This window comes from Hemiscyllium ocellatum, chromosome 26 (assembly GCF_020745735.1).
Source record: "Hemiscyllium ocellatum isolate sHemOce1 chromosome 26, sHemOce1.pat.X.cur, whole genome shotgun sequence".
Classification (NCBI taxonomy): domain Eukaryota; kingdom Metazoa; phylum Chordata; class Chondrichthyes; order Orectolobiformes; family Hemiscylliidae; genus Hemiscyllium; species Hemiscyllium ocellatum.
Window position 1 is genome coordinate 14,137,706 of NC_083426.1, and position 144,179 is coordinate 14,281,884.

General features: G+C 43.0%; 1 protein-coding gene across 1 annotated transcript; it reads right to left on the bottom strand.

The window, feature by feature from the left end:
• Window positions 1-2,517: 2,517 nt before the first annotated feature.
• On the bottom strand, window positions 2,518-90,982 carry LOC132828350 (N-fatty-acyl-amino acid synthase/hydrolase PM20D1-like). The gene is made up of 12 exons (XM_060845378.1): window positions 90,483-90,982; window positions 68,825-69,057; window positions 66,408-66,494; window positions 60,794-60,927; window positions 48,380-48,499; window positions 41,530-41,605; window positions 29,104-29,165; window positions 23,065-23,143; window positions 16,059-16,130; window positions 13,440-13,605; window positions 8,595-8,694; window positions 2,518-3,634 (listed from the first exon to the last, which is right to left on the bottom strand). Exons 1-12 carry the CDS (start codon window positions 90,796-90,798, stop codon window positions 3,505-3,507), a joined length of 1,575 nt encoding a protein of 524 aa, XP_060701361.1. The 5' UTR covers window positions 90,799-90,982; the 3' UTR covers window positions 2,518-3,504.
• Window positions 90,983-144,179: the final 53,197 nt, after the last annotated feature.

Consider the following 144,179-nt stretch of genomic DNA (forward strand, 5'->3'; position numbering starts at 1 on the left):
TAGATAAATAAATGAGCTTCATAGAATCCCTACATTGTGGAAACAGGACTTTTGGCCCATTGAGTCCACACTGACTCTCTGAAGAGCATTCCACACAGAACCAAACCCTACCACCCTTGCAATTCCAACAAACCCAATTAACTTGCCCATCCCTATCTGACACTATGGGCAATTTATCATGTCCTGTCCACCCCAACCTGCACATCCCTGTCTAACACTACAGACAATTTAGCAGGTCCTGTCCACCCCAACCTGCACATCCCTGTCTGACACTACAGGCAATTTAGCATGGCCAATCCACCCCAACCTGCACATCCCTGTCTGACACTACGGGCAATTTAGCATGTCCAATTCACCCCAACCTGCACATCCCTGTCTGACACTATGTGCAATTTAGCATGGCCAATCCACCCCAACCTGCACATCCCTATCTGACACTATGGGCAATTTAGCATGTCCAATTCACCCCAACCTGCACATCCCTGTCTGACACTATGTGCAATTTAGCATGGCCAATCCACCCCAACCTGCACATCCCTGTCTGACACTACGGGCAATTTAGCATGGCCAATCCACCCCAACCTGCACATCCTTATCTGACACTACGGGCAATTTAGCATGTTCAATCCACCCCAACCTGCACATCCCTGTCTGACACTATGGGCAATTTAGCATGTCCTGTCCATCTCAGCTGCGCATCTTTGCACTGTGGGAGAAAACTGGTGCACCGGGTGAAAACCCACGCAGACACAGGGTGAATGTGTAAACTTCACACAGCCAGTTGCCCCAGGGTGAATTGAACCCCAGTCCCGGGTGCTGAGGAAGCCGTGCTAACCACTGAGCGACATTAAAATGAACACTGCCTCACGTTGCACTGGAACCAATCTTTCAATGATCAGATTGCAACGTTAAAACTATTTGCCCATCAACTTCATACTTTCTTTGTGATGTGTGGTACAAGATCAACACATTCATTCTACAATATTGCTGTTGTATAATGCTAACTAACTTGTGAATGAGTTTTCATAATCTGGCCGATCAGAAGATAAGATGAATTATGGAGAAACCTGATTTTGTTTTCACGTTTAAATTTAGTTGCCTAAATTGACCAATATGCAATACTGGACATGATTTTGCATTTCTTTAACCTATGTAGGAACTAATCACTCATCAATAGTTAGTCATTGATGACTGGTTTCCATTAGGGAAGTGCATGAGTTAATGGCTAACCAAGTTAGTGTGAAGTATTGTCAAGCAGCCCCACTTTTTTGTTAAACCGATCATTGCTGGACAAGTATCTACTCAGTTTGTTGCCTATAGATCTCAATCCCCAACAGGTTACAAAAATAAACTTTCCAAGTTATCACTGTTTTTAGAAGCTCTTGTGGTGCAATGGTAGTGTCCCTATCTCTGAACCAGGAAACCTACGTTCAAGTCTCACCTGCTCCAGCTGTGTAATAACATTTGAATCTCTCTCTCTCTCTCTCTCTCTCTCTCTATATATATATATCTCTGTCTCTCCTCGTGCTTAGTCAGAAGGGTAAATGTACCGAGGGCCACTATCAAGGAGGTGATGAGCTCAGAGACCACTAAAGAGCATGCAAGTTCCCCAGTCTGACTGCACACATGTGTATTTCACAAAACTCACTCTACCTCTGCAGGGTTAATGCCTCTGAGAAATGTAGTTGTTGTGAAGTTACAAAAGACCATACAGACATAATCTCTCTGCCCGACATCTATTCTACATGCAGTGGTCCAAGATAATGGCTCAATGTCACACTCTCAGTGTACACAATGTTGTGCTTTTGCCAGTAATTATTAGGACCGAAGCACTTTCTTAAGACAAAGACTTCGCTACAAGAGCCTGCCCTGGGACACAATAAGTTTAAATTTGCCTTCACGAAACCTGCCAATGACCACTTTTAGTGACGGTACAGGGAAGAATAGACTGAAGCACAGATAATGATTAGAAGAAATAAATTGCTTTAAGGAATATTAGGCTGAGACCTTGAATTCAGATCATTTGGATTTTCATGTGCAAGGAAGTCAAGCAGGACAATCCAGTTAGTCATGATCTTGTTGAAAGGAGGAGAAGGCTTCAGGGGCTGAATGAACTACTTCTGCTATTAGTTTTTATGATTGTTTGATCCATAATTTTATGATCTATGGAACAAAGATAAGTTTAAAAACAAGCAGCACAGGAAAACAAGATCCAAATGTGCTCATATAAAAACACAGAACTGTGGATGCTGGAAATCTGAAACAGAAATTGCTGGAGAAACTCAACAGATCTGGCAGAAAGCAGAGTTAATGTTTTGAATCAGGTGACCCTTCTTGAATTAAGAAACCAAGGAGAGTCACTGGACTCAAAATGTTCACGCTGCTTTCTCTCCACAGATGCTGCCAAACCTGCTGAGTGTCTCCAACAATTGCTGCTTCTGTTTCTAACTGTACTCTCTGCCTCAGATATTCAACAATTAGTGTCGTTTAACTTTACAGAATAAAACAGCAGCATAATCAGGTTCCAAATATCTCTTTATTAATTCAATAAATTTAATACTGATCTGGCACAAATAAAATGTAGTGTTGTGAACTCACAAGAAAGGCATTGAAGAACTTCCCTGACCCAACGGGCCTCAATCTGCAGCTTATATTTTGTGTATAAATGACTTTTAAATATAGACCTTCATTTTGACTACCCTGAAAAGTTATATAAATACTACTGTGAAAATACCATTAAAATTCTTCCATTAAATATAATTCCATAAACTGCATCACCTGAGAAAAGGCATTGGATAATATTACTTGCCAAGCACATAAATCCAGAAGGAACATTTTCTTTTGCATTGGATAGTATGCATATAAACTCATTTTGATGTATTCATGTGACCATGCTGATTCAATGCAGTTGTAATTTGTAGGTATTTGCGATGGTCTTTTTATTTGTTGCTGTGTTTCGTGAATCATCACTGTAGTTGCTGTTGCAGCACGACTCCACAAGAGGCAATATTTCTCCAGTCCATGTGCTTCCTTTTTATCATTCACATTAGCTGTCAAATCTAAATGTGCAACTTTCCAGCAACCATCACATATAACACTTCCAACTCAGAGCTGCTGTATTGTACCAAGAATTCAGTAACCCTAGCTGATTTTCTTCCCCCCTCTTTCGAATCCCCACCACCCACCTTCACCACATTTCCCCCTACTTTTCCAAATCTAAGCACAATAAACCAACTTGACTTAAGCCAGGGATAAACCCTGTTTTACACATTGAGACGCTGATGTTTCATGATTCTTATTCCTTACACTAGTTATACTAATTACCCCAACCCATAAAGGTCTACAAAGGAAGACATATTGTCCCAATCTCCTACAAGGTTTTGAGAGAGAAATACATGCGGTTGAATTTTAGTTGGACTTTGTATGAACGTTCTGGGAATACTTGCAACGTAAGTTAAGTTGGAAGATCTCAGAGAAAGAAGTTCGTGTCAATCCAGGAACCTTCTACAAGTCACAAGAGGAAATGTGAGAAGGTGGTAGACTGCTTAGATCAGAGTTCTGTAGTAGTCGGAAATAGAATTTCACAATTTCTTCGTAGTTCTTTATAGATATTCTTTCATTCACGCCGTGTATCCTAAAGAGACAGAGATATGAAGATTAAAAAAAAGGTGATAATTTAAACGATTATCCATTGCTTGTGAGAATGACTGTTATTGGACAAGGCTCCACTCAGCTCCTGACTTCATTACATGGCAAAACTGGAGTCAATGGGAAGCAGGGAGAAATCTCTCAGCTGGCTGGAGGCATACCTGGCACAAACAAAGGTGGTTGTGTTTGTTGGAGGCCAATCAATTCAGCTCCAGGGTCTCTCTGCAGGAGCTCCTCAGGGGAGTGTCCTAGATCCAAGCATCTTTAGCTGAGACCTTCCCTCCATCATGAGGACTGCAGATGTTGGCTGATGACTGCACAATGTTCAGTACCAATCGTGATTCCTCAGGTACTGAAGCAGTCCATGCTCATAAGCAGGAAGACCTGGACAATATTCAGATTTGGGTTGGTAAATGACAAATTCATGATACACAAGGACTTAGAAGTGATAATCTCTAAGATAAGAGACAATCCAAACACTGCTCTTGATATTCACTGTTAGCACCATCACTGAGTCCCCCACAATCAACATTCTGGGTGTCAACAATGACCAGAAACTGAAGTGGACTCACTAAATAAATATAGTGGCTACAAGAGCAGGTCAGAGGTTAGGAATCTTGCAGCGAGTTACTCACATCCTGACTAATGGAGAAGTGAGGATCCAGATACTGGAGATCAGAGTCGAGAGTGTGGTGCTAGAAAATCGCAGCAGGTCAGACAGCATCTGAGGAGCAGGAGGTATAAGCCCTTGATCAGGAATGAGGCTTGTGAACCTGGGGGTGGGGCGCTGAGAGATAAATAGGAAAGGGTGGGGCTGGGAGGAAGGTAGCAGGGAATGCAATAGGTACATGAAGGTGGAGGAGAAAGTGATAGGTCAGAGAGGAGGGTGGAGTGGATAGATGGGAAAGATGATGGTCAGGTCAAGAGTTTGGGACTGAATTAAGGTGGGGACAGGGGAAATAGGGAAACTGGTGCAATCCATATTACTCCTGTGTGGTTGCAGTGTCCCAAGGCAGAAGATGAGGCGTTCTTCCTCCGGGGTACTGTGGTTAGGGTTTGGTGATGGAGGAGGCCCAGGACCTGCATGCCCTTGGTGGAGGGGGAGGGGAGTTAAAGTGTTCAACCACGGGGCAGTGGGGCTGGTTGGCACGGATGTCCTAGAGGTGTGCTTTTCCAGCACCACACTCTTGACTCTAAAAATTACAAGGCACAAGTCATGAGTATGATGGAATTCTCCAAATTTAAAAGGGATCTAAGGGACCACCTTTTCATGCAGAAGGTGGTGCGTGTATGGAATGAGTTGCTAGAGGAAGTGGTGGAGGCTGGTATAATTACATTTAAGAGGTATCTGATGGGTATATGAATAAGAAGGGTTCAGAGAGATATGGGTCAAGTGCTGGCAAATGGGACTAGGTTATTTTAGGACATTTGGTCAGCATGGAGTTGGACCAAAAGGTCTGTTTCCATACTGTACAGCTGTGATTCTATGACTTGCCTGGCTGTGTGCTGCTCCAATAACACACAAGAAGCTCAACATCATTCAGAACAAAGCAGCCTATTAGATTGGCACCTCAGTTAACATCTACACTCACTGACTCTACCACAAATAGTGACAGCAGTGTGTAACACCTACAAGATACACTGCAACAGTTCACCAACCATACCTTCAAAGACAGCACCACTACCTGCAGGATTCCCACCAGGCCATTCACCATTGTGACCAGGAACTATTGTTTTACAGTCACTGGCTGAAAATCCTGGAACTCATTTCATACTAACATTGGGAATGTCTACAGCACATGAACTGTAGCAGTTCAAGACAGCTCACCAGCACCTTCTTCAGGGGTTTGAATGATGGGTAATAAACATTGGCCTAACCAGCAACACCCACATAATGTGAATGAATTTTAAGAAATAATTTCTGCTACAATTGAATGTAATAGCACACAGTGCATTGGAGCATTAAACTAATGACCAGAGGTTACTTCTGAAAGGATCACATCTGTATTTCAGTTCCATGGCTATGAAATTGCATTCACTATCCAATCACCCCTCGAGTCTCATTTCTGGCCAGAATTCCGATTGCACTGTTTGTTGATTTCATTCGGTTGCTGAAGGTGTTACTTTGAGGACAACTTTCAGTTCCAATGTTGAACGCTTTTTGTACGGAGTCAGCTTGGAACAGAGAAATCTATTTGTAGGATAGCTCAGTACTCTTAAAGGCCAGTGGGTGGAGTACGGCTGTGTGAGTACATCACAACATTTGATTAAACCACTTATTGCTGCAAATTAACCTAAAAGATGAAATGACTCAGCAGCTCCGAGTTCAAGTTCATAAGAGGTGAAACTGATTTGAGTTACAGGCATCCCTCACTTTTTGGATGTTCATATTATGCCACTTTCCTTTTATGAAAGACCTACATAAGTACCTGTTTTCACAAATCTGAAGAGAATTTTCGCTTTTACGGAGAGCGGCGACATTTTCCAATATAAATTATGCAACTTCGCTTTACGTCATTTTCGGCTGACTAAAGGTTTCCTGGGAACACTAATTTCGGATAGCGGGGGATACCTGCATTCTGTGGGAGTTGGAGAGTGAGTAAATATTGCAGTCTTTCCATCAGGTGGGTGATTGGCCATTTGGGAAGAGTTGACAATGGTAAGGGCAAGAACTGTGGCTGATGGGAGGAAGGTTCCCAACATGGTCCAAACATCCACCTCAACAGGAGGCCCCATCAAAACCAACATTCTTATTGCATATTGGGGCTTGCGTGGGCTACAGTCTGCCCAGGAAATAGCCCAGAGACAGTTACAGGTAGCAGCACAGTGGGCAGTTTAAAGGATCCACCTCAATGCTCTGGGGCTTTGTCCCAGTCATAATATATTGGGCCCTATAACTCACACCCACACACTCTCATCATGCCCTCCATCCATACAACCTCCAACCTTTCTATACAAGTCCCAAGACCACTTACTTTCTTCAAGCCAAGCCACAAGGCTCATTTACCCAATATATGGGACCAATTAACCCCGTAGCAACAATAAGATGTATTTTTTTAAACAGAAGTGATTTTGAAAATGTCATAAGTTTCCACTTCCTTAAAATAACTGTATTTTACCTACAAATTGAGTGTCAATCATCCTGACCTTTAAGTATCAATAGCAGATACCATGATAATTGTAAAGGTTAGGAGATGCCTGTCCCCACAATGAAACCAGACAGGTTGGGAGTACCGAATGTTGACCTATTAGCCAACCTTAAAAGGCACTGTTGAAAATTGGAAACCACAGAATTGGAGTGGGGAATGCCAGAATCAAGTGCCAGCCACTATTTCACCCCTTCATAGAGTCTCTCATACTGTTGAGTCTCACCCATCTCGGTTCAGAATAATTTATTAGGGTCCCTGTTCTGGATCACTAAGTGATGATCCCTGTTTAAATTGGATCTGTGGGCATGTTGATGTCCAACAGATCAAACAGTCAGTTGAAAACATGAGCAGCCTATTACTTGTTCAGTACCCGTGGATCATAGCTCAGCTAAACACAATAAAAAAACTGCTTCAAGAAGGGCAAGGGGTTGATCATGGTGGAGAAAGTGTGTTTAACATCACTCAGCTCAAGAACCTAAAATGTGAAAGAGATATTTTAATCCTTTTGAATATTAGGAATGATGCAGCTGGCGTATGAAGGTGGTAAGCAGTGAGTTAAGGGAATAGATAACAAGTTAAAGTGACAGGCTAGGAAGTTCAACAATCTGCTTCTGAAACGGACTCTCCAAAGTCTGTCCATCATCTACAAAGTTAAAAATCACACAACACCAGTTTATAGTCCAACAAGTTTATTTGGAAATACCAGCCTTTGGAGCATTGCTCCTTTATCAGGTGGCAGTGCTCTGAAAGCTAGTGCTTCCAATTAAACCTGTTGGACTATAACCTGGTGTTGTGTGATTTTCAACTTTGTCCACCCCAGTCCAACATCTCCACATCATCTGCAAGGCATGTACCAGCAGCATGATGAAGTACTCTCCACTGGCCAGATAGGTAGCAACTCCAACAACACACAAAAATCTCAACACCAGGACAAAGCAGCCTGCCTGCCTGGCATCACATACACCACCTTAAACATTCATGCTGTCCACTAGCAATGTACAATAGCAGCAGTGTGTACCATCTGCAAGATGCAATGCAGCAACTCAACAAGATTCCTTAGACAGCACCTTCCAATCACATGATCTCTACCACATACAAAGACAAGGGCAGCAGATACACAGGCATACCGTCACCTGAAAGTTGCCTTCCAACCCACATGCCACCTTGATTTGGAAATTTATCGCTATTCCTTCACAATTGCTGGGTCAAAATTCTGGAACTCCCTCCTTAAGAGCACTCTGGGTGTACTCCACCAAACAGACTGCAGAGTTCGAGAAGGCAGCTCACCACTACCTTCTCATGGCCATTTAGCGATGGGTAATAAATGCTGGCCTAGCCAGCAACACTCACATCCATGAATTAATAAAACAGCACGTTTAGATATAAGAAACCAATTAGAAGTATCATGATAGTTAACGATTTATTAGAAATATGATGAGCAAGAATAGAAAGTCACCAGAGAAGTTAAGATTTAAAACAGCAATTGCATGGAATCAGGAGAATCAATCGTACATTAAGTCCTTGGAAAGAAAGCACACTATACAGCAAACCAATCTGCCTTGTGCCTCTGTACAAAGTTAGCAAATTATTCACTGCTTCACTGCTGTAGCTATCATGAATCAGGGCTAACTATTCCCAGAGTGACGGAAACACCTGCTAGGCTTTGACATTTACTGTACCAGCATTCTTCAACATAAGGCAATGGCCAAGACTTACTTAAAAGCAGACAAGCTAGAACTTGGAGGTCTAAAAGAGAAGGGTTGAAATTTGATTAGTATTGTTCTGATGACTTCTTACCGAGTTAGGTCTTCTTGTTTCAATATCATTGGAATAAATCTGTAGAGTTGCTTGGTCAGTTTCAGGTAGTGTCTGGTATCTGTATTTGCAATGCATAGACCTAATAGAAGTTAAGAAAATAATTAACAAGTAGCAGGCGGTGTTCCTCTTAGTTAAAAATCACACAACACGAGGTTATAGTCCAACAGGTTTGTTTGGAAGCACTAGCTTTTGAAGTGCTGCTCCTTCATCAGGTGCTTGTGGAGTATAAGATCATAAGACACAGAATTTATGCAAATGTTTATAGTGTGATGTAACTGAAATTATATATTGAAAAAGAACCTGGATTGTTTGTTAAGTCTCATCTTTTAGAATGAACTTGTTGGTTTCAGTTCTTTTATATGTAAATAGCAGAACATTTAAAAGTTACATTCTTAAGTGAACTTTAACAATGTTTTAAATGAGCTCACAAAATGGCTGATGGCTGCCCATGGCGAATGCAGCAGAACAGAACTGACAGTAACTTATTCAAGGTTGCTGAATGTGCAGGAAATATAGATACATATACACTCGAGTAATAGTCAATCTCATGTAAAAGTCAACTCGCTATTTTTGGCCAAATAACCTGGAACTTTTCATATATCTCATGTAAAAGTCAACCCTAATTCTTTACAGATAACAGGTTCATGTTTCTGAGTCAATGTGCCAGCCATCAGGTCCAGTCTGCTGGTTTTTCCACTCTGCTCCCAGTCTTCCAGTGCCCTGGCTGTTGTGTCCCATTCCAAGTTTTCAGAACAACCATAATTCATTCTTGTAATGCTTTATTCATTTAGACATCCATTGGGCTTCTGCTCATGATACAGTATGAATTTTGACAGACATGAATCTCAGCCCCTCAAAAGTAGTATTCATGTAGTAGCTGACCTCATAAATATAACCTTAAAATGTAGTCAAAAAAATTTGACTATGACTTGAGAAAAATGGCAACAACATTTAACATTTGAATTATTTAGTCTTAACAATAGCAAGTCTCTAAGACATAGATAATAATTTTACCATTTGATTCAGCTAACACATAAAACTTAGATAATAATTTAGTCTTAACAATATCAGCTCTTAAGACATAGACCATTTGATTCAGGTAATGTATAAAATTTGATTAATCACGAGCAGTACAATAGCAGCTCTATAACACATTGATAATAATATTTAACATTATTAAGAACATTTCACATTAATTAGTTGTTTAATCAGTAATTAGAGATCCACATTAGTTATAGAAAAGCATTAAAGGAAAAGATTCAAACCAAATCACAAATAGTTATCAAATAGTTCAATGAAGGCAGTACAGAAAGCTGGTCTCTCTCTCTCTTTGTCTCTCGCTCACTTATGAACATTTTCTAATGCTCTTTGTATCTCAGTTTTTAGGTTTTTGTTACAGGGAGGAATGCATGTTGAGATGAGCAGACATTGGAATGTGGGTTGAATGAACACATTAAGACACAGCTTGTTAGCTAAAGAATTCTAACTTTAGGTGCGACCACATAACTTTGTTCAAAAATCACTGTTATCTCCTGTAATGAGAAAGTTAAAAAGTGCTGAAGTCCAATTAATTGGGAGTTGCAGCTGGCAATGTTAAAAGCCTTAAGAAAGGAGATAAGAGTCTGGAAGACACCACAAAGGACTAGGGGTGGGCCTCAAGCTTGTCAGAATTTATCTTGCTCAGGCAAGCTTAAATTATACCAGAGAGCCAAATTCAGAGGGACAACTCTGCTCCATTGACCAATAGTTATCAGGGATGGGGGAAGTGGGCGGCACGGTGGCACAGTGGTTAGCACTGCTGCCTCACAAGTGCCAGAGACCCGGGTTCAATTCCCGACTCAGGCGACTGACTGGAGTTTGCACATTCTCCCCGTGTCTGCGTGGGTTTCCTCTGGGTGCTCCGGTTTCCTCCCACAGTCCAAAGATGTGCAGGTCAGGTGAATTGACCATGCTAAATTGCCTGTAGTGTTAGGTAAAGGGGTATGGGTGGGTTGCGGGTCGGTGTGCACTTGTTGGGCCGAAGGGCCTGTTTCCACATTGTAAGTAATCTAATCTTAAAAAAAGGCATGGAAGGAGCGTGTGCACTCTAAGTTTAAGTTAAGAAATTCTGAAGCTTTTTGTGCGCAATAAAAAAATAAATCACAATAAAAGGCATTTGAATCCACCCCACAACTCAATGCTCATTGAAGATATGAATATATAACAGGATAAGCAAGGAGAGGAAACCCCTGCTGTGCGTTGTTTACTTAAAAGTAGAAAAATGTTTGCATTTGCTGGTGTTTCACTGAAGAATGAAGGGGAAAAGAATGGGTGCCAAGTCCCATCAGCATATGTTCAGAGAGTTGATCAAAAATATGGCCAAACAAACCAGTTGTGTGGACAGTTTTGAAGAAGGAAGGGGATGGAGAAAAAAGTTAAAAATCACACAACACCAGGTTATAGTCCAACAGGTTTCTTTGGAAGCACTATGTTTCGGAGTGCTGCTCCTTTATCACCTTCAACCACCTGATGAAGGAACAGCGCTCTGAAAGGCAGTGCTTCTTAAATAAACCTGTTCTTAAAATAACCTGGTGTTCAGTAATTTTTAACTTTGTCCATCCCAGTCCAACACCAGCACCTTCAAACGATGGAGAAGTTCAGGAAAGGATTTCAGACTCTGAAGACTAGTCCTTAAAATATCTGGTGAGTCTTTGAATATATTTAAGGCAGAAGAAAAAGAATTTTTGACAAACAAAAGGATAATAGGTTATCAGGGCTAAGGAGGAGTGTAGAAATCAGACCAGCCATAATCTTATTGAATGATAAAGCAGGCTCAATGGACCTAATCCTGGTCTTAATTCGTAGGTTTGTGTATACAAGGTCCCCAATGAGGTGAATGTGTCAGAGACTTAAAATCCCTATGGTGCAGATGGAGGCCATTCGGCCCATCAAGTGTACACTGGCCCTCCGAACAGCATCCCACCCCGACCCCCACACACCCTGAACCCTGTAACCTCACATTTCCCATGGCCAGACCATCTAGCCTGCACATCCGTGGACACTACGGGGAAATTTTGCACGACCAAACCACCTAGCCTGTAACTTCTTTGGACTGTGGGAGGAAACTGGGGGAAACCCACGCAGACACGGGGAGAATGTAGAAACTCCACAAAGACAGTCGCCCGAGGCTGGCGTTGAACCCGGTCCCTGGCGCTGTGAGGCAGCAGTACCATCTGCCTGACTTAAGTCGGAGGAATTAAGGAGAGTTCAAGAGAGCCTGCTTTGGGATTGTTAAGGTAAAAACAAGGACTGCAGATGCTGCAAACCAGACTTTGGATCAGAATGGTGCTGGAAAAGCACAGCAGGTCAGGCAGCATCCAAGGAGCAGGAAAATCGACGTTTTGGGCAAAAGCCCTTCATCAGGAAGCTACAAATATTTTGTCCCAGAGGCTCGCCCAGACTTACCTCCAGTTTTTTTTCCAGACTTGATTGATGTTTTGATCAAACTGGGGCCTCAACTATAGTTCTGCCATTTTCCACACTCGCTGGTAATTTGTGAGCAACATCTCCACACTAATGAACGACTGTGATGCATCAACCCAGACTTCAAAAACACTGCAGTCACAAATCCTGATGGCAATCCCTTGTGAAATTTGGAGGGTTTCTGGATGTTTTACCAGGAGATGGAGAACCTGCAGGCCAAACCCTCTCCCTTCATGGGATTCCAGACATCATAATTACTTTAATTTAAATGTGATGATAAACCTTTAGAGTCATAGAGTTATAGAGATGTACAGCACAGAAACAGACCCTTCGGTCCAACTCATCCATGCTGACTAGATATTCCAACTCAATCTAGTCCCACTTGCCAGCACCCCACCCATAATCCCTCCAAATCCTTCCTATTCATATGTCCATCCAGATGCCTTTTTGATTAGATTAGATTAGATTCTCTACAGTGAGGAAATAGGGCCTTCGGCCCAACCAGTTCACACTGACCCTCCGTGGAGTAACCCACCCAGACCTATTTCCCTCTGGCTAATGTATCTAGCACCATGGGCAATTTGGCATGGCCAATTCACCTAAACTGCACATCTTTGGATTGTGGGAGGAAACTGGAGCACCTGGAGGAAACCTACACACACGGGGAGAACGTGCAAACTCCACACAGTGGAGTCGCCCAAGGCTGGAATCGAACCAGGGACCCTGGTGCTGTGAGGCAGCAGTGCTAACCACTGAGCTAACCACTGAACCACCGTGCCGCCCTTTTAAATGTTGCAATTGTACCAGCCTCCACCACTTCCTCTGGCAGCTCATTCCATAAACGTACCACCGTCTGCGTGAAAACATTACCCCTTGCATCTCTTTTATATCTTTCCCCTCTCACCCTACACCTATGCCCTCTAGTTCTGGACTCCCCCACACCAGGGAAAAGATTTTGTCTATTCACCCTATCCATGCCCCTCATAATTTTATAAACCTCTATAAGGTCACCCCTCAGCCTCCGATGCTCCATGGAAAACATCCCCAGCCTATTCTACCTCTCCTATCGCTCAAATCCTCCAACCCTGGCAACATCCTTGTAGATCTTTTCTGAACCCTTTCAAGTATCACAACATCTTTCCGATAGGAAGGAGACCAGAATTGCATGTAATATTCCAACAGTGGCCTAATCAATGTCCTGTACGGCTGCAACATGACCTCACAACTCCTGTACTCAATACTCTGACCAATAAAGGAAAGCATACCAAATGCATTCTTCACTATCCTGTCCATCTGCTACTCTACTTTCCAGGAGCTATGAACTTGCACCCCAAGGTCTCTTTGTTCAGGAATTTCTTTTACCTGGAGCAATGGCTACTTCAGGAAAAATGTTTCCAATGGTTCCTTTGATAACCTGATAGCCGAATGAAGTATCATCATAAGAACTCATGGGGAGCGAGGGATAGTGCTGTAGAACTTCAATTTTCACTCGGTCATCAGAAATAGTCTGCTGAATTTGCTGGAGAAGCTGAAAAGAAAATATTTTTAATGTACATTAACTGATGGAGCTTGCTGGTGAAGGAATTGGGGTCATTTTTAAAACAGGTGGATAGATTCTTGTTAAATGAGAGAATCGAAGGGTTATCAAAGTTAGGCAGGAATGTGGAACTTGGAACACAAACACACCAGCATGATCCTATTACTGAATCCCTGCTGCATTGTGATACCTCATTCAACAGTGTGTTCTGTTTTCTGTGCGGAAGTATGATCAGCAAATACCAGTAAGACCACGTAGGGGAGGATACATTACACTGAGACTGATCATTGCACTTTCAGTTGGAATAAATGGATATTCATGACAACGGGGAACCAATTTGCACATTGGAAGGCCCTATATGGAATAATGATAAATACCCAGTTCCTATGTTTTGGTGATTGTTGGTTGAGGGATAAATATTGGCTGAGACAACAGGAGAACCCTTCTGCTCTTCAAATAGTGGCACACATTCACAAGCAGAAAGTTGGGAGGGACATCCATAAACAGTACCTTTGACTACGCAGCCTGTCTTCACTATTACACACCAGAGCTTTAGCCTTGACTTGTTACTCATATACGTGGAGGGAATTTTTAATTCCCAACCTTCTGACTCAGAGGAAAATAGATCATCACTGAGTCAAGGTAACATGTGGGTGGATATATGGCTGTAATGGAAATATGTTACCATTCATTCATTTATTTCTGGATGTTTTGTGGTGACATACTGGAAATAATAGTGAAGCACTGAACCACATCCACAAAGAGATGGCATAGTCTCTAAATAAACCATTACTGCAGAGCATTAAAAAATGGGAGTTGGATTCTCCAGAGAGTCTCCATAAGACATAGGAACAAAAGTAGACCATTTAGCCCATTCAATGAGATCATGGCTGATTTGCTAATCCTCAGCTCCACTTTCCTGTCTTTTCCCCACAACCCTTAATTCCCCCATACTGATTACACCATAGGCATTACGTACTGAACATGAATCAGGAACAAATCAATTTAACCCTTCAAGCCCAGTCCATGCTATCTTTCCAGAAGGGACTTGAACCCACAATCCGTGGCTTAGGAGGCCAGAGTTTCTGCTTTAGTGACAGCTAAATCCTAGATCAATCACAATTCTGGCCAAACGTTAGTGAAAGGAGTTTGAGAAAATTCACCATTTGGCTGACCAACAAATATCAAAATTATTTCAAAGATGTTTGAGTTAACATCAGTCATAATTATCAATAATTGGAAGCAATCAAAATAAGATGCTGCTGGATGTCCACCGTATCTTTGGAAGGAGACTCAGGTCAAATCCCCACACAGACTGGCTCTGGGATGCAGAGGGTGAATTTGGAGAAGGTGGCAATGCATTAAGTAGCAGCTTGGATGAGCCATGTCGAATTAAGAACAGTGGGCAGGCCCCAGAGACTTGAAGGATACTTCATCATCCTCCTCCACTCAAAGATGGGCCGCTTCACTGTTAGATAAGGGAGCTGCTGAGATAGTTGGGGGAAAGAGAAGATGGTCTCACAATGGAGGTGCCGTCTGAAGAGATTTCACAATGTATCAGCCAGGCTGTCATAGGGTGACCGCAATGGAGGCTGTGTGGCTGTGATGAGTGCAGGGGGTGAGCAGGGTTCATTAGTGCCACACCTTCCTATCAAGATCTGCCAACTCCATCCCCTGGCTGTATTGCATCTGAGGTGGGTAAAATTCCAATTGGTGTGTCCAGGGGGTCTTGGGACTTCACGGTGGCTCAATGGTTAGCACTGCTGCCTCACAGTGCCAGGAACCCAGGGTCAACTCCCTCCTTGGGCGACTGTGTGGAATTTGTGCATTCTGTGTGAGATTTTCTGGCTGCTTTGGTTTCTTCCCATGGTCCAAAGATGTGTAGGTTAGGTGGATTGGCCATGGGAAATTGCTCATCTGTCCAGTGATGTACAGACTAGGTGGATTAGCCATGGGAAATGTGAGGTTATGGGATAGGGTGGTATGCTCTTTGGAGGGTCAGTGTCGACTCAATGGGCCAAATAGCCTGATTGCACATTGTAGCGATCCTATGATCAATAAATCTTTTAATTTTCTTTGTTGGCTTCCCATTGCTTCTGAGCAGGTGGCTGTTATACCCATCTCTCGCAAACCCTTCCCACACCTCCTCTGATCTTGGCTCCACACAGGCAGAACCAGAACTGGAGACCAGCACATAAGTCAATGATATTTCATCACCAGCCAATCCGCCTCCAAGATGTTTTGCTAATCAACCTGTTCAGAGATGTTAAAACATACCTCTGGAGCAAGTGGGATTTGAATTGGGCCTTTTGGCTGGCAGGTGAGGACACTACTCCTGTGTCACAAGAGCTCCTCAATCTGCTGTCAGCCCCAACTCTACAACCAGATGATCATTAAGACTGGAGTTTGCATTCAGAATCATTCTCAATTCGTATTCCAATTACCTCATCCAGAGTGTGGACTGGGTGGAGCCGGAAATTCACGGTCGCCCTCGCGAAAGGAGCTATCACGTTCTCCTGAACAGAAAGGAACAAGGATAAGATTGACATGGAATATATAGTGAAATTGCAGCAACTCTTCACTGACTTTCTACACAAGGCAATGCAAACCCTAGCACCTGCGAAACAAGATTTGTTCCAACTTGTGACTTATTCTGGATCATAAAGTTACCATAGTCCCATTGGCTGCTCTCATGAGAAAGAGTTGACTGGTGGTGGCTTAACCTGAGGGACTCCATGCCTCAGGCAAGGAGAGAGATTGAACAGCCATGGTAATATCAGCCAGTGTGGGAACTAACCTGTGCTGTTAGCATCACTCCTCATTACGAACCAGCCACCCAAGCTAACCACACTAAATAGGACAAAGTAAGCAATTAAAATTGACATTATTGCTCTAATGGTTGGGAACAGAAGCCTATTTGTCCCACACTAGCAATGTTGCTTCTGCACATGGTTAAACAGTCAGACTGAGAGTCAGTTTCATATCATAGAGTCCCCACAGTATGGAAACAAACCATTTGGCCCAATAGGTTCACACCAACCCTCCAAAGAGTGACCCACCCAGACCCAATCCCCCACCCCATAACTCTACATTTACCTTGATTAACCTAACCTACACATCTCTGAGCAATTTTAGCACCACCAATCCCACCCAACTTGCACATCTTTGGATAGTGAGAGCAAACCAAAGCAAACACACACAGACACAGGGCGGGGGATGTGCAAACTCCACACTGACAGTTGCCTGAGGCTGGAATCGAATCTGGGTCCCTGGCGCTGTGAGGCAGCAGTGCTAACCACTGAGCCACCGTGCCACACGTAGTTGTTGGGTCTTAGTCTTTGGTGCAGTGTATAATGGGCTAAAAGACTGTCTCACGTTAAATTGTTAAATTTCCAACTAATTGTTTGTGTCCCTATGATGCTGAACAGCTTTCTCTCTCAAACATGGATCCAATTCCCTTTTGATAACTATGACTGAAAATGCCTGTCAGGTAGTGTGATCCAGATCCTAACTAATCAAGGTGAAAAACAGTTTTCTCTCATGTCCCCATTTGGTTCTTTCGCTACTGGTTTTAAATCAGTGCTTCTCTGGTTGGTGATCAGTTTACCAATGAACATAATCTCTATCTGCTCTGTCCAGGCCCTCTCAACATTTTGAAAACTTTCTGAAATATCCCCCTAACTCTCGCCTCTGCAAGGAGAACACCTCCAGCATCTCCTAGAGAAGACCCCCACCCCTGGAAACATTCTCAAATTTTCTTGCAACTGTCTGAAGACACACATCCTTTTTAACCTGTTAGGTCCAGAAGTAGATACAATATTCCAGTGTTTTTAATGAAGGGCACCAATGAGTGAGCCCAGAAGGTGAACAAGGATGAGAGAGAAATTTTATTTTCACTCATTTGCGAGATGCAGGTAACGATTCACTGGCAACGATTTCTTGCCTATACCTAATTTCCCAGACTGCAGTTAAGAGTAACCACATTATTGTAGGTCTGGAGTGACGTGTAGGTCAGGACAGGTAAAGGAAAACGAGTGAACCAGACCAGGTTTTAAAACAACTATAGAGTCATACAGTGTGGAAAACATCTTATTTTACTAATATTTAATTCCCAACATCTGCTGTGGTGGGATTTGATCATCAGCCTGGGTTTCTGGATGACTAGACCAGTGGCGTTAATAGTGTCTTCCCAAAATTAAAGAGAAATGAGAGAAAAAACTGCGTGAGAAAGCAAGATGAAAGTGGACCAAATGCGAGAGAAACTGAGAGAGACACACACAAAGAGAAAGCACGGGAGCGAAAGAAAGTGCTGAGATAAATTTAGCGTGTTGACTCAAAGCTGATGACAGCTGCATGTTTGAACAAATCCCTTTATGAAAACCCAGAACAATAGAGAGATCAGCATGTGGAATATTGTCTCTCACCTAAAGCTTGCCAATCAACCTGATTTTGAAACAAGTCAATGTTTAAACAGCTTGTAATATTCCTCATTGGATGAATAATAACTAATCAAGTATCTAAATCTGATCTTCCTATAATAATGCTGGCTTCAAAGATGCCAGAGGCTTTAGATTCAGGGATGCAAATTGTTAATTTCTAGGTAAACAAAAATATCTAGGTCAACTATTCTGGTGACTGGGATCTCTGATAGATCATGTTCCTCTGATGTTAATGCTTATGTTTCACATTGTTAGCAAATGTTTCCAAAAACATTCAACTCACATCTCTCTGTAACACTGAACCTAGTAGTCACTCAAGGAGATTAAAAAGATGGGAGGAGGAACATTTATTGAATCCGTATTCTTTCTTCAAGTTAGAGAAAATAACAATCTCACCTCAATTTTTTTTAATGCTTTCTTTTTGTAAGGTACAAATTTTATCACTGTCAGGGTATATAGAAACTTATTCTAAGATTGTCAAATCTCTAGAACTATCCTACAGCCCTGTATCTTGCTATCTATTCAAAGGTAAATTGTAGATGCTGCAAAACTAAAATATTTGCAGAACATGCTGGAAATACTGACCTAATTTGTATTTGTAGCATTTTCTGTCTCTGCTCTTGGACACTGCAGTAATCAGTCCTGGACAAGGAGCATAAAAAACATGTATGGCCTTCATCTAGAATCCCCACAGTGTGGAAAGAGGCCATTCAGGCTATTGAGACTGTACCATCCCTCTGCAGAGCATCCTGCAACTCCCTACAGCTAACCCACGCATCCTTAGACACAATGGGCAATTTGCCATAGCTAATCCACCTCACCTGCACATCTTTGAACTGTGGGAGGAAACCAGAGCAAATACATACAGACACAGGGAGAACATGCAAACACCACATAGATAGTCACCTGAAGCTGGAATAGAACCTAGGTTCCTGGGACTGTAAGGCTAAAGTCCTAACCACTGTGTCACCATGCCATGTGACTTTAAGCTGTCCTATTCGGTGGACTTGTAGAAGGGAGATTCTGCCCCCAATCTGACAAACAGGAACATTTATTAATATCATACACTGATGTGGGTGGAGACAGCATTCATAGAACACTGCAAGTTCCATACTAGGTCCCAGTGTCTGCAAGATGTCCTCCAAGTCACACACCAGCCTGGTTTGGAAATATATCACCCCACCTCTGCAGGCATCACTGAGGATGGAGAGACTTTCTAATCTATCTGTTCAGAGATGTCATTACACACTTCTGGAGTAGATGAGACTTGAAGTCAGGCCTCAGAGCTAGGAACACTATCGTTGCACCGTACCAGCCAGTCCTCACCAAAGATATATGGTTTCACGAGCCATTATCCTGCAGTGGGCTCACACATTGAAAATAGAACCATAGCATACAGGAGCAGGTGTAGACCATTTGGCCCTTCAAGCCTGGTCTGCCATTCAGCATGAGCATGGTTCGCTTCAGCACCCTGTTTCTACTTTCTTCACATATCATTTGATCCCTTTCGCTCTAAGAACTAAACCAAACTCCTTTTTCAAACATTAAATCACTTTCTGTGACACAGGACTCACTGCTCTTTGGATGAAGAAATGCCATCTCATCTCCATTCTAAATGGCCCATTTCCCAGTCGTTGGGGACACTGTTCTTGTATCTACCCTCTCTCATCCTGTTAGAATTTTATGGATTTCTATGAACTGTCCCTTCATTCTTCTGAATTCTAGTGATGAGAAGAACATAAGTACGTAAGAATTAGGAGCAGGAGTAGGCTGTCTGGCCCTTCGAGCCTGCTCTGCCATTCAATAAGATCATGGCTGACATTTTCTTGGCCTCAGGTCCACTTAACCACTCCCTCACTGTAACCCTTAATTCCTTCATTGTTCAAAATAAGAATCTACTTAGCTTTAAAAACATAGTCCTAACCATTCCATTATCTCCCTGCTAATCAGACACACCACCCCAGGAACCAGTCTGGTAAACCTTCGCTGCATTCCCTCTACAGCCAGAACATCCTTCCTCAGATAAGGAGATAATCTACATGCATTCCTCCAGGTGTGGTCTCACTAAGGCCCTGTACAATTGAAGTAAGACTCCCAGTTTCTGTACTTCATTATGAAGGCCAACAGTAAATGTAAAACCTTGAATAAAAAGAAAATGGACTTTCCTTTTCCCATCCCCATCTGTCATGCAGGTTCCACAGAAAGGATCAATGAAGGCAAAAAAAAACTCAGAAAAACATCCCTCAAAATTCGTCCATGGTGCTATATTGATCAGGCTTTACGTTATAATTATTCCTACTTAGTCATAGAGTCATAGAGGTGTATAGCACGGAAACAGACCTTTCGGTCCAACTCGTCCACGCTGACCAGATATCCCAACCTAAACTTGTCCCATTTGTCAGCACTTGGCCCATATTCCTCTACACTCTTCCTATTCATATACCCATCCAGATGCCTTTTAAATGCTGAAGTTGTACCAGCCTCCACCACTTCCTCTGGCAGCTCATTCCATACACACTGTGTGAAGAAGTTGCCCCTTAGATCCCTTTTATATCTTCTTGTATGATGGAATCTCCCCTCAGCCAGGAACCAGTATAACTCTCCTTTGTAGATACACAGTGACAGAACACTCACCACATGATCCATGGAATATAGCGGGAGCCCCAGTTTCAAGTCTCACCTGTTCCAGAGGTGTGTAATAACATCGCCAAACTGATTGATTAGGAAAATCAATTAAATAAAGGACTCCAGGGAATGTCCCAGACTGTATCCCATGAATTTCACTGATAGGTTTATTGGGCTACATTCTACTCTCTGCATTATGTTAGCAGGACTTATCCAGGGCAAGCAAACTCATAAGAAGCTATAAGGCTGCGACTGACAATGACTTCAACCGGGTTAATGAGTAAAAGGGCTAGGTTTGCCCAGAGTGCTCATGTGTGGATATATGGTGCGTATAGGGGATTGATTAATAGAATGGATGTTCCACTTGCTCTTTCTTGGTTATGAAGAGAATCATGGGACGTGGTAAATGGGTCGGAAATGTGGAGTTAAGGTAGACAATGCCACTTGATCAGGATTCCATCCACCCCATAAATACCTTTGATGCCTCCATCACTGGCAGAAGTGGCAGAGGTCCGTGCCACCTACAAGGGGCTTGCAGTGCAGTAACTCATCAAAGCTCCTTTGACAACACATTCCAATCTAGACCTCTGAAGGGTCAGCAAAGGCAGCAGACACTTTGGAACACCACTGTCTGCAAGATGTCCTCCAAGTCACACACCAGCCTGGTTTGGAAATATATCACCGTTCCTTCACTTTCACTGAGCCAGAAACCTGGGCATTCCTTCCCAACAACACCAGATGGACTGCAGTGACTCAAGAACCTTCTCCACCTTTTCAGGGCACTTACTAAATATCTCATTAATAATTTATCGCAATTCACTCAAATCCTCTGGTGAGTAAAGTTGAGAGTAACCAAATTCCTCAGACATATTAAAGTAATCTTAAATGACTGTTTTGACTCATGATAACATTTTGCTCTTTAAAACTGCATTGTAAGGGGAGGCGATAGCCTAGTTGTATTAACAATCATCTGTTAATTCTGACACCCAGGTAACATTTCAGGGACCTGGTTTTGAGTCCTGCAGAATTTGCATTCAATCAGAATGTGGAATTAAGAATCTAATGATGGTGACAAATCCATTGCTAACCATTGGAAAAGCCCCATCTGGTTCACTAATGCCCTTTAGGGAGGAAACTGCCATCCTTACTTGGTCTAGCTTACACGTTACTCCAGACCCACAGCAATGGTTGATTCTTAACTGCCCTCTGGGATGGGTAATTAATATTAGCCAAGCCAGTGACGCCCTTATCCCATGAATGAATAAAAATGAAATAACGTGCAACTTTTTGGTTCGTATGATTTTATAGGTCAGAGGAGATAAGTCAGGACATGGTGATGTGGCCACAGTCAGATTCATTTAAAATTCCTGAGGGGCTTTGACAGGGAGGATGTTAAGGATGTTTCCTATAGTGGGCCATTAAGTAATTTAAGACAGATGCTAAATTTTTTTGTTGTCGTGAATCTTTGGAACTCTCTTCCTTAAAAGGTGATGGAAACAGTCTTCAAACACTTTTACGGCCTAGGTAGATATAGAGCAAAAGGGGAGCGATATGGTAATATCCATGGACTAACACTCAAGAGGACCCCAGCTAATACTCCAGGAGTATGGGTTCAAATCTCACTGGGTAGCTGTTGAAATTTGAATTATGTTAGTAAATTTGATGTTGAAAGCTAATCTTAGTAATATCGATTATGAAACTATCATTTGTTGACTCTTATGTTCTATGACTCTATGACTCAAACCATTAACTCTGATTTTCTCTCCACAAATGCTGCCATATCTAATTGTGGTCACTCATGCTTTTCAGGGAAGGGAACCTGTCAATTTGCTTCAGAGAATCATAGAATCCTTACAGTGTGGAAGTAGGCCAATCAGCCCATCAAGTCTGCACTGATCCTCCGAAGAGCAGCCCACACAGATCCACCCAATCTCTGGCCAATCCACCTAACCTGCACATCTTGGATCATGGGAGAAAACTGGAGCACATGGGGGAAACCCATGAAAACATAGGGAGAATGTGCAAACTCTACACAGACAGTCGCCTGAGGATGGGATTGTACCTAGATATCTGGCGCTGTGAGGCAGCAGTGCTAACCACTGAGTCACCATGCCAACCATTGACATGCAAATAGCAAATACCTCCAGACCCACAGCAACATGGTTGACTCTTAACAGCCTTCTGAAATGATCTAGAAAGTGACTCAGGTCAAGTACAGTTAAGATGAGAAATTAGTGCTGGTCTGGCAAGTTATTTCCACATCCCACATTTTTTAAAAAAGTGACAAAAGCCAAATGCAGTTGAGAACAAGTATGATAAAATCCCAAAATACACTTTTAAAAAGAAAGCTCCTGATTTGCGAAATTAAGTTGTGGATTTTCTTTACCTTAATCCCAGCATAAAACTCAGTAACTGCAGTGGTCGTACGAACCAGACTGTTTGTACTTGGTTTCTTCTCCATCATTCTGTTCAACAGAGGAATAAGAGAGAAAACATTTGTTTTTAAGTGTTTTGTTGCATGTACTCCAGCTGTACTAATTTAACAGGAAAGGATGCACTGTGGCACCTCATAGGAAAGTGAAAGGTAGAAACATGGTTAAATTATTCAACCCCTTGAGAGTGTTCTGATGTTTAATGAGCTTATGCCTCAACTTTTATAGCAGCTCCACTTTCCTGTCATTTCTCATTCCCCTCAATTTCTTCAATATTCAAACATTAATCCTCTCAGTATTGAACTTGCTCAACTACTGACTATATTATGGTTGGTCTGGAATAAAAAAAAGCCAGAGAATTCCTAACATGTGCAACTTTCTGGCTCGTATGTTTTTATAGGTCATAGGGATTGTTCAGGATTTGATGACGTGATCACAATCAGATTCATCTAAAGTTCCTGAGGGGTTTGGCAGGACGGATGTAAAAGATGTTTCCTTTAGTAGGAGAATCTCAAACATATGGGCCACAAAGTAATTTAAAACAGATGCTGATAATTTTTGTTGTTGTGAATCTTTGGTGCTCTCTTTCTCAACAGGTGATGGAAATAGTCTTCAAACACTTTTAGGGCCTAGGTAGATATAGACTCTTGACCAGCAAGAGGGGTGAAAGCTTACTGGTGGCTGGCCTGAATGTGGTATGCAAATCAGGTCAGCGTGATCTCATTGAAAGTGCAGCAGGCATGAAGGACTGAGTAGCCTACATTTCCTCCCAATCTCTATGTTCTAAGGCATACTTTGCATGAAGAAATTTCTCTTCAACTCAGTCCAAAATGGCTGACCTCTTTTGCTGAGATTGCAACCCCCTATTCTAGACACTTCATCCATGGGGGAGCAGCCAATGTCAGGCTGTCTGGGTGTCTTCAGTGAAATCAGCTCTCATTTTTCTAAACACCAGAAATATCTTCCCATTCTACTCGACTCTCCTCAGAGGACAATCCAGAATCTCAGCAAAATTCCTTCAAGAGCACTGACCTCCCATATGACCATGCCCTTCGCATTAGAAGCAGCAATGGTGTCAGAACAACTCTCCTATCCCAGTGCAAGGCTCACACAATCTCTCAACCTGGATATATATCACTGTTCCCTTTATTGTTATTGAACTAAACTCTTTGAATTTACCGTCATTTAAATAGTGATAATTTGGGGAGTAGCCAGGGGATCCGGGAGTCCTTGTACACCAATGATTAGTAACTTTGTGGATAACACAAAGATTGGGCGAGCTGTGGATAGTGAGGAGGATTGTTAGAGAATACAGATAGGCTGGAGGCTTGGGTGGAGAACTAGCAGATGGAATGTAATCCAGACAAATATGAAGTGATGCATTTTGGAAGGTCTAGTGCAGGAGGGAGGTATACAGTAAATGAGAGAACTCTTAGAAGCATTATATACAGAGAGATCTAGGTGTATAGATCCACAGTTCCCTTAAACTGACAACACAAGTGGATAAGCTGGTCATAAATGCTTTCATCAGTTGGGACACAGAGTATAAAAAAATTGGCATTTCATGTTGCAGCTATTTTAGTTTGGCCACATTTGGAATATTGTATCACACTCCCACAAGGATGTACAGGCTTTAAAGAGGGTACTGAAAAGGTTTATCGGGATGTTGCCTTGTTTGGAGGGTATTAGCTATGCAGAGAGATTGGACAAATGTGGTTCATTTTTACTTGAATGCTGGAGGCTGAAGGGTGACCTGATGGATGTACGAGAGGCATGTTTAGAATGGATAATTGGAATCTTTCTCCCCAGAAATGTTAATCAATCGGGGACATAGATTTAGGGTAATTGGGGGGAACTTTGAAGGAGATATGACAGAGGGCAGTGTCTGGAATGTGTTGTCAGGAGGTGGTGGAAGCAGATACAACAACAAAGTTTAAGATGCATCTTGAGAGGACATGAATAGGCAGGGAATAGAGATAGGAGAAAGTGAAGTTGGCAGATGCTGAAGATCAGAGTTGAGAGTGTGTTGCTGGAAAAGCAAAGCAGATCAGGCAGCATCCCAGGATCAGGAAAATCAACATTTCAGGAATGAAGGGCTCCAGCCAGAAACGTCAATTTTCCTGCTCTTCGGATGCTGCCTGACCTGCTGCGCTTTTCCAGGGAATAGAGGTATACAGACTGTGTCGAGAGAAAAGGTGTTTAGTTTAGAAAGATGCCATGTGTTGGCACAGGCTTGGTGAGCTGAAGGGCCTGTTCCTATGCTGTACGGTTCTTTGAAATTTTACAGGCAGCTGCAGCAAGCTGTTTGGAAGGCAAGTGGCATGTCGCCCTTCATTGTGAGAATAGTATTCAGAAATAGGGAGGTCTCCCTGCACTTATAGTCATGATTTGGAGGTGCCAGTCATGTCACACTACAGGTGACCTCACTGCATTGCGCGCACACACACACACACTCCTACAGACCCATACCCTCACGCAGACTCTCTCTCTCAAATGCTCAAACCCGCACACCCTTGACACTCACACCCACGCAAGCACCCTCTCACAGCCTTTTACACTCACACACATACACATCTACACAGTCTCACAGACATTCACATCTCTCTCCACCCCTTCCCCCCCCCCCCCCCCTCCACACACACACAAACATACACACCCACAAGTTTGTGGGGTGAATTTGTACTTGCAGAATTACATTTCAGTTTGCTCAAAAACTGCATGAATCCATGTAAGATTCTGTAAATCTCTTTTTTAGAAATAGAATCAGTCTGAAAATTGGTAGAGACAGACAGACTTTAGCCTCACACCTTCAAGATATTATCCAAGCTGACATGGCACCTATTGTTAAAGTTCACTTGAGAACATAATTTTCAAAAATATTTTTTTAGATTACTTACAGTGTGGAAACAGGCCCTTCAGCCCAACAAGTCCACGCCTACCCGCTGAAGCACAACCAGGCCCACTCCCCAACATTTATCCCTTCACCTAACACTATGGGCAATTTAGCGTGGCCAATTTACCTAACCTGCACATTTTTGGACTGTGGGAGGAAACCAGAGCACCCGGAGGAAACCCATGCAAACACGGGGAGAATGTGCAAACTCCACACAGTCAGTCGCCTGAGGCGGGAAATGAACCTATGTCTCTTGCATTGTGAGGCAGAAATGCTAACCACTGTGCCACCGTGCCATTCTTGGATTTACATATGAAAGAACTGAAACCAACATGGTCATTCGAAAAGGTGAGATTTAACAAACAATCCAGTCTTTTTCAATATATCATTTCAGTTGCATCACACTACAAACTTTTGGTATAAATTCTGTGTCCTACGATCTTATTCTCCATGACCACCTGACAAAGGAACAGCGCTCCAAAAGCTAATACTTCCAAATAAACCTGTTGGACTATGACCTGGTGTTGTGTGATTTTTAACTTTGCATTTATAGTGACTTGGTGAGACTGCACCTGGAGTATTGAGTGCAGTTTTGGTCTCCCTGCCTTAGTTAGGAGATACTTGCCATAGAGGGACTGCAGCAGAGACTCACTGGGCTGACACCAGCAATGGCTGGACTGGCATTTGAGGAGAGATTGGTTCGAGTGGACGAGTGAGAAGTGATTTGATCGAAATACATAAAATTCTAACAGGGCTGCATAGAAGCCGGGAGGATGTTCTTCCCTGTTTGGGGAGTCTAGAGCAGGGGTTACAGTCTTGGGATGTGGAGTAGGCCCATTTAGGACTGAGGTTAGAAAATACATCTTCATTCAAAAGAGATGGTCAACATATAGAATTTGTTACTACAGAAAGCTATGGAAGTCAGATCACTGAGATATTCAAAAAAGAGATTAATAAATATTTGGATATCAAAGGCTTCAAGGGTTATGGAGAGAAAGGGGAATATGGCGTTGGGAAAGATAAGCCATGATCAGGTTGAATGGCAGCGCAGGCTCAAGGGCTGAAAGGCCTCCAGTTCCTAATTTCTATGTTGTTTTTCCAGAAATGATGATTGCATGGGTTCAAATTGAGGGCTGGGGAAATGATTAAAGTTTCAATGCCACGGTGGGAAATCCACTTGTGGTCAGGCGGCTAGCTGCAGAAATGGCTACGAGACTCATTAAGAGCTACAATCAAGCATGCTAGGAACTTTGGCCAAGCTAGTTTAAAACTGCAGTCGGGACATGTTGGGTCCTGTCCTGTAAGCTATGACCTGCCGGTTCCTGTTGACCAAGTAAAGGAGGTGCCATAGTGATTTGACACCACGATCACCTTATTTGGAGAATGGTATAAGGTTCTCCAGAGGAGCAGGAGAGTCGAAGTTTCAGGCAGGATCCTTCATCAGGACTCAAAAACACACTCTATCCACGCTTTTCTTGAGTGACCCATTTCTGGTGGTATGGTAGCCATAGCCACTAGATCCCATCTGGGATTGAATACTGGAATTAGGCTTCAGTCAATTTATTGGCTGAGTGCCATTGAAGTTTCTGGAAAGGTGAGCACATTTCGGGATAAAGTTAATTTTCCACTGTGACCACTCGAGACCCATATTCATGACGTATGTTTCCCTGATGTGATTGTCAGAGAGACAAAGAACCATAAGGCAAACATCTGCACTGGGGGCGGAGGTTGGCTGCTTCATTTGAATCGGGTTGCTATTTGTTTCAAGCCAAGTTTTTCAAGTTAAAGTTAGAGTTAGAGTTACTGGTAAATGTGAATTAAGTTAAAGTGAAGTTAAGTGAAGTGAGCTAAAAATGAAGTTGAGTTAGATGAGGTAAAAATTAAAGGTTGCAACGAATATGTTTTGTATTGCTACCTAGAGAGTTAAATAAAGGGTTTGTGTTTAATTAAATTCTGAAGTGACTCTCTGTCTTTTGTCTGTCATACATGGGAAGAACACCTGGAAGAAGTTTGAATAACTCTTTCCAATAACACGCTGCATGGTTTTTTGCTACAGCAGATGGCTACGATAACACCAGCAATGTGTTGCTCAAGGAAGGTGTAGATAGAGTGTGTTCTTGAGTCCTGACGAAGGGTCCTGCCTGAAACATCGACTCTCCTGCTTCTCTGATGCTGCCTGATCCTGCTGTACTTTTACCAGTTTCACAGTTTATCGACTCTGACTTTCCAGCATCTGTAGTCCTCACTATCTTCAAGTTAGGTAATGAAGTTCAGAGGGAGACTGTTTTGGAGTATAAAACTGGCCATGAATCAACAGTTACAACATTTAAAAGACATTTAGATAAGCACACAAATCAAAAGTGTTTGGAGGGATATGAGCCAAGTGCAGAAGGGTGGGACCAGTTTAGTTTGGGATTATGTTCAGCATGGACTGGTTGGACTGAAGGGTCTGTTTCCGGGCTGTATGACTCTATGACAGAGCCAACTAGCTGATTACGGCTTTCCTTCTTTCCACTGCTTCCATTCTGTTTGGGTTAGTTATTACCTTTCTCCAGCTTTTCCTGCCGACCACGTTCCTTTCTCAATCCCACAGCATTCAAATCTCTCACCACGGCATCCTCTCATCTGCTGTTTGGTCTTCCTCCTCTTCCATCCTGGCAATCCCGCCTCCATCACTACAAGTCCTCTCACACTCTATCTACCCATAGCAGGTGACCACAACCATTTCAATCTCTCTTCAGCCGCTCCCACAATCTTCACTCATCTCCTGAGTTGCTAGTTCCTGATTTTGTCTTTTCTCAATACTTCACACATTTCCCATCTCAGAATCTGCTCCACAATATTTTCCATTTGCTACTTTTGTTCACGTCTTCTTGATATTGCCTCCTTTTCATTTTATAGAGCGAGGTCTGTTTCTCCACTGTACATTTCAGACAGATCATTCAGTCATTCCTGCCTGTGCAGATTTTTTAATGGACATTTTTAGTACATATTTGGAGCAGGTGGGATTTAAATCGAGACCACCTTGCCTCGAGATAGGAACACTACCACAAGACCCTAACTCAATCATATTTTGTGTCATTTTGTGATCATTACCTACCTGCTAACAATTGGAGAAAACAGCCACAGGTTGGCCATGACCATGTTCAGAGGGAAGCGGAGCTGTAAAACAGGAAGGAATGACATTTAAGATGACAAACATTCCCAGTGTTAGTAGAGTTTGTTACTCCATCTGTCCTTGTGTACTACCACAGGGCACTAACTATGCCTTGGCTAACACTGGCTTGAATCATATCATGTACTCAGGCATAGGCTCTAACAATACCTGGCACTAACATGTGGACCTTGCACCTTTTTCTCCCACGCAAAGCCACAGATTCACACTTGCAGATCTCCTTCAATGTAATAAAATATCCAAAGGCACTCATCCGTTAGCACCATGTTTGTTTGATTGCATATTTTAATGATGCTTATGTATAAAGGTCCCAGAGAACCATGGAGCTGCTCTCTCATGAAACCGACATGACTAGTGCTGAGTTGAGCCTTAGATCAGTCTGCCTCAGGCAAGGGGAGAGTTGGGAATGTAGGACCTTTTACCTTTATGATGTGTATCATTAAACAATCCATAAGGTCTCATTTTTAGTGTTTAACCAGTTAAATTCCACACTCTGGAGTTCCCTCATTTTGTTAACATTCACTCCTGTTCCGAGTTATCCTTGAAAAGTGGTAGTGAGCTGCCTTCCTGAACCGCTGCAGTCCATTTGGTGCAGATATAGCCACGTGAATGCAGTTAGAGAAGGAGCCCCAGGATCTTAACACCATAAGATACAGGAGTAGAATTAGGCCATTCAGCCCATCAAATCTGTTCTGCCATTCAATCATGGCTGATATGTTTCTCAACCCCATTTTCTGCCTTCTCCCGATAAGCCTTGATCCCCTTACTAATCAAGAACCTATCTATCTTTGTCTTCAATACATTCGATGACTTGGACTTCACGGTCTTCTCTGGCAATAAGTTCCACAGATTAACCATCAGCTGGCTGAACAAATTCCTTCTCAAGTCAGTTCTAAAGAGACATCTTTCACTCAGACACCATGCCCTTTGGGTCCCAGTCTCTCCTACTAGTGGAAACATTGTCTTTACATCAAGTCTATCTAAGCTTCTCAGTATTCTGTAAGTTTCAATCAGATCGCCTCTCAATCTTCTATACTCCATCGAATACAGATCCAGAGTCCTCAAACCATTCCTCATATAACAAGTTCTTCATCCCCAGGATCATTCTTATGTACCTCCTCTGGACCCCGTCCAATGACAGCACATCCTTCCTTAGATATGAGATTCAACAATGCTCAAAATATTCCAAATGCGGTCTGACCAGAGCTATATACAGCCTCAGCATTACATCTCTGCTCTTGTATTCTAGCCTTCTTGAAATGAATGCTAACATTACATTTGCATTCTTGACTGCCAACTGAACCTACATGTTAATCTTAACAGAGTCCAGAAATAGACCTTCCAAATCCCTTGTGCGTCAGATTTCTGGAGCCTTTTCCCATTTAGAAAGTAGCCTACATCTCTATTCTTCTTACAAAATGCATAACCTCACACTTCCCCCATTCCATCTGTCACTCTTTGCCCACTGTCCAAGTCCTTCTGCACACTCCCTGTTTCCTCAACACTACCTGACTGTAACATATCTTTGTATCGTCTGTAAACCCAGCACAATACCCTCATTTCTTTCACCCAGATTGTTCAGTATAATGTGAATAGTTGTGGTCCCAAATTAACCCCAGAGGAGAGATATCCCCTGAAACCCACTGATTCCAGTTTTGCTTGGGCACCTTGATGATACGCTGGGTCAAATGCAGCCTTGATGTCAAGGGCTGTTACTCTCCCCTCCCCTCTGGAATTCAGCTCTTTTGTCCATGTTTGAACCAAGGCTGCATTGAGGTCAGGAGCTGAGAGGCCCTGGTGGAATCCAAACAATCACTTTACTCTGATGTAGACTGACAGGGTTGTAATTGATTAGATTGGACTTGTCCTGCTTTTATGTACAGGACACATCCGGGCAAGTTCCCACATGTTTGGGTAGATGCCAATGTTGTCACTGTACTGCAAAAGCTGGGCTTGGGAAGCAGCAAGTTCTGGAACACCAGTCTTAAGTACACTTGCCAGAATGTTGTCAGGGCCCATAGCCTTTGCAGTATCCAGTGCCTCTGTTTCGTGATATCATGTGGAATGAATAGATTTGGCTAAAGATTTATATCTGTAATGCTGGGGATCACTGAGGAGGTTGTGATAGATCATCCACTTGCCACTTCTGGCTGAAGATTACTGTGAAAGCTTCAGTCTTATCTTTTGCACTGATGAATTGGGCTCTTCTGTCATTGAGGATAGGAATAGTTGAAGAGCATCATTCTCCAGTGAGTTGGTTAATTGTTCACCACCATTCACAACTGGATATGGCAAGAGTACAGAGCTTGGATTGCTGTTGGCTTTGGGATTGCTCAGCTTTGTCAATCACTTGTTGCTTATGTTGTTTGACATGCTAGTTGTCCTGTTTGGTGACTTTATTAGGTTGACAGCATGTTGTTACGCAAGTCTGGTGCTGCTCCTGGCATGCCCTCCTGTACTTTCCATTAAACCAGGACTGATGGTAATGGTTGAGTGAGGGACATGCTGAGCCATGTGGTTGCAGATTGTGGAGTATAATTCTGCTGCTATTGGTGGCTCACAGCACGTCATGAATACCCAGTCTCGAGTTGCTAGATCTGTTCAAAGTCTGTCCCATTTAGCATGTGATAGTGCCACACAGCACGATGGAGGCTATCCTCAATGTGAAGGTGAGACTTCGTCTCCACAAGGACTGTACGGATCAGATCTGCATTTGAAGATGAGAAAGGGTTTGGCAAACATGAAGGAGGTCCTTCTGCACTGCAGCATTCAATGACAATACTCTGGAGAATGGAGCTGAAGCATCAGGGTGGAAGTGATGCTGGGAGACTGTGTGTGACAACCAACTGCCTTGCTGTTGGTTTTAAAAATTGGGAAACCCTAGTAGTTATCATGGCATTGTCTGCTACACAGAATGTTGCAGTTTCCCTGTGCAATGCAGCATTCTAAATTCGCACAAATTAAACAAGTTAAATTTTGCTGTTGGAACAGCAGCCGTAAAGGAAAATGAAAATCATCTGCACCACACCCACACTCTCACCACAGTAAAACCCCAGCAACTGTCATAAGAGCAACCTATTAAATATCGCACTTGGTATTCTTATCATTATTGCTGACTATTGTATGAAATGAAAATTGGTTTCACAGGTGGCAGGAGATGGTCATTTTGACAATGAGTGACAATGTTAATCACTACCCTTTGATCCTCAATGGCATTGCTATTGCTGGTCTCCACAATCAACATCCTGTGGATAACCATTGACCGGGAACTTAAGCAAATCAGTGACATAAAGAGCACAGTTTCTCGAACTTGTAGGAACTGAGTTTTCTTCTGATTCCCCAGTGTTTCTATGACCAACAATACACAAGTCAGGACTATAACAGAGTATCTCCGGTTCACTGGCTAGCTGTGGTTTGAACAACACCTGAAAGCTAGATTCTATCAAGAACAAAACAGTATGCTTCACTGACATCCCATCCACTGATTCAAACCTTCACTCTGTCCACCAATGGCACACCTAGCTGCAAAGTATATTGTCTATAAAGGTGCACTACAGTAACATACTTTGGCTTATTTGAAAGTATCAACAAAACCAGTGACCCACCTTGAAGGATAAGAAAAGTAAGGGTTTTCACCCTTCACGGTTTTCCACTCTCCTCACAATCATGTCCACATTCCCCTTTAATTTACATACCAGTCTGGCTTGGAGATATACCTTTCATTGTTACAGGATTAAGATGCTGAAACTTCATTGTGAACAGTAGTTTAGGAACACTCTCACCCTCACCTTTGCAGGAAAATTAGGGATGAGTAATCTCACGCTGGCAACATTTGCATTGCAAAAACAAAACAAAAGTAATGCATGGTTTAAAAGCTGGGGTCATGATTACACAAGTGTAGTGAAATTTGGCAGGATTCATACTGACTGTACATGACGCATAACATGTTTTCAACATTCACTCTGTGGATCATAGCTTCCAGATCTAACTTGCAAATCTCTATTTCAAATACAAAAGGCCAGAGTGCCTCCAGAATCTCACACCCATGCAAGACACTTGGGTATTTCATGAGCCAGAACCAATTATTGGCCATCAAGGAGCTAGGAAGTTAATTTGCAAAAGAAAAAAAATCACTCCACAGAATTTATAGCAAAAATTTGCAGTATGATGTACCACAGTCCTTGACTTTAGTACTGCCTTGTATATAGTTAAAAATCACACAACACCAGGTTATAGTCCAACAGGTTTAATTGGAAGCATACTAGCTTTCGGAGTGATGCTCCTTCATCAGGTGATTGTGGAGGGCTCGATCGTAACACAGAATTTATAGCAAAAATTTGCAGTGTGATGTAACTGAAATTATAATCGAGCCCTCCACAATCACCTGTTGAAGGAGCATCGCTCTGAAAGCTAGTGTGCTTCCAATTAAACCTGTTGGACTATAACCTGGTGTTGTGTGATTTTTAACTGTGTACACCCCAGTCCAACACCGGCATCTCCAAATCATGTCTTGTATATAGTCAGGCACCAGCATGCCAGTATCGCTGACACTCACCCTTTTCTTATGGCAGCCAGGGATACCTGATTGGACCAGATTAACAGCCCAAATCAAGGAATTCATAATGTATGAGGCTCAGCTGACTGATCTCGTTCCAATCACTGCAGCAGAAATCCAAGCAAAATGTATTAATTTATTTATTTCAATCTTGAATTAGCTTGTGGCTTATTAAACCTACTGCCTAACGCTGCCAACAGGGAGAGTTTGGAGTGACTCCAAATGTGCGGTGCTGGAAAAGTCCAGCTGATTAGGCAGCATCCGAGCAGCAGGAGAGTTGACATTTCAAGCATAAGCTCTTCATCAACAGGTGTTGTTGAAACCACAGCAAACTGGAGAGTACTCCATTACAGTCCTGACTTGTACATTGTTGGGCATGGAGAGACACTGGGGAGTCAAAAGAAAACTCAGCTCCTACAAGCTCTTCCTAATGAAGAGTTTATGCTGGAAACACCAACTCTCCTACATCTCGGATGCTGCCTGACCGGCTGTGCTTTTCCAGCGCTGCACCTTTTGACTCTGACCTCCAGCATCTGCAGTCCTCACTTTCTCCTAGGTGACTCCAAATGGATCGTAATATCAAACCAGATGGAGAACCAGCCTGGAGCTGTCATGTTTCCTAGAAACTATATTGCAAGGCCGGGAAAATGACATTCCTGCCAAACAACAATGAGGGGTTTCATCTTCGCTACTCGAGTGACCTCTTGATCTGATGTGAAGTTGTCACCCACCTGATTTTATTTGGCCACACTCTAGACCCTTCCAGTGGATAATGTCGTGCTCAGAGAGATGGATGGGGGTGAGGGGAAGGGAGGGGGTGGGAGTAGGGGGTGTGGAACTGAATGCCATGAAAACTAAATTAGCATTTCAGCATTACAAATGAAACTACTCAGCTACTCATGGGGGATGGTAACATCCTTGCTGGGACTGAGCTGAATGGACGATGTGAAAGAGTCAGAATAATCACAAGTGGGTAATTATTTAGAAATACTTTGCAACTCAGTCTCCAAAGACATAAAATGTACAACTGAAGATTTTGTTCATACAATTAGAGGTGTACAATCAGAGATCTACAGCATGGAAATAGTTCCCTTTTTCCACTGAGTTCATGGCTGATTAAAACAACCACCTGACTATTCTAGTCCCATTTTCCAGCACTTGCATTCTTGCATGTCTTGGATATGCAAATACACATCTAAATATTTCTCCAATGTTATGCAGGTTTCTGCATCTACCACCCTTACAGTCCCGAGGAAGGGTTACACTTGAAACGTCAACCTCTCCACCCCCTGATGCTGCCTGGCTTGCTGTGTTCTTCCAGCCTCCAGCCTGTCTACCAGCCTTACAGGCAGTGAATTTCAGATCTCCATCACCCTCCAAGTGCAAATCTTTCCTCATTTCCTCTAAACTTCCCACCCCTTCTCTTAAGTCTGTGCCTCCCTGTTCATTGATGCCTCCACCAAGAAGAAGGTTCCTTCCTCTGTGCTCTGTCTGTGCCTCACATAATTGTATACATCTCAACCACGTCCTCCCTCAGCCTTCTCTACTCAAAGAAAAACAACCCAGGCTATCCAATTTCTTTTCATAACGAAACTCTCCAATCTAGGCAACATCATGGGAAATCTCCTCTCCATTTCCAGTGATATCACATCTCTCCTATAATGTGGATTCCAGAGGTGTACTCAGTGCTCTAACTATGGCCCAACCAACGTTTTATACAGTTCCCGCAGAATCTCCTTGCTCTTAAATGCTAAGTCTCAGCTAATAAAGGCAAGTATCCCATACTCCTTTTTAGCCACTTTATTCACCTGTCCTGATACCTTAAAGGACCAATGTATATGCACACCAGGGTTCCTTTGAATCTTGGTGTTTCCCTGGATCCTACTGTTCATCATGTATTCCCTTGCCTTGTTTGTCCTGCACAAGTGCATCACCTCACCTTTATCTGGATTGAGTTCCATTTGCCACTGATCAAGCCTATCTCATCAGCACATCTGTACCCTCCAGTAATCTAACACTATGTTTCTCACTGTTTACCACTCAACCAATTTTTGTATCATTGGCAAACTTACTGAGAAACCCTCCTGCATTCAAGTCTAAATCATTTATATAAACCACAAACACCAAGGGCCCCAACACTGACCCCTGTGGGACCCCATTTGGCACAGATATTCTGCCAGAAAAACACATCTCAAACCTCACTCTCTGCTTCCTGCCAATTGTGGATGCAATTTGTCAAATTTCCTTGTGTCCCATGGGTTCTTATATTTGCTATAAATGTCCCATCCTGGACGTTATCAAAAGACTTGCTGAAATCCAAGTAGCATCAAAACCATCGCCGTCATCGACACATCTGGTCACCTCTTTGAAAAATTCAATCAAGTTGGTAAGACCCGACCTCCCTTTAATAAAACCATGCTGATTGTTCTTGATTAATCCCTGCCTCTCCAAATGTAAATTAATTCTTAAACATACTGTTACATAATGTGTTCAAGCCAACCAGTGAGACCTTTAATATTGATTTGTTCAATCACATCATCACTGTAAGATCCAACTGGGAAATGGGCAGCATACCAAGTTTTTCAATAGCCATTAATTTCTAACAAATGTTAAAGGTACACCTAATGTGTAAAGTCAAACATAGGATAGATTAAGAAGAGAGTGAGGACTGCAGATGCTGGAGATCAGAGTCATGAGTGCGATGCTGGAAAAGCACAACAGATCAGGCAGCATCTGAGGAGCAGAAGAATTGACGTTTCGGGCATTCCTGATGAAAGAATGCCTGACCTGTTGTGCTTTTCCAGCACCACACTCTCAACATAGAATAGATTAAGTTATGTTTCCTCAAACAGACGGTGTAGCACTCCACTGAAATGCCTGCTGAGATGACACACCAAAGGCTCTGAAATGGATTTTAACTACTCACAACCTGTAGACCTATGGTGAGAATGTGGCTACTCAGCCACTATTGGTCTGATAGACTTGACGAGATAGAAGCACATTACAAAAGAACTGAGGGTCATCGGAGTGAATGCCCACAGGTTCTTGAAAGTGGCTAGAACGGCTTGGAATTCCATTCCACAGTGAGCAGTGGAGGCTGAGCTACTGAATATTTCCAAGACAGAGTTGGACATATTTTTGAGTGAAGAACAGCCATAACGCACCCCTGAACGGCAGGTGATGAAAAGAAAAGACCTTCTCCTAATCTAAGTGCTGCCAGCCATGTACTGTTGAATAGAACCAGGATCAGAAAATTTCAATCAACAAGGCTTAGAATTCTGAAACTGACCATTAAATTACCAACTTTTACACGACCGATAACATTCACCGTTTTACTATGCACTCTTCATGAACGGTTCAGAGACTGATTGTCTTTTTAACCTTTGTCATTTTTTCTTCTTAATCCTAATCTGTGTGTATGCATGTGTTGTGCTATTATTTCTTCTCATGGTTAGTAACAAATGACCTCATCCTTTTTTTAACTAAAGGGAGCCTGGTTCAACTGGCCCCATTTAAAGCACACATTCATTTGATCTAAGAGAAAGGTATCCCAAATGTTTTAAATTAACCTTGTTGTGACCAACCAGAGGAGTGGATGAATGAAAAGGGGGAGCCAGTGTATCCTTCCTCAGCCAGAACCTTAATGTTTTGAGGTGTCCTGTCTGCAAACCGTACCAAACTGAGGGACATTGCCCCAGGACCGATCATAACAACAGCTACTCATCAGCCATTGTGGATACAATGGGCCAAATGGGCGTCCTTTTCTGTGTGAAACGTTTATGATTCTGATTTCATATTTCGCTAAATATATCCGAACCATTTATTTCTAGGCCATACTTAGTTTCTAGTTACAAGGTTTGCACATACTGGGCTGAAAAATGTATCCAATTGATTATAACTGAGGGATCACTAATGCAAAAAAAATTTACGTATTTCCTATAATTACTCATAAAAATGTGCTCTGTAAGGATACAGACAGCAGTTGGTGCTGAGCTGTAAGCTGCAGATTTCCATAAAAGAAACAACAACCAATTTAATTGAAACACAAATGCTGCAGTTCAGGGAAATATTACTTTTGCTCTTCATGGAACCCAGTTTGAAAACATCAATGTGCTGGGAGCTTAATGCGAGAAATACAGGAAGTAATTTTCAGAAATTTGCAACATGGGATTTTTCAGAAAGATAAGATAACTTAATCCTGAAACACTGCATTGAACTAATTTTCAACATGTTTCTGGTGGCCATTTTATTCTAATGCAAACCAGCTGACTCCTCGTGCAGCTGCATAGCGCAATGATTAAAGGTTGTTTTTCAGAATGGGGTTGTACATATTGTGCTTCAAACCACTTCATATCTCTGATCTTTCACTGCATGATTAAAGTATAAAATCTATGATGCCGAGGGCCAGAGTCAATGGAAACATTACAGATGAAAAGAAAACTATTATTGGAATTTCTGTGGTATTTTGTGGAAATTCTTTGTATGTCTGATAGAAAAGTCAGTCATTGAAACAAAATAGCACAAATGGCTGTTTGCATTCCTTCCCTGACTTATTAAATTGTGATCAAGGTTATAAGATATTCTGTTGAAATTCCGCCCCATTTCAGAACTCACATTGACAGTATTTTTAAAATCACTCTATAGCAAAGATGAAGGCAATCTGTAGATAAATAGAAACAAATTATTGGAGATACTCAGCAGGTTCTGGCAGCATCTGTGGAGAGAAGGCAGAGTTAACATTTCTTCAGCAATTTCTGTTTTAGTTTCTTTCTCTATTCATTCATGGCATGAGGGCATCACCAGCATTCATTGCCCATCCCTAATTACCTCGGGGACACTTAAGAGTCAACTATATTGTTCTGGAGTTACATGCATGTCCGACCAGGTAAGGATGGCAGTTTCCTTCCCTAAAGGACATGAGTGAAACAGATGGATTTTTCTGACAATCAACAATGATCATCATTAGACTCTTAATTCCAGATTTTGTATTGAATTCAAATTCTGCCATCATCAGGAAGGACTTATGCCCAAAACGTCGATTTTCCTGCTCCTTGGATGCTGCCTGATCTGCTGTGCTTTTCCAGCACCATACTATCAACTCTGATCTCCAGCATGTGCAGTCCTCACTTTCTCTGGATTAACAGCCTGGCCATAATGCCACTAAAGGTGTCACCATCTCCTTCCAGCATCCACTTTTCTTTGTATCATGTTAGTTTAGACAAATAGATTGCAGAAGTGGCAGCAATGGCATTGGACATAAGAGCCTACGTAGGCCATTTGGCCCATCAATTCTATGAGATCTCGATTGATCTGATAATCTTCAATTCCGCTTTCCTGCCTTTTCCCCATAACCCTTGATTCCCTCACTGATTAAAAATCAACAAGCTTAAATGAAGAAAAAAACTGCAGAAAGTCGCAACACAAAGGGACTTGGGGTACTTGTGCACAAAACGCAGAAAGCTAATGAAAGGGGGTTGGGACAGTAGGTCTTATTGCAAAAGTACAAGGAGCTGGTGAGATCAGATCTGGTCCCTTATTTAAGGAAAGATATTCCACTGGAGGCAGTTCAGAGAAGGTTCACTAGGATGGTCCCTAGTACAGAGGACTGTTTTATTAGCAAAGGCTAAACGGTTTGTGACTCTACTCAATGGACTTAAGAAGAATGAAGAATTCCATTCAAACATATAGGATTCTCAAGGGGCTTGACTGGGTAAATGCTGAGTGGAGACTTCCCCCGATGGGAGAGACTAAGACCAGACGATTAGTTTCAGAATAGAAGAACACCAACTTCAGACTGTGATGAGGAAGAATTTCATCTCTCAGAGAATTGAGAGTCATTGGAACTCGTTGGTACAGAGAGTTGTGGGGGCAGAGTCCTTGTGTATACTTAAGGCTGAGAGAGATTGTCGATCAGTCTGAAAATGAAGGGTTACACGAAAAAGACAGGAAGGTGGACATGAGGAATGTCAGAGGTAAAAACAGTGACTGCAGATGCTGGAAACCAGATTCTGGACTGATCCAGAATGGGGAATGTCAGGTTAGTCATTAACCTAATGGATAGCAGAACAAGCTGAGCAACCTACTGCTGTTCCTATTTCTTATGATCTTAAGCTTGTGGTAACTGGCCTTTCGCTTTATTTTTGTCGTCATCTCTATGATGGCATGAATGAAGTCAAGACCTCATCCTGTGAGGGAGTTGCCCAGAAGATATCCCTTTAAAACAAAAGCCAACTTTACATTTACATTGCCTATTACCCACTTAATTTGTTTGAATCACAAAAAGCTAGCATTCACAATGACCCTTACATTCCTCAATGTTGCAGCTTTCTGCAATCTTACTCCATTTAAATAATATTAAATTTCTCTATTCTTCACACCAAAATGCATAACCTCACATTTTCTAACATTTTATTCCATCTGCCTATTTTTTGCGCATTGATTAATCAGTCTATACTCACTTGTGTCATCTGCAGACTTGGTGATAATACATTCACTTCTCTCATTCAAGTCAATAATATATTGCAAATAATTGTGACTCAGTACTGATCGCTATGGCACTCCGCTAGTTAAAGGTGCCTTCCTGGAAATGCCCCCCTTTATCATAACTCTCTCTTCTACTGTATTAGCCAATCCTCTATCCATGTTAATATCCTACATTCAATAACATGGCCTTTCACGTTCTTAAGTAGTCCAATGCATGGTACTTTATCGAACATCTTCTGAAAAGCCAAATATGTAACATCAACTGCTTCCCCCTTATCTATCCTGCTTATTACCACCTCAAAAGAATTCTAATTAATTTGTCAGGCAGGATTCAGACTAAAATTAAATTATCAAATTTATCTATTGGTTAAGTATTTACAAAAGACACCAGTAACTTACATTCTGATTTTCACAACAATTCACTCTGTACAAAACAACATATGATCAAAACATTTTTGACTGCATCGCCAATTATATATTACATGGACAATGATGTAATAGATTTGTTCTGCTGGCTTAGGCTATTTACTAGAAATTAAAGCAAGATCTAGACATCTGGGGGAGTCCCATATATAGCAATATACAGAACATATAGTATGGACGCTGGCCATTTGGATCAACTGTTCAATGTTGGTATTGATGAACTATATGAACCTCCTTGCACTCCACCTACCTAACTCAGGGAGAAAGTGAGGTCTGCAGATGCTGGAGATCAGAGCTGAAAATGTGTTGCTGGAAAAGTGCAGCAGGTCAGGCAGCATCCAAGGAACAGAAGATTTGACGTTTCGGGCATAAGCCCTTCAGGAAGAAGAAGGGCTTTCCTGAAGAAGGGCTTATGCCCGAAACGTCGAATCTCCTGTTCCTTGGATGCTGCCTGACCTGCTGCGCTTTTCCAGCAACACATTTTCAGCACCTACCTAACTCAGCCTAATTCCAGGGCTAAGCATAGGCAAGGCATTCTGATAAATCTAACACGCAGCAACTGGTATTTGGACCAAAGCACAAAGTTTAACTGTGAGAATTGGCTTTCGTCGCATCACTGCAATAGGTTGAACAGTGGTAACTGCAAAATTACTGTGCCGTAATCTTCAATCATCAGGACAAATGATGCTACCCGGCGTAGTTAACCAATACACGCTTTCACGTGATACTTCTCCTGACTGAAAGCAAAAAGACAAAAATCACTGTCTAGAAATACAACTGTATTTAAATCATTGTCTAGTGAAATAAACACGGGAATGTTCCTGTCTGAAGCACGATAGATTAGGCCTTCTATCGCACATGATCAACATTTTTTGCAGACAAAAACATACCTGAGGACTCAGGTGTTCAAACAATCCACGTTCTGGTCCTTGTCCAAACATTCTGGGCATTGGGTTCTTTTCCAGTCTAGAAATAAGGAGAAATAAGTTTAGGCATTCTTATAAAGTGCTGTTATAAATATTGGCGGACCTTTGCTTCTTAGAATGTCTAGGAGAAAGTGACGACTGGAGATCAGAGTCGAGAGAGCGGTGCTGGGAAAGCACAGCTGGTCAGGCAGTATCCAAGGAGCAGGAGAATCGACGTTTCAGGCATAAGCCCTTCATCAGGAATGAGGTTTGTGGGATGGGGAGGGCTGAGAGATAAATCGGAGGGCTTCATTCCTGATGAAGGGCTTATGCTCAAAACGTCGATTCTCCTGCTCCTCGGATTATGCCTGACTGGCTGTGCTTTTCCAGCACCACACTCTTGACTTAGAATGTCTACCTGGCTTAAAATCTTTGGTCTTATAATTCTGAATACAGAAGGTCTGCTGGTCGTTGGCCAATTTTTCTTACACTGAATTGTTGAGGTGTCAAAGAATTTCCCAGGAATTGCATTATTGTCTCATTCAATGTGGGTCAAATGGGGTAAAGTTAAATCTTGGGTTATCTATGCACATGTTATGGATTTAGAGGAGGTTTCGCAATGTGTTTGAACCATGGTTCAATGAGTAGCTCTCTTTTTTTTTGTAAGCCAAGCAATTGCAGGTTCAAAGCTTAGTCCAGGATTGAAGCCTGAAAGTTAAGGCTGACACTGTCGTGTAAGACAGAGGATGGTGCTGTGCTGTCATAAGAGCTGTCCTTTTGATCGGATTTAAAACAAAGACCCTTTCCATAACCCCAAGATCTAAAAGATCCCATGGCAGTGTTTTGAAGAGTGTAGAGGACATTCCCTCCCACTGTCCTTCGCCCATAATCAATTCTACAGAAACAGATTTTCTGATCGTTGACGTATTGCCGTCTGTGGGAGCTTGCTGTGTGCAGTTTGGCTGCTGAGTTTCCTACATTGCTATGGTGACAACATTTCAAATGTATTTGTTTGGCTGTGAATGCTTTAGGGCATCCGGCAGTCATGACTGGTGCTATACATATGAAGGCTTTCTTTTCACCATTCAAACAGTGGGAGGCTTGCAGTATTGTTTGTGTAATAATACTGTAAATCCGAAATGCAGTTTATGTAAATAAGCTAATGACTATGTAAATGAAGCCAAATTCCCTCATTTTATCACCACCCACGTTGATAGACAATATCAGAGGAGGTAGGAAATATCTCTGTTACAGTATTAATATATCATGACCACCAAAGTAGCTAAATGGCAGACAAAAGGCTGCAAGATGAAAAACATTCTTTCCCCATTCACTAGGTTTAAGAATGAGTAAAGACTGTGACTTGTGCTTGGGAGGTAAAGTTGGCTTTTTGTCGTTTCAGTGTAGCAGTGAGTCAATCTGGAAGCAGAAGATAGGGTCTGAAAAATGCAGTTTCCCACCCATGGAACAGAGATATAGATACTTCTCATCCTGGCCCTCAGTCAGAAGAACACGGGCAACATTTGTGGCTGATCTGTGGTCAGTGTGGAATCATCTTATTCACATGGCAGGGGGTGTGGGCACATGTTTCACATCTTGACACAGCCAGGAAAGTGAGAGCAACTAACTGCGCCCCACCATTCCATCCTGCCGAAGGTGTTGGAGCAGAAATGATCAGCGTCCTTCCTGGGACAACCAGGAAAGGGTGTGTTGAAGAGTTTCTGGGGCTGATCCAGGCCTGTTCATTGCCCTGCAGTCTGCGTCCACCTAAAACAAACACCTGAGTTGAGTCAAAACGCAATATTCTTCTGGATAATGGAACTCTGAAGGTCCTATGTTAATCCAGCAGAAAATAAGTGGGCAGACAGTTAAAATCGCAGCAGTGGCTTACCCCACTCCCCAAAATGGGTTGTCCTCTAACCTCCTGCTTTGAGCCGGGATTTGTAGCTTCCAGTGGGTGGTGTTAAGCATACAGATTGGGCGGCAATATAATTTTCAGCGCAGGCATGAATGGGGAGGCCAATACGACTTTGTCACATAATCTGGGATCAGAACTACCCAGAAATGGAAGCTGGAGACCTTGTGGTGTTATCGCTAAACAATTAATCCAAAGTTCTGGGGACCTGGGTTCAAATCCCGCTATGGCAGGTGGTGGAATCTGATCCAATAAAAATCAAGATTCAAGGATCTAATGTTATTCATGAAACTATTGCTGACTGGTAGGGAAAAAAAAACATCTGGTTCACTAATGCCCTTTAGGGCAGGAAACTGCCATCTTCCCCTGATATGGCCGACATGTGACTCCAGACCCACTTCAATATTGTTGACTCTTCACCACCTTCTCAGCAATAAACACTGGCCTAACAATCAAAGCCCAAATCCTATGAATGAACTGGAAAAATAAACATTTAGGAAGTTGTTGACTTCCTTGTCTATTGAAATGAACTCCTCCAGGCCCTAGAAAAAACTTTGAGATTTCCTTATCCAATCTCCTAGCTGCCCCATTGCCAGCTGTGTTGGCCTCCTGTCCTACCCCCATATCTGACTCCCCGGGACTATTACACAAGAGTGACTGCTGCCCAAAGCCCTTCTCCTGCCTGTAGACTGGGCGGGGACATCTGGCAGGATCAGAAGATCCCATGCAAGGTCTGAGCCTTCATTGACGGTGCCTCGGGATGGGCAGACAGTTTAGAATTCATCTAACCCCACCACCCTCATTGGTCTACTCGCCCTAGCCTGAGCTAAAATCAGGATTTCTATGTTTAACTTTGTTTTTAATCCCAGTCTCTGGCCGTACGGAGAAGGGAACTCTGCAGGAGCAAAAGCAGTTTTGAAGGGAGGACTTTCTAAGAGCTCAACCAGAGGTCAGTGATTGTGGATCCCACATTTTTTTCTTTCATCGCACGAATGGTTTTTCACATCCTTCCTGTCCTTTGATTTTAAAGTGTGGTTTCCTCCCGTTGGGTTGTGGGCATCTGTAAATTTTGAACGCTGTGCAACATGGGCAACATCAAGCAGAGCAAATAGTTCGAGAGATTCCACCATGAATTCTTATTAATTGACTCATGGCTGGTGGTGCAAGATAGATTCACACAGGAACGTGGGCGGACAGGAGTGGAGCTCTGACTCTGGGAGCATTTGGAAGGTTGCCAAAATGGGTGCAAAGACAAAACATAAATTTGCATAGCATCTACAGACATTCCAAAGTGCTTCACAGCTCATGGAGTGCTTATGAAAAATGTTGACACTATTGCCACGCGGAAACGTAGCAAACAACTTCGCACAGCAAGATCCCACAAGCAGCAATGAGCAGAAAAACTGTTTAGCGTGACTTCTAGTGAGGGATAAATATGAACCAAGACACTTAATAATTAGCTCCCTTGTCTTCTTCAAAACTATGTCGTGTTAGTTTCACCATCCACCTGTGACAGCAGATAAGGACACAAGAACGAGGAGCAGGAATAGGCCATTCAGCCCCTCAAACCTGCTTTGACACTCAGTACAATCATGGGTAATCTCATGTGGGCCTGATGACGGTCTTTTGCCCGAAATATCGATTTTCCTGCTCCTCGGATGCTGCTTGGCCTGCTGTGCTTTTCCACGTATGGAATGAGCTGCCAGAGGATGCGGTGGAGACTAGTACAATTGCAACATTTAAGAGGCATTTGGATGGGTATATGAATAGGAAAGGTTTGGAGGGATATGGGCTGGGTGCTGGCAGGTGGGACTAGATTGGGTTGGGATATCTGGTCGGCATGGACAGGTTGGACTGAAGGGTCTGTTTCCATGCTGTACATCTCTATGACTCTTGTTCGAGATTATCAATGAGGAAACATACTCTTCACATCTACTTTTTCAATCCTCTCCAGCATCTTATCACAGATCCCCTACAGTGCAGAAACAGGCCATTTGGCCCAACAAGTCCATACCGACCCTCTGAAGAGTATCCCACTCAGACCCACTCTCCTACCCTGTTATTTTACATTTCCCCTGACTAATGCACCTAACCTACACATCCCTGAACACCATGAGGCAATTTAGCATGGCCAATTTGCCAAACCTGCACATCACTAGACTGTGGGAGGAAACCGGAGCACCCAGAGGAAATCCACGCAAACATGGACAGAATATGCAAACTCCACACAGACAGTCGCCCAAGGCTGGTATTGAATCCAGGTCCCTGGCATTGGGAGACAGCAGTGCTAACCACTGAGCCACATACGTCTATTAGAACTCCTTCTATTCTTCTAAACTACAGGGAGGATAGAGCTAAACTTTTCAGTCTCTCTTCATAAGACATCTCTGGAATCAATCTAGTGAATCTCCGCTGAGCTACATCTAACACAACTACATCACTCCTCAAGTAAGGGAACCAGATGAGGACAAGATGCCATTGTCAAACTGATTATGTTATCTGCCCACATTTAGTTCAATTATTTTCAACTTTTCATTCAATCTGGGACTGATGTGTGGAAAAATGCGTTCCATAAAAAGCTGTTCTTTTTTTAATGTTTACTTAAAGTTCCATCTGAGGAAAGTAATTTCAATAAAAACAGGACAGAGGTAACACTAAACCACAAGGATAGGAAAGGAGTTGTTGGAGAGGGAGTAACATGCAACCTTCTGCTCATCCAGGTTATAAGAGGGGACATGACAGAGGAGGAGAAAGTGAGGACTGCAGATGCTGGAGATCAGAGCTGAAAATGTGTTGCTGGAAAAGCGCAGCAGGTCAGGCAGCATCCAAGGAACAGGAGATTCGACGTTTCAGGCATAAGCCCTTCTTTTTATGCCTGAAACGTTGAATCTCCTGTTCCTTGGATGCTGCCTGACCTGCTGCGCTTTTCCAGCAACACATTTTCAGCACATGACAGAGGAGGACAACTTAAAATGCAGAAATTTTAGGAAAAACTGAAAGAACTACAGGTAATGGAATCAGAAACAAAAATAGAAATTGCTGGAAATGCTCAGCAGGTCACCTGAAATGTTAACTCGGATTTCTCAGGGAATGTAGGCATCACTGTTTGGGCCAGTATTTACTGTCCATCCCTAATTGCCCTGGGCAAGGCACACTGTTACCTTAAACAGAGGAAAGAAAGAGAAAGACAGAGAGAGATCAAAGGTATAGGCAAACGTAGAGAGAAAGGTAGAGAGTGAGATAAATATCTGGTAGTAAATGAGAAGTGTACATGGTTGAAACTGGGTTGGCTGCACAGGGAGCAACCCACCAAGACAGGACCTGGACGTGTAGTAGCTGATGGGGGGGCTGTAACTGATACGGAGAAGGGTGGTCACATTCAAAAATTGTTAAACTCAATTTAGTTTGCTGGCACGATGCTTCAGTGGCTAGCATTGATGCCTCACAGCGCCAAGAATCTAGGTTCGATTCCAGCCTCGGGCAACTGTCTGTGTGGAGTTTGTATATTCATCCTGTGTCTGCATGGGTTTTCTCTGGGTGCAGTTTCTGGTTTCCTCCCAGAGTTCAAAGATGTACAGGTTAGATGGATTGGCCATGCAAAATTGCTCGTGGTGTTCAGGGATGTGTAGGTTAGGTGTGTTAGGCAGGGGGGTAAATGTAAAGAATGGGCTTGGCTGAGATACTCTTTGAAGGGTCGGTGTGGACTTGTTGGGCCAAAGAGCCTATCCCCACACTGTAGGGATTCTATGAAGTGTTATTGTCAAGTTGTTAAACATCATCCCTGTGTCCAGTATTGTCAGAATTTTATACAGTTCAATAACATCCCCTTTCTTCTAAACTCTTGACAGGTCCTGAACAGCGTCTAGATTAGAGTGGTGCTGGAAAAGCACAGCAGTTCACGTAGCATCTGAGGAGCAGAAAAATCGGCGTTTTGGGTAAAAGCCCTTCATCAGGAGGGCTTTTGCCCAATTCGTCGATTTTCTTGTTCCTCAGATGCTGCCTGACCTGCTGTGCTTTTCCAGCACTACACTTGCGACTCTAATCTCCAGCATCTGCAATACTCACTTTCGCCTAATAGATCATAGAATCCCTACAGTGTAGAAGCAGGCCATTCAGCCCATCAAGTCCATATTAGCCCTATGAAAAGCATCCCACCCAGACCTATGCCACTATCTCTATAACTCTGCATTTCCCACAGCCTGCACATCCCTGGACATTACAGGCAATTTAGCTTGGCCAATTCACCTAATCTGCACATCTTTGGACTACGTGAGGAAACCCATGCAGACACAGGGAGAATGGACAAACTCCACACAGGCAGTTATCCAACCCGGGTCCCTGGCACTGAGAGGCAGCAGTGCTAACCACTGAGCCACCGTACCATCAGAGTTTGGAAAGCCGGTGAATTAGATACTGGATAAATTAAGCTTAGAAGTGACCAGCTGTGCAATCAACTTTATTACAAATTTAAATCAGTTAGACAACGTCACTAAGATCAAACATGTCACTGACAGGAGATAAGCTGCATTGAGACTAAAATGAAATAATTTGAGAGAACAAGGTGCTTTAAAAATGATCTTCACTGAAAGCACTCTCCTCTCACTACGTAGGGAGGGAACTGAATGGAAAGAAGAATCTAAAGATTACACGGAGGTGGAAAAGCCATACACTAAGTATCCAGAAATACCATTGGAATCTGAAGAAGTTCTGAAGTTGGAATTCTAAAGAAGCACCTCTGGATCCGAAATGTTAACTCTGCTTTCTCTCCACTGATGCTGCCAGATCTGCTGAGTTTTTCCAGCATCTGCAGTTTTTTTACAATTTTTAACCATTGGAATCATGTAATACTTGCATATGTACAGAAAAATGCTCATTGAGAGTGTGTGGTGATGTAGCTCTGTGTATAGGTTTCGTACTCACTTGGACACTGCAGCTGCCAAGATTCCAATGCTGGTCTCCTTTGGTGGCATTGAGGAATGGCCAGTGTCCACACTCACACTCAAACTAATGGTAACAAATCCCTTTTCAGAGGTAGCTATACTGGAGAGAATAAGAGAGGTGATATTTTTAAATTTAGATTTCAGTTCATTGCATCCATGTAAAACCAAGAGCAAGGAAAAACATGCATGTTATCTGCAACAGCGATTTGCATTGGTGTAGTGCCTTTGACTCAGTAAAACCTCTCCAGGTATTTCACAGGAACACTTACCTTCAAGGTTTGTGAGAAGATTTGTAGCTCGGGTGCTCATTGTTGTAGTTCTGTTCGCCGAGCTGGGAATTTGTGTTGCAGACGTTTCGTCCCCTGTCTAGGTGACATTCTCAATGCTTGGGATCCTCCTGTGAAGCGCTTTCTGTGATCTTTCCTCCGCCATTTATAGTGGTTTGAATTTGCTGCTTCTGGTTGTCAGTTCCAGCTGTCCGTTGCAGTGGCCAGTATATTGGGTCCAGGTCGATGTGCTTATTAATTGAATCTGTGGATGAGTGCCAAGCCTCTAGGAATTCCCTGGCTGTTCTCTGTTTGGCTTGTCCTATAATCGTAGTGTTGTCCCAATCGAATTCATGTTGCTTGTCATCTACGTGTGTGGCTACTAAGGGATAGCTGGTCGTGTCATTTCGTGGTTAATGCGGATCGTTAGCTGTCTTCCTGTTTGTCCCATATAGTATTTTGTGCTGTCCTGGCATGGGATTTTGTACACGACATTGGTTTTGCTCATGCTAGGTATCGGGTCCTTTGTCCTGGTGAGTTGTTGTCTGAGAGTGGCTGTTGATTTGTGTGCTGTTATGAGTCCTAGTGGTCGCAGTAGTCTGGCTGTCAGTTCGGAAATGCTCTTGATGTATGGTAGTATGGCTAGTCCTTTGGGTTGCAGCATGTCCTCGTTCCGTTGTCTTTCCCTTAGGCATCTGTTGATGAAATTGCGTGGGTATCCGTTTTTGGCGAATACATTGTATAGGTGTTCTTCTTCCTCTTTTTGCAGTTCTGGTGTACTGCAGTGTGTTGTGGCCCTTTTGAACAGTGTCTTGATGCAACTTCTTTTGTGTGTGTTGGGGTGGTTGCTTTCGTAGTTCAGGACTTGGTCTGTGTGTGTGGCTTTCCTGTATACCTTTGTGGTGAATTCTCCGTTCGGTGTTCTCTGTACCATCACGTCTAGGAATGGGAGTTGGTTGTCCTTTTCTTCCTCTCTAGTGAATCGGATTCCTGTGGGTATGGCATTGATGATCCGGTGTGTGTTCTCTATTTCTGTGTTTTTAATGATTACAAAGGTGTCATCCACATATCTGACCCAGAGTTTGGGTTGAATTTGCGGTAAGACTATTTGTTCTAATCTTTGCATTACCACTTCTGCTATGAGTCCAGAGATGGGTGAGCCCATGGGTGTGCCGTTGATTTGTTAATATATTTGGTTGTTGAATGGTTTTTGTCGCTACCTCTATCAACAAAACCCGAACCAGAGAAACAATAGCCAACCTGCTAGACATACAGAACAGACAACAGGATGTTGAACCTATCAACAAAGACGGCATACTCAAACTACTGGACCTGTGCCTCACAATACACTGCAAAAAGAGGAAGAAGAACACCTATACAATGTATTCGCCAAAAACGGATACCAGCGCAATTTCATCAACAGATGCCTAAGGGAAAGACAAAGGAACAAGGACATGCTGCAACCCAAAGGACTAGCCACACTACCATACATCAAGAGCATTTCCGAACTGACAGCCAGACTACTGTGACCACTAGGACTCATAACAGCACACAAACCAACAGCCACTCTCAGACAACAACTCACCAGAACGAAGGACCCGATACCTAGCATGAGCAAAACCAATGTCGTGTACAAAATCCCATGCCAGGACTGCACAAAACACTACATAGGACAAACAGGAAGACAGCTAATGATCAGCATTAACCACGAAATGACACGACCAGCTATCCTTAGTAGCTACACACGCAGATGACAAGCAACATGAATTCGATTGGGACAACACTATGATTATAGGACAAGCCAAACAGAGAACAGCCAGGGAATTCCTAGAGGCTTGGCACTCATCCACAGATTCAATTAATAAGCACATCGACCTGGACCCAATATACTGACCACTGCAGCGGACAGCTGGAACTGACAACCGGAAGCGGCAGATTCAAACCACTACAAATGGCAGAGGAAAGATCACAGAAGCGCTTCACAGGAGGATCCCAAGCACTGAGGATGTCACCTAGACAGGGGACGAAACATCTGCAACACAAATTCCCAGCTCGGCGAACAGAACCACAACAACACTTACCTTTACAGATTCCCTAAGTATGAAAACAGGCTCTTTGGCCCAACAAGTTCACACCAACCCTCCGAAGTGTAACCACCCAGACCCATTCCCCTACATTTACCCCTGACTAATGTACCTGACACGATAGGCAATTCACCTGATCTGCACATCTTTGGACTGTGGGAGGACACCAGAGCACCCAGAGGAAGCCCATGAAGGCAAGGAGAGAACGTGCAAATGTCACACAGACAGTCACCCGAGGCAGGAATCGAACCCAGGTCCCTAGTGCTATGAGGCAGCAGTGCTGACCACTGAGCCACCATGCCATCACATTATTAAACAAAAATGTGACACAGAGACACATAGGATATCAGGAAATGACTGAAAGCTTTGTCATCGAGGTAGGTTTTAAGGAGCATCTTAAAAAGGTGAATTATTTTCAGTGAGATAATGTATTTCTGCTTTGAAATGCACACCTCAACATCAGGAGCTAAAACTTCCTGCAATGACTAAAATGGAGGTTGATTGGTAGCTGCCATTGCATCAGGTCATAAAAGTCACACTGAGGGATTTACATTTCAGCAACAGAACAAATTTCCCATTTTGCCTCAGAACATGCCTAAGTACATGATAAATGACTAAATGTTAATGCATGCCTAAACTAAAATAGCGATTAAAACAGCAGACGTGTGGACAGGAGTGTGTTTGTAACTACCCTGGATAACAACAGGTAGTTAGTTTGCCTCTTTGCTACCTTTCTCCACCCTCCTCTCTGACCTACCACCTCCACCCCCACCCCCATTCACCTATTGTATTCTTTGCTGCCTTCTCCCCAGCCCCACCCCCCCCCATTTATCTTTCCATCCTGGAGGCTTCCTGCCTCTATTCCTGATGAAGGGCTTTTGCCTGAAACTTCGATTTCCCTGCTCCTCGGATGCTGCCTGACCTGCTGTGCTTTTCCAGCACCACTCTAATCTAGACTCTGATTTCCAGCATCTGCAGTCCTCATTTTTGCTCAGTCTCATCGGTTGAGGATAAAAAATTGACCAATTTGTTGGGAGAACTGCCTGATCCTCAAAGAGGATCCTGTGTATCCACTGCAATGGGGATGATGAGGCCTTCAAACTGCATTGAAATATCAGCCTGGATTATCTGTTTGAAGAGGAGCTGAGCCCAACTGGTTCACTTATTATTTTTAGATCCAGCATGTGAGAATCACTAGTTTGGTCAGCATTGACTGCCCATTGCCAATTACATGAGGGTAGTAACTACATTTCTGTGTGTCTGCAGTCACATGCAGCATTCCCGCTAATTTTTTTTCCTATGCATGCGGGCCTCCATCTGAAGAACTCTAACCCTATCGTGCTGTGAATGACATCAGCGGGCCCCATCATCATGCATGGACCCACAGGGTAGCTGTGCATGTGGGCAGCCATGCAACTTAGAGGGTATGTCAGTCAAGTGTAGGTCAGATCAGGTTTGGAGTGCAGACTTCCTTCCCTGAGGGACATTAATGATCCAACTGAGTACTTGATGGTGATGAGGACAATATCAGACTAGCTTTTAATTTCCAGATTTTTTTTACTGAATTCAAATTTCACCATCTGCCACCGATTTGTACATAAGTCTGGAGGACTTTAACCTGGGGTTCTGGATTACTAGCTCAGTGACATTGCCATTATCCTTCTATTATCACTTTTACCCCATGGAATGACAGATACATCACTGCAAGGAGACATTCTGGCCAATACAAGTGGGGAAAGATGGATGATGTTGCTGGCTTCAGACCTCATTTCCCAGTTCACTGACTTGCTGGAGGGGAGGGGGTCAGGCAACAAGGTCAGATCAGTGGGGGTGGAGATGGAGGTATGGGCTTCCCCCACCTCAGAGCTCCAAAAGCAGGGTTGGAAATTGTGGCGCTGGAAAAGCACAGCAGGTCAGGGAGCATCCAAGGAGCAGGAGAATCAACATTTCAGGCATATGCCCTTCATCCATTCCTGATGAATGACTTGCCCGCAACATCGATTCTCCTGCTCCTCGGTTGCTGCCTGACAGGCTGTGCTTTTCCAGCGCCACAATTTTGGACTCTGATCTCCAGCATCTGAAGTCCTCACTTTCTCCTTGTCTCTAAGCAGGCTCAAGTCTTGGAGGTTATCACATTCTTGAGATGTTTGCCAGCTGGTACTAAGAGTTCCATGAGCCACCAGAAAGTCCCAGTGAACTGATGGGCAGCTTAATCTGGATTTCTCCAACTGTATCTCACTTTTCTGACACTATGGCCTATACAGGACATGATTGCTGCCTTGGGGGGGGGGGGAGGGGGGGGTTTTTACAAAATCAATGAGGCTATCCACTGGAGTTTGGCAATAACACACAACATTCACCTCCTTACAGTGAATGCTCTAAAGAAAGAAATAATTTTCAGAGCCTTTTCAGCACAAGGCATTGAGCACTCAATACTCTACATACCTGCAGCAGTGTACACAAGGTTTTAGCACGACAGGCTGTTTAACAAGGCAGCATCTCAAATTTCCAAGGGGGATTTGCCAGAAACATTGGGGGAAATCCCTGGAGTACTTTCACCAAAGTCGTGGTGATGGATCTGGAGAGAACGGGTTTTGACTATCCTTATCCCGCAATGCAGTTACAACATAAAAGCTAAGGTACTAAAGGTCGTGATTATGGGGTTTATCCCATCATTTCACCACAATTCAAATTTTAGCAAGGCTCTGCCTGTATTGTGGTAATGTTTTTATTCACTTGTGGAACGTAGGCATGACTGGTGAGGCTAGCATTTTTTATTGCCTGTTTCTAGTTGCCCTTGAAAAGGTAGTGGTGAGTTGCCTGCTTAAACTGCCACAGTCCATGTACTATAGGTTGACCTACAATGTCCCTGGAGAGGGAATTTAAGGATTTTGACCCAGCAACAGTGAAGGAGTGGCTGATCTATTTATAGGTCAGGATGATGAGTGACTTGGAGGGGAACTTGCAGGTGGTGGTGTTCCCATGTGTCTGTTACCCTTGTCCTTCTAAATGGAGGTGGTCATGAGTTTAGGAAGTGCATCTAAGGATCTTTGGTGAATTTCAGGATATGCGCAATATCCAACCCTTCTCCTGGTACTAGGTTGAGCGATGCTAGAGAATATAGTGTAAACACATAAACACAGTGTAAACAAAGGGATCTTGATCAATTGGGCCAATGGCCTGAGGAGTGGCAGATGGAGTTTAATTTTGATAAATGCGAGGTATTGCATTTTTAAGAAAAACAATGAGGGCAGGACTTATGCAGTTAATGGTAGGGCCCTAGGTTGTGTTGTCAAACAGAGAGACCTTGGGGTTCAGGCACATCATTCTTTGAAATTTGCATCACAGGTAGACAGAGTTGTGAAGGAGACATTTGGCACACTTGCCTTCATTGCGCAGACCATTGAGTATAAGAGTTGGGAAATCATGATGAAGTCCTATAGGACACCTTTGGAATACTGAGTCACCCTACTGAAGGAAAGATACTATTAAATTAGAGATAGTTCAGAAAAGACTGACCGAGATGTTGCTGGGACAAGAGGGTTTGAGTTATAAGGACAGGCTAAAACCTTTTCAATAGAGTATAGGAGGTTGAGGGGTGACTTTATAGAGATTTTTAAAATCATGAGGGGAGTAGATAAGGTGAATTGCAAAGGCCTTTTTGCTTGGGTGGGGGAGTTCAAAACTGGGGGCATATGTTAAAGGTGAGAGGAGAAAGATTTAAAAGGGACCTGAGGGGCAACATTTTCACACAAAGGGTGACTTGTAAGTGGAATGAACTGCCAGAGCAAGTGGTAGATGCAGGTACAGTTACAATATTTATAAGACCTTTGGACAGATAATTGAATAGGAAAGGTTAAGAGGGATATGGGCCAAATGCAGGCAGGTGGAACTAGTTTACTTTGGGAAACTTGGCCAGTATGACCTCGTTGGACTTAACGGCCTGTTTCTGTGCTGTGTTACTCTATGACTGTAATTACTCTCAGATAGAAAAAAGACAGGAATCTTGTTTATTACATTCTCCAGTTAACATACCAATCGTCCAAGTGTGGCAGTACCTTTCCTGATCAGAGGGCAGGCATTTTAAATTAGGCATATAAAGTAGTTTCATAATTTTAGACTAAATGCTGAGCTGGCTGAGCATAAATGGGATGGCAAAGTTGGCCCAGTGTCTACAGTCTGAGCTCCTCCATAGTTCAATGCATAACATTGATAGTTGCCATGAGACTTTAAGGAATCTGTGTGTTTGAGTTCTAACCAGTCTTGATAGGTCCTGAATAGTTGCCTCAGAAGAGTGAAGGCAGTGGAGATGTTTATCTGGCAATTATTTTTTGAACTTTATGACCAGAATGTTTATGTCTTGTTCTGCACTTCCAACATTTAGGTGTAATTATATAGCCTTATAAGATGGTGCAAGATGTCTAAGGCATTCCTAAGATTCCAGATTGTCTTAAACCATGGTCAAAAGCATGCTGCTGGAAAAACACAGCAGGTCAGGCAGCATTCGAGGAACAGGAGAGTCGACCACCGCCCCCCCCACCCCCATTTATCTCTCAGCCACCTTCCTCCTTCCCAGGTTGCTTCTCCTGCTCCTTGGATGCCGCCTGACCTGCTGTGCTTTTCCAGCACCACACTCTCGACTCTGACCTCCAGCATCTGCAGTCCTCGCTTTCTCCTGTGTCTTAAACCATGGTCAAGCTCAAGGCTGACAAGCAACATATGCAGAGACTAATGAGTTATGAAAGCATAAGTAGTGTGTGTATCATCACAGCAGGAAGATGAACCTTAAGCCTGACCTTTTGGGTATACAGGCACTCTTGCTTTCACAAAGCAATAGGCAACCTCCATTAACTGATATTTATGTTTAGACTTCACTTTAAGAAAACAGAGTTATATACAAAACAGCCTTGATGGTTGTTGGCATCGCTCTCTGGGGCTCCTAGTTCTTTTTTTAAAGGACAGTTGCCGTGAGGTCTGTGTTCCCCCAGGTGCAGAGGTTTTACCACTTTATGTCTTTCCATATGATTTTTAGTTGAGTCAGTTCGCCAGGATTATGGAGAGAGGCTGTGACTGCTAACATTTCATTTGTCACTGACCTGGAGACATGTGGCCAGAAATTGATACAATCCCAGACAATAGCTGAGATTACTAAATCGTTATGTTGATGCCACAGCCAATTAAAGATACATCATGATCAGAGATAAATTCCAGTTGAACTTATTTCAGGTTTAAACATGTAAACAGACTTTCAGTTAGCCTGGGGAAGGATTGGAGACGGAATTGACATTTGTTTGTTATGATTCCCTTCAAGGTCAAGAGTATTTTTAAAAGAATAAGAGCTGATCAAGTGTGGCGCTGGATAAAGGAGAGCAGGCCAGGCAGCATCTGAGGAGCAAGAGAGTCGACATTTCGGACATAACCCTTCGTCAGGACTGGGGAGGGGGAAGGGAGCTGAGAGATAAATGGGGGGGGTGCTAGGGTGAAAGGTTATTGCATTGGCAATAAGTGGGCGAAGGTCAGAGGTGATTGTGATAGGTCAGTGGGAAGTGTGGAGCGGATAAGTGGGAAGGAAGATGGACAGGTAGGACAGGTCAAGAGGGCGGAACTGAGTCGGAGAGTTGGATCTGGGATGGGGAGAGGGGAAGGGAGTTTTCAAAACTCAATGAGTTCAATGTTGAGTCCATGTAATTGTAGGCTTCTGAGGCGGAAGATGAGGTGTTTCTCCTCCAGTTTGTGGGTGGCCTTGCTTAAGCGGCAGAGGAGGCCCAGAATGGACATGACATGGGGGATTGGGATGGAGAGTTGAATTGATGGCCATAGGGCGGTGGGGTTGGTTGGTGTGTATGACCAGAGATGTTCCCTGAACCATTCCACGAGTTTGTGCTCTGTCTCTCTGATAGACAGGAGACCACATAGAGAGCAACTTATGCAGTAAATGAGGTTCAAGGATATGCAAAGACATCTCTGCCGGATTTGGGATGATCCTTTGGGCCCTTGGATGGAGGTGAGGGGGGTAGGTGTGGGCACAGGTTTTGCACGTCTGACGCAGCAGGGGAAGGTGCCAGGTGTGGAGAGGAGGCTGGTGGGACCTGACGAGGGAGCTGCGGAGGGAAAGGTCCCTATGGAATGCAGATAGGGGTGGGAAGGGAAATTTATTTTTGGTAGCGGGTCTGACTGTAGGTGGTGAAAGTGGTGGAGGATGATACGCTGGATTTGGAGATTAGTGGGGAGGAATGTGAGGATCGGGGATGGGGGGGGGGTCTATCCAGAAAACCCCAGATTTTATTTATCAGTGTCTTTCACACTTATACATTACACTGTTCTTTAAGTCAACATTCCATTCTTCCAAAATAAGTCCAAAGTGATTCTTAACTCCAAGGGTTTATTTCCGATCTTTTCCTTTCCCAGTCTGGAATCTTAAAACTCCAGAAATCTCTTCCATGATCAGAATTTTCCTAATGAATTCTCCCTCAAGGTAAATCTTGTAAATCTTCCAACCTGTCTCCGCTCCCCATAAATTAGTTTCTTCCCCCAGTCTGAAGGTGAACTCTTCGCTTGAATTCCTGGGCAGTGATCCAGAGACTCTAAGTCTCTGGCTTTCCCCCTTCCTCTCCTGGACCTGAGCAGACTAAGTGAGCCTGCGTGTGTTTGGGTTTTCTTTAGCTATTCTTCCTCTCTGAAAGCTCAACAGGACAACATGAGTTAGTTGGGACGTCTCCAGTTAGAAATGTTGATGAACTATCTCAGAAGACCCATATTTTTCTCATCTGGTAACTAAACGAACAGTTTAAAAATACAATGTTTACAACCTGACAGAATCAACAAACACTTTTCCGGGACATGGGAGATTAATGGTCCATCCACTATTAGCATCCAGGCTACTGCCCTTGTCTCCAAAGATATCAATTTGCATCTTCTTCCCATCAAACAGTCTGGGTCCCCTTTAATTTCTAACAATCAAATCAGATTGACATGCTTCAATGCAAGGTCATCTGACTTGGTTTTATTTTAAATTTAATACAGTCCCAAAACATAATCTCAAAGTTATGAGAGATATCAAAGATTGAGAGTTATAAGGTAGCCAGGAAGGAGCTAAAGAGGGAGCTAAGAGAAGCGAGAAGGGGACATGAAAAGTCTTTAGCTGGTAGGATTAGGGAAAACCCAAAGGCTTTCTATAGGTATGTCAAGAATAAAAGGATGACTAGGGTAGGTATCGGTCCAGTCAAGGATAGTAGTGGGAAGTTGTGTGTGGAGGCGGAGGAGATTGGAGAGACATTAAATCAGTACTTTTCATCAGTATTCACTCAGGAACAGGACACTGTTGCTGATGTGAATATGGAATCACAAATAATTAGAATGGATGCCCTGGAAATATGCAGGGAAGAGGTTTTGGGAATATTGGAAAGGATGAATATAGATAAGTCTCCTGGGCCTGATGGCATTTACCCCAGGATCCTATGGGAAGCTAGGGAGGAGATAGCAGAGCCATTGGCCTGGATTTTTATGTCGTCATTGTCAACGGGAATAGTACCAGAGGACTGGAGGATAGCGAATATGGTCCCATTGTTCAAGAAAGGGAGTAGGGATAGCCCTAGTAACTATAGGCCAGTGAGTCTGACTTCAGTGGTGGGCAAAGTCTTAGAGAGAATGGTAAGGGATAAGATTTATGAACATCTGGGTAGGAATAACGTGATCAGGGATAGCCAGCATGGTTTTGTGAAGGGCAGGTCGTGCCTCACAAACCTTATTGAGTTCTTTGAGAAGGTGACTAAGGAAGTGGATGAGGGTAAAGCAGTAGATGTTGTGTATATGGATTTTAGTAAGGCGTTCGATAAGGTTCCCCATGGTAGGCTAATGCTAAAACTTCGGAGGTATGGCATTGAGGATACATTAGAGGTTTGGATTAGGAATTGGCTGGCTGGAAGGAGACAGAGGGTAGTAGTTGATGGATTATGTTCATCTTGGAGTGCAGTTACTAGCGGTGTACCACAAGGATCTGTTTTGGGACCATTGCTTTTTGTTATCTTTATAAATGATCTAGAGGAAGGACTTGAAAGCTGGGTAAGCAAGTTTGCGGATGACACAAAAGTCGGTGGAGTTGTGGATAGTGAGGAAGGAAGTGGTAGGTTACAGCGGGATATAGATAAGTTGCAGAGCTGGGCGGAAATGTGGCAAATGGAATTCAATGTAGCTAAGTGCGAAGTCGTTCACTTTGGTAGGAATAACAAGATGATGGATTACTGGGCTAATGGTAGGCTACTTGGTAGTGTGGATGAGCAGAGGGATCTTGGTGTCTATGTACACAGATCTCTGAAAGTTGCCACCCAGGTAAATAGTGCTGTGAGGAAGGCATATGGTGTACTGGGCTTTATTGGCAGAGGAATTGAGTTCCGGAGTCCTGAGGTCATGTTGCAGTTGTATAAGACTCTGGTGAGGCCTCATCTGGAGTATTGTGTGCAGTTTTGGTCGCCATACTATAGGAAGGATGTGGAAGCTTTAGAACGAGTGCAGAGGAGGTTTACCAGGATGTTGCCTGGAATGGTAGGAAAATCTTATGAGGAAAGGCTGAGGCACTTGGGGCTGTTCTCATTGGAGAAGAGAAGGTTTAGGGGAGATCTGATAGAAGTGTATAAGATGATTAGGGGTTTAGATAGGGTAGATACTAAGAACCTTTTACCGCTAATGGAGTCAGGTGTTACTAGGGGACATAGCTTTAAATTAAGGGGTGGTAGGCATAGGACAGATGTTAGGGGTAGATTCTTCACACAGCGGGTTGTGAGTTCATGGAATGCCCTGCCCGTATCAGTGGTGAACTCTCCTTCTTTATGGTCATTTAAGCGGGCATTGGATAGGCATTTGGAAGTTATTGGGCTAGTATAGGTTAGGTAGGATTCGGTCGGCGCAACATCGAGGGCCGAAGGGCCTGTACTGCGCTGTATCCTTCTATGTTCTATGTTCTATGTAAAGCTCACAACTACATATCTAGAATAACAAAGTGCAATTGCCATCCTGTTAGACTTCATCCTTAATAAATCTGTTTCTTGAGGATAGGCATTAAAGGTGATTATGTCAGCCCCTTTACATGACAAGAACAAATATCTTTTTACTTCCATATAAATATACAAACTTATAGAAAAGAGAATTTGTAGAGTTAACATGTGAAGGATATTTATTGCATCATGTCCTCTGGGCATTTTCTTTCCTGTTTCATCAGGAAAGGATCTGCGGCTACTTCCATACCAAGGTATTTTGTATTCTGTGGTTATGTAGGTATTTGCCGCCTGTGAAAGATATATTCTTTTGGGTTGCAGGTTCATAGCTCCTTGAAAGTGGAGTTGTGGATAGACAGGATAGTGAAGTTGGCATTTGGTATGCTTGCCTTTATTGGTCAGTGCATTGAGTATATTGGGATTTCATATTGGGGCTGTACAGAACATAGGTTAGGCCACTTTTGAAATACTGCATTCAATTCTAATCTCCATGCTACCGGAAAAGTATTGTTAAACTTGAAAGGGTTCAGAAAAGATGTACAAGGATGTTGCCAGGATTGGAGGGTTTGAGTTATAGGGAGAGCTGAATAGGCTGGGGCTTTTATCCCTGAAGTGTTGGGGGCTGAGGAGTGACCTTGTAGAGGTTAATAAAATCATGAGAGGCATGGATAGGATGAATAGCCAAGGTCTTTTCCCCCTGGATAGGAGAGTCCAAAACAAGAGGGCATAGGTTTAAGGTGAGAAGGGAAATTTAAAAGGGACCTAAGAGGCAACTTGTTCACTCAGAGGGTGGTACGTGTATGGAATGAGCTGCCGAAAGAAGTGGTGAAGGCTGGTACAATTACAACATTTAAAAAGGCATTTGGATGGGTATATGAATAGGAAGGGTTGAAGGGATAGGGGCCAAATGCTGGCAAGTGGGACTAGATTAATTTAGGATATCTGGTCGCATGGAGTGAAGGGTCTGTTTCTGTGCTGTACATTTCTATAACCTTATGAGCCTATAACTAACAGGACATGATGCTGTTTGAGTTAGGGCAGCTGAGACACTTACATTGCAGCATTTCTGTTCAGCCCTGGTATTATTCCACTGAGTATAAACGAGCCTTCATCCAGAAGAAAGGAGAGCTTTATTCCTCTGGACTGTAGGACTGTTGCTATGTTTCTGGCTCCATTGTTTCCCCCAACCTATAGGTAAGAAAGAAAGGCTTGCCTTTAAACAAATCCTTTCACAACTTTGTGACTGTTGCCAAAGCCCTTTATTGCCAATGCAACAGTTTTGGAAATGTAGCAATTGCAACAATTTGCATATTGAAAGTTCTCATTAATAGCAATTCTTGCAATAATTGAATATGATGTTGGTTAAGGGATAATTATTGACTGATAGGATTGTAATCTCCCTTACACCTCCAATAATGGCATAAAACCTTTTACACTCAGATGAGAAGACCCGGTTTAACAACTCATCTGGATGACAGCACACTCACTTAGTACTGCCTTGCCACCTTGGAGTCTTTATCTGAATTTACAGTCATTTTATTCATTCATAGGATGTGACCAGCACATATTATCCAGAGGGCAGTGAAGAGCATTGTGGGTCTAGAGTCATAGAATTCTGACAGCGTGGAAGCAGGCCATTTGGCCCACACTGACCCTCCGAAGAGCATCCCAACCAGGCCCACGCCTCTACCCTAACCCTGTATTCCCCATGGCTAGCCCACCTTGCCTCCATCCCTGGATAGCCTCCACCACTTCTTCCGGCACTCAACACCCTCTGTGTGAATAAGTGATTTAGCATGCCTAATCCACCTAACTTGCACACCTTTGGACTATGGGAGAAAACTGAAGGCTGGAATTGAACCCAGGTCCGTGGCACTAAGAGGAAGCAGTGCCAACCACTGAACCACTGTGCCTAACCAGGTAAGGATAGCAGATTTCCTTCCCTAAAGGACATCAATGAACCTATTTACCTTTTGGAATAACTGACAGTACGCACATGGTTGTCATCAGGCTAGTTTGTTAAATTCCAATTTTGTATCAGATTCAAATTTCATCGTTGCTGGGGTGGAATTGAAGCCTGGCTGTTAGCCTGCGTCACTACATAACTATAATCAAGACAAAATACTGACGGTCGAAATACCGGAAATCTGAGACAAACACAGAATGCTGAAGAAACACAGCAGGTCTGGCATTAGGCAAAGCTACCAAGACACAACTGTCTCCCCTTGTTTGTTAACTCAAAGCAAGAGTGCCAAGCATTGAGCCAGAGATGACACCTGACATCTGACCCATATTGTCTGACAACTTTCACAGCAAGGCCATGAATATGGTGGCTCAGTGGTTAGCTCTGCTGCCTCACAGCACCAGGAACCTGATTTCAACTCCAGCCATCGGTGACTGTATAGAGTTTGCACATTCTCAATGTGTCTGTGGATTTCCTTTGGGTACTTTGGTGTCCTCCCACTATCCAAAGATGTTCAAGTTAGGTAGATTAGCCAAGGAGAACGTGGGCTTACAGGGGCCAGGGTTGGGAAGCTCTTTGGAAGCTCGGTGCAGACTTGATGGCTAAAAGGCCTCCATTTGCACTGTAGGGATTCTATGATCATGTGCAAATTGCATGCACCTTACTTAAACCCATAATATGCAAGGGCAGATGTTGGTGATTCAGCCCATTGTCTCTGTTCCACAATGAAATCATGGTTAATCTGATAATCCTCAACTCCACTTTTCCCTATAACCTTCTCAAACAGCTTCCCGATACTTGCTTTGCATGTTCACTTCGCTGTGACATTAACATTAGTGGCAATATGCTTCGTAGTTAATTATTAATGTTGAGCTTCACTGAAGACTAATGAACCTGCCTTTGTTGGGAGACTCACATTTAAACATGGGACAGCCTTATGAAATTCAGCCTCGTGCGGCTAGGGATTGATAGGATGTCAGCAAACCACATTGTTCAGATGGAAGTAATCTACAGTGCATGATGAGGAGTTCTAAACTGCTTTCTGCACTTGTAATAATGAATTCCAGAACATCCAAATTCATGAGCAAATTGATTTTGAAACTACCTACCTCATCTATTATGTAGGAAAGCCCATTTCTTTGAAACTCTGGAGCAAACTGATCTCCTCTGTTAAAAGCAAATTACTGCGGATGCTGCAATCTGAAACCAAAAGAGAAAATGCTGGAAAATCTCAGCAGGTCTGGCAGCATCTGTAAGGAGAGAAAAGAGCCGACATTTCGAGTCTAACTGACCCTTTAACAAGGGCCAGTTAGACTCAAAATGTCGGCTCTTTTCTCTCCTTACAGATCCTGCCAGACCTGCTGAGATTTTCCAACATTTTCTCTTTTGATTTCCCCTGTTCTTGGATCATTTACATATTGAAAAGCTGCCACTTCCATTGCTCCTGACTCACTGTCATTCATTTAAATATTGACTCATGGGATGTGGGTGTCGCAGGCTGGGCCAGCATTTATTGCCCATGCCTACTTGTCCTTGACAAGTTGGTGGTCAACTGCCTTCTTAAACCATTTGATGTAAGGGTATAGGGAGGTGGTTCTAGAATTTTGACAAGATGACAGTGCAGAAACAGTAATGTATTTCTAAGTCAGGGTGTTGGGTGACTTGGAGGGGGACTTGCAAGGAGGTGGTGTTCCCATGGTCATGGTCATGGGTTAGAAAGTGCTGTTTAAGGAGCTTTGCTGAATTTCTGCCATACCTCTGGTAGACAATACACATTGCTGCTGCTGAGCACTGGCAGTGGAGGGACTAAATGTTTGTGTATGTGGTGTCAATTAAGCAGGTTGCTTTGTCCTGGATGGTGTCAAGCTTCTTGAGTGTTGTTGGAGTTGCACCCATCCAGGCAAGTGGGGAGTATTCCATCATACTCCTGCCATGGGCCTTGCACATAGTGGACACGCTTTGGGGAGCCAGGAGGTGACGTTCTCACTCCAGGATTCATAGCATCTGACCTGTTCTTGTAGCTAATGTTTATATGTCTAATCCAGGTCCATTTCTGGTCAATGTTAGCCCTCAGCTTGTTGACACTTGTGGATTCAGCTATGTTAATGCATTCGAATATGGAGGGGTGATGGTTAGATTCAGGATACTCATTTTATTTGAAATGATTGAGGCCTCAGGCTTATATTAAGTGCTCTTTGCATTTGAAACAAACAGGGGGCAAAACAAAATGGGAAATCTGAGAAACGTCTGTCTCCAAGGCCATTAGCATCAACCTTAAAGGAGAGAACATGTTGTATCATTACATAGCTCCTTATTATGTCCTTAAAACATTTCACAGCATTTTATTCAAGCCCTTAAGATATCTCTAAAATCTTCACGATATTCTGGCCTCTTGTGCATTCTCAATCACAACGACTTCAAGAAGATAGTGCCAAGTTGTTAAGACTCCAGGTTTGGGAATAACTTCCATGCACCAACTATCTACTTCACTTCTGACTTTATGATTAGCCTTAAAGCCTGCAGTTTGGGTCACCTGACCTAGTAACCCCTTGTGTGGCTCAGAAGTGTTCATTGAAGCACTTTCATACATTTTATGTTGTGTTCTATTTGTACTGAAGTGTTATTACTGGAACTTTATTGGTAAACAGGGAAATCAATTTGTCGGCAGAACAGCCTGACAACTAAGCAACTAAATCACTTCTCAGTTTTATATCCTCCTTTTCAAAAAATTCATTGAAATTTCAAATTCCATCAACCAGGGCCTCACTCTAACCCTGGTTCTGACACTGCAACTCTCTTTCCATGCTGTACTGAAGTAACAGTTTGGCTATAAAGAAAATTCTTTGTTTTTATAAAGCTGTGCAACTTGTAAATGCTGATGCTCAGTCATGCACAAGGAAAACATAGAATAAAGCTAGAGTGCTATTGCAATTATACAGGGATTTGGTGAGACAACACCTAAAATATTGTGTGCAGTTGTGGTCTTCAATTTAATGAAGGGAATACATGGCTTAGAGATAATAGTGAAGGTTCACTAGATTGATCCCTTTAAGGAGAGACAGGCAAGGATGCTCTGAGGCGTGGGATATTGGCGAGACCAAGCAGATGCTATGACAACAAATGAATGGACACTGTGCAACAATTGTCAGGGGGGATGTTCCCTCCTAGTTGGGGAACACTTCAGCAGTCAAGAACATTCGGCTTCGGATCTTCGGATGACTGTCCTCCAAGCCAGAGTTTGGGATACACAACAATGCAGAGTCACCGAGCAGAGGCGGATAGATAAGTTCAGTACCCATGGGGATGGCCTCAAACAGGACCTTGGGTTCATGTCACACTATAGGTGATCCCCTACACACACACACACACACACACACACACACACAGTCTCATATAAACACAGTCTCTCAGAGACACACACATATACACTCTCTCCCGCTCTCTCTGTCTCTCACTCTCCTTCCCCTTCACACACATATATGTCAATGGGGTGAATTTGCATTTGCAAATACATTCTATTTTATTCCAAAAGTACACAATCTGTAGGCAGTCAGTCCATGTGACATTTTATAAATTCCTACTTTGGAAAAAGAACCAGTCTGACTCAAGGTTGGAATACAGACAAACTCTAACCTCATGCCTTTAATGCATTGTCTGAGCTGAGATATCACCTTTTTTTTATAAAACCTTAAGTTATCTCGGGAATGTGACTTGAAAGAAGTTCTGGGATTTACATATTAATGAATTGAAACCTGCAACTCATTCTCAGTGATTAAGACATAACAACAATCTAGGTTTGTTCAATACATTGCATCAGTTGTATGACACTTTGATCTCTTATTATAAATTCTGTGCCCTATGATCCTGCCCCACTAGCTACCTGATAAGGGAGTAGTGGTCCAAAAGCTAGTGCTTCCAAATAAACCTGTTGGACTATAACCTGGTGTTGTGTGATTTTTAACTTTGTCCACCCCAGTCCAACACCAGCACCTCCACGTTATATTGAAGGGCTGAGTAGACTGGATCTATATTCTCTGGGTTTAGAAGAATGAGAGGCAATTTCATTGAAAACATTCAAGATTACAAAGGGATGTGACAGTGTAGATACTGAGGGGACACAGCTTCAAAATAATTGGCTGATCAGTTGGGACTGAGACAAGGAGAAACTTTTCCATTCAAACGGGTTGTGAAATTTAGAATTCTCTACCCGAGAGAGCTGCAGATTCTCCATCATTGAATAAATGTAAGGTTGTGACAGACACAATTTAGGTCTGTCAGGAAACCAAATGATATGAGTAGGGAGTAAGAAAACAAAATTGAAACAAATATCATCCACTAAATGGCAGAACCGTCTTGTGGACCATATATTCTTTTCCTGCTCCTGTTTCTTTTGTTCTAATTGTATTTCTCTTATTCTAGGAGCTTTCTTATCTCTCAATTCTGATGAAAGATTGATATCTCAATCATTAATATGTCCCTTCCCTCTTCACATATTCATGACCCTTCCAGCACTTTTTTAACAAACACTATTGCCAGAATTCTTCCCCAACCCCCTCCCCCTCACATGCATCATTAGTCCACAGAAACTAACTTTGAAATACAACATCCTGGTCATCACAAAAGAAGACCCAAAGCATTTGTTCTAGCAACAGAAGCAAGGCCCCCCTCCCCCCCTCCCCAAGTTCAGCACTTGATCTTGAGTTACCTCTTCATCATGTCCAATTCCAATGTAGAATGATCGACAGGGTTTGTAGCCTCGTTTCAGTAAGAATTCCAGAGCTTGGAGGATTCCCTGTGGAAAATAGAATACTTAAATACATAAGCACCAGAACTGGGGTTTTTCTCTCAATAGATTCTGGATATACATTGTGAGAATTAAGTTTCAAACATTGGGAGAAACCCTATAATTAGGGACCCACAGGGTCCATGATTCTATCCAGCATATCAGAAAATGCTACAACACAGGATTAGGAAGTTTCATACTTAACATGATGCCCTTCAGTAAAACTGAAGTGCCCTCATCACCAGGTGCAAACCTGGGCAATATTTATGACATCATCTTTGCCTGCTCAAAAATTGCATTATCCCTGTCAAATAGAGTCATAGATAGAGTCATAGAAATGTACAATTCCCTGGTTGAGTCCAATGGAATGCGAATCATTAGATTTGAAACTGGCTTCATTGCAAGAATCACAGGAGATGCTATATTTATTCACATCATCAAGGCTTCTTGGATGTCACCTTCCAAACCTCTGACCTCTACCAGGGTGACCTCTGACAAGGGAACACCATCATCCACAAGTTCTTCTCCAAGCAACTCATCAGCCTGACCTGGAAATATATCATCATTCCTTTACTGTAGCTGGGAGAAAGTGAGGATGGCAGATGCTGGAGATCAGAGCTGAAAAATGTGTTGCTGGAAAAGCGCAGCAGGTAAGGCAGCATCAAAGGATCAGGAGAATTGACGTTTCGGGCATGATTCCTGAAGAAGGGCTTATGCCCGAAATGTCGATTCTCCTGCTCCTTTGATGCTGCCTGAACTGCTGCGCTTTTCTAGCAACACATTTTTCACTGTAGCTGGGTCAAATCATAGAACTCTTTACCTGACTGTGGGTCTGCCTATACACCAAGGACTGCAGCAGTTCAAAAAGACAGCTCACCACCACCTTCTCAAGGGCAATTAGGAACAGGCAATAAATGCTGGTCTTGCCAGCAATGCTCACATTCCATTTATAAGTGGAAACATAACTCATCAGGGTAAAATCTCAAAGAAACAGAAATTTTGTAAAATCTGACAATCCATACAATATCAGACAATACAGACTGTATCAGTCAGATCATCCAATCGATAAGATCCTACACAGAAGCACGATTATAGTAAAACAAAACAGCTCTGAAAGAAGTCATTCAGACCATCGTGTCTCTGAACAACAATTCCTCTATGACTCTCTGACTGTGAATGTTTTGATTAAATCTTCACAAGATCGTTTTTGCTCCAAGGGGAACAAACCTAATTTTTCCAGTCTCTCCTGACTTGCTCTCACTCTGTGCTGCTGTATTCAACAATGCACCATGCACTGCCTTTCCTGTTTATTCTCCTGAACTCCACGTCCCATACATACCGTACATTACAAGCTAATGGCCGAAATGTGTGGCGAGCAAACCACTAAACAACACTTCGCAGAGTCACAGCTCAGTCCGAGGGAGAAACTAACATTAGACCAAAGAATAGCCTGAACCTGCTGCTGATGTCACCAAGAGTTATACAAAACCCCACTTTTAGAACCAGTCTGTCTCTGTAAAAATAGCTTATCATTCCCCTCCCCCGCCCATGTGTAAATTGAAGATTTACTAAACATTTTAATTACGCAAATAAATGTTTATGACTTTTTTAAATTCTATACATAAATTAAACAGTTACTCAGCTTCCTTTTCTTACTCCCAAGGTTAATTTAAACATTTACTTATTTTATCTGCTGGATAATTCATTTGAAAATATCCCAAACAAAGTGGTAGAGGCAGGTCCAATTCTAACATTTAGCAGACATTTAGTTGGGTATGTTGAAAGGAAAGGTTTAAGAGGGGCACGGACCGAATGCAGGCAAATGGGACTAGTTTAGTTAGGGAAATCTGGTTGGCATGGAGGAGTTGAGCTGAAGGGCCGGTTTCTATGCTGAACTGAGTTGAATTGCTGTATGACTCTAAAACAGTTCCAGAGGTCAGCAGATACAATTCCTCCTTCTTATCTTGTGTACTTTATCCCAGGCCTGAAGTTGAAGCCAAACTCACATCACACAGGGCCAACAGATTGTCTGACTGATTGGTACAAGTGCAGAATTAAACAGCTTTATTTCATTATTATGAATATGACCACAATAAAAGTCAGCTGCATTTCTGGAAGTGATGTTGTAGGAAAGTTATATTTAAGAAAGGAAACTCATTGAGTTGGGCAGATCTTCCTTGCACAAAAAAATGACAAAGTGTTCCAAAATGGAAGACTCCACAGAATGAAATGGTAGGTTTGCCATGAGACCTAATACATTTTTCAGAGTTGACTCAGGCAGTGGGTTTTAAACAGTTTGCAGGAAATTGAGCTTAAGGGAAAACTTCAGGCAACAATACCATAAGAGATGCCTTGTCATCCATAGATCCGCGTCCATAAAGATAGCCATCCTTTTCCTCTGCAGAAAATGGTGGAACGTCCCAGTCTTCTTCCAAGGCAGGGACCACATCCAGGTGGGCAATCAGCATGTACGGCTGGAGACTGGAATTTGATCCACGGACAGTAAACAAGTGACTGTAGTTAGCGATAATCTCATGTTGTACAAGGTTCGAGGAGAACACGGTGGGAAATACTGTCAAGAAACAAGAAATGGATAATGTAAGCGGGTAATGAGCAGATGGGGACTTTGAATTTTTAAAAAAATCCTGGTTATTGCAAACATCTTTGTGAAATGAATGCTGGATATAAGACCCATTGTAAGTCTGATGCAGAATTTGAAAATGCTAGTCGTCGGAGAAGGCGGGAGAATGGGGTTGAGAAACAGATTGTTCTCATTGGAGAAAAGAAGGTTTAGGGGAGATTTGATAGAGGTGTACAAGATGATTAGGGGTTTAGATAGGGTGGACACTGAGAACAGCTAATGGAGTCAGCTGTTACTAGGGGACACAGCTTTAAATTAAGGGGTGGTAGGTATAGGACAGATGTTAGGGGTAGATTCTTTACTCAGCGGGTTGAGAGTTCATGGAATGCCCTGCCAGTAGCAGTGGTGAACTCTCCCTCTTTATGGTCATTTAAGCGGGCATTGGATAAGCATATGGAGGTTATTGGGCTAGTGTAGGTTAGGTAGACTTTGGTCGGCGCAACATCGAGGGCCGAAGGGCCTGTACTGTGCTGTATTTTTTCTATGTTCTATTTTCTATGTTCTATTGAATGGCTGGGCAGACTTGATGGACTGACTGGCCTCATTCTGTCCCTCTCCCTCTCATTGTCTTTAGTGACGAGAATCATTTCTTTGCTAGTTCCTATGACTAGCATTGATAATGTTCATTGGTAGTTACTTGTAGAACCTAAATGTTGGGTATTAACTAATTTGCAATACGTCTTACAGCAGAACAATTCAGATATGACATCCACACTGAAGATGTCTGTTAACACTTATTCGCTCTTTAGAGATTCTGCCAGGCCTTCTGAGTTTCTCCTGTGCTGTTTTTTTTTGTTATTTTAGAAATATGTTAGATCTTTATTGCTGCACACTGGCAGTGTCACTACCTCTGAGCCAGAAGTCCTGAGTTCAAGTCCCACCTACTCCAAAGGCCTCCATGTGTAACATGTCTGAGCAGATTGATGAAAAGTATCTATACCGAGTTAACTTACACTGCTTTAAATACATCAGCCAATTCTACACACGTTCTCAACTTAGACTGCTTAAGAATTTCTGGAAGCTTGTTTCCTTCAGCTCTCTGAGGCTACACTCAGGCTTAAATTGATCAGCCAGCTGACCAACACAGAGCAATTTAATCATTGAGCATTTGCATTAAACAGGCATAAATGATTCTCTTACATGGAATGTGCTTCGAGCCAGATGCTTACTGTGTCTTGGTGACTTCCTGCTTATAACAGAAGCTCAATACCCAGAATACCGTGTCCAGTTTTGGTGTCTTTATCCAAGGAAGGATATATTTGACTCTGAAGGAGTCACAGGGTTTGCCAGGCATTCTTTTATGAGATTGAAGAAACTGGATATGTGTTCTCCAGAATTTCAAAGAATGAGAGGTAATCTCATTTAAATTTACAAGATTCTTACAGGATATGACAATGTGGACATAGATGGGATATTTTCTGTGGCTGGCGAATCTGACAACAGTGGACATGGATTCTGAATAAAGGGTCAGGCCATTTAAGACTAAGACAAGGAAGAATTTATTCACTCAGCTGGTGGAGAACCTTTGGAATTCTCTACCCAAGACAGTTGAAGCTCAACCATTGAGCATGTTTGCGACAGAAATTGGTCGATTTTGCTCTGTAGGGATAGCATTTAAAACAAAGTAGAACAAAGAAAATTTACAGCCCAGGAACAGGCCCTGTGGCCCTCCAAGCCTGAGCCGATCCAATCCACTGTTTAAACCTGTCGCCCAATTCCTAAGCATTTGTATCCCTCTGCTCCCCACCTACTCATGCATCTGTCCAGACGCATCTTAAATGAATCTACCGTGCCTGCCTCTACTACCTCTGCTGGCAACGCGTTCCAGGCACCCACCGCCCTCTATGTAAAGTACTTGCCAAGTGTATCCCCCTTAAACTTTTCACCTCTCACCTTGAAAGTGTGATCTCTCATTATTGAATCCTTCACCCTGGGCAAAGCTTATCTCTATCCACCATGTCTATACCCTTCATAATTTTGTAGACCTCAATCAGGTGCCGCCCCAACCTCCCTCGTTCCAATGAAAACAATCCTCACCTACTCAACCTCTCCTCATAGCTAGCATCCTCCATACCAGGCAACATCCCCACAAACCCTCCCTGCACCCTCTCCAAAGCGTCCACCCCCCACCCCCGACAACACATTTAGGTAGTTTTGTTCTCAATAAAGTTCATTCACAGAATGAGTGCATCACTAGCTAGGCTAGCATTTATTGTCCATCCCAGAGGGCAGCTAAAAGTCAACCATATTGCTCTGGGTCTGGAGTCACATGTAATGCAGACCAGGTAAGGATGGCAGTTTCCTTTCCTGACGGCTATGAGTAAACCTGATGGGTTTTCCCCAACCATTGATCATGGATTAATGGTCATCATTAAACTCTTGGATCCAGATTTTTAAAAAAAATTGAATTCAAATTCCACCATCTACTGTAGTGGGATTTGAACCTGGGTCCATGGGACATTAATTGGGTCTCTGGATTAACAGCCTGGTGATAATACCAGTGGGTCAGCAACTCCCCTATTGTCATCATCCAATATAATGGCGGAATGGGCTCAACGTGTGAATGTTCCTATGATCCCCTATTTAACCTAAATAAAACAGGGCAACTCTTGGCTATGTTAACCCACACAGCAAACTGATAACTACATGAGATTCTCTCAGCCTATTTCAGAAAGCAACACACAATTTAACTTACTCAATAAACCATAATACTTTCCAAATGAAAGTAAATAAAATTGTCTTCGCAACAGAGTGGGCATGAAGCACAAATATATAAATTTATACTTTACAGTCAGTTCTGCTTTCACACGGGAGTTCCGTTCTTGAGCAATCCCATGTTATAAGAAAATCGTATAATAGCAGCACCACTTAAACTAATGGGGCCAGAATCACATTATAACCAATACAAACTTTAAATGCTACAGAAACAGTGTCCCCAGTTCATCAATTGTGTTGTAGTGAATTTGCATTAACGATAGCATAACAATCTGTATAGGGGCATTTGGCGCAGACACTGGCCTATCGGCCCAACTTGTCTAAACGAACCAGATTTTCTAAACTGAACTAGTCCCAGCTGACTTTGTTTGGCCCATGTTCCTCTAAAGCTTTTTTTATCAATGTATCTGTCCAAATATCTTTAAAATGTTATCATTGTACTCACCTCTGTCACTTCCTATGGCAGCTTGTTCCATGTATGCACCACCCTCTGTATGAAAATTTGCCCCTCAGGTCCCTTTTGAATCTTTCTTCTCTCACCTTAAACTTATGAAGTCTAGTTTTGGACTCCCCTATCTTGGGGTTTGGACCTTGGCTATTCATTTTGCCTATACCGCTCATGATTTTATAAACCTCTATAAGATCACCCCTCGGCCTTCTACACTCCAAGAAAAAAATGTCCAATGTCCCAGCCTATTCACCTTATAACTCAGACCCTCCAGTCTTGGTAACATCCTTGTAAATCTCTTTTGTGCCCTATCCAGTTTAATAACATCCTTCCTCTAGCAGGGCAATACAACTTACATGAAAAACTTAATATGTTTATAAAGGGCACTGAATTTATAATTAAGATGTAAATAAGGGGAAAGAGCGGCTGATTTCTGTCCAAAAGCTCATATCATAATGGTGGGCTGAATAGGCTTCATTCAAAATCTGCAGCCAGCCAAGTGGGTCAGTCAAAATATTCAAAATATTCAATATAGTCAAAATATGAGAATATAACCAAACCACTTATACCAATTAGAATACAGATTGCAACTCCAGTGCTTTGTTGCAGGATTGGAGAAGTACAACAAAATTCCAAAATGAAAATTCAGACCATTGCTATTTTTCAAGTATTTAGCTGAAGAGCTCCACAGTCAGGAAACTGCCTTCTACAGTGGTAGATGTTTTGGGGATGGAAGGAAAATGTGGTTTTTAGCATTCGTGGTGGCATTACCTAAACTTCAAATTACATTAAACTTCCAAAATAATCTCACCATTAAGAGTTAACAATAATATGATAAGTTTTTAAAAATGTGTCACGTTGTAAAATCTCTGAAGAGTCACACAGAATGTATGGAACAAAACAGGCCATTCAGCCCGAGTTGTCCACATTAGTCTTGATGCTGACACAAGCCTTCTCATACCCTGCGTCATCTGACACTCTTTACAATCATTCTATTCTTTTCTCATGCGTGCTCCCCTTGTGCTTCCACCATATTTACCTCAACTATTTTACTAAGCCAGTTCCTCATTTTAAACATTCAAAGGCTAAAGATGTCCCTGCTAAAACCTTCATTGCACTCATTAGTGGCTGTCTTACATTTATGAGAAAAAAACCTTTTGTGGGAAAAGGAGAGAGAAAAGAATGTTATTAATTTAATATAACTCACGTATTCACACATTATATTTTGATGGTTAATAATTGGTTAATAATTCTGCTGTCTCTGAGACATTAGGGTATGAGTTCCAGTCCCAGCACAGAACTTAGATAAAGTCCGACATTCCAGTAATGAATGAATAAAGATGTTATCTTTTGGACAGCATGTTAAACTGAGGCCTTGACCCGCCTGTCCTTGACATACTCCCTTGAAGCACAGCAGCGGTGCAATATGCAGTGAGATAGCCAATATTTATCCTATCGAAAGAAACAGATCGGCGGGACATTATCAGCTTGCTGTTTGTGGGAGCCTGTTATGTTAAAATTTTGCTGCATTCCTGACACAAGTACTTCATTGGATGAAAAGTCCTTTCAGATGTCTTGTTATTTAAAAACAAATCTTATGGTGGCACCACAGGGTGTGGAGTGTTTTATTTCCCCCTCCAACTCTATTTTGATTTAATCCCTGCCCTCCCTTTTACTTTTTTGATCACTTAGCATTGCCCATTATTGAGAAGGGCTTGTCACTGGCCACTCGGGGTGTTCCCTTTCTACCTGGTAATGGAAAATAAATAAAGTTTTCTGCACTTGATGTTTTTTCTCTGTGTCTACACCTGCACACACAACATTGATGCTGGGGAAAATTAGCACTACCGCTGTTTGACAGCAATGTTGGGGGGTGGCATTATATTAAATAAAAGAAAGAAAATAAGTAAAAGTATAAATAAGGATTTAGAATCTCCTCAGTTCAGGGGATAAAGAGAAAATATATAAAAGAGGAATGTCGAATCTCCCAAAAAAACCCAAATCTTATTTAAGTGCAAATCCAAAACTTAGCTACCCCCTTCCTTTAGAAGGATAAGCTATACTGCAATGAAGGATTTGCTAAAATATTTTCCAATTCATCCTTTTTAGCTATGTTTCAGCACACCTCTGGAGCAGGTGGGACTTTGACACAGGCCTCCTGTCTCAGAGGCAGGGAGATTACCACTGCACCAAAACAGTTTCTGTTAGATATTTTCTAACTAGTCTGTTCAGGGCTATCACTACACAACTCTAGAGTAGGTAGGACTTGAACCCAAGCCTTTCTCAGGGACACTGCCACTGTGCCACAATAGCACTATGATGCTCTGCTCATTTTTAAAAAAAAGATACAGAAACCAAAAGTGCCATTAGACACAACTAAACTTCTCTCCCCTATTACCAAAGCACTTTATTTTATCAGTTAACCACCACTAGTCAATCACCTGTGTTTTCCAATTGATTAAGTTACAAGCAGAGCCCATTAAGTGAAACAGGGCTCTGTAACTGGATCTTATTAATTGTTTTCAGGAGTTTCAACTCAGAATTAGTAATCACTGCTGGCCCATGTCTGGCCTTGGAGTGTCTTTGGTTTACTTCTTGTTATCCCATCTGCATCCCTTCTCTTTTAGCCACATTTGGTCAAATTGCCTGTCCTTTCCACAGATCGACATCAATGTTGATCTTCACAGTAACATCACTGGGTGATAAAATGCTTCATCCAGTGACAAGCAGCAAGTGAAGGACCTCCCACAGGAGACTGACCAGCACGCCACACAAAACAGAAACCTTCCTTCTGCACTTGGGCGGTGACTAAATAGGAAACAATTCTAGTTTGGGCTGGAATGCAACTTTTCATTTCGCTTCATGTAAAGTACAATCAGATGTTGCATTTACGCAAATTCATCATACAATAGCAGGAAGGGCAAGGATTCTGGGAAGATCCATCAACTATTTCATAGAATTAAGGAAATATAAATATTTCTGTCTTCTCCATTTTCTGCATTGTAAAGGTGAATTAGTCATTGGCAAGTTAAAGATGTTATTTCCGTGCATTTAATCTTAATCTGAAGACAGCAAAGTAAAATGAGCTTGTTTTCAGAAACCAATACAAAGTATCTCTTTCATAATTTTAGGATGGACTCTTGAACACAATGTTATTCCAGGCTTTACAAACAGTTTACTGGTTCTCTATTAAGATGATGGCAGAGTGAACCTTATCACTTTTCCTCAATTTCATTCTGCCATTGAAAAATTGCATGTTTTCAAGTTTAATTGCATAAGTGAATGCATTTCACAGTGCCAAAGTCCCAGGTTCGATTCCAGCCTTGGAGAAAGTGAGGTCTGCAGATGCTGGAGATCAGAGCTGAAAATGTGTTGCTGGAAAAGCGCAGCAGATCAGGCAGCATCCAAGGAGCAGGAGAATCGACATTTAGGGCATGAGCCCTTCTTCAGGAATGGCTCCTGAAGAAGGGCTCATGCCCGAAACGTCGATTCTCCTGCTCCTTGGATGCTGCCTGACCTGCTGCGCTTTTCCAGCAACACATTTTCAGCTCTCGATTCCAGCCTTGGGCAACTGTCTGTGTGGCGTTTGCACATTCTTCCCCCTGTCTGCGTGGGTTTCCTCCCACAATCACAAAGATGTGCAGGTGAGGTGAATTGGCCATGGTGAATTGCGATGCATTAGTCAGAGGGAGGGGGTGTCTGGGTGGGTTGCTCTTCGGAGGGTCATTGTGGACTTGTTGAGCCGAAGGGCCAGTTCCCACACTGTAGGGAATCTAATCTAATTGTTCAGCTGTGGAATCAGACTGTGATTCTGCCATGTTATGAAATTCATTGACAAACTAAGGTGGAATGCAAGCAGATTGTTCTAATATGGATATGAATGGCAGAATAAACTTCACAGCCTGCAACTTCAGAACAGCTTACCCAAAGAGACCTTGGATATCTATGTGTCTTAAGTATCTTGGCAGAGAGGGAAATTTGAACCATCTTCCAAGCTTCAGAGACAATACAGTGAATCTAACGTTGCAAAGTATCTTAATTACACATCAATTGCGTTTTTAAAATAGTGTTCAGATGCTGAGTATTTATTCTCATGTGTACATTCATCCTCATTTGTGCTCCTAAATAACAATTTGAGGTGGTTCCTGCTCAGGTTCTGTCTGCACTTCAGTCCTACATTCCTGATTGTTGGTCACTGCAAAGTGGGAGGCAATTAATCCCCACACCCAGGGTATGTTTTGGGGACATGGGTTCGAATCCTGCGAGGGCAAATGGTGGAATTTTAATGCAACTTACAAAATTTGGAATTTTGAAGATCAAAGGATGACCATGAAACTGTTGCCGAATGTTGGAGAAAAACCCATCTGGCTCACAAGTGTTCTTTAGGAAGGGATAACTTCCATCCTTAGTCTGACCTCCTTGTGACCCAGACCAACAGCAACGTGATTGACTCTCAACTGCCCTCTGGGCAATGAGTGCTGGCTTAGCCAGCAATGTCAAAACGTGTGGCGCTGGAAAAGCACAGCAGGTCAGGCAGAACCTGAGGAGCAGAAGAGTCGACGTTTCGGGCATAAGTCCTTCATCAGGGGTCAGTGTGGGGATAGGGGTGAAGGTAGCTGGGAAGGTGATAGATGGATGCAGGTGGGGGTGATGGTGATAGGTCTGAGTGGAGGATGGAGCGGATAAGTGGGATGGAAGATGTGCAGGTAAGTCAGGTCAAGAGGGTGGAGTCGAGTTAGAGGGTAGTATCTGGGATGAGGGGGTAGGGGAGATTTGGAAACTGGTGATGTCGATGTCGATGCCGTGTGTTTGGAGGGTCCCAAGGTGGAAGGTGAGGTGTTCTTCCTCCAGGCATCAGGTGGCTTGGATTTGGTGGTGCAGGAGGCCCAGGACTTGCACATGCTTGGAGGAGTGGGAAGGGGAGTTGAAGTGGTCAGTTAGAGGGCAGTGGGATTGTTGGTGTATGTGTCCCAGAGATATTCCCTGAAACATTCCGTGAATTGGCTTCCTGAATCCCCAATGTAGAGGAGATCATGTCGAGAGCAATGGACACAGTAGATGAGGTGTTTGGATGTGCAGGAAAATCCCTGCCAGATGTCGAAGGATCTTTTGGGGTCTTGGAGGGAGGTGAGGGGGGAGGTGCGGACGCAGGTTTTCCGCTTCTTGCGATGGCAAGGGAAGGTGCCGGGGAGTGGAGGGTGGGGTGGTGGAGGGCATGGACCTAACAAGAGGGCCATGGAGGGAATGGTTTCTGCAGAATGGGGTATGGAGGGAAATATCTCTGCTGATGGGGCATGACTGTAGGTGATGGAAATGGCGGAGGATAATATGATATATCCAAAGATTAGTGGGGTGGAAGGAGCAGGGGTTTTTATCCCTATTGCAGTTGGAAGAGTGGGGTTAAAGGGCAGAGGTGCAGAAAGTGGAGGAGATGGAGGGCATTGTTGATCATGAGGGAGGGAAAATTGCGGTCCTTGAAATAGAAGGCCAGCTAGGATATCCTGGAATGGAATTGCTCTTCCTGGGAGCAGATATGGAGGTGGCAGAGAATTTGGGAGTAAGGGATAGCATTTTTCCAGGAGGGGTGGTGGGAGGAGATGTGTTCCAAATACGTGTGGCAGTTGGTGGATTTGAAGTAGGTGTCATGTTGAGTCAGTTGCAGAGAGGTCCAGGAAGGGGAGGGAAGTGTCCAAGATGGTCCAAGTGAACTCAAAGTCAGGGTGGAAGGTGTTTGTGAAGTTGATGAACTGTTCAACCTCCTTGTGGGAGCACGAGGTAGTGCCGATACAGTCATCGATGTAACGGAGGAAAACGTGGACGATGGTACGAGTGTAACTGTGGAAGATGGACTGTTCTACATATCCTATGAAGAGGCAGGCATGGCTGAGGCCCGTGTGAGTGCCCATGGATACCCCTTTGGTCTGAAGGAAGTGGGAGGATTCAAAGGAGATGTTGTTGAGGGTGAGGACCAGTTCCGCCAATCGAATGAGTGTTTCAGTGGAGGGGTACTGGTTGGGTCGGCAGGAGAGGAAGAAACAGAGGGCTTGGAGGCTTTTGCCATGGGGGATGGATGTATATAGGGAATGGATGCCCATGGTGAAGATGAGGCGTTGGGGGCAAACAATGCTCTCATCCCATGAATAGACAGTAAAAGAAAGCGATGGAAAGTCCTCCTATGGGTCTGCTCCTGAACCAGGTCTGATCGCCTGTCTTCTGTGGTAACATTTGCATTGAGGTTTCCCTAGAAAGGGGACAGAGTCTCCCTGGCACATTTGAGATCTTTCATGACTGGTAATACTTTGGTCAGCATGGTGGCTCAGTAGCTAGCATGCTGCCACACAGTGCCAGGGACCCAGGTTTGATTCTACCTTTGGACAATTGACTGTGTGGAGTTTGCATATTCTCTCTGTGTCTGCACGGGTTTCCACTGGGTGCTCCGGTTTCCTCCCACAGTCCATGGATGTGCAAGTTAGGTGCATTGGCCTTACTAAATTATTCCGTATTGTCCAGGGATATGAAGGCTTGATGGATTACCCAAGGTAAATGTGGGTTTACAGGGATAGGGTTGACGGGCTGGGTCTGGGTGTGATGCTTTCAGAGGGTCGGTGTAGACTCAAGGGGCTGAATGGTCTCTTTCCGCACTGTAGGGATTCTAGGGTGAATACACTGGAACTGTGGTTCATCATCAGCACCCAAACCCCAATTACTACTATAAACTTTGAAATTTTGCTTTGAGATATTGTTTTTTTTTACTGTACTGTTTTGAGTGATATCACTTGTTAATTTTATTTAATAGTCTATCATTTTGCAAAACAAAGTATACAAGAGCATATGAACTTTGTAATTGAAAATGTATATTATGTAATGTGTCTATAAATAAAAGCTTTTAACTTTATAAAGACTTAGTTCTAACAGAGCATCCATCAATCTATAATGTTGAAGAGAACTATTCCATTATCTTGTTTGACTTATGAAGCTAAAAGGTAGTTGTGAAATTGTTATCCATTATTAAACTTCCATTCGTAAAATATGCAAAAGCGATGGCAATTCACTTATTTATTTCAGAATAAATACTCATGGAATTAGTAGATAAACAGTTTTTAAAAAAGTGACAATTTTGCAATGCTTTGCTTTTGAAATTGTAACTTTCAGTTCACTTGCAGGAAGCAGTTCGTTTCAAAACATAGTTCCTTTGTAAATTCTAAGTAACCTTAGCAACAATCAGACATTTAGCATGTCTCTAGAGTTTTGAGAAGTTGACTTATTCAACATTTGGCTATTTGCTGTAAGTAAACTTCCTCTTCCTCACTTCACTACCCAATTTCTGTGTATTTAGAAGCTAAGGAAACCCTAGGGCAGCATTTTCAAGATAATGTTTCACTCCACCCACAGAAACTTCCTGAGCTGCATTTTAAATTTCCTTTGTTACCCTTTTGCCGAGACTCTCTTTGATGTTACTTCAACACATCCGTCAGTAAATCCTCCAAAATGGTTTCCTTCATCATCTGGAATCCTGATTAGGAACATGTCTAGCCTGTGGCACGAGCACACAGCTTTTCCAGCAACTGCCTAATTAGCAATATCTTCACGTACAGCACGGAGAAAAATGTTACAAGGTGCTTTGCAGATATCGGAGCAGACCCAGACTTTGAGGGGGAAGAGAGGAGAGGTGGGTAAGGCATGGTCAGATACGGATTGTGAGAATCTCTCACATGAGAGGGTGACAATATGCTGAAATGCTGCCTCCCCACCCTCCAGTCAGTGAAAGTGCTGGTCACCTCTGGTGACTTACAGTCCTGTGCTGTCTGATAGCTCTAAGCTCAATCTTCTCATGCAGCTGAAAAGTCAGCAAAACAATTAAGATGAGGTGTCTTTATAGAACCAGCAGCACCTATTTGTACGAAGCCCAGATCATGCGAAAGACCTGTTCAAGAAGTATTTTCCTCCCAAATTTGCCTGTGTCTTTATATATTCATTTCTTCTATTTGGAGCTGTGTTCTTTTAGAGTAACACTGCTTAAATGTCCTTCACTTGCAGACATTTACTAACCCCCATTTATACTCATTGTTAACTGGACATGGTAGAGGCAGGTACAATTACAACATTTAAAAGACATTTAGGAGAAAGTGAGGACTGCAGATGCTGGAGATCAGAGCTGAAAATGTGTTGCTGGAAAAGCGCAGCAGGTCAGGAAGCATCCAAAGAGCAGGAGAATTGACGTTTCGGGCATGAGCCCTTCTTCAGGAATGAGGGAAGTGTGCCAAACAGGCTAAGATAAAAGGTAGGGAGGAGGGGCTTGGGGGAGGGGTGTTGGAAATGCGATAGGTGGAAGCAGATTAAGGTGAAGGTGATAGGCCGGAGCGGGGGTGGGGGCGGAGAGGTCAGGAAGAAGATTGCAGGTTAGGAAGGTGGTGCTGAGTTCGAGGGTTGGGACTGAGACAAGGTGGGGGGAGGGGAAATGATGAAACTGGAGAAATCTGAGTTCATCCCTTGTGGTTGGAGGGTTCCTAGGCGGAAGATGAGGCGCTCTTCCTCCAGCCGTCGTGTTGCTATGGTCTGGCGATGGAGGAGTCCAAGGACCTGCATGTCCTCGGTGGAGTGGGAGGGGGAGTTGAAGTGTTGAGCCACGGGGCGGTTGGGTTGGTTTTTCCGGGTGTCCCAGAGGTGTTCTCTGAAACGTTCCGCAAGTAGGCGGCCTGTCTCCCCAATATAGAGGAGGCCACATCGGGTGCAGCGGATGCAGTAAATGATGTGTGTGGAGGTGCAGGTGAATTTGTGGTGGATATGGAAGGATCCCTTGGGGACCTGGAGGTAAGTAAGGGGGGATGTGTGGGCGCAAATTTTGCATTTCTTGCAGTTGCAGAGGAAGGTGCCAGGAGTGGAGGTTGGGTTGGTGGGTTGGTTGGGGGTGTGGACCTGACGCTGATAGGGGAGGGGAGGGAAATATATCCCTGGTGATGGGGTCCGTTTGAAGGTGGTGGAAATGACGATGGACGATACGATGTATATGAAGGTTGGTGGGGTGTTAGGTGAGGACCAGTGGGGTTCTGTCCTGGTGTCGATTGGAGGGGCGGGGCTCAAGGGCGGAGAAGCGGGAAGTGGAGGAGATGCGGTGGAGAGCATCATCGACCACGTCTGGGGGGAAATTGCGGACCCTCCAACCACAAGGGATGAACTCAGATTTCTCCAGTTTCCTCATTTCCCTTCCCCCACCTTGTCTCAGTCCCAACCCTCGAACCCAGCACCGCCCTCCTAATCTGCAATCTTCTTCCTGACCTCTCCGCCCCACCCCCACTCCGGCCTATCACCCTCACCATAACCTCCTTCCACCTATCGCATTTCCAACGCCCCTCCCCCAAGTCCCTCCTCCCTACCTTTTATCTTAGCCTGCTTGGCACACTTCCCTCATTCCTGAAGAAGGGCTCATGCCCGAAACATTGATTCTCCTGCTCCTTGGATGCTGCCTGACCTGCTGCACTTTTCCAGCAACACATTTTCAGCTTTAAAATACATTTAGACAGGTACATGGATAGGAAAGGTTTAGAGAGACATGGAGCAAATGCAGACAAATAGGGTTAGTTCAGTTTAGAAAATGTGGTCAACATGGACAAATGTTACCATGCTGTATACCTCTTTGACTCTAAGAACATTATGCCTTTTAATTGCATATTCAAAGACTGTCATCCACTGTTATTGCTTAATAGAATAGATTAGACTTCTGGGAATTAAAGACAGCTGGGTCTCACCCACCACCCAATTATAATGTTTGTTCGAACACACCACCCTTCAATCTCCATCAAGTTTTGTTTTTATTTTGGCTGCCTTTTCTTAAAAATGAATGTTTCCTCCAGCAGCATGAAGTTCCAAAAGTAGTATGAAAGTGAAAGAGATTATCTTTTAGTACAGTTGACAAAATATGGACTTCAGAAGGTCTTAAAAATAGGCAAATATCTACACTGCTTCCCGGCACAAGATCGTATAACAGTTACAGACAGGTAAAACCATTTGGTCCAACTTCATATTTCTGTTCAATGCACACCACCTTCAAAGATTAGATTCCGTACAGCGTGGAAACAAGCCCTTCGGCCCAAGAAGACCACACCAATCTTCGAAGAGTAACCCACCCAGTCCCATTTCCCTCTGACTAATGCACCTAACCTATGGGCAATTTAGCATGGCCAATTCACCGGACCTGCACATCTTTGGACAGTGGGAGGAAACTGGAGCACCTGGAGGAAACCCATGCACTCACAAGGAGAATGTGCAAACTCCACACAGACAGTCATAAGGTTGGAATTGAACCTGGGACCCTGCTGCTGTGAGGCAGCAGTGCTAACCACTGAGCCACCATACCATCCTTTGGATAGCTCCTAGGGAAGGATAAAAAAGTTGAACACCAAACCTAGGAGCAGGAGTAGGTATTTTGTCACCTTGAGCCTCCTGCCCTATTCAGTAGCTGATCTGATTCTGGCCTTAACTTTAGAATATAAAAAAAAGAGCAGGAGTAGGCCATTCAGCCCCTTGAGCCCATTTCACCATTAAGGGAAGAGTCAGACGGTGCCTGATGGAAACATCAATTATTGCTTGAATAATTAAATGATTTTCTGCTTATGAGCTGGATTCTAAGTGAATGCTGAGTTGTAATGCCTGCAGACACGCTCCAGAGAAAGCAACAGCCTCAGACAAAGTGGGTGAAATGGATAGAATTTGTGTATCATTCTATCCATAGTGTTAAATTTCCATTCACATACTGTTTTACTAATTGTTACAGGGGTACAAAGCTATCATGATGGAAAATGGTATTTGAATCAATGGATGCTTGATCACAGATGGGTCGAAGGGTCTCTGTCTCTCCTCTAAAAACTCTGACTCTAATGTTTCTTTTGGGGAAGCAGTCTGGGCAGCCACTTGCAAACTACGTGCAGGATTCAAGGATACAAGGCAAAACTTATCCAACTTATTGTTCTACATCCAAAAACATGCAAATCAAAGCTGCATGATTCTCTCCTCCCCCAGTGCCCCCAATAACTGCCCCTCCAGTCTTCCTTCATGACTCAGAGCAGATTCGGCTGATCAGCCCTTGTACTGCCCCTCGGCTCTAACTCCAGAGATTTGAATACTCTCTAGTTTCCGACCAGCCGAGATGAGTTTTATATTACAAGTACAGTCTAAACAAAGCATAATCAAATTTGATTAGGACCTCTTTTGGCGTTTCTATCTGCTTTTCTTTGTCGTTAAAAAATTTCAATGTTTAGTCAAAAGGATGTCAATTTACTAAAACCAGCTGGTAAAAATACGTCAAGCACTTTCCATGATTTTTCATCTTCACGCTTCAAGTGGAAAACTTCAAATTATGCAAACAGAAAGCCTTGCTGAAACAAAATGTTTCACATGAGCTTTGGGCTAGGCAAGGTATAAAACATTCCCATACCTGCCAGCTTGAAAAACTCGTGAAAAACTTCAAAAAAGCTCATGATTTCTTTACATCCTTACGATGTTACATGACAACAGATAGATTTACTGAAAGAAAAGTGGGGCTGTACACTATGTGGGGTAATGCTTGTTGCAATACATTGACTTGTTACGTCGGGGTCTGAGTTTGTTCTACGTGGACTTGGCCTCCTTGTATACAGACCAGACCTGTGCATTAAATTTAATCAACATCCATCACCTATTGGAGTTTCTTTGGAATGGATAAAAAAATTGAACATAAAAATTAGGAGGGGAAATAGATAATTTGTAACATTGAGCCCTCTGCCCCATGATCAAAAGAATAATGACTGATCTGATTCTGGCTTTAACATTTGAATATTACAAAGTAAAACAAGAGTAAGCTATTCAACCCTTTGAACCCACTCCACTATTCAGTGAGACTATGGCTGATCTTTGACTTCAACATTATTTTCCTGCACCATCTGTGTAGTCCTAATGTTCTTTAACATGTAGACATTTTTATCTCATAGCCAACAAGTAAGTCTTGCAATCCCTCTGGGCTAGACAATTCCAAAGATTCACCACCTTGAGTGAAGAAATTCCTCATCAGTCCCAAATGGGCTACCCCTTATCTGAGATTTTGCCACTTGATTGTAGATCACCCCAAGCCAAGGGGGTGGGGAGGGGGTATCCTTCCTGCATCTACCATGTGAGTCCTGTAAGATCTCGACATGCTAGAATAAAATCACCTCACTCTTCCCAACTCCAGAGAATAAAGGCCCAATCTATTTAATATTTTCTCATGGGACAGTTCCTCCATCCCAGACATTATTTGGTGAATCTTTGTTGCCATCCTTCTACGGCAATTATGTTTTTCTTTAGGGAAACAGAGAAAAACTGCTTACAATACTTTCGGTGTAGTCTCACCAAGGATTTACATAATTGCAGTGAAATTAGAGTTAATGCTTTGAGTCCAGTGACCCTTCAGAAGTGTTCTGAAGATGTATCACTAGATCCAAAATGTTAACTCTGGTTTCTCTCCACAGATGCTACTAGGCCCGTTGAGTTTTCCAGCAATTTCTGCTTTTGCTTCCGATTTCCAGTATCTACAGTTCTTTCTGTTGTTTACGTAGTTGCAGTCCTATCCTCAAATCCTCTTGTAACAAGTCCAGCATATCATTTGCTTACTTATTTGTCTGCTGCACTTGTATGTTAACTTTCAATGATTCATGAACAAGGACATCCAAGTCCCTTTGAAGTTCAACACTTCCCAGTCTCTCTCCATTTGCATATTTCTATTTTTTTTACCGAAGTTGATAACTTCATGTTTCTCCACATTGTATTCCATCAGCCAGAATTTTGCTCATTCACTCAGACTCTCCAAATCTCCTGCAAGTGTCTTCATATTCTTCTCACAACTCACCCTCTCATCTAGTTTGTATCATCTGCAAGACTGGAAATGTTACATTTCTTCCCCACATCCAAATCATTGACATAGACTCTGAATAGCTGGGACTCCTGCAACAATCCTTGAGATAGGGTACCAGTTGTCACAACTTGCCAATGTGAAAATGGCCCATTTATTCAGACTTCCCACATTTTTGTCCATTAACCAGTTCTCAATCCATATCAGGACATTTCCCCAAATCCCTTATGCATGAATTTTGTTTACCAAACTCTTGCATGCAGATTTATAGGACACCTTCTGACAATCAAAATATATGTCAAATGTATACCTTAACTCTTCTACAATCTCAATAAACTCCAACTGGATTGTTAAAAATTATTTCCTTTTCATGAATTCCTAAACACCCATCTCCATTTTCTTCTCTGCACGCCCATAACCCTTGGCTTTTTTGTTAATCAAAGCTCTACCTCACTCAGTTTTGAATACATTCAATATCAGCACAAGGTAAACTAAAATGTGACCTCAAGCTGAGAGAATGGACAGGAAAGGTGACCATCCAGTGTTCTGGGGTACATGTCCTGTATGCATTGGTTAGAACACTTCAAACAAGTGATTGACTTTGGGACCATTTTGTCCCCTGGAATTAAATTATATTAACAAGTGTTTGGAGACATAGATAGAAATTCTTGTCAGGAAGATGTCTTCTTCAGATGGAAGGTGGACCATGAATGATGGAGGAAGACTGGAGGAAAGGATTCCTTCACACTTTGCTGGAGTACAGAATACTGTCAACGCAAATTAGTGAGTTCAACACACTGTGTGTCAACCATACACTTGACCGCCTATTTTTGGTATCCCTGGCTACAGGCTCCAATATATTATAAGCTTCCCCTGCACACTGAGGAAGAGATTTCCATAGATTAATGAACCTCAGAAAATGTAGTTCCTCTTCACAGTCTTAAAAGAAAGGGATCTCTAATTTTTAACCTTTTCTCCGAATTTTAGCCTGATCCATAAGGGGATACCTTAACTCCATCAAGTTTCCTCAGGATTTTATCGGTTTGAAAAAAAACTTTTTATTCTTCTAAACCCTCATCAGTATGGATCCAAACCGCTCACATTTTCCTCATCAGATATCTCCATCTTGCCAAGAGTCAATTGAATTAACCTTCACTGAACAATATTGCCCCCATTAAAATGGAAATATATTCTTCTCAAGGAAAAAGACCACTGTACATAGTACTCCTGATGTTCCTTCACCAAGTTCCAGTGCAACTGTAGTAACATTCTCCCACTTTTATCCTCAATTTCCCTGTTAATAAATGGCATCATTCCATGTGCCTTCCTAATCCTTGCTGCACCTGTAAATAACTTTTGTGATTCATGTAAGAGGACACCCAGATCCCTATGTACAGTCTTGCTCAATATAAATAACATACTGTTTTTGTGTTCTTGTGCATTCCACATTTTGCTCTGTCTGCCAATGTTTTGCCTGTGAATTAACCTGTCCAAATCCCTTCACAGAGACTATGTCCTCATGACAACATACTTCTTAGTTACCATTGTGTCACCTGCTAATGTCAGTATTATCAATTCAGTCCCTTCATCCAAGTCATTCAGTTTTGTTATTAGTTCACGCGATGACTATTGCCATAATTTATTGCTCATTAAATTGGAAATGTCTGTAGCTGAGACGTCAATACTACTCCTTGTGGCATGCTAAAGCTTGCCAACTCGAACATAGCCCAGTTTCTCAACTGCTCCCCTTCTTATTAGCTAAACAATCTACTATCTGGTGTTAATGTCATTACATACCACATGAGATGTTACTTTGTGTAGTGACCCTTGATGTGACACCTTATAAAATGCCTTTTAGAAATCCAATTATATCACATCCATAAAGTTTCTCCTTTATTCACCTTGCCCATTTAACATGAGACCAAGTTTGTTCTGCCTTTTGTGTTGACTATTGATTGACTTCCTGCTTAAAATTTCATTCTCTCTCCCCCTTCATGTTCCTGACATCCAGTTTCCTGCTGTGTCAATGTGCCTTTTGTACATTAAAATAGTAACAGCTTATTTGCAGTGACAGAAAAACACAAATAAAAGGCTGGAATTGGACCCAGGTTCGATTCCAGCCTTGGGTGACTGTCTGTGTGGAGTTTGCACATTCTCCCTATGTCTGCAGGGTTTCCTGCGGATGCTCCGGTTTCCTCCCACAATCCAAAGATGTGCAGGTCAGATGGATTGGCCATGTTAAATTGCCATAGTGTTAGGTGCATTAGTCAGAGGGAAATGCGTCTGGGTGGGTGGGTTACTCTTCGGAGGGTTGGTGTGCACTGGTTGGGCCAAATAGCCTATTTCCACACTGTAGTGAATCTAATCAATTAGAAATTTAATAATGTCTAAATAAACAATTGCTTAAAATGTACTTGTAATATCATGTAAGATCTACATTCATCAATAAAGTACAGATACCTTACGAGTTTTCAAGAAGAAACTAGTCAGTCATAAATAGGTCCTATAAGTTTCAGCTGAGTGACAGGGGAAAGCGTGATGATTGGGTATGTTTTGTGTAATTTAATAACGTTTGCAGAAAATAAAACCACACTGCCTCATTGGATGATCACAGATGAACTAAATCAGCATGTGTTTTTCAAATGAATGCAAGTAGTCAAAAACTGAATTCAAAATGCTGTCAGTGTAAAATAAGAACAATTTTGATGATAGTGTTGGTTAATTTACTCTAAAAGTCAATTCTAACTATAGCATGGTACTTCTGCATGGCCATAACCCTTAAAGATTTCAAACCTACCAAATGGACACAATTTCCCCCTTTTGGAAGGATTTGGAGAGATATGGGCTGGGTGCTGGCAGGTGGGACTAGATTGGTTTGAAATATCTGGTTGGCATGGACGGGTTGGACCGAAGGGTCTGTTTCCATGCTGTATATGACTCCATGACTCTACTTTAAGGTAATTTATAAGATATTTTCCTGCCTTTCACAGATGGAGATTTTTCCTCCATCATCTTCTAATCCATGCAAGACTTCTACATCTTTACACCTGCTTTTCTGAAAGGGATCCTTGCTTGATTGGTTATGCCTGACTTCCATCTGAATGGATCAGAATCTACTGGGGACTGAGGCAGCAGCATCTGATGAAATAGAATAGAATAGCTTTTACTGTCACATGCACTCTATTGAGTGCAGTGAAAAATTTGTAATGTCACCTCTCGGCACTATATTAGATAGTGTGTGCCGAGGTACAGATACTTTGTGTTGTCACAGAATTGAAATAGTAAAAAAAGAATATTAGTATGGAGTTGGAAATGGCAGTGAAAATCAATCAGAAAATGGAACAATCAGACATTGTGGCAGGGAAAGGGGTGTGGCAGTGCAGAAGTTTGTTGGAAATTGAATTGGGACCATTTGTGTTGAAGGAAGGACGGGTCAAGGATTTCACTCTACAACAATTGAGCTGAATGGTTCACTGCGATAGCTCAGAGGTGCTTAAATTCCTGTTGGGTTTTAGCAAACAGAAGTAAAATAAAACAAAGAACCGTGGAGGCTGGAGATCTGAAATAAAAACAGAAGTTGCTGGAGAAACTCAACAGGTCTGGCAGCATCTGTGGAGAGAAAATAGTCCAGTGACCTTTTGAGTTCTGAAGCCCTGAAATGTTTACGGTTTCCTCTCCACAGATGCTGCCAGAAATAAACAGGCACTGGATTTGCAAATATGGCTGTGGTAAAGCAGAGGAATTTGTTTCTATGCTGTCCAATAGTATTGGAATGGTATTATGGACCCTATTCTTATTGGTACTTAATTATTCCTAAGTACTTCATTGAATAGCTGCCTAGAAATGTCCTTAGAAACTATTGTTAGAATCTCTCCCAATTTAATATTTTGTTATTACAATTTTTTTTGTAATTTTCCTTTCATATTGCTTAGCAACTTATTGTGTTATTCAGTATTTCCTTTGATTTTCTGCTTTCTAATCTTCTCCATAGTAGTAGACTTATGCTCTCTCTCAGGCAGTAAGTGATGTTCATTAGTGATAGAGCGCAAGCCAAGAGTTTGGCAGGCATCCACTGTTAGAGAAATGTGTTGCACGAAAGTTGCATAATGTGATCGAAAGGAACAGCAGATGAGAAAAGAACCCGCTGCTGGCGTAGAGCTTCACAGGGAGCACAAAAAATCTGTTCTCTGAAACCAGTTAGCTAAGATTTTGAAAACACTAAATGCACCAACATAAGATGATTGAGAAACTCTTAGCAATTTCCAGTTATAGCAACCTTTCCCAAACGTTTTCCCTTTGTGGCCCATTTCGAGGTTTGAAAACAGTCACAACACCTAGGTGGGTGGTGAGGTTGGGAGAGGAGGAGACACCATTAGAGAAAGGGAAAGTGAAGGCTGGGCCAATGCTGCCTTGGAGCTTAATCCCACTTAGGGTCCTGATCACTGCTTTAGGAAATTGTGACATGGAAATTAAGGGACTGGGGGCATGGCCTCATTGTGATGGCTGTTAGGTGAGGTTTGGTTGGATGTCAGTTCAACCAAACCCAGCATGAGTCAGCCAGAGCATGTAAAAAAAACAACATTGAGCATCATCTTTACATTAAACATTGTCTTTGCAAAGTATAATTAGACTCTGCTCTGCCCATAATCTACAATTATACTTGTAATTGTGCATATTCATGTTTGCAGCTGGCACCCAGTCAGACGTCCGCCCCAGTTATACATTCAATTACACTTTCCCAACATAATCAAATATTTAAAACACCTACCATCAGCAGAAAGCCTTGCGCAAAGGTGTAAGCAATTCAATTTTTCTCTTACTTTAAACGCTGACCTTTGAACTTTTGCACTCAGAAATGATCCCAGAGGTTCCAATTTGAGCAAAAAAAAGACTGAGGGAGAGATGGGTTTAAATAACTGGAGCAGCATTCCAGGGGCTATTATTCTGGGGATACAGATTCCAATCCAACTGTGCCAGCAACTGGAATTTGAATTGAATTGATAAAAACTCTGGCATTTAAAGCTAAACTCATTAATAATGACAATGTGACTAGATTATGGCCAGTGACCACTGTCAAAAATTAATTTATTGCGAGGCTATAACTCCCCATTGTACTCTTTTGTCCTTGAAGTGCTTTAACTTTAGGGGGCTACTGTAACTTGCAAACCCACCCACCCATGAACAGCGAGGAAATCTCTGAAATTCCTCACCCAGCGACGTCCCCGAAAGCAAAGGAACCCTACACTGGGAAAACCTTAACCAGGAATCCACTGGATCCGGGCTCAGTTACCCTCAAAGTCAACTTCATGCGAGCTCAGAGCAGGACAGGGGTACCTTGAGGCAGAAAGTTTCCAAACTCTTCCAGGGAGGAGCTGTCAAAGTCGGTGGCGCTGCGGTTCACAGTGGGGATGCGAAGTGCCCCTTTCAGATTGTCCAGAAGTCGTGTCCTCTCGGTCTTGCTGAAGTTTGCTGCAAAAGCAGCCAATGCTGTGTCAAAGGAGCTGCGCTCCTGGTTGCCGGCTGCGCTGAACGTGTAGGTCCTGATCAACAAAGCGCTCAGAAAGATTAGAAACACAGACAGCAGAACGAGCAGGATGATCAGGGTGACTTTAATCTTGCCTTTTGTATTTTTCATCTCCCCTTCCAACATAAAAATAAAACAAACCTCTCCCCCCTCACCTCCACTTTCTCCTCCCTAGTGAGTAGTGGTAGACTGGGGCTCCCGCAGTTCTGTGCAGACGCAGCTCTCTGTCACTCTCTGCCAACTGCAGTGCTCTGGGGGAAGTGTAGTTTCTGTTTGAATGGAAAAAGAACTGCAGTGCTCTCTTACACCCTCTCTCTCTCTCCCATTCCAGAGCACTGCCCACACTTCATTGCTACCATCTCTTTCTCTCTCACACACACAAAAAAAATTAACATATTGCTGGAGAAACCCTGATAGCACTTGTGGGCAGAGACTAGATTGGAGTGGTGCTGGAAAAGCACAGCAGGGCAGGTAGCATCCGAGGAGCAGGAAAATCGACGTTTTGGGCAAAAGCCTTTCATCAGGAATCCTCACTTTTGCCTGTGGGCAGAGAGCAGAGTTAATATTGAAGCCCAGTGACTCTTCAGAAAGGACAAATTCAAGGCAGACCCTGTCGGTGGTGCCTTTTTTGCAATCTCAAAATTGTTACAGCACAGGAGGCCATTCAGCCCATCACGTCCATACCTGGCTGTCTGAGTGAGCATTTGGATTTAGTGGCATTCTCTCAACCTTTTCACTGTAATCCTGCTCGTTTATTTCTATTCAGGTAATCACAGAGTCATAGAGATGTATTTAGATTACTTACAGTGTGGAAACAGGCCCTTCGGCCCAACAAGTCCACACCGACCCGCCGAAGCGACAACCCACCCATACCCCTACATATACGCCTTACCTGACACTACGGACAATTTAGCATGGCCAATTCACCTGACCCGCACATCTTTGGACTGTGGGAGGAAACCGGAGCACCCGGAGGAAACCCACGCAGACACGGGGAGAACGTGCAAACTCCACACAGTCAGTCACCTGAGGCGGGAATTGAACCCAGGGCCCTGGCGCTGTGAGGCAGCAGTGCTAACCACTGTGCCACCGTGCCGCCCGTGTACAGCACGGAAACAGACACTTTGGTCCAACTCATCCGTGCCGACCAGATATCCTAAATTAATCTAATCGCATTTGCCAGCATTTGGCTCATATCCCTTCAAACCCTTCCTATTCATATATCCATCCAGATCCCTTTAAAATGTTGTAATTGTACCAGCCTCCACCACTTCCTCTGGCAGCTCATTCCACACACACACCACCCTCTGCATGAAAGAAATTGCCCCTTAGGTCTCTTTCATATCTTGTCCCTCTCACCGTAAACCTATGCCCTCTAGCTCTGGTCTCTCCCACCCCAAAGAAAAGACCTTGTCTACTTACCTTATCCATGTCCCTCATGATTTTATAAACCTCTATCTGGTCAGCCCCCAGCCTCCAATGCTCCAGGGAAAACAGCCAGAGTCCTTGCCTGTCCAATCTATATGGATGGAAAAGGAGGGTGGGTGCAAGGGGTCTGAGAGATAAAAGGGTGGGGGGTGGGACTGGGGGAAGGTAGCTAGGAATGCGATAGGTTGATAAAGGTGGGGGGAGATGGTGATAGGTCAGAGAGGAGGGTGGAGCAGATAGCTGGGAAGGTGGATGGGCAGGTAGAACAGGTCAAGAGGGCAGTGCCTAGTTGGAGGGTTGGATCTGGGATAAGGTGGGGTGAGGGGAAATGAGGAAATTGGTGAAATCAACATGATGTTGTGTGGTTGGAGGGTCCCAAGGCGGAAGATGAGGGGTTCTTTCTCTAGTTGTCGGGTGGCTAGGATTTGGTGGTGGAAGAGGCTGAGAACTTGCATATCCTTTGACTCCTCCACCGCCAAAGTCTAGCCACCCGACGCCCGGAGGATGAACGCCTCATATTTACTTAAAATGCTGTCAGTTTCCATGGTGATCTGACTTTTGTGCCTCCTAGGGACTGCATTCTGTTTTGGTTCAATTCGGTTTAAGCTGTTCAACTGTATTATTTATTTAAAAGGTAGAGAGGAACATGGGTAGCAACATTCCATCTTCACCACCCACTGCCCAATGTAACATTTGGTAGATTATCTTCCTGAAACCAGAAAGACTGATAATCCCATCACTTTTGACCACCCCAACTCTGCAATCTCCTCCATCTTAACAAACACCTGAGAAATCTATATTGTTCCCAATCATGTCACTTTTGCTTCCATCACTTTCTTCTCCCTGCCTGCGATGGCTGTTCTTTCAACTATATAGATGATAAACTAGGGAATTCCCGTCCTAAACTTCTCCACCTCCCTCTCCTCCTTTTAAGATGCCTTGATATCCCTTCCATTGGCTGCAATGAAATTGTGATCAACATGTGGCTTAACATGGGGATTGGTTAGCTCAGTTGGCTGGACAGCAGGTTTGCAATATGCCAACAGCATGGGTTCAATACTTGTCATGGCTAGGTCACCATGGAGGGTCTGCCTTCTCAAACTTGCCCCTCACCTGAGGCATGTGGCCCTCACAACAACCATCTCTCTCTCTCTCTCTCTAGTAAGTGAATATGCCTCTGGAATGTAGCACTGTTAGGACATTGTACTATGTTACAGGGACTACATAAAGGTTGGCATGCTGGTTCTACCTGTTCCCTCATGCTTGCTGGACATGTACTATGTTGAGAATGTGGTGCTGGAAAAGCACTGCTAGTCAGGTAGCATCCGAGGAGCAGGAGAATTGACATTCGGGCATAAGCCCATCATCAGGAATAAGCCTTTCCTCATTCCTGGTGAAGGGTTTATGCCTGAAACATCGCTCTCCTGCTCCTTGGATGCTACCTGACTTGCTGTGCTTTTCCATCACCATACTCTAGACTCTGATTTCCAACATCCGCAGTCCTCACTTTCTTCTGGACATGTTCTATGAATGACGTTCAACCCCATTATCTTTGATTGTCACCTCTGCCTGCTGAAATTCTCAGGAGACATCGCAACCATTTCATTAAATGCTATTACTTAGGAGACATAATTCAAACCGCACCAAAAGAACAGCTGGATTGTTTGGGGCTGAACATCTTTAAATTTCTGGATGACGCCACAGCCGAGGTTTTGGGGTGAAGTGGCAATGTCCCTTTCTCTGGGCCAGAAGCTCTGGATTTGAATCCCATGACAGGTATTTCTTGTTTGTGCGAGGCGCATTTGTAGCCCAACCAAACCAGTCACTTGCCAGCCTGAAATCCATTCCATTTTGACTGTTGCCAGGCAATAAGAATGGGTGAGTTTCCTGGTCAGCCCTCCTACTGAAGGCAATGGTAAATGACTGTGGAGTTTTGGCCATGATGGTGGACCCAGTGGAATAACTTGCCTGATTCTTGGAAATGCAAATGGGAGAAAAGGCAGGTGGTCATAAGGTTATAGTTAAGCAGAAATATATTTAAAATTTTATATAAGAAATCTTGGAAACGTATTGTTGTTACTTCAGTGTCACTGGACTAAAATCCTGGAATTCCCTTCTCAAGGGCATTGTGGGTTTGCATACAGCACATGGACTGCAGCAGTTCAAGAAGACCGCTCACTCCCACCTTCTCACGGTTAATAAGGGGTGGGCAATAAATGCTAGCCAGATTCAAAACAGGAGAGTTGCTGTTTTGAGCATAAGTTCTTCTCGTGATTCGGATGCTGCCTGACTGGCTGTGCTTTTCCAGCACTGCACTCTTCGACTCTAACCTCCAGCATCTACAGTCCTCAATTCCTCCTAATAAATGCTAGCCAGCCAGTGACACGTGTGAAAGAGGCAAAATCCCATTGCATGGCTCTTCCAAGTCATATTTTGCAATACTTACTGAAGTATACAAAACATGATAGCAACAGCATTGTGGTAATCCAATCGCAGTCATCAAATCAAATCAATATTTATCTTAATTTGTCATTTAAATTGAACTCAGTATTGTTGCCTGCTTTTGTTTAGTCGCTTTGGTTACTGTCATGTTTTTATACAACAAAGCTGCATCACCAGTCATTCCAAAAAATTGGCTACAGCAGTAATGACTCATTTGGAAGCAATTTAAATTATTTTTGTACAAGATTACTTTCGTCTCTTTATGTAAATTACAAAGAAACTCTGATTACATCAGGAACTTGATACTTGGTCCAACGTTTGATTAATTGTTTGAACTTAATATTTCAAGTTCTGTGATTTCTCATGCAGTTGAGAATCTATTTCTGTCCTGGCTAAATTCTCTCACAATATTCCTTCTTGCATCATGTCCCACATCCTATGACCCTGCACATACCAGCCTATATCTTTGTACTTAAACATCAATAGCTGCTCCTTCTACCTAATACTGGTACTGTCCCAAATTTCATCCCTACTTTAAACACAAGATTCTAAGCTGATACAGGGAGTCCCCAGGTTATGAATTAGTTCCATTCTTAACTATGTTCGTAAGTCGATTTGTACGCAAGTCGAAACACAATAAAAAATAGCTGTCATAGAAACAGATTTTGCTGATAAAACTCTGGCAGCATCCTGGAGAGAAAGCAGAGTTAACATTTTAGGTGCAGCCACTCTTCAAAACTAAAATAGCTGCTCATAAATACGAGAAAATATTTGCAAGTCAGATCTTTAAAATTAATATTAATACACTCCTGTATGGGATCTCATTTGTAAGAATGAGAATTGGTAAGTCAGACGCTCATAAAATGGGGACTGTCTGCTCTCCTAATGTTCGTGATGAAGGTATGTTGTACTGTTGAGAGTTCAGTCTTCTGGATGGGATGTCAAATCGAGATCCTTTCTGCTGTTGGAGGTGGATCTAAAAGGGCATCATTTCTGTCCAATATTTGTCTCTGGATCAACATCAGTAAAGTATTCTCATTGCTGTGTTCCTTTTTATGGGAACTCGCTGTGTGCAAATTAATTGCCACATGATGATAATGGTCAAACTTCACTAGGTACTAAATTGGTTAGAAAGTACTTTGAGAAGTCTTGAGTTTGTGAAAAACTTCATACAAATTCATATCTTTCTTTTTGAAGATCCTTGGCATTTTCTCTCCTGTTAGTTGTCAATCCATGATTAATAACATGCTCTGAAGCATCTCTCTATACTTAATATGCGAATGTTAAATTTCCTGTTATAAACATGTAATAAATATCCTTGGAGGTGCCATAGCATTGCCTCCAAGCCATACACCATCTTGACTTGGAACCATATCACTGTTTCTTCACTGTCGCTGGATCAATACCCAGGAACCCCCTTCCTTAACAATGCTATGGGTGTCCCTACACCACATCGACTACAGTGGTTCAAGCAACTCACCATCAACCACTCAAGGGCAATTAGAGTTGGACAACAAATGCTGGCAGAATCAGAGACACCCACATCCTGTGAATGACTAAATAAAAAACCTCAAATTATTGTATTAGCAGAGTTTTCACTGCACTCTCTGGGAGATTACAGCAGTGGAACACTCCGTGGAAATTGGCACTCATTAGCTTTTTCCTTAGAAGAAAGTAAACATTGGTGGTTACAGGGCAAATGAATCAATATTGATTGCGTACATATGTGTGAGTACTGGATGTTTTCAGAATTTGCTTTGGCACTTAACAGCAATAAAAGCAATGGGTAGCTCATGGTGCAGTGAGTAGTGTCCATGTCTCTGAGGCAGCAGCTGTCAGTCAAGGATATTCATGATGGGGTCAAACAGATTAATTATCAAGTTGCAATTCCTTCCAAAATGCCTGTGGGACAGGCGCAGGAGAGCTTACTGTCCAGTCAAAACTGTGAAGTACTCACAGCTCAAAAGCTTCCTCTTGTTAAAAAGCTCCACACCCAGATTCTTCCCACAGGCGTCATCTGTAGCAAGCATCCCTTTTACTTCAAGGGAGCACAGGGAGATTGATACAGCAAAGGGAACCCATTTGACCTATCATGTCCTGCTAGCCCTCTCGCCATCCTCCTGCAAACCTTCCTCCGTGTATCTGCCCAATTCCATTTGAAAGTTATTGCTGAATCTGTCAAGAAATTAATTCTAGACCAATAGAGCACTTGCTGCTTGAGCAACTTCCTTCACACCTTGCCTCACACTTTACCAAAACACATCTTTCCTTTTCATTTAACAGAGATCTTATCACTTTTTGCAATGGGATTTTGCATGAAGAATTTCTTTAAAAGCCTCTACATTACTTACATCCCAAACAATTTAAGCTCTTTTCTTGAGTGTGCCGTAGAATGAGAAACAACATCTGTGGATATTTTCAGAGAATTTGCACTGTAAATATATCATGAGGTACATGATTGGACGATGAAAACATTGTTGCTCTCAGAGCACAAGGTACCTTAATTTGGAAGTAAAATATATCTAGTTGTCAACTGTCACCCCACAGGTGCAAAATGTCAACAGGGGTCAACATTCTACAAGCACGATTCACTAATGCAACAGAAGCTTCCTATTTTTCAGTCACCTTAGTGGCTTAAAAACCAATGCTTATGCTTCACATGAGGATTCAATGTAGGCTATGTGCTTGTCCTATTCCTGATTCTCTTCACAGCAACCATTATGGAATTATTAGTTGCATGTCTGCAAGCACTTGCTTTGTTCTATTACCCAAAGTACAGAAAGAGGAGTCTTGGTTCATGTCTGCACTGGTTGTAGGTATGCTTAGTAAGGTTGCAGCTATCATCTCAGAGTGCAACGGAACCTTGATCAGATGGGATAATGGGCCGAGGTGTGGCATATGGAATTTCATTTTTATAAATGTGAGGTAATACATTAATGTAAGACAAATCAGGCCAGCATTAATACAGTTAATTGTAGGGCATTGGGGAGTATTGTTGAACAAAGAAATTTAGGGTATAGGTGTGCAGTTCTTTGAAAGTGGAGTTGCAGATAGACAGGGTGGTGAAGAAGGCAGTTGGCATTTTTGCCTTCATTGGTTAATGCATTGAGTATCGGAGTTGCACCTGTACAGGACGTTGGTTAGGCCACTTTTGGAATACTGTGTTCAATTCTGGTCTCCCTACTCTCAGAAAGGTGTTGTGAAATCTGAAAGAGTTCAGAAAAGATTTACAAGGATCTTGCTGGGACTGGAGGGTTTGAGCTATAGAGAGAGGTTGAATAGACTGGTGCTAATTTCCCTAGAGCATCGGAGACTGACGTCTGACCTTACAGAGGTTAATAAAATCATGAGGGACATGGATAGGGTGAGTAGCCATGGTCTTTTTCCCCAGGGTAGGGGAGTCCAAAGCTTCAGGGAAAGATTTAAAACGGACCTAAGTGGCAACTTTTGCATGCAGAGAGTAGTGTGTGTATGTAATAAACTACCAGATGAGTCTGACTGAAGGGTCTGTTTCTGTGCTACGTGACTCTTTTGGCTATAGTTTAATCACTTAATGACATTCTCCTCTATCTCCCTGTAATCCTACATGTTGCTCCATTTCAATTACACTTTAACCCACTTTTAAATGTCTCAATTGTAATTGCCTCCACCTTGTTCGTTGGCAGTAGAATCCACATGTTTATCACTAACCACATGGAAAAGTTTTTTGTCTAGTGTTTCTTTGGCTTCTTTCACCAATTATTTTAAAACTGTTTCCTGTTGTTCTTAATCCTTTTATGAGTGGGATCAGTTTCTCCCTATTTACTCTGTCCAGAACCCTTGATTAGGACCACTCAGCTCCTGACCTCATTACAGGACTGAAGAGCTGAATTCCAGAGGGGAGGTGAAAGTGACAGCCCTTGACATCAAGACCACATTTCACCAAATATTTAATTTAAGAAGCCCCAGAAAATCTGGAATCAATGGAAATCAGCTGAAAAACTCTTAACTGGTTATAGCCATTGTTCGCTCAAAGGAAGATATAGCTATCGGATGCCAAGTATCTGAGCTCCAGGACATCGCTGCGGCAATGTCCGAGGCCCAACCATCTTCAGTTGCTTCATCAATGACCTTCCCTCCGCTGTAACATCAAAGGTGGGAATGTTCAATTTGTCTTCACATACAGCAATACCTAGACAATATCTAGGTTTGAGCTGATATGTGGCAAGTAACATTCATGCCACACAATTGTCTTGCAATAGCCATCTCAGATAAGAGAGAAGCTAACCTTGATGTTCAATGGCATTATCGTCACTGGGTCACCCTGTATCGACAACTTAGGGGTTACCATTGATCAGAAACCAAAGTGGACCATTGCTGCAAGACCAGATCAGAGACTAGGAATTCTGCAGTGAGTCTGAGCCAATCTCCCGAGTCCCCAAAGCAGTAACACATCGGCTTCTAACCGGCTAATGTAAGTTGTATCTGATTACTTACATGCAATTAATTACATCCCCACTGCTTGAGGGCAATTTCAGATGAGCAGTATACGCTGGCCTAGCTAGAGACACTCCCAACCTGCAAACAAATTCATAAAACGGCCCCCTGCCAACACCAGGATCAAGCCTGGTAAACTCCTGACAATTACATGTGTTAATGAAGGGTGAGAGGAGGTGTCACAGATTGTTGACGAAAAGCGTATAGTTGGTGTTAACTTAGTTCCAGAAAAAACAAAGTGCTGGGTCACAATGTTAAGCCTTTTCCAAATCCGTATTTACACGGTGCACAGTTCACTCTATCTGCTTAATGGGGAAGGGGAGGAAATTGATCCAATGTTTTAAACTCAAGTGTGGTTTTCAAGATGAATGGATTTGTGGGTAAATGCAGACCTGAGTATAGTGCTGAATAATAAAGCAATTGAAGTCAGAGCAATCAGGGCTGACTTGATTAAGCTGCACAATATTTTGAATGGTCTTGTCATGGTGGTCGTGAAGAGGATTTTTCCTCCTGTAAGTTTGGAGCACTGGTTTAAATTTAAATGTCATGCTTTTAGGATAAAGCTGAGGAGAATTCTTTTCTTTCAAAGGCTGCTGCAACTTTGGAACTCTCTGCCTCAAAAAGTACTCGATGGGAGGCCTCATAGGAACAGGAGGCGGCTTCATAGGAACAGGGGGAGGCCTCATAGGAACAGGGGGAGGCCATTCAGCCCGTCAAACCTGTTCCCACCAATGAGAGCATGGTTGATTTGTGGTCTAACTCCATATACCAGCCTTTGGCCCATATAACTGAACACCTTTTGCTTAACAACAATTTATAAATCTCAGATTTAAAATTAGCAACTGATCTAGCATCAACCACCATTTGTAGAAGTGAGTTCTATGCATGTACCAGTCTTTGTTTGTGCAAGTGCTTCCTAATATCTCTCCTGAACGGTCTGGCCCTAAGTTTTAGACTGTGAATGATCTTCGAATTCATTGATGTGTCATTGAATATTTACAAGGTAGCTGCAGATAGATTATTCTTCTTCAGCAAGTGAATCAAAAAATATCAAGAGGAGATGGAAGTGTGGAATTTTAAACAAACAGGTTAGGCATTAACTTATTAAAGGGTGGAACAGGCTCGATGGGCTGAATAGCCTACTTGTGCTCCTAGTTTGAACATTCATGTGCAACTATTGTGCTAATTTGAATACTGAATTGCGCTGATCCAGTACAGGAGTGGCCCCATAATTAGTCACACTCTGTTTCCCTACTCCACCCAGGGTGGGAAGGGAAGCTAAATCATGAACTGAGGTTTCCACATTTAATTATTCCAAATTGGGCAGAAAATTGGGTATTGAATGGAGTTGGAAGTATGGTTGACTGTGAGGTCCTCCAGGGTCAAACAGCCCACATTCTCATTCTGGCGATAATCAGTTAGCTGGGATACCAGAGGATTCTCAGCACCAACAGAAATGCTCACTTGTGTGGCAGTCTTCTCAGGATCAAGGATGATAAGATTCCACTTGAGTCCTAAGTGCTTGAATATGGCTGAAGAGACTGCTGGGTAATCTGCACTGACTGTACCATATCCAAGTGTTTCATAGAATCCCTACAGTGCAGGTAGCTAAACCTGCACTAAGCCTTTGAACAACATCTCACCCAGGCCCACCCCATTCCTGTAACCCACAATGGCTAACCCACCCAGTCTGCACATTGCTTGCCACCGCAGGACAATTTAGCATGGCCAATTAACCTAATGTACACAGTTTCGACCTAGTGACATTGAAGGAGCGGCAATGCATTTCCAAGTCAGGATGGTTGAGCAGTTTGGAAGGGAATTTGTAGTGGTGGTGTTCCCATGTGCCTGCGACTTTGCCCTTCCAGGTGATTGAGGCATGGGTTTGGAATCTGCTGTCTAAGGAGCCTTAGTGAGTTTCTGCAGTGCATCTGCTACTACTGAGCGATGGTGGTAAAGGGAGTGGGAGTTTGTGGATGTGGTGATAATTAAGCAGTTGCTTTGTCCTGGTGCCAAACAACTTGGATGTTATTGGAAGTATGTTAATCTAGGCAAGTGGGAGTGTTTGATTACAATCCTGACTTGTGCATGTAGATTTTGCAACACAGAAGTTGAGTTATCCATTGCAGAATTCCTAACCTCTGTCCTACCTGGGTAGCCACCGTATTTATATGGCTAGTCCAGTTCAGATTCTGGTCAATGGTAATATCCAGGATGTCGATAGTGGGACATTCAGTAATGGTAATGTCACTGAATGTAAAGAAGAAATGGTTTCAATCTTTGTTGCTGGAGTTAGTAATTGCTACGTAGGGTGTGAATATTACTTGCCTTTTGCCAGCCTAAGCCCAGATATCACCCAAGTCTTGCTGCATTTGGACATGGACTGCTTCAGGAACTAAGGATTTGGTGCTAACACTGTGTAATCACTGGCAAATATTCCCACTTCTGATCCTATGATGGAGGGAAAATCATTAATTAAGTAGCTGAAGATGGTTGGGCCTAGGTCACTATCCTGAGGAACTCCTGCAGCGATGTACTGGAGTTGAGGTGACTAACCTCCAACAATCACCACCACCTTCCTGTGCTCCAGATGTGGCTCCAACCAGTGGAGAGTATTTCCTCTGAATCCTATTGACTTCAGTTTCGTTAGGTCTCCTTAATGCCACGCTTGGTCAAACTCCCTGCGTGATCTTCATTAAACCGGAGATCTGACAGTAATGGTAGAATGGGGTATGCCAGACCATGAGGTTGGAGATTGTGTTGACGTACAGTTATGCTGCTGTTAATGGCCCATCGCACCTCATGGATGCCAAGCCTTGAGTTGCTAGATCTGTTCGAAGTCAGTCCCATTTAGCATGCTGATAGCGCCCCACAACATGATGGAGAGTATTCTCAATGTGGAGACTGGATTTTAGTTCCACAAGGACTGTGCAGTGATCTCTGCTTCTGATACTGCCGTGGACAGATGTGTCTGTGACTGGCAGATGTGTGGATGAGGTTGAATATGTGTTACCCTCTTTTTGGTTCCTTCGTCAGCCACCACACATCAGTGCTGATGCTGCTGAGTCACGTTTGGTGATGGATATTGAAGTCCTCCACCCAGAATGTATTGCGCAAGCTTGCTACCATCAATCTTTCCTTCAGGTGGTGTTCAATATGGAGGAGTATTGTTTCATCGGCGGATAATCTGCAGGCAGCCTCCTTGCCCGTGTTTGAGCTGATGCCATGTGGTTTCTGGAGATAATGGTGACAACTCCCTTCCAACTGTGTATTACTGTGCTACAACACCTCTGCTAATACCTCAAGACATACCCAGAGATGATGCCGATGGTGTTGTCTGGAAAGTTTGATTCTGTCAGGCTGTTGTTTGATCAACCTGTGAAGCTACTGGAACCCTATGTTAGTAAAGAGGACTTTGCAGGTTCGATAGGGCTGAGTTCACCATTGTCCTTTGCAGTGGTGCATCTGGTTTCATTTCTTTTTTGATACTTTTTAAGCAATTAATACAACTGAACGTCTTGCTAGGCCAATTGAGAGGGCATTGCTGTGGATCTGGAGTCACTCACAGGCCAAAGGAAGTAAGGTAAGGACACAGATTTCAATCAATAATGGTTTCACCAACATTCTTAGACCTATAATTCTAATCTTTTGTTTTTAAAAATAAAGAAAGTACTTCGGTTTCAGCATCTGCTAAAATAGGCAGTGAACCCAGGTCCTCTGAAGCATTACTTCACTCTTTTGACTAGTAACAGTATCACTAGGCCATCACATCTTCCATTGTGGGCGGCACGGTGGCACAGTGGTTAGCACTGCTGCCTCACAGCACCTGAGACCCGGGTTCAATTCCCGACTCAGGCGACAGACTGTGTGGAGTTTGCATGTTCTCCCCGTGTCGGCGTGGGTTTCCTCCGGATGCTCCGGTTTCCTCCCACAGTCCAAAGATGTGCGGGTCAGGTGAATTGGCCATGCTAAAATTGCCCGTAGTGTTAGGTAAGGGGTAAATGTAGGGGTATGGGTGGATTGCGCTTCGGCGGGTCAGTGTGGACTTGTTGGGCCGAAGGGTCTGTTTCCACACTGTCAGTAATCTAATCTAATCTAATGACCTGAATTGTCTGTTCAGTTGGTAACATTGTGCCTTTCAGAATTCCCATCTCAATCTTGACGAGCCCACTGTGTGAGAGTCTAAAAGGGGTAGTATTGAGGACTCCCGTTAGTGCTGCTCAGTATGACGGTGTCAAATGGTTAGATTACCTACTGTGTGGAAACAGGCCTTTCGGCCCAAAAAGTCAACACCGACCCTCCGGAGAGAAACCCATCCCCTTATAATCCACCTAACATTACGGGTGACCAATACACCTGACCTGCACATCTTTGACAGTGTAAGAAAACCGGAGCACCCGGAGGGAACCCACACAGACATGGGGAGAATGTGTAAACTCCACACAGACAGTTGCCCAAGATAGGAGTTGAACCCAGGTCCCTGGCACTGAGGCAGCAGTGCTAACCACTGAGCCACCATGCATAGCAGTTCAGGAAGCAGGACTGAGGCCTAACATCCAAGTTCTCCTCAGCTTCTGTGTAAAACTGTCAATCATGGCAATGTAACACATTAGTGGTTAACATGCAATTGGCCTTATCTTGCTAATACCAAAACTCTTCTAGTTAGACTAGAAAGTGGCACGGTGGCACAGTGGTTAGCACTGCTGCCTCACAGCGCCTGAGACCCGGGTTCAATTCCCGACTCAGGCGACTGACTGTGTGGAGTTTGCACGTTCTCCCCGTGTCTGCGTGGGTTTCCTCCGGGTGCTCCGGTTTCCTCCCACAGTCCAAAGATGTGCGGGTCAGGTGAATTGGCCATGCTAAATTGCCCTTAGTGTTAGGTAAGGGGTAAATGTAGGGGTATGGGTGGGTTTCGCTTCGGCGGGTCGGTGTGGACTTGTTGGGCCGAAGGGCCTGTTTCCACACTGTAAGTCTAATCTAATCTAAAAGTCTAATCTAATCTAAAAAGTGAGTTTGAGTTTCATTTATTGTTACCACATGTACTGAGATACAGTGAAAAGTGTTGTTTTGCATGTATACAGGCAGAGTTTACCATACAAAATGCATCAGTGTAGCAGAACAGAATGCAGAAAATAGTGTTACCGTCGCAGAGAAGGTGCTGAGAGAAAGAGATCAGAATGAACATTTGAGACATCCATTCAAAAGTCTGATAACAGCAGGGAAGAAGTTGTTCTTGAGTCTACTTGTACATGTATTCAAACTTTTATACCTTCTGCCTGATGGAAGAGGGAGGAAGAGAGTACAACTGTGGTGGGAGGGGTCTTTGACTACGTTGGTTGCTGTCGTGAGCCAGTGGGAAGTGGTATTTTTGGCAATATCAGACCAAGCAGGTCCTCCAGATATTTAAAGCTGATGGTGGCAGCAAACCTCTCCCACATTGAGGTATAGTGCCAGGGACCTGGGTTCAATTCCAATATTAAATGTGACTGTGTGGAGTTTGCATATTCTCCCTGTGTCTGCATGGGTTAAGAGGCCCTCTTGTGGTGCAGTAGTAGTGTCCTTACCTCTGGGCTAGGAGGCATGAGGTCAAGTCTCATTTGCTCCAGAGGTGTATTTTGGAGCTTTGATTAGGCTGATGAGGAAAAACAAGTTACATTTTGCGGGGGATAAAAGCAGCTGGTTTATCTTTAATCGTTTGCATTGCTCATAATGGGCTTTCCTTGTGAATACTCAATTTGGGCCGAATGGCCTTACTTCCACTCCTATGTCTTATGGTCTTATGGATACCACAAGTATTTTTACTGCTGGTGGCTACTAGTTACAAAAATGGCCAAGGGGCCCTCAAATGGCCCTACCCCTGGACTGAGAAGCCTGTGTTCAAAAGTCCCTCTCGCTTTACAGGTATGGAATAACATCTCTCACTTTTAACCTTAATTAGAAACAAGGTTAAAAACTAGTCATGGTGATTCCGGTGGTTGAAAGGCATTCAATTCTGCGTAGAAACCCCCCCCCCCCCCACCTGGTTCCAATAATGGGCTTTGCATGGAATTATGGAATTGACCGCATGTATTCTTAAGGGTGGTGAATCGTAGCTATATAAAAATCTGATGGCACAGTGATACTTTGTTGGTGGGAAAAGCCATTCAGCTTTGCATGCAGAACTGGGTGCTTGAGATGCAATGGTAGTGCTGCTGCCTCTGAGCCAGGAGGCCTAGGTTCAAGGCCCACCTGCTGTGAACAGGTAGATTTGAAAATAGTTATGAAAGGTGAACAAAGGTCTTTGGGGGAAAGCAAGAGTATCTCTACATATAAACACAAAGGATATGATTGTCATAAAGGTGTGTCACAATATTCCAGTTGTGTGCAACAGCACTTTTGGATATTAAAAGAAAGGTGAGAGGGCTGAATGGCCTACTCCTGCACCTATTGTCTATTGTCTATAAACAGTAAATCCCATCTGGTTCACTGATGTCCTTTAAAGGAGGCAACTTGCTATCCTTACCACATCTGGTCCACATGCAACTCCAGTGCTTGACTTGTAACAACTTTCTAACTTGGTCTAAAAAGCCACAAACAAGCACATGGGCAAGAAAGCGACAGTGACACCCCCATCCCATGAAAAGATTTTTAAAAAATGCAGATTGAGAGTTGTGTCATTGCATTTAATCAATTCTATAGGGAGACTTCAGAGAATCTGGGGACCTATCTCTGATTCATTCCTGGATGATGTGGAGGTGCCAATGTTGGACTGGAGTGGGCAAAGTCACATGACACCAGCTGACTTGAGAGAGAGGTCAAAAGATCTGATAGTTGGTGTGGGTGGAATGTCAGATAATACATCTCTGAAGGTGACCAAGAGAGTCAGACAGTGTGTACAGTATCTATAAAGTCAATGTCAGTACTGTGCAGTCATGACGGAAGGACTGTGCTCCGAAAGCTTGTGTGATTTCAAATAAACCTGTTGGCCTATAATCTGGTGTCATGTGACTTCTGACTCATTTCTGGATGACAGCAATATCACCAGGCAAATTGCCAGAAAGCATCAGAATGCAGCTGCTCTTGGATAAGTGCTACAACTAAGCTCGTCTGAAAATAAACACAGATAAAGGCTTCCCTGTTGGATTAGAAATATAACTTTCAAATCTGGCTGAGGCCTGGGGATAATCTTACAGTGGCTCACCCATTCCCAATCCCATGAATCCTTTTGCACATAAAACACATTCTGATATGTAACTGATAATGTATATGATGCAATATCTAATTATTGAGGATAGAATTGAAGGACAGCAAACATATTGGCTTTCGCTAAGCAAATGTTTATGATTAAAAAAGAACTTGTGTTTCTTTAGCGGGATCACAGGATGTGGGAATCACTGGCTGGGCCAGTACAGAGGAACCTCGATTATCCGAAGGACACAAGGTTGAGGGGAGGTATTTTGTTCGGTTAATCGAATTCCGGATAATTGAATGCCGGATAACATAGTTTAGAAAAGCATCAGGACCTTGCGATTTTGCTGGATAATCTGATATTCGGATAATCGAATGCTGGATAATTGAGATTCCTCTGAATATATTACCCATCCCTAATTATATGTGAGAAGGTGATGGGGAGCCACCTCTCAGCTGTTGAGGTCCATGTGATATAGGAAACTCACAATGCTTTTAGGAAGGTATTCAAGGAATTCCCATACAGTGACAGTGAGGGAACAGTGATATAGTTCAGAGTTAGGACGGGGTCTGGCCTGGATGGAAGCATATAGCTCATGGTGTTCTGATGCATATGGCACCCTTGTTGTTCTAGGTGGTAGCAGGGTTTGAGTTTGGACAGAGTGGTCAAAAGACCCCCAGATGTGTTATTGCAGTGTATCCTGTAGAAAGTGCACATGCTGCTACTGTGCACCACTGATTGAAGGAGTAACTATTTAAGTTTATAGATGGGTGCCAGTCAAGCAGATTGTTTGTCTTGGATGGTATTGACCTTTCTGAGTGCTGTCAGAGCTGCTTTTATCCAAGCAAGTGGAGAATATTCCATCACACCTCTCACCAGTGCTTTGTGGATGTGGACTGCCTTTGGACAATCAGGAAACAGAATTTTTTCACTATAAAATTCTCAGCCCCTGACCTTTTCTTGCAGCCTCAGTAATTATATACGCTGAAAATGTGTTACTGGTTAAAGCACAGCAGGTTAGGCAGCATCCAAGGAACAGGAAATTCGACGTTTCGGGCCAGAGCCCTTCATCAGGAATGAGGAGAATGTGCCAGGTAGGCTAAGATAAAAGGTAGAGAGGTGGGACTTGGGGGAGGGGCGATGGAGATGTGATAGGTGGAAGGAGGTCAAGGTGAGGGTGATAGGTTGGAGTGGGGTGGGGGCGGAGAGGTCAGGAAGAAGATTGCAGGTTAGGAGGGCGGTGCTGAGTTGAGGGAACCGACTGAGACAAGGTGGGGGGAGGGGAAATGAGGAAACTGGAGAAATCTGAGTTCATTCCTTGTGGTTGGAGGGTTCCCAGGCGGAAGATGAGGCGCTCCTCCTCCAGCCGTCGTGTTGTTATGTTCTGCCGATGGAGGAGTCCAAGGACCTGCATGTCCTCGGTGGAGTGGGAGGGAGAGTTAAAGTGTTGAGCCACGGGGTGGTTGGGTTGGTTGGTCCGGGCGTCCCAGAGGTGTTCTCTGAAGCGTTCCGCAAGTAGGCGGCCTGTCTCCCCAATGTAGAGGAGGCCACATCGGGTGCAGCGGATGCAATAGATGATATGTGTGGAGGTGCAGGTGAACTTGTGGCGGATATGGAAGGATCCCTTGGGGCCTTGGAGGGAAGTAAGGGAGGAGGTGTGGGCGCAAGTTTTACATTTCCTGCGGTTGCAGGGGAAGGTGCCGGGAGTGGAGGCTGGGTTGGTGGGGGGTGTGGACCTGACGAGGGAGTCACGAAGGGAGTGGTCTTTGCGGAACGCTGATAGGGGAGGGGAGGGAAATATATCCCTGGTGGTGGGGTCCGTTTGGAGGTGGCGGAAATGACGGCGGATGATACGCTGTATGCGGAGGTTGGTGGGGTGGTAGGTGATTTTACTCAGTAATTATATAGCTTGTCCAGTTAGGCTTCTGGTCAATGATAAACCCCAGGCTGTTGATCAGAGATGGGAACACCATGCAATGTCAATGGATTCATTCTGACAGAATGCCTGGTCTTTGCTTGGCACTTTGATGGGGTGAATGTTCCTTGCTGGTTATCAGCCTCAGTTATTGCTGTCTGTGTTTTGCTCTATGTACCTCCAGACTGTTTCTTTATCTAAGGAATTGCAAGGGGTACAAAGTATTGTGTAAGCATCAGTGAAGATCCACATCTCTGACCTTATGATGGAGGGAAGATCATCGATGAAGCAGCTGGTTGGGCCTAAGACATTCCCCTGATGAACTCCTGCAGGGATGTCCTATGAGGTTCACCTGGCTGACCTCGCTACAATCACAACAGACATCAAGGCAGAAAAGGAGAAACTAAGACTGGTGGTCAAAGACCTGGATAAAGGGATAGATATTAGAAGCATCTTAGTGGAGGAGACGTTGAGAGGGAGAGATGGTCAGGAATGGAAACTGGAATCCAGTTTCCAACAACCGCAAACCCATCTTCCTGGGTAGCTAAATAAAGGTTTTCCCACTGATTTTCATTGACTCTAGGTTTATATCAAACTCAAACAACCCCTGCTTGTCATCTCAGTCTAGGGAATTCAGTTCCATTGAGCATATTGAGACCAAAGCTATAATGAGGTCAGGAGCTTGATTTCTCTGACAGAATCCAGATGGCATTATTGATCTGGTTGTAGCTTAGTAAAGACTGCTCAATAGTACCAGACCATTTGTAACTCCTAATTGTTGGCTTTATTAGCAAGTATAAAATGTCTTGATTCTGGGAATCTCCAATTCTGAACGTTTGCACATCTCAGATGTGATTAACAGCTGGACAGCAAAGCCTTCAGCTGCTTGGGCCTTAGATTCTGAAATTCCATTCCTGACTATCTCTCCCTCTCAACTTCTTCTCCACTAAGATGCTTCTAATATCTATCCCTTTATCCAGTCTTTGACCGCCAATCTTAGTTTTTTTCTGCCTTGATGTCTGTTGTGATTGTGGCAAGGTCAGCCAGGTGAACCTCATAGAATATGAGTTCCTTGATTGGGGCTGTTAATCTTATCTAATCAGGGAGCCCGGGCTAACAGATATTAACAGGGGCATCAGAGAATCTGTTCCCTCCGCGAGCTGGCTCTAAGTGAGCTGGAACTGTGACTAGGATTCACCACATGCAAATAAAGGGTGACTTGGTGACTGAGTCTGTGTGTTGTTATTTCAGTGGGGAAGGAATTCATTCAGCTTGTCAGGTGGCAAAGGCATCACGTTAGTGACATTTGCTGTGTCCATCTCAGATTCTGAGGTATTTTCCATGCTTGATGGAGAGGGAGAACCCATGGACTCATGGATAGAAAGACAGTCAAGGAGTTTGCACATTCTCCTTGTATCTGCATGTGTTTCCTCTGGGTGCTCTGGTTTCCTCCCACAATCCAAAGATGTGGGTGGCACGGTGGCACAGTGGTTAGCACTGCTGCCTCACAGCGCCTGAGACCCGGGTTCAATTCCCGACTCAGGCGACTGACTGTGTGGAGTTTGCACATTCTCCCCGTGTCTGCGTGGGTTTCCTCCGGGTGCTCCGGTTTCCTCCCACAGTCCAAAGATGTGCGGGTCAGGTGAATTGGCCATGCTAAGTTCCCCGTAGTGTTAGGTGAAGGGGTAAATGTAGGGGTATGGGTGGGTTGCGCTTTGGCAGGTCGGTGTGGACTTGTTGGGCCGAAGGGCCTGTTTCCACACTGTAAGTCTAATCTAATCTAATCTAATGTGCAGGTTAGGTGAATTGGCCATGCTAAATTGTCCATAGTGTCCTGGAATGTGTAGGTTAGGTGCATTAGTCAGGGGTAAATGTAGAGTAATAGGGTAGGGGAATGGATCTGGGTGGGTTACTCTTCAGAGGGTTGGTGTGGACTTGTTGGGCCAAATGGCCTGTTTCCACACTGTCTGGATTCTGAAGGGATTCTATGAGGAGTCGAGCGTATTTTGCTCCCACGCCGTTTACAAGTTTGCAGTTTCCATATAGTGTCCTCCTGGTCCTGACCTCGTTATAATCACTACAATGTCAACGTTTGTTTGATAATGCTCCAAGGAAGAACCTTGTGATGTTTTATTAGTGTTGGGAACAGGCCACTTGGCATCTTATTGGGAACCCAGCACGAAGTTGTATACAGTGAAAAAATAATGAGAACCATTCAATCTTAACTGCTCTTTGGTCCAGTTGTGAATCATTAAACAGACCTTTTCTGTCAGCTTGATAGGCATTTACTGGAGTGAAAAGGATTCCCACTGTAAGATGATTTGAATCTGACACCAGAGGAGTTTGCAATTGAGCTGCTTCTTGTGTGATAAATTCTTTTCATTGAAATTAACATTTGCAATATTAAAAATCACACAACACCAAATTATAGTCCAACAGGTTTATTTGGAAGCACTAGCTTTCACAGCGCTGCTCCTTCATCAGGTGGTTGTGGAATATAAGATCATAAGACACAGAATTTATAGCACAAGTCTACAGTGTGATGTAACTGAAATTATATATTGAAAAAGACCTGAAGACTGAGTAGAACAGGTTCTGGGAGCGAGTAAAGGATCCCATGTTTCACTTTCAGTGGCCTGCACGCTGGTCATCTGGTTCGGTAGAGCAGTCCTGGGTCATCGTTCATTCTTCTGAACTCCAAGGTACAAGGTCCGAAGTCAAACAATACCAGGTTATGGTCCAACAGGTTTATTTGAAACCACAAGCTTTCGGAGCGCTGCTCCTTCGGCAGGTGAAGTCCAATGAGTACAAGCCCAACCTGCTCAACATTTCCTCACAAGGCAACTTCTCATAAGAAAGCCGAGTAGTATGAAGGCTGAGTGAGACATGCTGGAGCTGGACAAGGACAACTTTTGGGTGACAGATGTTACTAAAGAATTTAATACAACCTTTAAGTATACTTTATGTTCCGAAATGGGACTAGTTCGGTTTCGGAAACCTAGTCAGCATGGACAAATTAGGCTGAAGGGCCTGTTCCTGTGCTATATGACTCTATGATTCTATGAAAGTTTTTAACCTGTTAGTATCCAAGAAGGAGGGGAACCATTGATCCTAGCTGAGGTCAATCTGCGACTGAAACTGGAATGAGACTCTTCCTTTGGCCTGGGTGGCCACCTGAACTCCTGTACACCCAGGACAGAAGAGACTTATAGGATCATAGTGTCTTAGAGATATACCGCACGGAAACAGACCCTTCAGTCCAACTCGTCCATGTCACTCAGATATCCCAACCTAATCTAGTTCCAAGTTAAAAATCACACAACACCAGGTTATAGTCCAACAGGTTTAATTGGAAGCACTAGCTTTCGGAGCGCTGCTCCTTCATCAGGCGGGTGTGACAGGCGGCGCTCCAAAAGCTACTTGCTTCCAATTAAACCTGTTGGACTATATCCTGGTGTTGTGTGATTTTTAACTTTGTACACCCCAGTCCAACACCGACATCTCCAAATCATAAGCTAGCACATTTGCCAGCACTTGTCCCATTTCCCTCTAAACCCTTACTTATATACCCATCCAGATGCTTTTTAAATTGTACCAGCCTCCACTACTTCCTCTGACAGCTCATTCCATACATTCACCATTCTCTGCATGAAAAACGTTGTCCCTTAGGTCCCTTTTATATCTTTCCTTTCTCACCCTGAACCTATGCCCTCTAGTTCTGGACTCCCCAACCCAGGGAAAATACCTTGTCTGTGCATTTTTGAGAAAATACTTCTCTCCAGGTGGTCATTATCCAAAAAGTTTTTTGTGCAATTACTGCAAATTTCTGTCATTAAGGTCTATTTTGTGGTATTGAAGTTTGTCTGAGAAATGTGAAGTGAGCATTGTTAGCAAACCTTGTAATTGACAGATTTTCTCATTATTACTGACAAATTTAACAGCTGATGAGCTTAACTGTTAACTGCAGCAGAATCACACACATATCTGTCACTTTGATGATGCCTTGTTAAGGTCAATGAGAAATGGCCATTAACACTTCACTGAATGAAAAGAATAAAATTCCAAATCCAGTTTCGATATTTAATTCCCTCCTTCTCTTGCTACCTCTCCTCACCTTTCATGTGGTTGTATTACCCTTAAAGGGGTGTACATGTAAATTAATCAATTGGAACATGGGTGATTTATTGATTGTATTAAATAGATAAAAAGTACCATAGTTGATGTAGTGTTGGGGCCAAAACCATTCAGTTGTGTGGATATTTTTAAAAAGTCCAAATTATTTTTGAACTAAATTGGAAGGGGACTAATACTGGCTGGGCAAATTTGCTAGAGCTGCTCGGGAGGATTTAAACAATTAAGGTGGGGGTGGGGTGGGAGCAGGGAGATAGTGAGGAAAGAGATCAATCTGAGACTGGTACAATTGAGAGCAGAAGCTAGTCAAACAGTCAGGGCAGGCAGGGAAAAGGTAGGATTAATTAAACTGCATTTATTTCAATGCAAGGGGCCTAACAGGGAAAGCAGATGAACTTAGGGCATGGCTAGGAACATGGGAATGGGATATCATAGCAAATACAGAAATGGGCAGGACTGGCAGCTTAATGTTCCAAGTTACAAGTGCTACAGGAAGGACAGAAAGGGAGGCAAGAGAGGAGGGGGAGTGGCGTTTTTGATAAGGGATAGCATTACAGCTGTACTGAGAGAGGATATTCTTGTAAGGAGATCTCCATTATCTGTAAGAATAATAAGGTGGTTATGGTAGGGGATTTTAACTTTCCAAACATAGACTGGGACTGCCATAGTGTTAAGGGTTTAGATGGAGACGAATTTCTTAAGTGCGTACAAGACAATTTTCTGATTCAGTATGTGGGTGTACCTGCTAGAGAAGGTGCAAAACCTGACCTACTCTTGGGAAATAAGGCAGGGCAGGTAACTGAGGTGTCAGTGGGGGAGCACTTTGGGTCCAGCGACCATAATTCTAAAATAATGATGGAAAAGGATAGACCAGATCTAAAGGTTGAAGTTCTAAATTGGAGAAAGACCAATTTTGACGGTATTAGAACTTTCGAAAGTTGATTGGAGGCAGATGTTCGCAAGTAAAGGGATGGCTGGAAAATGGGAAGCCTTCAGAAATGACATAAGAGTATCGAGAAAAAGTATATTCCTCTCAGGGTGAAAGGAAAGGCTGGGAGGTATAGGGAATGCTGGATGACTAAAGAAATTGAGAGTTTGGTTCAGAAAAAGAAGGAAGCATATGTCAGGTATAGACAGGATAGATCGAGTGAATCCTTAGAAAAGTATAAAGGCAGTAGGAGGACATTTAAGAGGAAAATCAGGAGGGCAAAAAGGGGACATGAGATAGCTTTGGAAAATAGAATTAAGGGGAATCCAAAGGGTTTTTACAAATACATTAAGGACAAAAGGGTAACTAGGGAGCGAATAGGGCCCCTCAAAGAACAGCAAGGCGGCCTTTGTGTGGAGCCGCTGAAAATGGGGGAGATACTAAATGAGTATTTTGCATCAGTATTTACTGTGGAGAAGGATATGGAAGATCTAGACTGCAGGGAAATAGATGGTGACATCTTGCAAGATGTCCAGATTACAGAGGAGGAAGTGCTGGATGTCTTGAAACGGGTAAAGGTGGATAAATCCCCAGGACCTGATCAGGTGTACCCGAGAACTCTGTGGGAAGCTAGAGAAGTGATTGCTGGGCCTATTTATATCATTGATAGTCATAGTGAGGTGCCAGAAGACTGGAGGTTGGCAAACGTGGTGCCAATGTTTAAGAAGGGCGGTAAGGATAAACCAGGGAACTATAGACCAGTGAGCCTGACCTCAGTGGTGGACAAGTTGTTGGAGGGAATCCTGAGGGACAGGATGTACATGTATTTGGAAAAGCAAGGACTGATTAGGAATAGTCGACATGGCTTTGTGCGTGGGAAATCATGTCTCACAAACTTGATTGAGTTTTTTGAAGAAGTAACAAAGAGGATTGATGAGGGCAGAGCAGTAGCTGTGTCCTCTATGGACTTCAGTAACGCGTTTGACAAGGTTCCCCACGGTAGACTGATTAACAAGGTTAGATCTCACAGAATATAGGATCAGTGCTAGGTCCTCGACTTTTTGTCATTTACATAAATGATTTGGATGCGAGCATAAGAGGTACAGTTAGTACGTTTGCAGATGACACCAAAATTGGAGGTGTAGTGGACAGCGAAGAGGGTTATCTCTGATTACAACAGGATCTTGACCAGATGGGCCAATGGGCTAAGAAGTGGCAGATGGAGTTTAATTCAGATAAATGCGAGGTGCTGCATTTTGGGAAAGCAAATCTTAGCAGCACTTATACACTTAATGGTAAGGTCCTAGGGAGTGTTGCTGAACAAACAGACCTTGGAGTGCAGGTTCATAGCTCCTTGAAAGTGGAGTCACAGGTAGATAGGATAGTGAAGAAGGCGTTTGGTATGCTTTCCCTTATTGGTCAGAGTATTGATTACAGGAGTTGGGTGGTCATGTTGCAGCTTTACAGGAGATTGGTTAGGCCACTGTTGGAATGTTGCGTGCAAATCTGGTCTCCTCCCTATCGGAAAGATGTTGTAAAACTTGAAAGGGTTCAGAAAAGACTTACAAGGATGTTGTTAGGGTTGGAGAATTTGAGCTACAGGGACAGGCTGAACAGGCTGGGGCTGTTTTCCCTGAAGCGTCGGAGGCTGAGGGGTGATCTTATAGAGGTTTATAAAATTATGAGGGGCATGGATCAGGTAAATAGGCAAAGTCATTTCCCTGGTGTGGCGGAGTCCAGAACTAAAGGGCATAGGTTTAGGGTGAGAGGGGAAAGATATAAAAGAGACCTAAGGGGCAACTTTTTCATACAGAGAATGATATATGTATGGAATGAGCTGCCAGAGGAAGTGGTGGAGGCTGGTACAATTGCAACATTGAAGAGGCATTTGGATGGGTATATGAATAGGAAGGGTTTGGAGGGATATGGGCTGGGCGCTGGTAGGTGGAACTAGATTGGGTTGGGATATCTGGTCGGCATGGATGGGCTGGACCGAAGGGTCTGTTTCCATGCTGTACATCTCTATGGCTTTATGACTCTAGTCCATTTGTCCTTATATTATCATGACTGTCAGGGATTGGTTTAGCTTTGTTGGTTTATAGAGCACTGTGATACCACACTGTGGGTTCAATTCCCATCACTGGTTTGAGGTTACCATGAAGGATTCTCCTTCTTAACCTCTTGCCTGAGGCATGATGGCCCTCAGGTTAAATCACCACCAGTTTCTTCTTTCTAATGAGAGAGCAGCCCCTATTGGCTAGTAAGTGACACAACAGCTTTTACTGTGAGGCCATATCTGATGCACCTCAGTCCATTTAGTTCTTTGCCTTCTTTAATGTCCACATGTGTTAGTATGGTATTAGGTCCATTTTCTATTGATTAAAATTATCTCTATTTGTTTATGGTCCAAGATGGACAGAAACAATCTCAAAGATTGGTGAAAAAAGCAAAGGCGGTGTCAGAATAGGCTTACCCCCTCCGTGAATGGTGAGGGTATGGAATACCCTGCCTGGGAAGGGGGGGGAGGGTGGGGGAGCGGGGGAAGTAGGCTCAATTGAGGCATTCATGAGAATATTGGAGGATTATTTGGATAGAAATAGTGTGCAGTGGATTAAGGAAAAGGCAGGGGATTGGCACTGGGTAATGATGTTCATTTGAAGAGACAGTGCAGGCAAATGGGCCAAATCGTCTCTTTCTGTGCTGGAATGTAGAGCCGTTGTCATTGAGTCAGAGTCATACAGCACAGAAACAGAGCCTTCCTATCTGAGCAGTCCATACCAGCCATGTTCCCAAACTAAACTAGCCCAATCTGCCCATACTCCTTCAAACTTTTCCTATTCATGAACTTATCCAAATGTCTTTTAGATGTTGTAACTGTAGCAGCATCCATCACTTTCTTTGGCAGTTCATTCCACACATGAACCACTGCCTGTGTAATAAAAGTTGCTCTTCGAGTCCTTTTTAAGTCCTTCTCCACTCACCATAAAAATACTCCCCCTAGTTTTGAACTCCTTACCCTTCGGGAAAAAAACCCTTGTCATTCATCTTATCTATGCTTGTCATGATTTTATAAATTTCAATAAGGTCACTCTTCAGCCTCCTGCACTCCAGTGAAAAAAGTCCCAGTCTTTCCTGTCTATTTTTATATCCCAAACCCTCCATTCCCGGCAACATTGTCATAAATCATTTCTGCACCCCCTCCAATACTTCAGAAGAGGCCTCATTAACATTCTGTACAACGTCAATGTCAACATAATGTCCCAACTCCTACACTCAAAAGTCTGAGCATTGAAGGCAAGCGCCTTCTTAACCACCCTGTCTACTTGCAACACAAATTTCAAAGAATTATGTGCCTGAATGCCTAGGTCTCTCTGTTCCACAACACTACCCAGGTCCTACCATTAATTGTATCAGTTCTTACTCTGTTTGTGTTACCAAAATGCTATATCTCATAATTATCCAAATTAAACTCCATCTGCCATCCTCAGGCCATTGACCCAGAACAGTTCTGTGATTCTGTGAATTTCTGTCTGTAATTCACCTTTCATCCCATCTCCTACTGAAATGCCTAATTATTTACCCTTAACCAAATAAGTGTCATAACATTACTGTCAGGAGTCTGTTCCATATAATCAATTCTCTAGTCATAGTGATTTTCTCCTTTGTAAGAAAGCGTGCTCATTTGACATGAATCTTGCCTCTGAACCACGTGATCCTGTGTTCAAGTCCAACTCTGGAAATTGAGCACAAAATAAAACCTCCTGTGGCACAGTGAGGGAGTAGTGCATTGGCGGAGAAACTGGCTTTCAGACATGATATGAAACCAACCCTCTCAGAACAGAACAGATCCTAAAGCATTATTAAGGACAAACCCTACTGCAGAGGGGTTACCCCTGCTGTTCTAGTGGATCGGTATCCCTTAATTAACATCACAGGTTATTGAATCATCATCACATTGCTGTTGGTGGGAGCCTTTGGGGGAAGTGCTGCCATTTCTTCTCCAATTTAACAGTGACGGCACTTCGAAATATTTGTCTTTACAGAAATGTGAGACATCTAGTGGTCATAGATAATTGCAAGGCTTAATTTTCCTTCAATAAAATCAGTCAACAATTTGGAGAAAATAATTGCTCCGAAGAAGGGTCACTGGACATGAAACGTTTGCTCTGTTTTCTCACCGCAGATGCTGCCAGCCCTGTTGAGCTTCTCCGGTAATTTCTGAACTTGTTTGGAACAATTTGGGAACTTTTCTGACCAAATGACCAGAGCAGGGTACTGAAGACTTTGATGACTATAGTAGTTAAAATTATTTCACAGTTATCTAAATATGTTTAACAACTGGAGGTTTTAAATTCAACAAATTAAGTAACTCTGGAGTAAAAAAAACCGAACCTGTAATGGTGACCAGGGAACTACGAATCATGGAACATGAGAGTGTGGTGCTGGAAAAGCACAGCAGGTCAGGCAGCATACGAGGAGCAGGAGAATCACCATTTTGGGCATAAGCCCTTCTCATGTTCCTGGGATGCTGCCTGACCTGCTGTCCTTTTCCAGCACCATCCTGAGTGTGATAATAGCTACAGTAACAGCAAATTAAGATGACCAGTTCAGCTGTTTACATGATGGGAAGACATGATGGGAATTGTCCACTGTCAAAATCCTGCAGTGTTACCAGAAACTGAATTGGATCTGTCACATAAACACTGTGGCTACAAGAGTAGGTCACAGACTGTGAAACCTGTTGTGAGTAAATTATTTCTTTATCCTCCAAAGCTTATCCATCATCCACAAGGCACAAGTCAGGAGTGTAATGGAATACTGACCATTTGTCTGGATGAGCATAGCTCCAACAACATTTGAGAAGCTTGACTTCATCCAGAAAAAGCAGCTCCACTTAATGGGTACCTCATTCGCCATTTTCAACATTCACCCCCTGCACTACCAATGCACTGCGTGCCATCTATAAGATGCACTACAACAACTTGCCCCATCTCCTTTTCCAGCACCACACTCTCAACTCTGATCTCCAGCATCTGCAGTCCTCACTTTCTCTGAATCAGGATTGTCATAAAAGCCTATCACATCCTTTCAGACATGAAATTTTCTACTGTATTTGGTCAGCGCTGGCTTTGACTTCAGATCCACAGCACTGTGGTTAATAATTAACTCTAAATCTCTAAAATGGCCCAACAAGCCACTCAGTTGTATTAAACTGTTAGAAACACTGTAGTGAGAATAAAACCAGTTGAACATTTCAGAGTTGACCTTGTTCCTGGTCTCGATAAAGTCACACTCTTTTCTGTTAGCCTTGCAGTTGTCCAACAGAAATATGTCAAAAATGTGTCTGTTTTTCCACAAGTTAATCAAGCAATAGCTTGACATTGTCATAACTCCTTTACTTTTCAACCAATACCTCTGATTCTTCCATCACCGTTTCTGTGTGTATCCTGCTCCCCTACAAGGTACTGAATATGAAATTCATACACAATGGTATACAATAGTGTATCTCACATTACTCTGAAAAGATAGAGGATCTCAAACAAAAGTTTAAGCAAACTATTCCATGCTGGCATTGTGCAATATTTTCCACCAACAAAAAGCTGTGATCAGACGAACAATCCATTCCACCTACAACATAATTGAGCAACATTGTGCATGAGTTATAATGTCACATATGCCAGCTGCATGTTCCAGTGCTGGATTGAATCAAATAGCATGCCTTTTCATTTGTTCATAATAAGCATTTCAGCTAGATCACAGGCAGAAAACCCACAACATCATGAGGATCTGGCTCAGGACTGATGAACCTTCTTTAAGATTTTTTTATTCTTAAAACTATTCAAAATAGAGCTGGATTGTTGTGACAGTGAAAAAGCCTTTTGCGTATTTTACTGATTTTCTCACTGTAAAATATGAGACAATAAATCATTCATTCATTCACAAAATATCTTTGTTTGATGCAATTAGCCAGCACTTGTTGAATTATCCTGAGTGTGATAATAGCTACAGTAACAGCAAATTAAGATGACCAGTTCAGCTGTTTACATGATGGGAAGACATGATGGGAATTGTCCACTGTCAAAATCCTGCAGTGTTACCAGAAACTGAATTGGATCTGTCACATAAACACTGTGGCTACAAGAGTAGGTCACAGACTGTGAAATCCGTTGTGAGTGAATTATTTCTTTATTCTCCAAAGCCTATCCACCATCAACAAGGCACAAGTCAGGAGTGTAATGGAATACTGTCCACTTGTCTGGATGAGCATAGCTCCAACAACATTTGAGAAGCTTGACTTCATCCAGAAAAAGCAGCTCCACTTAATGGGTACCTCATTCGCCATTTTCAACATTCACCCCCTGCACTATCAATGCACTGCGTATCATCTATAAGATGCACTACAACAACTTGCTCCATCTCCTTCAACAGCACCTTCCAAACACATAAGACTGAATGTTATCAGAAATCGACTAAATGTTATTCTGGGAGAAAGTGAGGACTGCAGATGCTGGAGATCAGAGCTGAAAATGTGTTGCTGGAAAAGCGCAGCAGGTCAGGCAGCATCCAAGGAACAGGAGAATCGACGTTTCGGGTATGAGCCCTTCTTCAGGAAGGAGGGCTCATGCCCGAAACGTCGATTCTCCTGCTCTTTGGATGCTGCCTGACTTGCTGCGCTTTTCCAGCAACACATTTTCAGCTCTAAATGTTATTCTGGCCATGTTTCATTGGAGGGTCTCCCTCCATGACGCATGATGGGTTTTCTTGCACTACAGTCCCAGCATTACCTCATTAATCACACTCACAATGAATCTGTGAGGACAACATAAGAGGGGAACATAAGAAACAGAACAGGTAATCATCCCACTCACAAATTACACAGTAATGTACAGTAGGACATGGAGAGCTCCAACAAAAAAGATTACGGAATGCCTTGAAATTGTACTTTGACATTAGATCTTATTCAACACCAGCGAGTTACAAAGAGACAATAGAAGATTGTAAGTGCTGCATGAGAACTGAGACCTTGTTCCCCCAGCCCCATGTTGGCCAAGAATTCTTTCAGTTTATTAGTATGAGGTACAGATGGAGATCCTGAAATACTGTGTAGCTTCTGTGTTTCATGGAGGATACAGAAATGTTTCATTTTAATTTATAAATAGCCAACAGCACAACTTTAAACAAGATAAACGATTAGTTTATTGGACATGTTTTTTTCTGGAAGTTATTTAAGTAAAAAGTGATGGTTAAATTGTACCTATATTTTAGTTCATTACCATTACTTTTTAACTTACTTTAAATCGTATCAATATTTTAGTTCATAAAGAAAGTAAGGATAACAGTTACATACGAAGCTGAAAGTGAGATCAGTCTCTAATGTGGGCCTGGCCTACTTGAGGCTTCTCTGACAGTGTAACTGTTGAAGACTTGAAATTTGATTCAGAACTGTGATGGTTTCGGCAGTTGAATACCTAGAATTTGCTTCCAGAGCTGAACTGAACTGAACAGATTCTGGGAGTGAGCAAAGGAGCCTTTGTTTCACTTTCAGAGAACTGCAGGTTGTGTTCATTGGCTGCCTGGTTCAGTAGAGCACTCCTGGATCACCTTTCATTCTTCTAAACTCCAATGAGCACAAGCCCAACCTGCTCAATGTTTCCTCACAAAGCAACTCCCCATAAGAAAGCAGAATGGTATGAAAATCAAGTGAGGTTTGTTGGAGCTGGGGAAGGACAGCTTTTGGGCAGTAGATGTTACCAAAGAATTTAGTTCAAACTTTAGACATACTTTATGTTCTGAAATGGGACTAGTTCAGTTTGGAAACATGACTGACATGGGAGCGTTGGGCCTAAGGTCCTGCTTCTGTGCTGTACAACTCTATGAAAGATTAAATGCATCACTGCATGTAAAAGACTGTTGGTGAATACTTACAGTTCAAGGTAATCAGCTCTGTGCTCCTGTGGAATTTATGAAATATTGCGGTATCCTTGTGTGTTTTGTCACCGGTAGGTTCCACTTCTAAGGTGACCTGTGGTTACTTCAGTCACACAGAGATGATTACCTTCAATCAGCAATGATGAATGACATAGATAAGGCTGCTTATGCCCAAAATATCCACCCCAAACTGTTGGACACTGTACACATTTTACCTGAACAATCAGCTACAGGTGATTTCAACCTCTGTTGTGGAAATCAAAAAGTGTGGCGCTGGAAAAGCCCAGCGGGTCAGGCAGCATCTGAGGAGCAGGAGAGTCAACCTTGCGAGCGTAATTCACTTGGATGATGGTATGGTGGCTCAGTGATTAGCACTGCTGCCTCACGGCCCAAGTTTAATTCCAGCCTTGGGTGACTGTGTGGAATTTGCACATTCTCCCTGTGTCTGCACGGGTTTCCTCTGGGTGCTCCGGTTTCCTCCCACAGTACAAAGATGTGCAGGTCAGGTGAATTGGCCATGTTAAATTGCCCATATTGTTAGGTGCATTAGTCAGAGAGAAATGGGTCTGGGTGGGTTACTCTTTGGAGGGTTGGTGTGGACTGGTTGGGCTGAAGGGCCTGTTTCCACACTGTAGGGAATCTAATCTAATCAGGAATGTCCTGATGAAGGACTTATGCTCGAAACTTTGATTCTCCTGCTCCTCCGATGCTGCCTGACCGGCTGTGCTTTTCCAGCACCACACATTTTGTCTCTAATCTCCAGCATCCACAGTCCTTGCTTTCTCCTCTGTAGTAGAAATGCCTGATTAATGCAATCTCTCTTTGAAAAGTCTCACAATGGGGCCTGTACTTTGGGACATTCGGAAAAACACACAGATTCCGACCATTGTACGTCTGGTCACAGTCATTTTCTGTTCCCAGTTTGTATTTAGAAGCCAAGTGTAGAGAGATGGCTATGCAGGTCACGCCTATCGCTGTGAATCTCAAGCTCAGCCTGATTATGAAGGTGCCTCTCCAAGCCAAGTCATCCAACCTGATCCCACACATGATCCCACACTCCAACTGGAATTATGTCAGCAACTGCCATCATCCTGAGCTGTGGCTCGACAGTTTAGTCCTACTGTCATACTGCACAGCACCTCATTGAGGCCATGAGAGAGATGACTGCTAATAACCTTCTGTCCACGCACTATCCCATATACTCCCATGCACTGTTGGATGTCTAACTTGTCCAGCAATGTTCTTCCTCTTTACCGTCCACATCCCATCTGCATCTCAGGTTGTTGGCTCCAATCCCATGTCCCTACCTCAATAAAGTGCCCTCATAACCGTGGCCCTCCCCACCCCTTGACTTGCATTCCACTGACCCCAGGGTGGGTGATGGCCCTCCCCCGTGACGAAATTGGATCGATTGTCCAGACCCCTGACCATTCTCCGAGCATCTCTCTGACTGCTACTCGATGAATCCTGGGACTGACTGTACTGGGACTGCAGGCTATTCCCCAGGCTGTACCGAGATAGAGCCCTGATGCTGATTGCCTGAAGTAGATGACTGAGTCTGCCCAAGCCCTTGGACTGTGATTGCACTATGGATACAAGGCTATGGGCCAAGGCTGGGAAATGAGATTAGAGTGGATAGGCACTGAATGACTAGCACAGACTTGATGGGCTGAAGGACCTCTCTCTGTGCTATAATTCTATGACTTTGAGAGCAGAATTGTATGGGGGGGCCAAGAGCCTACAGCAGGAAAAAGTGAGGACTCTGGATGTTGGAGATCAGAGTCAAGAGTCAGGGAAAAGGAGCTTGTTGTGTGTTAGAATACAAAGGTTGAGTTTTACATGGGAAAAGGTTGAGGAAGACAGGAAGCTGGATAGATATGTGCTGGAATAGTCAGATCAGGAGGCAACAGATTTGTGCATGAAGATTTCAGCAGCTGATGGCCCAAGGCAAGATTGGCCGTGGGGGTGACATTGCAGAGGTGAGAATAGGTGTGAGAAACTAAGCTCACACACTTCAATAATTTCAGTCCGAGACAAAATATGAATCAGCAGTTTCCTTTATTTTACTCTTGCAAGAGAGTGTGATATCCACTGTCTGTCTACAAGGCAAGGGACTCACACACTGAATTCAATGAATACTCGATATTTATGTAATTTGGTTCCTATATTTTTTTTCATTTCATTGCTCCTCCCCTGTTTACATCCTCCACTTCCCTAAGACCGGTACCCATTACTCCTGTTTATCTCTTGCCTTATCCGGCCTTGTCTGTGACAAAATGCTTATTTCTGGCCTCAGAAGGCCGTTTGACCTCATTCTGCTGTGGGTCATTGTTAGGCATATCCTTTCCTTACCATTATTGACTCCCTCCATCTGTTCCTTCCCTCACAGCATCTTATTGTTAAGACCCTTTTAATTGGGGTTTGTTCCTGTGTTTCTGTAAAAGTGGGAAACAGATATTTATACCTACTGTTTGTGCAAGCGTATCTAGCTTAACTGCCTCCCCTCACAGCATCTTATCTAGTCGCCTGTAATATCTACCATTGTTTTGCAGTCCCGTTTCTTTCTTGCATACACTTTTAGCTAATACAAAAAAATTATGTATTTCCTCCACATAGTTTCCATTCTTGTTGACTCAGCTCTTGGCTGAAACAAGTACACACTGGTGTGAGTTCATTTACTTTGTATAAGTAATTATAATTGCAGAAGGAACACTACTTTATCTATATCCCACATAGGCATACTTGGTGTGGGGACATTATGGCGTTTGGAAGCATAGTTTACTCTTAACATCAATGACCGATATAAGACTAACTTTTTTTGATCTTTGAGATTACTACAGCCCTTTGCTAACCCTTTCATAATAATTTTCAGAGAGTAGTTGTTGGCCACAAACAAATCTTCTTCCACTGCTAACTGACACCGTGAAGTTTCCTATTTCCTGATCCAAGATTCCCTAACCCTTTCCAATTTTCCAATTTCAAGATTTTTCCAACAAAGCCGGACATGTTGGGATGGTCCTGAAATGTCACAGTGATATAGAGTGTTATAGAGGTGCCCTCTTGTGGCAGAATGAGAGCATCCCTTCCCCCAGACTGGGAAGCCCAGGTTCAAGTCCTACTTATTCCACTATATAATAGCCTCTCTGAACTAGTTGATTAGAATAAAACATTGCAGAGAATTTCCTAGCAGTGTCACCCACGGGCAGGTATGGTATCCAGCTAATTGCTGTTAAAGGAGTGGGGACCTCTAGTGGCACAATGGTATTGTTCCTACCCCCAGGCCAGAGCGATGTGGGTTCAAGACACACCTCCTTCCAAGGTGTACACTAACATGTCTGAACACAATTAGAGAAAATATATTCACTAATTTTAAATAATAATTAAGATCAAACGCAACTTTATAACAGATTTTAAGGTACTCAGCTTGTTCTGTAAAACCGAGGAAAGATATCAGATATGAGACTGGTACAGTCGAGAACAGAGGTAAAAATAATGACTGCAGAGGCTGGAAACCAGATTCTGGATTAGTGGTGCTGGAAGTGCACAGCAGTTCAGGCAGCATCCGAGGAGCAGTAAAATCGACATTTTGGGCAAAAGCCCTTCATCAGGAATAAAGGCAGAGAGCCTGAAGCGTGGAGAGATAAGCTAGAGGAGGGTGGGGGTGGGGAGAAAGTAGCATAGAGTACAATAGATGAGTGGGGGAGGGGGTGAAGGCAATAGGTCAGGGAGGAGGATGGAGTGGATAGGTGGAAACGAAGATAGGCAGATAGGACAAGTTGGCTGTTTCCCTGGCTTGTGGGTTATTGTGGGGTCACCAATCTCGGGACTCATAGCAGAGGCAGTTATGCAAAGGTTAGAACATACAGCCATACCACAAATCCAACCCAAACTCTGGATCAGATATGTTGATGACACCTTTGTAATCATCAAAAACGCAGATATAGAAAAAACACACCGAATCATCAACGCCACACTCACAGGAATCCGATTCACACGAGAAGAGGAAAAGGATAGCCAACTCCCATTCCTAGTAGAGAGAACACCCAACGGAGAATTCACCACAAGGGTATACAGGAAACCAACACACACAGACCAAGTCTTAAACTATGAAAGTAACCACCCCAACACACACAAACGAAGCTGCATCAGGACACTATTCAAAAGGGCCACAACACACTGCAGTACACCAGAACTGCGAAAAGAGGAAGAGGAACATCTATACAAGGTATAAATAACCCAATAAGATAGGACAAGTCATGGGGACAGTGCTGAGCTGGAAGTTTGGAACTAGGGTGAGGTGGGTAAGGGGAAATGAGGAAACTGTTGAAGTCCACATTGATGCCCTGGGGTTGAAGTGTTCCGAGGCAGAAGATCAGGTGTTCTTCCTCCAGGCGTCTGGTGGTGAGGGAGCGGCGATGAAGGACGCCCAGGACCTCCATGTCCTCGGCAGAGTGGGAGGGGGAGTTGAAATGTTGGGCCACAGGGCGGTGTGGTTGATTGGTGCGGGTGTCCTGGAGATGTTCCATAAAGCGCTCTGCTAGAAGGCGTCCAGTCTCCCCAATGTAGAGGAGACCGCATCGGGAGCAACAGATGCAATAAATGATATTAGTGGATGTGCAGATAAAACTTTGATGGATGTGGAAGGCTCCTTTAGGGTCTTGGATGGAGGTGAGGGAGGAGGTGTGGGCGCTGGTTTTGCAGTTCCTGAGGTGGCAGGGGAAAGTGCCAGGATGGGAGGGTGGGTTGTAGGGGGGTGTGGACCTGACCAGGTAGTCACGGAGGGAACTGTTTTTGCGGAAGGCGGAAAGGGGTGGGGAGGGAAATATATCCCTGGTGGTGGGATCTTTCTGGAGGTGGTGGAAATGTCGGCGGGTGATTTGGTTTATGCGAAGGTTGTTAGGGTGGAAGGTGAGCACCAGGGGCGTTCTGTCATTGTTACGGTTGGAGGGGTGGAGTCTGAGGGCGGAGGTGCAGGATGTGGATGAAATGCATTGGAGGGCATCTTTAACCCCGTGGGAAGGGAAATTGCAGTCTCTAAAGAAAGAAGCCATCTGGTGTGTTCTGTGCTGGAACTGGTCCTCCTGGGAGCAGATATGGCAGAGGCGGAGGAATTGGGAATACGGGATGGCATTTTTGCAAGAGGTAGGGTGGGAAAAGGTGTAATGCAGGTAGCTGTGGGAGTCGGTGGGTTTGTAAAAAATGTCAGTGTCAAGTCGGTCGTCATTACTGGAGATGGAGAGATCCAGGAAGGGGAGGGAGGTGTCAGAGATGGTCCAGGTAAATTTAAGGTCAGGGTGGAATGTGTTGGTGAAGTTGATGAATTGCTTAACCTCCTCACAGGCGCATGAGGTGGCGCCAATGCAGTCATCAAAGTAGCGGAGGAAGAGGTGGGGAGTGATGCCGATGTAATTACGGAAGATCAACTGTTCTACGTAGCCAACAAAGAGACAGGCATTGCTGGGGCCCATACGTGTGCCCATGGCTACCCCTTTGGTCTGGAGGAAGTGGGAGGATTCGAAGGAGAAATTGTTAAGGGTGAGGCCCAGTTCGGCCAAATGAATGGAGTGTCGGTGGAAGGGTACTGTTGGAGACGTCTGGAGAGGAAAAAACGGAGGGGTTGGAGGCAGAAGAGAGTCAAGCAGTCAGGCCAGGCAGGGACAAGGTAGGACTAATAAATTAAACTGCATTTATTTCAATGCAAGGGGCCTAACAGGGAAGGCAGATGAACTCAGGGCATGGTTAGGAACATGGGACTGGGTTATCATAGCAATTACAGAAACATGGCTTAGGATGGGCAAGACTGGCAGCTTAATGTTCCAGGTTACAAATGCTACAGGAAGGATAGAAAGGGAGGCAAGAGAGGAGGGGGAGTGGCATTTTTGATAAGGGTTGGCATTACAGCTGTGCTGAGGGAGGATATTCCCAGAAATACATCCAGGGAAGTTATTTGGGTGGAACTGAGAAATAAGAAAGGGATGATCACCTTATTGGGATTGTATTATAGACCCCCCAATAGTCAGAGGGAAATTGAGAAACAAACTTGTAAGGAGATCTCAGCTATCTGTAAGAATAATAGGGTAGCTATGTAAGGGATTTTAACTTTCCAAACATCGACTGGGACTGCCATAGTGTCAAAGGTTAAGATGGAGACGAATTTCTTAAGTGCGTACAAGACAATTTTCTGATTCAGTATGTGGGTGTACCTACTACAGAAGGTGCAAAACTTGACCCATTCTTGGGAAATAAGGCAGGGCAGGTGACTGAGGTATAAGTGGGGGAGCACTTTGGGTCCAGCGACCATAATTCTATTAGATTTAAAATAATGATGGAAAAGGATAGGCCAGATCTAAAAGTTGAAGTTCTAAATTGGAGAAAGGCCAATTTTGATAGTATTAGGCAAGAACTAGGGCGGCACGGTGGCACAGTGGTTAGCACTGCTGCCTCACAGCACCAGGGACCTGGGTTCAATTCCCGCCTCAGGCGACTGACTGTGTGGAGTTTGCACGTTCTCCCCGTGTCTGCGTGGGTTTCCTCCGGGTGCTCCGGTTTCCTCCCACAGTCCAAAGATGTGCGGGTCAGGTGAATTGGCCATGCTAAATTGCCCATAGTGTTAGGTAAGGGGTATGGGTGGGTTGCACTTCGGCGGGTCGGTGTGGACTTGTTGGGCCGAAGGGCCTGTTTCCACACTGTAAGTAATCTAGTCTAATCTAAACTTTTGAAAGCTGATTGGAGGCAGATATTCGCAGGTAAAGGGATGCCTCGAAAATGGGAAGCCCTCAAAAATGAGATAACAAGAATCCAGGGAAAGTATATTCCTGTCAGGGTGAAAGGGAAGGCTGGTAGGTATAGGGAATGAATAAAGAAATTTAGGGTTTGGTTAAGAAAAGAAGGAAGCATATGTCAGGTATAAACAGGATAGATCGAGTGAATCCTTAGAAGAGTATAAAGGAAGTAGGAGTATATTTAAGAAGGAAATCAGGAGGGCAAAAAAGGGGACGTGAGATAGCTTTGGCAAATAGAATTAAGGAAAATCTAAAGGGGTTTCACAAATATATTAAGGACAAAAGGGTAACTAGGGAGAGAGTAGGGCCTCTCAAAGATCAGCAAGGCGGCCTTTGTGTGGAGTCACAGAAAATGGGGGAGATACTAAATGAATATCAGTATTTACTGCGGAAAAGGATATGGAATATCTAGACTGTAGGGAAATAGATGGTGACATCTTGCAAAATGTCCATATTATACAGGAGGAAGTGCTGGATGTCTTGAAAATGGGTAAAGGTGGATAAATCCCCAGGACCTGATCAGGTGTACCCGAGAACTCTGTGGGAACTAGAGAAGTGATTGCTGGGCCTCTTGCTGAGATATTTGTATCATCAATAGTCACAGGTGAGGTGCCGGAAGACTGGAGGTTGGCAAACGTGGTGCCAATGTTTAAGAAGAGCAATAAAGACAAGCCAGGGAACTATAGACCGGTGAGCCTGACCTCAGTGGTGGGCAAGTTGTTGGAGGGAATCCTGAGGGACAGGACATACTTGTATTTGGAAAGGCAAGGACTGATTAGGGATAGTCAACATGGCTTTGTGTGTGGGAAGTCATGTCTCACAAACTTGACTGAGTTTTTTGAAGAAGTAACAAAGAAGATTGATGAGGGCAAAGCAGTAGATATGGTTTATATGGACTTCAGTAAGGCATTCGACAAGGTTCCCCACGGGAGACTGATTAACAAGGTTAGAGCTCATGGAATAAAGGATCGGTGCTGGGTCCTCTACTTTTTGTCATTTACATAAATGGTTTGAATGCGCGCATAAGAGATACAGTTAGTAAGTTTGCAGATGACACCAAAATTGGAGGTGTAGTGGACAGTGAAGAGGGTTACCTCAGATTACAACAGGATCTGGACCAGATGGGCCAATGGGCTGAGAAGTGGCAGATGGAGTTTAATTCAGATAAATGTGAGGTGCTGCATTTTGGGAAAGCAAATCTTAGCAGGACTTATACACTTAATGGTAAGGTCCTAGGGAGAGTTGCTGAACAAAGAGACCTTGGAGTGCAGGTTCATAGCTCCTTGAAAGTGGAGTCGCAGGTAGATAGGATAATGAAGAAGGCGTTTGGTATGCTTTCCTTTATTGGTCAAGATATTGAGTACAGGAGTAGGGAGGTCATGTTGCAGCTGTACAGGACATTGATTAGGCCACTGTTGGAATATTGCGTGCAATTCTGGTCTCCTTCCTATTGGAAAGATGTTGTGAACCTTGAAAGGGTTCAGAAAAAATTTACAAGGATGTTGCCAAGGTTGGAGGATTTGAGCTATAGGGAGAGACTGAACAGGCTGGGGCTGTTTTCCCTGGAGCACCAGAGGCTGAGGGGTAACCTTATAGAGGTTTACAAAATTATGAGGGGCATGGATAGAATAAATAGCCAAAGTCTTTTCCCTGGGGGAGTCCAGAACTAGAGGCCATAGGGTTAGGGTGAGAGGGGAAAGATATAAAAGAAACCTAAGGGGCAACTTTTTCATGCAGAGGGTGGTACGTGTATGGAATGAGCTGCCAGAGGATGTGGTGGAGTTTGGTACAATTGCAACATTTAATAGGCATTTGGATGGGTATATGAATAGGAAGGGTTTGGAGGGATATGGGCCGGGTGCTGGCAGGTGGGACTAGATTGGGTTGGGATATCTGATCGGCATGGGCAGGTTGGACTGAAGGGTCTGTTTCCATGCTGTACATCTCTATGACTCTATCATCTATGAAGCGTCACTGTAATGCCTCGCATGGATTGGCTTCACAATGACTATGTGAAGACGAATCACTGGATGGCATTACTCAGCATGAGACCTACTTAAAAAATCCGAACCCCTGATCAGGGAACTCTCTTCAAAAATAACACTTTAGAATGGAGGAAATATCTTTACTTTAATATGAGCGACTGATCATGTCCATCGGGAGCTGTTTCACAATGTTGTCAGATCACATGGAACTGGGACCTGAGGGCTCCAGAGATATCCTTTCCTCCCATCTCTTGTACACAGTTATACTGAATTAAGCTTGTTGACATTCACAGACCATTCACTTACAATACTTAAATGATTTTACCAAACTTTCAAACTCCTCTGTTATTTGTTGGCATTCTTTCAGTCAAGAGCCAGCACAGAGGTGTGTCAGATTTTGACTATCCCTTCCTAACCCTCTGTACTCAAAATATACAACTCATCATTTAAGTATTACAACAGTGCATCCCAATGATTTTTACCCCATGACCCAATTTTGAAAATTGCCAGTATCCCACAGTATTTGGGGGAGGTTGGGGCGAAGGGGGTTGGACCAGAATGGGGGATGGTGGGTGGAGCCATGGGACAGGTAAGGGAGGCGGTGTATAGTCGCTTCTGCTATAAGGCGTTTTTCTTTACCGCGACTGAAGAATTTAAACTGTTGTTTGTAGAATGCAAGCTTTCCTTACCTGTATTGGCTATAATGCAATTCTGGGCAGATTAGTTTGAATGGCATGGCTATTGCGTTGAAATGAAGCATGTACAGTGCAAGTAAGGAGAGGGGTGTTGTTTCTTGACTCACAGTGGCCCTTCTGGGCTAGAATATAAAGGTTCAATTACCTACTGTGGTGGAGATATGTTCAAGCATTTCTAAACAAGTTGGTTACTGTAGAAACATTGAAATTAGGAACAGCAGTAAGCCATTCAACCCTTCAAGCCTGCTTTGTCTTTCAATATGATCTGGGCTGATCATCTAACTCAATTTTCTTTCCTGCTTTCTCCCCATATCCTTTCATCCCTTTAGCCGTTAAAGTTATATCTATCTTCTTGAAAACGTTCAATGTTTTGGCTTCAACTGCTCTCCGTAGCAGAGATTTTCACAGTCTCATCACTCTCTGGGTGAAGAAATTTCTTGTCATCTCAATCCCAAATGGTCAACCCCATATCCTTAGACTGCGACCCCTAGTTTTCGACACCCCAGTCACTGGGAACATTCTTCCTGTGTTTACCCTGTTTAGTCCTATTAGAATTTTGTCGGTTTCTATGAGATGCCCCCTAATTCTTCAAAACTGCAGTGAATATAGTTCTGGTCTGTATTCATACACCAGCGCCACCATCCCAGGAATCAGTCTGGTAAGCGTTTCTTGCACTCCCTCCATCGCCAGAACATCCTTCTCCAGGCAAGGAGATGGAAACTGCACGCAGTACTCCAGGTGTGGTCTTGCTAAGGCCTTGTACAATATTTATTTCCTGCCCTACTTGCCAGTTCTCTATCCATGTCAGTACACTCATCCCAGTCCCATATGTTTTAATTTTACATGTCAATCTCTTAGGTGGAATTTTATTGAACGCCTTATGAAAGTCCAAGTAAACCACATCCACTGATTCCCCCGTATCAACTCTACTAGTTATAACCACAAAAAAACTTCCCTGGCCACATGGGTGTTTTTCCTGATGATGGGAATATGAATTAAGTTATTTTCACAAATGGTGTGTTCATGGAGTCCCTGCACTTACACACATACCACATGGGTGCTGTGGGGAAAAATAAGCTCTTCTACTATATGGCAGTAGTGTTGGGGGGACAAGAAAGAAAAAAAACAAGAGAGTTAGAATTTTAAAAAAAGCTGTAATAAAATTCTCAGTGATTTGTCAAGCATGATTTTCCTTTTACAGATCCTCACTGACTCTTTTCAATCCTGTCACTGTTTTCTAAATGCACTGCTCTTAAATTGTTCATAATGGACTCTTGCATTTTATCTTCTTTACTCATTCAAAGGATGAGGGCATCTCTGGCTGGGACAGCATTTATTGCTCATCCCTAATTACCTAGAGGGCAGTTGAGAGTCAACCACTGTGCAATGGATCTGGAGTCACACATAGGCCAGACCAGGTAAGGATGGCAGATTTCCTTCCCAAGGGCATTAGTTAACCAGATGGGTTTTCCCCCAAACAATTGGCAATGGATTTATAGTAGTCACTAGATTTGTAATTCCAGATATTTATTGAATTCAGATTCCACCATCTGCCATGGCAGGATTTGACCCCAGGTGTCCAGAACGTCATCTGGGTCTCTGGATTAAATTCTACCAATAATACCATGAGGCCATTGCCTCACTGATAGTCCATCTACTACTAATTTCCAGTTAACTGGTCATTAATCCCCAGTTTTCTCTATACCTCCTGTTCACAAGTAAAAATAAATCCACAGGTTTGTTAATTTCTGAGCATATCATCTTCAATGTGATCAACACTTCATTTATTCCCAGCTTGAGACATGAGTTTACCAAGATGGCGGCAGTGGGATAGGCAGTGTTCGGGCTCCGGAGCTCAGGGCTTGACCATTCCCTCCTCTGTCCACTTTTATTTTTCTTTTCACTCTTTTCTCAATCTTTTACCTTTTTGCCCTTTTTTGATGGGCTGAATGGAGGTGGAAGGAGTGGCGAGAGTGAGTTGGGCCCGTGGTTGCAGCTCTTGGGGGTGGGCCTAGTGTAGAGCCCATGGCAGCAATGGTGTTGGTGGGCTGACTGAGCGCCTGAAGGTGGGGTGGGGACTTGGGCTAGCTGATTGCTTTGTGCTTCTTGTAACAGGTGTGGAGGTTAGCACATGGGCCCTGGGGCCGATTCTGGCTCAAACAAGACAGTCTCAGCCTCAGGTTAGAGGAGCCAGTGCTGGGCCCATGGGCGGTCACAGGAGTGATGAAGGTGACGATTGTATTCGAGACAGGGACCCCATCCAAAAGACCCCAGAGTCCGAAACAAGAAGCAAAGGTAAAGATGAACGCTATTGCTGTATTTTCCAGTTTTATTTTCTGTATTCTGCTTTATACAGAGGAACTTCGATTATCCGACATTCAATTATCCGAATTTCAGATTATTCAAACAAGATTGCAAGGTCCCGAAGCTTGCTACACTGTGTTATCCGGCATTCGATTATCCAAACAAAATGCTCCCCGCCCGTGTCATTCTGTAATCGAAGTTCCTCTGTATTCTGTGTTTTGCTTTATTTTCTGTGTTCTGTTTTATTTTCTATGTTTTGTTTTATTTTCTGTGTTTTGCTTTATATTCCATGCTTTGCTTTATATTGTGTTTCAAGATGGCGCCGAAGAGTGGCAAATCTAAGCAACACTTTTCTCTGTATTTGTAATTACACGTGACAATAAATAAGTAAATCTAAATCTAATTGATCCCATAAGACTCCATTCTGCATACACGAGGATAAAAGAGGATAAAACGGTAAACTAGAAAAGGTGCTTTGGATTTAAAACAAAAAGAATGATAACTTCAAGCTAGTTTGAATTTGCTCCGCAGATTTTGATGTGCAATTGGAAAAGTTTCCAACAACCGAGGCATTATTTATTCTTTCTAGCTGTTGCCTGATGCAACTGGAACAAATAACCACAAGTTGGCCAGAATCATTTAGTGCAGCAGACAACATCAAAAGTACATGAAAAACATGAATTGGCTCACAGATTTAATTATCCCTTGATCTCACACACAGTTTTGACTGAATGAGCCTAAAATAATATATTTCAAGATTGTTATGTAGTCAGGAATGAATTATGTTTCTCTGCATTTTATAATTTGATTAATTGTCTTTTGAAGTTACCACATATTTTTTGTGGATGCCGTGTAAGGGAATAGCAAGGAACATTGCGAGAGATGAAACAGCCTCTCAACACACAAGAGGATAACTAAACAAACATGGTTTGGCAGTTTAAATAGCCCTATTTATGGTGCATTTGCTTTGTTTTTTAAAAATAAAATCAACTACATAAACACTAAAGGACAACTGGGGAATAGATCTAAGATCAGGAACTATTTCAGATAGCTCAACCACTTCTAAAATTGGACTAAATGCTCAATTAAAAAAAAAGGAAGGTCCAGAACAAAATCTTTCAGTCCTTCTCCATCTATATCTAATTTTTCTGTTTCAGAGTTTCCTTCATCACTGCGTTTTTTTTAGAATTCATTCATGGGATGTGGATGCGACATGCTAGGACCAATGTTTATTACCCATCCCTAATTGCCCAGAGGGCAGTTCAGAGTCAACCACATTGCTGTGGGACTGGATTCACATGTAGGTCAGCTGTTTCCTTCTCTAAAGGGCATCAGTGAACCAGATCAGTTTCCTCGACAATTGATATTGATGGTCACCTTTAGACTCTTAATTCCAGATTTTAACTGAGTTCATATGTCACCATCTGCCGTGGTGGGATTCAAACCCAGGTCCCAGAACATTACCTGGGTCTCTGGATAAATAGTCTAAGAGAATACTACAAGTCACCTCCCCGATATGACTTTAAGAAGCACTAACTTTCTTTCACTACACCTTTCAAAGTAATAACGTTTTATTGCCCTAAATGGATATCTATTACATTTTCCATTCTTTAAGTAGACAATTTGTATTCCTTGGTAGACAATGTTATGGGCAGGGCCTTTTGGGGTTCAACTAGTTGGTGGTGAAAAATCATGATCAAGTCAGTAGCCTTCTCTGATAGGTGTCTAATAAACTTGCAGGATGATAGTGATGAAACAGGGGAATGAGAGTCAATGGATTAGCTATAAAGATAGAAGAGTACAGCACAGGAACAGGCCCTTCATCCCACAAGTCTGTGCTGATTATGATGCCATTCTAAACTAATCCCATCTGCTTGCATGTGGTCATTATCCCTCTATTCCCTGCCTGTCTGTGTATCTGTCGAAATGCCTCTTAAATGTTGCTATTGTATCTGTTTCTGCCACCTCCCCTGGCAGCAAGCTCCATGCACATGTCAAACTCTGTGTTAACACTTGCCCCACAAAAAACTTGCTTTTATGTACTTCTATCAGATTGCCCCTCAGCCTTGAATACTGTACCAAAAACAATCCAAGTTTGTCTAATCTCTCCTTATAGCTAGTACACTCTAATTCAGACAACAGCTGGCAAATCTCTTTTACACCTTCTCCTAACCCTCCACATCTTTTCTATAGTATGGCAACCAGAACTGCACATAACACTCTAAATACAGCTGAACTAATGTCTTATATTGTTGCAGTGACTTGTCAACTTTTATATTCAATGCCCCAACTGATGAAGGCTAGCATGGCAGATGCGTTCTTAACCACTTTATCTACTTGCACTGGAGAGCTATGGACTTACACTCCAAGCTATGGAGCTATGCACTGGGGAGCTATGGACTTACACCCCAAGATACCTCTGGATATCAATGCTCCTAAAGCTCCTGTCAGTTACTGTCCAATCTCCTGTTGCATTTGACCTCCCAAAATGTATCACCTCACATTTGGCTGGATTAAACTCCATCTGCTATTTCCTCACCCAACTTTCCAATTGATTTATATCCTGCTATTCTTCTTTGATAACCTTCCTCACTATCCACAACTCCACAAAAGTTGTTATCTTTTGCAAACTTACTGATCAGATCACCTCAATTTTCATCCAAATCTTTTAGACATGTTATAAACAACAGAGGTCTATGCACTTCTCATAGACCTCTTGTCAGGAAAACACCCTTCCACAACTCCCCTCTGTCTTCTATGGCCAAGTTAATTTTGTATCCAACTTGCCACCTCAGTATAGGTCCCATTAATCTTCTGGACCAAACCAGCATAAGGAACCATGTCAAATGCTTTAGTAAAGTCCATGGAGACAGCATCCACTACTTTATCTTAATCAATCATCTTCTTCACTTCTTCAAAAAAACTCTATCAAGTTCATGAGACAAGATGTCCCCTGCATTAAGTCATGCCGACTATCCCTACTAAGTCCATTCTTCTCCTAATGCAAGTAAATTCTGTCCCTAAGAATCTTCTCCAATAAATTTCCTGCCACTGATGTAAGGCTCAATGATTTATAATTTCCCGGTTGTCCCTGTCGCCCTATTTAAACAAAAGAACAACAATGGCTATTCTCCAGTCTTCTAGGACCTCACATGTGGCTAATGAAGATACAGAAATTTCTGTCAAAGGCCCAGAAATCTCATCCCTTATATCCTTCAGTGTCCTGGAATAAATCCCATCAGATCCTTGGAACCTCTCTTGCTTAAAGTTTTTCAAAACACCCAACACCTCCCCTTCTTAATATCAAAATGCCCTAGAATATCAACATACCCTTCCCTAAGGTTGCCATTATCCATATCCTTCTGCTTGGTGAATACTGATGCAAAGCACTCATTAAGGATCTCACCCACTTCCTCTGGCACTATACATAAATTCCCCACTTCATCCTTGTGTGGATCTCCCCTTTCTCGAGCTCCCTCCTTGTTCTTGGCCGATGTATAAAATGCCTTGGGATTCTCCTTAATTCTACTTGAAAGGACATTCAAGGCTTGTTCTGACTCACCTAACTTCTTGTTTAAGGTCTTTTCTGCTACTTTATACTCAAGGACATTTTGATTTTCGTTTCCTAAACATTACTTATGCTTCCTTGTCCTTTTGAATAAATTTTCAATATCTCTTGTTATCCAGGTTTCCCAAAACTTGCCATTCTTATCTTTCATCCTCACAAGAATATGCTGGCCCTAAACTTTAATCAACTAGCCTTTAAAAGACTCCCATATGTCAGTTTTGGATTCACCCTCAAAACAGCCATCCCCAGTCTAATTTCTCCAGTTCCTGCCTAATACTGTTGTAATTAGCCTTCCTTCAATAAGCACTTTCATCCAATGACATTTCTTATCCTTATCCATCACTACCTTAAAACTTATGGAATTTTACTGTTCCCAAAATGCTCTCCTGCTGAAACTTTGATCACCTTGCCAAACTCATTACCCAAAACAAGGTCTCGTGTGGTCCCTTAGGAGAAAGTGAGCACTGCAGATGCTGGAGACCAGAGTTGAAAAATGTGGTGCTGGAAAAACAGAGTAGGCCAGGCAGCATCTGAGGAGCAGGATAGTTGACGTTTCGGGCATAAGCCCTTCTTCAGGAATGAGGAATATGATCCCTTCCCTATTTGAACTATTTACATAATATCTCAAGACACCGTCCTGAATGCATCCAACACACTGCGTTCATCTAAGTCCCCGGAACTAAAGAAGTCCCAGTCAATATTGGGAAAGTTAAACAACCAACAACAACAACCTTCATGCTTTACATCTTTCTTTGATCAGCCTACATATATGTCCCTTTGTCTCCCATTGGCTATTGAGAAACTTATGGCATAAACCTGTCAGGGTGATTGCACCTTTCTTATTCCTACATTCTACACATATGACCTCCAAGATGTCCTCTCTTTAATCAATAATGCACCCCCCTTCCCCTTTTATATCCCTCTCTTTCATGCCTGAAATATCTAAACACCGGAACAATGAGCTGACAGCCCTGCCCTTCTCACAACCAAATTTCTGTAATTGTTGCCACATTGTAGACCCATGCACTAATCCAGGTTCTAAGCTCATCTGCCTTATCTGTCTTATCTGTTATAATCCTTGCATTAAAATAAATACACCTCAGATTACCAGTCTCACTAAACTGATCGTGCTTGTTCTTCCTATTAGACTTATTTGACTTAACCTCTACCTTCAACTCAACCACTCCACATGTTGACCTGCTGCTCTGGCTCCCAAACCACTGCCACCCTAGTTTACACTCTCCCAGTGGCACTAACAAACCTCTCAGACAGGATATTGGTGCGTCTCCAATTTAGGTGTAACCCGTCCTTCTCGTGCAGGTCCCTGGAAAAGATCCCAATGATCCAGATATCTGAAGCCTTCCTTCCGACATCAACTCCTTAGTCATGCATTCAACTCTATTGTCTTCCTATTTCAGGCCTCACTAGCACAGGACGTAAGCCTGATTACAACCCCAGAGGTCCTGCTTTTCAAATTCCTGCCTAACTCCCTAAATTCCCTCTGTAGGACCTTGTCTCTCTTTCTGCCTATATTGTTGGAACCAATATGGATCATCTCTACTGGTTACTCAGTCTCCCCTTTCAGAATACATTTTGTCTGCTCAGAGGCATTCTTGACCCTGGCACCAGAGGGGCAACACACCAGCCTGGAGTCTTGCTCACCTCCATAGAAACACCTACCTGTGCCCTTGTCTCTGAATCCTCTGTCACTACTGCTGGCCTAACTTTGACCCTCCTTGCTGTACAACAGTGTCAGTTGTGGTGCCAATGAACTGGCTGCTGCTGTTGCTTTCTCTTGAGATACCACCCCCCCCCCCCCAACTGTAACCAATACAATATGCTTGTTTGAAAGGGGAATGGCTACAGGGGATTCCTGAACTGCCTGCTTATGTTTACTTGTAGTTCTGGTGTCACCCAACTCTTCTCTGTCTGCAGAACCCTTACTGGTGGTGTGACCAGCTTGCTAGATGTGCGATTCTCAGCCTCATGGATGCTCCATAGTCAGTCTATCCATAGCTTCATGTGGCCAAATCAGGGCCTGCAGCTGAACACACATCTTGCATACATGGTCACCACGGAGACTGGAAGTGCCTCTAATTTCCCACACGTTGCAGAAGGAGCATTCTACAGGGGTTGGGTTCTCCTGCCATTGTGAGCCTGAGCACGTAGACAATAAGCCAGGAACCAAGTACACTACCTTACCCACTGCTCATCAAAATCAGATTTCTCATGCTTTATTCCTAACAAACTACAAACCTCAAAAAAATAATAATACTTTATACTCTAGACACTACTCACTCAGTCTATAAAACTGGTTCTTGATTCTGCTCTGCTCCTGCCACCACTCCGAAGGAGCTTAATCCAGGACCCACTCCTCAAGCTTTTATCCAGAAGTTCCTACCATTGTTTACTTCCAGATATGCTCTGCTCTGTTCTGCTCTCCTGCTGCCACTACGTTGACTGAGCTCAGCTGAATGCTCTACAAAGTCTGACATGGACTGGTTGGGCCAATTGGCCTCCATCTAGAATGGTAATGGCTCAATTTCTTTGATAGCTAATGACCTAAGCACCTCTGCACTCTTCCGAAATGGATTGCTAGTCATTGGCGGGATGCCTTCGACGATAGAACACTCAACTCAAAACTCAACACGTGGGATTGAGACTGGCGTCCTTTCAACTTGGCTTTAGATAACCTTTCAAGTCAATGGCTCGTGTGTTGTTAGACTGTTCAGATTCTGCCTTTCAAACTCCAGCAGTACCTTGTGCGCACATTGGCACCTGACATTTGGAATTTATGCTCCTTGGATATGGTTGAGCAGGATGTGCCCTTGACAGATAAACACAATATTCTCATGAGTGGAATTTAGACACTCCTAAACATGATGACCCATTTCTGTGTGCACCACCAAGCCAAAAGAAATACTCATCATCCTGTGGAGAAATATTTTCTACTCTTTAACCTTATGTGAACGTTGTGGACTTTATGCTTGTGTCTTTTAATTCTACACCCACATTAAATGGCAATAGTGATAGTTTGTCTTTTAGGGATCAATATTGAATTTGGAAATAGTGTATGTGAAGTTGAGTGAAAGAAACAAACAGGTTTTCATCATTTATGTTATTGACAGTCAAGCAAAAATGTGACCAAGTGACAAAAAGTTGGATTCTCAACTGGCAATACACATAGTTTATAAACAGATCCTACAAGTAAAAAGAACCCAATTGTTCCCTCATTACAAAACAGCATAGAATGAAGTGATATTTCTGTCTTGTCAGTTACATCTTCACTGAAAGGAACAAGCTGTGTTCTGCAACAGCAGGAAGCTGTTGCAGAGAGAGCTCTCCCTCTTTATGGGCATTTAAACAGGCATTGGATAGACATATGGGGGAAAGTGGGCTAATGTAGGTTAGGTGGGCTTGGATTGGCGTAACATCGAGGGTCAAAGGGCCTGTACTGCGCTGTATTTTTCTATGTTCTATGTTCTATGAAGCAATGAGCACGTGAAATGGTTACAAGAGTGTCAGGTAAATACAAAGCTTCAGATTTAAGGTCGGCTGAGATGGGGGAGGTGGGGAGGCTGAGTGATACTTGTGTGATCAATGTGTATCAAATAGCTTTTCCCACAAGGTGATTGAATCTCACTTCTCCCGATTGATCCTCAGTTAGGCATGAGAACAAAAGAAAACTCGTCCTCGGCTTCATTAGTTCAGCATGTAGGACAATATGGTGTATGTGCTTGTCATGGTTGAAAATGTGTTGCTGGTTAAAGCACAGCAGGTCAGGCAGCATCCAAGGAATAGGAAATTCGACGTTTCGGGCATCCTGATGAAGGGCTTATGCCCGAAACGTTGAATTTCCTATTCCTTGGATGCTGCCTGACCTGCTGTGCTTTAACCAGCAACACATTTTCAACTGTGATCTCCAGCATCTGCAGACCTCATTTTTTACCCTATGTGCTTGTCATGACCTACTTCCTTTGCAGTACTACTGACTCATGTTAATGATAATACTGCTGTTAAATGCAGATGTTTCACATTGAGTTTATTTGCATTCTGTTACAATTTCTGTCACTTTTTGTTGGCTTTTGATTGCAAAATTTATATGAATGCGTTTCGACTTCAATCACAGGTCCAAGCAGCTTTGCTGGAGTCAAAAACAGTCAACTTTCCTTGACATGTTTTAACTCTAATCCGTGATTATCGATTAACAAGTTCAATGGTCAAAACAGTAGATCAAAATAATTACTTCACACCTCTGACAAGGATTGGTGCAGAAATCCACAACACAAAAATCTGTGTCTGAGCAGGTTCAGCAAGCAAGTTAGCAATTCTGTTTTAATTAACTATTGTTAGTTAGCTAATAATTGCCGATTGTCAAAGGGTCAAGTGGATCTTTCAACATTGCCGGATGTGTTAGTGCGGGATAAAAGGGGACAAATACTTAGAGGATGAACTATTCACTTTACCACTCTCAGTACTGAACTTTGCACGACGTGTCGAAATTAAGAACTTGATTGCGAAGTTTAGCACGAAGAGCATGTGACCTGCTCAATCTTCCATCCGGTAAAGTTAATGGAGGGAAAATTCTATGGGCCGTGAATGGGGTTATGACCTCTGTGCCTGGAATGTGGTCATACTTCCGGCCTGCAAAACTTTGAGCCAGAAACCTTGTACTTAACCGTGTCCCATAGAGGGTTTTTCCTAAACTTCTTCCGTACTTCCGGCTGTTATTCAATTTATTTTAAAATCTGCATCCTAAACGAACTTCATACTCACTCAGTCACTTGCCCACCCCCTTATTAATTTTTTTCACAGATTCAATTCCCTACTTTAGGCATAGGGTTTTAACCTAAGGCTGATGACAATTAGTTGGATGCAGTCAGTGGTAACAAATGTTGCAGTTATTGAAAATTCTTGAGTCTTTGTGAGTGAACCGAGTGCCAATTTTGCAGAGAGAGAGATTGTGCAGACAGCATTTTTTCATGCCAAAATACAACTGAAACCTCCTTTGAAATATTGGTCCCAGTGTCTTTTCCAAGACATTTTTTGGGTGGTCTGACCATGACACACATCTTGTCAACGTCAAGCACTTTGTTAATGTCTTCCTGTGGCCATGTTACGTTTCAATATGTGCCTAAATTATAGATGATCTCTATTTTAACATCCTCTGAAGGCAATTTGTTAATGTATCACCTTAACCTTGAGGTGGCTGTTCAATTGCTTTGTCTCAGTTCAATTTGTAACCATTCCTACCAGTCAAAACTTTTAAAATCATATCTTCAAGCACCAAAGCTTGTAGCAGCGATAGGGTGCGCGTGTATCACACAGACTCCACCAATTCAAGAAGACACTACCTCCTCTATGGTGAGTAGGGATTGGGTAAAATGTTGGTCATTTGATCAATGTTCACATAACAACATTAAGAAAAGTTAGAGTTTAATTGTATTTAGAGGGTGAGCATTTATTTTTATATATACATATATCATATACAGGAGCAAGCTGAAACTGTCAGTGTTGGTTAGGAAGTAGGTAATATGTAATATGCATTATTGTAAGTAAAAGCCTGTTAAGGTATATAAACTCGTCTTCAATGCTTCATCCTTGATTCTAACATTCACCACATTCTTGTGGGGCTGTAGTCACAGATATCCTGCACTAGGCAAGGATGGCAATGATTTTCTCTAAAGGAAATGAATGAACAGGTTAATCTTTCATGACAGCTCAGCATAGTCATGGTTACTGTTACTAATACAATAACATAATTAACCCCTATCGGCTTTATTTTCCCCAAGTTTTGATAAATTAATTAAAATCTAAAACCATTATGGCAAGATTTAAACTCAAGAGCCATGTAACTGTATCAGAGTGGCTTTTGAGGGAGCTCTGCAGTTAAATCTTATAAAGAAAAGAATTGGAATCTTTTAATGAGATTGGATGACCACAGCGTCACTAACATCTGGGGCAGTTGCTGAGAAATCTGTAGAATCTTTCTTGACCGCATTTTGCTATTTTAAATGCTCTGTGGAGTGCTCAACCACAATTTGTCTGTTACACATGTTTACCTCAGTTTAAGTCAGGATGTTAGAATATATTTTTCTGTGTGTATATACATGTAGACTGCATTACTGTTCCAACTTTTCATTGTGAAGTTAGAGCATTACTAAAGCTTTTTCAAAATCTTAAAATCTTGTGATATTCTCTTAGTAAGTATCGAGTATCTAACATTTATCTACTCTCAAAAACTTACTTACTGGTTCCTAGTAATATAAATTTAATGGTATGGCCTCAGATCACAACAGTGATGTATATATACTCCATAGATAGTCCCACATCACTTGTTATATGTACATGGAGTAGAATAGGTAAGAATGGGCAAAAATTCTAAGTATGGCAGTGAATGCATACTTTTGGAACAGTGTGGTGATGGTGGGCTTATAACCAGGACATACGGATTTGCTATGAACTTGTAAATCTTGCTAACATATAGGCAGTAAGGGTGGGAGAGATTTGTGGCCAGAACAAGCACTAGGCAAACTAGGCAGACACCAAGAGTGTGACAGTTTGGGAGGGTGGGTGTGGCAAAAAAGCTGAATCAACTATTCATGAAACTCCATAGATAAATAAATAGGTTTCAGCAGTGGGAATGAAAGGTCTAGATCTACCAATATGCATCCACATATACTATACTGACTTACATATAGATTATCATGCACTTACATTGTCATTATTCCCAAAATTTCATATTATTTTCTTCATTATGTTTATGCACCAAGTTTACAAATTTGTACATCTACGTGCAAACATGTAACTAACATTAAAGATTCTAATTTAATCTAGCCCACACTATCATAATGACTGTGTCAAGTTTGCATAAAATTATACAGTAACTGTTGCTAGAACACAGAATATTGCATCATGTGAGGCATATTACACATCCTAATCTGCATTTCTTCTGGTATATAACCTCTGAAAAATGTAGAACAATTAAAATGTACAATTAACAGCATCATATAGTCCTTTCTTGTGTAAAATAAATCTAATTATAAATGCAGAATTTGAATTCACTCTAATACATAACATTAATTTCGTGGAGGAAAGGATATACGAGGTGAAGGTTTATTGAGGGCATCTAATATTCTAGGAGGGGCCTTGTCAGCTGTGTGGTGAAAAGGAAGTTGTCATTACTAATCACAGCTCCAGACAATAACTTGCTTGTAAAGTGCATATTACCACTGTAACTCACTCTCTCTCTGTACACCGTAAAACAGCACCATCGCCAAGGGTCACAGTTCCCCACCAAGCCAGTCCCCTCCTCAGCTGGAAATATATCCCTGTTCCATCAGCATCAGACAATCATGAGTTCAAGTTCCACTCCCAGTACTAAGCACACAAGTTGTCCTGACATTTCAGTGTTGCTTTGAATGGTTGCTGTCGAGACTCATAGAGATATACAGCATGGAAACAGTCCCTTTGGTTCAACTCATCCATGTCAACCAGGTATCCTAAATTACTCTAGTCCCATTTGCCAGCAATTGGCCCATATCCCTCTAAACTCTTCCTGATTGTGTACCCATCCAGATGCCTTTTAAATGTCGTACCAGCCTCCACCATTCCTCTGGCAGCTCATTCCATACATGCACCACTCTCTGCGTGGAGAAGTTGCCCCTTAGATCTATTTTATATCTTCCCCCTCTCACCCTAAACCTATGCCCTCTAGTTCTGGACACACTGGGGACTTGCCTGCTCCAGGCCCATA

What these genes read in the sequence shown, in the direction of transcription:
- LOC132828350 (XM_060845378.1), bottom strand. Translation starts at nt 90,798, where the DNA reads ATGTTGGAAGGGGAGATGAAAAATACAAAAGGCAAGATTAAAGTCACC. An exon ending in ATGACAAGGCATCTCTTATG is followed by an intron (nt 66,495 to 68,824) that starts GTATTGTTGCCT and finishes TATTTTCCACAG; the next exon opens with GGAATCCTCCAAGCTCTGGA. An exon ending in CAGTCCACACTCTGGATGAG is followed by an intron (nt 13,606 to 16,058) that starts GTAATTGGAATA and finishes TTTTCTTTTCAG; the next exon opens with CTTCTCCAGCAAATTCAGCA.